The sequence below is a fragment of the Xiphophorus hellerii genome, chromosome 16 (assembly GCF_003331165.1).
Source record: "Xiphophorus hellerii strain 12219 chromosome 16, Xiphophorus_hellerii-4.1, whole genome shotgun sequence".
Lineage (NCBI taxonomy): Eukaryota > Metazoa > Chordata > Actinopteri > Cyprinodontiformes > Poeciliidae > Xiphophorus > Xiphophorus hellerii.
In genome coordinates this window covers 10,650,806-10,794,984 of record NC_045687.1, presented here as the reverse complement: position 1 = coordinate 10,794,984, position 144,179 = coordinate 10,650,806, and the positions used below count along the sequence as shown (strand labels likewise).

General features: G+C 38.7%; 8 protein-coding genes across 14 annotated transcripts in view; 4 read left to right on the top strand and 4 right to left on the bottom strand.

The window, feature by feature from the left end:
* cdc42ep4a (CDC42 effector protein (Rho GTPase binding) 4a) overlaps positions 1-16,874 on the top strand; it is an 18,908-nt gene extending 2,034 nt beyond the window's left edge. The window contains exon 2 of the mRNA XM_032588192.1: positions 12,647-16,874. Within this exon, the coding sequence (XP_032444083.1) occupies positions 12,738-13,778 (1,041 nt within the window). The 5' untranslated portion in view covers positions 12,647-12,737 and the 3' untranslated portion in view covers positions 13,779-16,874. The remainder of the gene's footprint in view (positions 1-12,646) is intronic.
* Positions 16,875-35,674: 18,800 nt separating this feature from the next.
* On the top strand, positions 35,675-38,165 carry LOC116735997 (peripheral myelin protein 22-like). Its single transcript, XM_032588205.1, has 5 exons — positions 35,675-35,807; positions 36,549-36,639; positions 36,786-36,879; positions 36,973-37,113; positions 37,247-38,165. The coding sequence occupies exons 2-5, from the start codon at positions 36,562-36,564 to the stop codon at positions 37,396-37,398; spliced, it is 465 nt and encodes a 154-aa protein (XP_032444096.1). The 5' UTR covers positions 35,675-35,807; positions 36,549-36,561; the 3' UTR covers positions 37,399-38,165.
* A 20,085-nt stretch (positions 38,166-58,250) lies between these two features.
* LOC116734825 (uncharacterized) lies at positions 58,251-61,319 on the bottom strand. 4 transcript variants are annotated; one of them, XM_032586339.1, is made up of 4 exons: positions 60,792-61,319; positions 59,974-60,243; positions 59,610-59,615; positions 58,251-59,298 (listed from the first exon to the last, which is right to left on the bottom strand). In XM_032586339.1, the coding sequence occupies exons 2-4, from the start codon at positions 60,235-60,237 to the stop codon at positions 58,606-58,608; spliced, it is 963 nt and encodes a 320-aa protein (XP_032442230.1). In that variant the 5' UTR covers positions 60,238-60,243; positions 60,792-61,319; the 3' UTR covers positions 58,251-58,605. The 4 variants fall into 4 exon arrangements, with proteins under 4 accessions (XP_032442230.1, XP_032442229.1, XP_032442228.1 ...); XM_032586338.1 differs by having other exon boundaries at positions 58,251-59,705; positions 59,996-60,243; XM_032586337.1 differs by having other exon boundaries at positions 58,251-59,700; positions 59,991-61,319.
* Positions 61,320-64,020: 2,701 nt separating this feature from the next.
* hs3st3b1a (heparan sulfate (glucosamine) 3-O-sulfotransferase 3B1a) lies at positions 64,021-75,541 on the bottom strand. The gene is made up of 2 exons (XM_032588577.1): positions 74,735-75,541; positions 64,021-65,773 (listed from the first exon to the last, which is right to left on the bottom strand). The coding sequence occupies exons 1-2, from the start codon at positions 75,226-75,228 to the stop codon at positions 65,155-65,157; spliced, it is 1,113 nt and encodes a 370-aa protein (XP_032444468.1). The 5' UTR covers positions 75,229-75,541; the 3' UTR covers positions 64,021-65,154.
* Positions 75,542-87,342: 11,801 nt separating this feature from the next.
* Positions 87,343-119,124, top strand: arhgap44a (Rho GTPase activating protein 44a). Of its 4 annotated transcripts, XM_032586997.1 has the most exons (23): positions 87,343-87,671; positions 99,186-99,225; positions 100,686-100,805; positions 100,895-100,971; positions 101,072-101,183; positions 101,265-101,341; positions 101,472-101,586; positions 101,725-101,793; positions 102,593-102,674; positions 102,981-103,108; positions 103,215-103,326; positions 104,242-104,323; positions 104,487-104,567; positions 104,948-105,061; positions 105,145-105,236; positions 106,423-106,609; positions 107,375-107,392; positions 107,499-107,687; positions 108,739-109,251; positions 111,911-112,056; positions 112,158-112,544; positions 113,185-113,236; positions 115,065-115,198. In XM_032586997.1, exons 1-22 carry the CDS (start codon positions 87,619-87,621, stop codon positions 113,190-113,192), a joined length of 2,802 nt encoding a protein of 933 aa, XP_032442888.1. In that variant the 5' UTR covers positions 87,343-87,618; the 3' UTR covers positions 113,193-113,236; positions 115,065-115,198. The 4 variants fall into 4 exon arrangements, with proteins under 4 accessions (XP_032442888.1, XP_032442885.1, XP_032442886.1 ...); XM_032586994.1 differs by lacking the exon at positions 113,185-113,236 and having other exon boundaries at positions 115,065-119,124; XM_032586995.1 differs by lacking the exons at positions 107,375-107,392; positions 113,185-113,236 and having other exon boundaries at positions 115,065-119,124.
* Positions 119,125-119,266: 142 nt separating this feature from the next.
* LOC116735246 (RING finger protein 222) lies at positions 119,267-121,532 on the bottom strand. The gene has a single exon (XM_032586999.1). It carries the CDS (start codon positions 121,353-121,355, stop codon positions 120,729-120,731), a length of 627 nt encoding a protein of 208 aa, XP_032442890.1. The 5' UTR covers positions 121,356-121,532; the 3' UTR covers positions 119,267-120,728.
* Positions 121,533-123,084: 1,552 nt separating this feature from the next.
* Positions 123,085-131,425, top strand: ndel1b (nudE neurodevelopment protein 1-like 1b). Its single transcript, XM_032588081.1, has 9 exons — positions 123,085-123,247; positions 125,280-125,376; positions 126,703-126,856; positions 128,169-128,317; positions 128,405-128,541; positions 128,633-128,800; positions 128,880-128,971; positions 129,808-129,953; positions 130,036-131,425. The coding sequence occupies exons 2-9, from the start codon at positions 125,291-125,293 to the stop codon at positions 130,115-130,117; spliced, it is 1,014 nt and encodes a 337-aa protein (XP_032443972.1). The 5' UTR covers positions 123,085-123,247; positions 125,280-125,290; the 3' UTR covers positions 130,118-131,425.
* On the bottom strand, positions 130,997-137,947 carry LOC116735914 (medium-chain acyl-CoA ligase ACSF2, mitochondrial-like). The gene is made up of 16 exons (XM_032588080.1): positions 136,728-137,947; positions 136,226-136,421; positions 136,012-136,140; positions 134,806-134,859; positions 134,598-134,716; positions 133,683-133,845; positions 133,490-133,585; positions 133,251-133,402; positions 133,084-133,172; positions 132,937-133,013; positions 132,758-132,865; positions 132,516-132,667; positions 132,293-132,434; positions 132,096-132,206; positions 131,926-131,994; positions 130,997-131,825 (listed from the first exon to the last, which is right to left on the bottom strand). The coding sequence occupies exons 1-16, from the start codon at positions 136,841-136,843 to the stop codon at positions 131,775-131,777; spliced, it is 1,824 nt and encodes a 607-aa protein (XP_032443971.1). The 5' UTR covers positions 136,844-137,947; the 3' UTR covers positions 130,997-131,774.
* Positions 137,948-144,179: the final 6,232 nt, after the last annotated feature.

The window sequence follows — 144,179 nt, the reverse complement described above, 5'->3', positions numbered from 1 at the left end:
TGGCCTATTTGCTCTTCTCAGAAGTTCCTTTAGAACTGGTTTTGGCCAGCTTACTCAGATTCTGCTCTCTATTACTCTGTTTTATAATTTAGAAAACCTTTGATTGCAAACAGGGTACATGATGGCAGAGAGTAAAGGTAGTTTGCTTCTTGTAATGTTGGTCACGGTGTTAATAACCACTCAGGATTTTTTGGCTGCAGCACAGCTCACACGATCTTCTGCTGTCTCATTTCTCAGGAAAAACAGCCCTACTGTAATTTACAAACATGAGCAAAGTTGTGCCATTTACTGGTTTAACCTGCACCTTGTCTGCATTACAAAAATGCTGCTGTGGTAGCAGTTGAGTTAACCTGAGTTACTTTGTGGTCACTTTCAGAATGGCACCAATGTTTGAACATGTTTGCAGTTTGTGTGCTCATTTTAGGCTGTGTGTCCTGTTTGGCCCTTTCACATTCCAGGAAATACCAATGTAAACTGTGTTTTTTTCCCTTTTTTTCAAATCTTGGACTGGTGGATGGGGGTTCAGATTTTGGGGGAATTATTATACAGACTAGCGTAGCTTTGTTTGTGGCAAATCTTGAAATACCTCACATGCTGTTTTTGTATTTAACAGTCCTCTTCAAATTATGCACAGAACATTAAAGCATTGTAGAAATACAATTTTAATTCTCTCAGCTAGATTGTTTTGTGATCTAAGACATCCTGTTCCTTTTCACAATAATGTCATCATCTAAACATTACGTTTGTTTTGAAGTACCCTATTTGTGCTCTGCCTGATATTTTTTTGTTTTGTTTTGTTCGTTCCTGTATCTTTTGTTTGGCTGCATTGTTTTTCTGGGCTGATCCAGCCTGACCCATTATGCTCAAGTTTGGTAGCTGCAGGAAATGTTTCTTCTCTGAAGAAGAAGCATTCATCATTGCCTTGTTACTTGATGTGACTTCGGCTTGGACTTCATGTTACTCAATGAATTAATTCCAAAAAAGTCTTGGTAGTGTGTAATATGCCAATTAAGATATAACACGCACAAGGTTTTCCCCCAGAAAACTTGCTAAGCCAGGTGGTTGTGGAGCACTGGCAGTCATTCATCAAATGGCTCGCCATGATTTTGAGTTAAAAAATGTTTAAAGTTGACAGAAAATTTTAAAATATCCCTTGATGATAATGTTTTATTGGAAGATTGGAAGTTTAATACCTGAACACCAACTAAAAAGACTTAAAAAATGCAACCATTTAAGAACAAATTAAATAAATAAGCAATACTTGGCCTGGAGGGGACACAAGTAAAACCTGGTGGCCTGCCATGTTTATAATAAACTGAAGGAAACCCTGCATGCAGCTCTTATATTATTTATTTATTTTATTTTAGTTTTTTAAGTTTTCTGGTTAATTTTACAGAGGACATATTTTAACTTGTGTTTAGTGGGCAACATGACAGATGGTGACTCTTCAAATTTCTTCAGTACTGAACACTTTTGTTTTTTGATGTGGTAACAAAAATTGTTGGTAGTAACCAGCTTCTTCACTTATCTTGGAGCCGATGCCCGAGGCAGGATCTGTAGAGCAAGCAGGAAGCTTTAAGGCCAGTTTTATATGAACGAACTATAAATGGAAGAATAAGAATGGCTTGAAACACTCCTGGGTGAGAATGGTAATTGTACTTTGAGTTATCGGTTTTAGTTATATTTTATTCAATAGAAATATTAGGGTTAGAGATTGGGTTCCAGTTTAGCTACTGGATGAACTTGTTAAAAAAGGGCAGGAGATTCGAAGTCTTTGTTTGGTGTTTATAAATCTTTTCAAAATTAGAGAATAAATTAAATAAGGTTGATTCTCACATTGGGTTAAAGGGGTTGATTAGTGTGTTTGAATCGGGGTTCCCTCTAACCAGAGATTTGTTTAATTGTCGGTTTGTTTCACGCAGGACAGATCATGGTGGCCGCCGCCTCCGACTACAATTTCATATGCAAATAATCTTTAGATTCTGTGTAAATAACTTCCCAATAGAAACAAATCAATGGTTTTCAAAGGTTTGTCAAATGTAATTCAGATTAATATACTCTTTGACTTTTTTGAAATTGGATAAACTCCTGCATGTGAGATTTTAAATGACTACATATATTAATTTTATTAAAACCTCACCTGAAAAAAGCATGTTATATTCAGTTATTACATTTAAAACAATTTCTCCCACAAAAGAAACTGGCAAATTCTTAACATGGGTTCACTCACTAATTAGTTATTTGAGGATCTAGACCAATTCAGTGTTCCGTACTGACTTTTTGTTTAAAAAAAAAAACAACAAAAAAACGCATTTTTCAGCCACTGGAAATGGCATAATACCAAAAAATACCGAGACACTAAATTGTACCTCAGCGTGGGGAAAACTAAAAGAGATTTTTCTGCTGTGAACACTAAATACAGCAGCTAGATGGAAGCGCATGGTGAAAGCAGGCAATTTGTTTCTTTCTAGCTGCAAAATGACTTCTATTTGAGCAGTCGTCAATGGATATGTGAAGCATTGGCGCTATGTTTTGGTAAAGTTAAGATCTGTCGGCATCATTTTGAAGAATGAGAATAATCTGTTCCAAAGTTCAAATAGAAAGTCACAAATATTTTGATTGCTGCTTTTTTTCCCCCCTTCAGTGCTACAAAAATGGGAGAAAAATGTCTGCTTGGGAATACGGTGCTTCACCGAGTCAGTTTTATCCACTCATTACCGGAACATTGAATAAAATGTTCTTTTTGATGAATAGATTTGGATTTGAACCAAACTGTGGTTGAAAAGGCATGATACTGTGACTGTTTATAAGTTTTTGTTTTTACTTTCATAATGATCATAAAATAAGTGCAGTCAAATTCAGTTGTGTTGGTCATTTGACCCTGTCTATGATTTATGTAAATGTCAGTGCAACTTGCTGTTTGGTCCCAAACATCCTTCCATGGGAGCAGATTTGTGCATAAATCATTGAGTGATCGTAATCTTACATATTTTAGTTTATATGTAACTGTTCTGTATGGCTAATCGTTTCACGACAGTTTGTGCGTTATCTATTATATAGCTTTCTTTTGTGTGTGTTTTTTTATTTGGAGCTGCTTTCTTGACTTCTATCAGTCTTTGCTTTTCTGACTTTTTAATAATGCAATTTATTCATGTTAAAATTTTCTGAGTCCCATGATTTATCTGCACATTTTTCACCAACAAGCTTAGCTTTCTTCCTGGGTATTGTAGAGCAGAACCTCATTTTTCTTCAGAAGCGCTTTACAAACGCCTAGAAGCCAAAACTGAAATCTGTCATCAGGTGGAGTGACGCAGCTTTCTGCGATAGAGAGAACCTGGCTGATGAAATCAAACCAAGGAGCTCCATTCATTGCATTGAGTGCTGTTTGAGGCACATTGTTTGAGCATCAGTCTCTCATCCTTGCAGCTTATTAAAATTGAGTGTTGATGGAGATATGGGCTGTGTTTGTTTGGTCAGTCCGTCTGTAATGCACAATAATGGAGCAAATCCTTGTTTACACTGGGAACGGTCAGGAAGGGCAGGCTGATTTCCGGAGAGACGGGAGGGTTTGCAGATTCATTTTCTCCCTGCCCTTCCTGTCGACATTACCCACCAACATTTTCTACGCATAAAATGTGGGCGTTTGTGTTTATGTAATTCTTACAGGAGGCTGACATCTGTGCCCCAGTGTTAATTGGTAATATTCTAATCATTCCCTGCACATTTTAGTCACCTGTTTGAGTACCTGAGTGTGTTTATGTATAAAAGTAGATAGATGACCTCATTGCGGTTCTTGACCTCACAGATCTTGGGAGGTTTATGATGTTTCCCAGTATTTAAAACGGTCTAAATAACTTTAATTTTTTGTCTAGTGTGCTTTTTTTTATTGATTCTTCCATTGTGAAGTGCTCAGTCCCTCTTATTACCGGTATATTGAGACACTAAATGCTACATAGTAGTGCCAATAATTTCCACTCTCAAAAACTGCTATTCATTTTCAGCCATGCCAATTTCACAGATGATCCAAAGGTTTAGCAATGATGGCTGTAATTTCAGTAACCCGGCCCTGACACTGAATACTGATCAGAGATAATGGCAGTGCTGGAATGTAAAGCATTGTTTGTGAGTACAAAGCCATTGTAAGGCCGTAAAGGTGATGCCCATCAGTCTGGTTTAACATGCAGAGTGCATTTCGTTTTTGAATGTGACAAACTGGAATACAGAATACTCTTCTGCTGTCAGATATTATCTGTAGTGGAGAACGTTGTCAGTTTCTTCACAGATGCGAGAGAGAAAGTAGGAGGCAGAGAGAGATTCTGAGTGTCATGTCTTGAGGCTTTGTTGGCTACAAATGGCACAGAGACAAGTCATCTCCTTTCGGGTCTTAGAGGTCAGTTGATACACATTTAACTGACTTACTTCAGGCCTGTTTGCTAGCAGAAAACAGTTTATTGACTGTTGGAGCCTTTTTGATAGAGTGCTGTTGCTGTCCATTTCTCTTCCTGTCTGAGCTGGTTGTGTGGTGCAACAATCAGCTGATGGGAACTATAAAACTTATATAAAAAAAAAATGTTTATTTGATGTAGTGAGTGTCCTGCACTGCTGACCATCAATGTAATGTTTAAATGTCTGAGTGGTAGTTGTTTTTGTCTAGTCAGAGCTGACTGCTAGGATTATAATGATATACTCAGGTTCCAGGACAAGTCTAGGCTACTGATGAAAATCAAATCACTAAAACATAATTCTTCTATTACCAAGTCTGACCATGGTGATATAAATTCTACATATGGATATTTACACTTTTGGTTGATAATTGAACAGTTTTGTTGTGACATGTTTACAGGTTGGACTATTGGAATCCCATATATCCTCTTCCAAGCCAAAGTATGTATGGGACAGAATGAAATTGTCACTATATGTAAATCTTGTTTACATTACTAACTGTTTCAAATAACCTATAATCAATACAGGATAATCCTTCCTAAGTTTGGCTAAAATGTCTATTATAATTTCATTATCACTCTCAAGTGTCAATAAAAGCACTGACAATTTTTTTTTCTTTTTTTTTCACAATTAAAAGAATCAATTCGTGAATCTCAAACTGTGTTTTGTGAATTCTGATCCTGTCCAGAACCTAGTAATACAGATGAGCAAATGCAGTCTAGACTTTAAAGGCTTGAATTAGATGCTCAGATGCAGATTCTAACTTTCGTGACTGGTTAGCCAATTGTATTCTCACAGTTCTTACAAATTGTCTTTTGTTCTCTGTCAAAGTACCTTTAAGGAGCCACACAAAGGATGAAAAAGTTAATGGATGTACATTCAGTGATTTCTTTTTTGTTTCTATCCCACAGTTGTTGGCAAGTCTTGGCTGCCAACAGGGCACTTCCTTTCTTACTTCAAAACAAGACTCAAACATGTACGGTAACTGCAGAACTAAAAGCCCTTGCTTTCATAGCAGTGGCTCATAATAGCTTAAACATGCTGACTGCATCTGAACAGTGCCCAGTGAGATGCTACTTTGAGAAATATTGTAAAATTCTAATATCACAAGATCTTCTTACCTACTGCTGACATCAAATATTCTATTCACTAACCTCAGGACAGACAGATTTGGAAATTCCAAACATGAATGTAAGTTCAATTACCCACAGGCACTTTAGGTAGCAGAAAGCTCTAAAACTCTTCTGTTCTTTCATCCTTACAGAGCAGAACGCACTGCTGAGTGTGGCACTACATTAGCATAAAACGCTGCCTCGCTTCAGCTTCCTAGGTGTGAGCAGAGAACGAAAATACACGTATTTGATTTCATAAGGTTTTATTTTTCCAAGAGGTAGAAAGTATTTCCTCCCATCACTGTAGGAGAATGTTTCTCGAGGAAGTGTGTTTGTAAAGTGCAGACATCTTCTGTGTGTGTGTGGCTTGCACGTTTTGCCCACGTTTGCTCTTGTGGGTTTTCTGTTTGTAGCTTGGTTTGTTCACAGTCTAGCGACCATCCTTGGTGTTGAGGTCTGAGATGGAAAGTCGACAAAAGAGGCGACTGTGAGTTTGCAGGTCTGTCTGATTCTCTGCAGTATTGATGAACTTGCAGTCTGCTTATGGTAGTCTGCCCTGGGCCAATGTCAGCCAGTGCAGGGCTGCAGATGGCTCGACGCTGTTGTTCTGCTTTTGTTTATTTATTCTGTCAGACAAGCTACCTGCAACTGCAGCATTTCCTGATTTCATCTTTCTGCTTGTCATTCATTTCATTATTGATTTAGTCGATGATGAAATTTTCTGAGTGATGTATTGTGTTCTTGTATCGAGAACCTTAAAATTTAAACAGAACTGGACTTCCAAGTACAAAACTAGTAACAGTTTTTACGTTCAGCATTCCTTGCTTACGGATTTGCCAGGGTATATCATGCCCTGAGACTACACGCTTTAACGGTCATAATGAACATTGTATAATTACAAAAACACTTGTGCCCATGTGTACCAGATTTTTAAGTTTATGAGCTAAAGGTTTTTTCTGTTAAATCAACTAAATATAAAATAAAAATAGCTCCTGAGGCAGGCATCTACTCATATAGAGACTTGTCTGGTCGTCTCCATGGGCAAACAATTTCAGAACTGACAGTAGAAAAAACTATTCAGAAAGAGGTGAGAGTTTTTGCCAATGCCATTCTTCTTTCAAATCCTCAAGTGGTCCATTTAGGTAATTCCTAAGTATTTGCCAGGCTTTCATGTAAAAATGAAGGCTTGATTTGTCAATTCTCAACAGTCCACCTTGTTTTGTGTTGGGTTTTTTATTTCTACGGGCATCTGCTTGATGTCTGTTGTTCCCATTTTGCGTGATTGAGAGATAATGTGATTTCCACTGTTTGCCCTGTGATTGCTCCCTCCTAAATGAGACAATCAGGTCTCCTAACTGAGTTGCAGGAAGATGGAATCTACCAGAAGCAATTTGTCTGCTTAATTACTGGTTCTTATCTTCTCTGGCCTTTCAGTTGCATCGGTGAAGCTCTTACAAGGATTACATTTTAGTGTTCACTGAAAAATAAGATGTATGCCAGTATGCAGCCTCAATGACAATCACCAGTCTTCACACAGGGCAACCCCCTCCCTCCATGTCTTTGAGCCTCAGGTTATGCTGTTCTATATTCAGGTCAGTGATTTTAAATGATGCATGAATGCAGCAGTCCTCTTCTCCCAAACAGGAATAAAAAATATGCACAGTATGAAAAAGAGTGGACAAAGAAGGCATCAATACCTCATTCTGGAAATAGACCATAAGTCACGTTAAAGTGTTCATCGAGGAGGGATCTCTTGTGCATCCGTATTGAACGGTATGGCTTAGAGTATTGACAAGAAGTGAAAAGTTGTGAACGTCTGAAACACAAATTATCCTGGCAGTCAATACTTTCCTGTTCTCTTGATCTGCAGTTTTCTTTTTACCATGCCTTTAAACTCCTGGTCTTTTGATGCACTTTTTTAATGCTATAAAAACATAATGGATGCATATTATTATTATTGGGGTAATTTTCGACTAATGGCTTACGTCACTGTTGACTTCATTTGATAAATAGACATTCTATAGTGTTTAATTGTCTCAGATTTATGCGGGTTTACATTTCAGGGTGAAGGTGCTAGTGAGGTCATTCATCTGAAGTAAAGGAATGCATATTAATTAACTCAATATTCACTTGCTTTGTAATTTCAATTTATATTGGGTCTGTATCAGAGTAAGCATGAGCTGGAAGGAGACTCGTATAATATAAACTCAACATTCCTATGCAGTTTTGAAGTATGGAATTTTGTTTTATCATTTCCAACGTGCCTAAAAACGATTACAAATGTCTTGAGGGACAGTCATTTTGTGATGATGTGGTGAAAATTGGAAAGAGTAGAAACTATTTAAAGAGGCAGAGGCCAAATTCAAGGCGTAGACCAAGAAATCAAATTTTTCTTAAGGTATTGATATATACAGCAAATTCATAACAACTGAATATAACAGTTACTTGATTGTGCTATAAAAAATCTCTATATGCATGAAAAATACACATTAACCCTTCCTTTAACAACAATCTGCAAGATAATGGAGGAATACCAGAGCTTTACTCTGTTCTCTCTGTATCTAAAGTTTCTCTAATTATTAGGATTTTTGTGTTTTTTAAAACTAACTTTTTTTTAAACCTTGGTTCGCCCAAAGTTTCCAAAACAACTGAAGGTAATTTAGATGCATGATGCATAACTAGAGCTAATGTTACATTCCAGTGGCATAGATACATCTTTGGGAAGCAGACTAAAAATATAGCATTTTTGCAAATAGATGTGAAAAGAGTGCTGGAGCGACACTGGCGGCACTTTTGGAGTCATTCCCAGTGCGCTCGTGTTTATCACGGTTTCCATGCATGCTTGCACTGCTGCCTTTTCACTCAGCAGCTGAAATACACCACATCCACATCAAGGCAGTTCAGTCAACCTCATAATCTGTACTTATCATTCAGAGAGACTCGAGATTCTGCTTTTTTGGGTAAGACCGTGTTTGTTTCTGAGAATCGTCACTGTCAAAAACGAAAAAATGCAGATGTGCCTCAGTCGGTCTTCCATTTGTTTTCCTATCCCCCCCCCCCTGCGTTCTGGGTCTCCAGTGGGTTATTCTGGAGTTGGACCATAAGTCTGTTTATAAAGTCAAACCCCCTCTTTAACTCCCAAGGCTATTACCCAGAGGTTCCCACGCTTATGGCTGCCTTCTCAGGCCTAAGTGGGTTTTTTTTGTTTTTTTAATTTTTTCCCTTTGCATTCACACACTTAGTTGTGGATGCCCATTCTTCTTCAAAACCAGCCAGTGCTGTCAAATTCATCTTATAGCTACAGGGAGCAGCTCTGACAGTGTGGGGCTGCAGAGCTTCTGGAAAGGGTTTAGAGTGAGCCGACGATAAACAGCCTGTGTGGTGGTATGTTACCCTTTTTTTTTTTTCACCAGGATGTTCCTGAAACAGGCTCCATTGAGCTTTTCAGCTTGATCTTGGCCTGCGGCTGAGATGGAAGAGTGGGAGGCAAGCTTTTCCCTTGTACCCGCTCATTTGATCAGCTTTTTGTTTTTCCCCTTTTATGCCACCCAAGAGAAACTCGCCCAAAAAGGAGCAGCTTTTGTTGCTGGGTGTGAAAAATATCCCTTTCATTATTTCCCCATAACAAGAGCAGGGCAGGCTGATTCAATAATAAACACATCTCTGGAAAATAAATGATTGTTTGTGTTTTGCTGGTGTTGCTTTTATGGTTTGGGGAAAAGTTTTTATATCATCATCCGAGTTCAGTCAAAAATCTTTGATTCTGTCATTTTAATTAATTCCACACGGGCCAAACAACAGCAACAACAACATGTATGCAGGGTAATGAATAATAACACAAAGACAAAGCATGTTCTGTGTGCTTTCTTGAGGATGAGGCCTGAAGCTGTCTGCAACCTCCGACAGGAAATGGTGCTGCTTGCTTACTTTCAGCAGATTGTTTCTATGGGAACCAAAGCAGGTGTCTGCCTTAACAGGAAGAGAAGAAGAGGCTCAGCTAGTAGCAACGAAGTGGGCGGGGGCAAAAGAAAGAGGTCATTGAACTAAAAAGCCTGCCACCACGTTACCGTTTTTTTTTTTTTTTTTTTGCACTAACAGAAGCTAAACTTGCCTTTGATCTTTTTTTGAAAGCTTATTAAAAACCAGAATCTATGCCGATGCCTTTTTTTTTGGTTTTAGTGTGACAACATAAAGACCAAAACAATGTGCTGTCAGTACAACAAGGTAAGCATTTCCTCTAGATTTCCCACCCAGATTATAGACATTCCTGTGTTATTTATAGGTGTCTACAAGATCAAACGCGAGTATTTTCCGTAGACCACCTTGACATTACGCTGTTTGTATTATTTTATATTGAGTTGGATAGTTAATGAAAAACCCTGCCTCTGTCCTCTGTTGCACCACCTGGAGAGGTGGAGAAGGAGGAGGAGGAAGTAAGCGTGTCTGGCTGGCTGCCTGTGGTGAGGTTTCCTCAGTCGGAGCTTTTAATAATGCAGAAACACTTTCCATAAGCTGGCACTCAAGCCTCCAAGGGTTTACACACGTTTGTTTAAGAAGAGGATCGGTATGAAATATTGTAGGTCATGTCTTTTGATCTTAAGTCACCATATTCCCCATAATAATAAAGTGCTGGAGAAAGTCAAATTTCTCCTATATACAAAGCCTTGCAAAAGTATTAATGTCCCTTGAACTCTTTCTACTTTGTTTTTCAGGCTGCAGTCACAAATGCCAGGGTATTTTATTGAGATTGTACGTGATTACCAATGCAAAGTAGTGCTTGTTTGTGAAGTTAAAGAAAAATATTGTTTTGTATCCACTGTGTGTTGGACCCTTATAAAGTACATTGATGTTTGCTGATGTAGTGGTACAGGCTGTATCAATACTTCTGCAAGGCATTCTAAAGTGAGCATTCATGTTGAATGTTTTGCTGAAATTCAAATTCATTATACTAACTATTTTGGTTGTATTTTTTTTTGTAAATGTTAATCATTAATGTAAACATCTGATACACAATTATGAAGAATATGTTTTGCACCTTTGCCATACACAGGGATTTGTAAATTTTAGTAATGTTTTGATGAAATGAGGCTGTAGTGAAAACTGATTTTTTTTTTAATTTTTTATTATAAAATCTACTTATTGGTGACTACGAATTTATTTTGTGGAAACAAATCCCAGACTGTGACGCAAACACAGTCTATTTTAATTTCTGTCGTGTTGCTCTGGTGAAATGTTGTCTTTTCTTTAACAGACATGCCTCTGTGAAACTACAACTTTACCTAATGATCAAAAACCATTGTCTCAGCTTGAGATCAGCACCTAATACGGCAGATCATATTCACCAATGATCAATTCTCCCCAACACAAAGCTGTACAATGCATATTAATTAACTTGTTTTTTTATTATTATTATTTAAGAAGATTGAAGGCTGAGATGCGACTTTCTGCACTTTATATGGTACATGACAGCTTTACTTTTATATTCTCTGTGATCTTATTTACCTTTTTTGGCCTATGTGTGTAATTCTTAGCATATTAATATTACTACAGCCATTATAAATAAGCGGTGACTTGTTCAGCTTGATGTTTAATTGCTGAGTTAGAGGAAGAAAGTCATACATTAAAGCTCAGTTTTACGATGACATTAATGACCACAATGAGTGAATGTCAACTTCAGGCCACAGCCGTAATTGGCTCTTATTTACTAATTATAAGGTTATTTAATGTGTGTGGGTGTGTGTGTGTGTGTTGGGGTGTGATTGTGTGTGTGAAGGCAGTCAAGGCTCAGCTTGCTAACGGGTTATTCCCAGCAGCCCTCAACTATCCTTTTCTAATTCCACAAGGTCTGTGGTTGGTGCTTTGCTCTCACTTGTAATACTGTTCTCACATAGAATCCTGTGGTGCTCTCACCATCTCTTTACTGCATTTTAGTAGCCATTTCTCAGGGATGAGCGGGAAGCCCTGCTTTTTATTACTGAGTTGTTTGTTAGCTCCAATTCTTGCAATTACTTGAGTCTTTTTTTGTCGGAGAAAATGGCTGAATCTGAACGTTTATTTCTCTGTAGTTCACAGACACAGATATTTGCTCATGACTTTAACTTCTAATCCAGAGAACTTTTATTTGAACACTTGGTGTTTTTTGTCCTTCTGTTGTAAGCAAATGAAGAAAAAAAAATCAGGCATCATCAGCATGTAATTCTAATGATTTCAGTTGTATAAATCTTTCAAAAATGTAAGATTATGGGACAAGTCCCATAACAAATTATCCTTTCATATCAACATGACATGGGGAGACTTATCTTTAGAAGATAAGTCAATAAAAAAAAATCTGCTATCATCAACACAACATTTTTTTAGCATATATTTGTTGGTGAAATTGTTTGAAAAGTCGGTATTTCCAGATAGAATATCCATCTGCTATCTTTCTGCTGTGAATGGTCACTAAGTTTGTGGTATTTGATATTCTGAAAGAAGGCCCACAAAAAGTATTAGCTTCTTATTGTAGACAAAACATCTGATGAATTTCAAAGCTGCTTTTAGGCATTTCCACATTGGGCATTATTAGCATTGATCAGCAGTCTCTCTAATTACTACCTTGTAAATATTCATACCTCATAGGCTCCTGAAATTTCCAAAGACTTTAAGATCTATGGCAGATAGCAGTTTGGATAAAGCAATTTTCTGTATTACATTTAGTTTTCGTATTCTTTCATAAACTTCTTGTGGCTTCCTTATGTCACACTGGAGTTACTATTATTGCTAGAGTTTTGAGATAACTTCCACAACCAATATTTACACAAAATGCATAATGAAAATCTCAGATAAAGGTTAAGCTGAGCAGCATAGAGCTCACCCTGCATTTGCAGACTCTGGTTATGGAGGACAAAACAGCTCTGCCTGTATATTTAAACTTGAAAAATCTGTGTATTTTTAGCAGTTGTTTGTATGCAGTATTTGAGATTACAATGAACCTTTAATTGAAGAGTTTTAGCTTATATTGGATTAGTCCCTTCTCTACTAGCTGTTCACCATCTTTTTGTTCCCTTCTTGTAATTTTTTTTTCTAATTTTTTTGTTTCTATTTATTTCTAGGTTTCCCAGCTGACTGGAGTTAAGAAGCACCATTACTCCTTCCCAGGCTAATAAAGATTGAAATCTTGACTACCTCTCACTACACACCACCATGCCGATCTTAAAGCAGCTAGTCGCCACGTCTTCCCAGACAAAGCGTCGCTCACGTATGGACTTGACCAGGGAGATGATAAGTGCTCCCCTTGGTGATTTCCGTCACACTATGCACGTAGGTCGCAGTGGTGATGCCTTTGGAGACACGTCCTTCCTAAGCTCACACTCCGGGGAACCCTCCCCAGAGACGGCATCCTTTCCCCGCTCTCCTAGACCCGGCCTTTTGGCACGCACCTTTAGGAGCAGCAAGCGCTCGCAGTCGGTGACGCGAGTGGACCAGAGGAACGATCACACCCTGATGGTTCCTGGAGGCTCACCAACCTTTGTTAAAAACGCCATGTCGCTGCCTTTTCTCAACGATGAGAACAGAGGGGACAACCTTGTATCTAAGAGCTTGTCTTCGAGTCCATTTAAGCAGCATGGGGAGCCCGACGGTGGAGTTGCAGCTGCAGCGGCGAACTTGCTCGAGCTGCAAGAAAGAAGCTTCGGTGAACTGACGGAGCTGCCAGAGAGTATCGTTCATTACGGCGGAGGTGGAATGAAGCACGCAGAGTCGGTCATGTCCTTCCATGTCGACTTGGGACCCTCCATGCTGAACGACATCTTGGATGTGATGCAAAAGGAGGAAGATGATCTTGGCTACGAGGAAGGCAAAAGCAGCGAGGGCCGTGCCTCGCCGGCACTGAGCAACCACTGTGAGGAAGAGGATGATGAGAAGAAGGATGTGGAGGATCAAGGCAGAGTCCAGCAGGTGGAGACAGAAAGAGATGCAGCAGAGCATCCAGCCCACTCTAATGATCTGAGGCAGGAAGACGAAGGTCCCTACACTCCGGAGTACACTCCTGAGATACGTCCCAAACACCTGCTGCACCTGGACAGCTGCTCCATGTCGAGCTCTGGCTCCGCTGCCTTGTATGAAAAGCCAAACTACCAGAATTACACAGGAGACACAGACAGCGCCACATTCAGTGCACCACCTGAGGAGGAGAGCAACTTCTCCTCTTTCTTGGAGGATGAAGATGATGAGATCCACGTATAAGAGTTCAGACTCAAAATGACCAAGCTCCGGAAGACCTTTGGCAGTGTGGGTTTTCACTCTGAGCAGCAAGACGACACTGTAGTCGGCTCCTGTGGGACCAGGAACTTTCAGCTTTTTATGGCTATAAAGAAAGTTTGATTACTCCTTTTGGATGTGTCCAACTCTACTCACCAGAGCGCCTTACCCTTTTGAACACTGACATGGATTGGGGAGTTCACTGTCCGAATACCATTCCAGAAATAAACAGGGAGTTCTGGCTGAAAAGAAACTAGTTGAGGAGAGTAAAGAAAATGAACTCAACTCAGCCTTTCAATTTCTTTTTGCTTCTGTTTGTCATTGTGCTTTTTCTCCCTGGCTGTTGGACACCATGCAGCCTAAGCCGAACAGAAGGCCTCTGTCACAAGCGGACCACTGGTGGGTGTCCTGTCCCAATAAAGAGAGCTGTGTTTGTGACTGGAGTGCGAGCCCCAGCGTCAAACCCCTTTCATCAGAAAATATTATGGCAGAGCTACATATCTTTCAGACTTTTTTGCCCTTATTCTCACTCATGTAACTCAGGGTCCCTGTGACGCTGCCCGAGGGCAACCATCTCCCACTTTATTGCAGAACCACAAAGCCTAAACCGAAATTCTGCTCTGTTAGTCTAGTGGATGCCACGCGGAGCAAAGCTCAGTCAGGGGGATGCTTTAAAGTGATGCATTGGGCTCACTACAAAGAAGCTTGTTATCACAGGAAGCCGGGGAGGTGAAGAGTAGCTCGTGCCACATTCTTGGTTGTCCTTTTCTCTCTCTTTCCATTGAACGCATTGTTTTCTTTTTAAACTGATTCCCATCAGCACAAACTAGCTGCATTCCTTCTACTTTTTTGGGGGCTTTTTGACTTGACTCAAGAGCGGTTGAAAACCACTTCCTTCCGGTTTGTCTCACTTTTACATCCGAGCATCTGCAGTGCTGCAACTGAGCAGTTAAAAACTGATCCTCATTACTCAACAGACCCCATCACTACACATGAGGAGAGCTTGATGGTTAAAACTCAAATCTGCTGGCATGTAAAAGTAAGAAGACGCTACTAGTATCTGTAGTTGTTTTAGTAGAAAAAAGCTCCCTCTCTTTTTCTGTGTTCGTTTGAAGGGCGGATGAAACAGAAGCCTCAGCCAGAGATAGATGCAAGAGCATTAAGGAGAAGATTGCTGGTTTTATGTAAGTTGCACAGTCATTGCAGCTCGTCTCTACCTCTTGCATCATCAGATCCATGAGACTTGAGCTGACTTGCGCAGATTGATTTCTGTGCCTTAACTGAAACTGACAGATGTGCCAAATTATAATATTTGAGGCCAAAAAAAAAATCATTTTGTGAAACTCAGTTTTGGGAGAGCCTGTTGAACATGTTAGTCCTTGTCTTTTCTGTATGATCTTAATTTAGACTTTCACAATGAAAAGATTTGAAAATGGATGGCCATTTAAGGGCAATAATTTTGCAGGACAAAGGAGGTACAGGATGAGTTTGCATAACTGGATATTTTTATCAGTTACACACTACACAATGTAATTATGCCTTTCTTGTTTTGTTTGAATGAGTCGCTATGTTTTCTTTATTCTTAATAAGCCTTACTGTTGTCTGTGCTTTGTATCTTTGATCTTTTTCCTATATTACCCAAATTAACCTATATTTTTCAATAAAAGAGAACCACACGCAACTTTGCTGTTGTATATTTTGTTATTGTTAGGGTAATATGCCTTGCTAATGTATTTGAACTCCTTGGACTTTTTCACATGGTGTCGACTTACAGCTTCAGTCTACAATGTATTTTGTGGAAATTTCATGTGAAAAAGTCCTATGTAATTGGGATGTGGATTAAAAATCTGAAAACTACGTTATGCTTGTCTCCTAGGCTCCTCAAAGTCTATACTTTCTTCAATCCCCTTTTGATGCAGTTACTACTCTGGGTTGTGTGGGGTATGTCTACACCACCTTTGCACTTTTGGGGACCTAAATTATTGGTCATTCCTTTTTTGCGTAATACCTAACGCTCAGTCAGATTGAAGGATGAGCTGTGAATATTTTTTGCTCAATTAGGTTTAGACTTTGATTAGGCCACTTCTGACCAGAGCTATGGTAATTTAGCCAAGTCTAATAAAAATGAGATGAATGGAAATTAGGGCACACCAATGTCATCCAGACCTCAACGATTCTTAAACTGAGGGGGGTGCTGCACAAAATCTGAGTAGAGGCCAGAAATGGCCCCTCAACCTGCACTTTGGACACCTCTGAAACTAGATAAAGCAGTTCAAGGGGAATAAATACTTTTCCAGGACACTGTAGGACATCATAAATGTGCTGTGCTACTAAGTTGGAGCTTAACACATAAATTCTTTGAGTGCCTCCTCCGTTTCCTGTCTCTATTCTTTGGCTCTCCCAGAAGAGGAAGGAAGGAAGCAATAGAGGCCTTAGTGGGCTATATTTTTTAAGTGTACAATCTTAAAATGATGTGATGATTCAAGATAAAGTGTGTGTGTGGAAAAATAGGTTGCGTTTAAAATGTGAGCAGGGTGAAAGATCAATTATTTACCGGCAAAAAAAAGCTTAATTGACGGACATGCATAACAGGATAATGCCTCTCACACAACTGATTGGAAGATGGATCACCATGACGTTCAGCTCTCGCCAGCATCCAGCTCATCATCATGGACTCCAAACAGTTTTGTCACTTTTGATTTTCTTGACCATCCTTCGCTTTTTTCACGGACAGGCGAGCCTCTGGCAGCTCGGCTGAAGTTCAGTGCCGTTCAGTTAACTGTTTTGTTAACAGCTCAAGTGCTGCTCCCTGAAACACTGCTTTATTATTTTGTGAATTGGTGATTCATTCTCTCATCCTCAACTGTGGTATTTTAGTCTCTTTTAACTCTGTTTGTCATAGTCCCAATATTTCACAGTCTAACCTGCCAGAGGGCTGGAAAAAAGTCATTATTCTTACACTTGTGGTGAAACAAGCAATTTAAATTGATTGGTTATGGTCAATACAAACCGGTGGAGGTATTGATCTGACTGTATGTGATTTTTCTATAGAAGACTGATTAAAGAAAAATTGTGATAAGACTAAATCTTAAAAAAGCTTTTTTTTTATTCGATATTGAAAATCTTATTTTTAATAATCCGTTTAACTGCTTTATATATTCTCCTTTGCTGCTGATCTAATTGAAGCTCAGTCATTTACTGCCATCTAGTGGTTATTAAAATTGTTCATTTGCTAATGGGCGTGTCCGTTTAACCCTGACTTGCATTTAGATGTCTAAATGAAACCATTTACAACTTCTTTGTTATCTTACTTCTTTGAAATACATTTTTGTTTTATTCTATCAAGTTTAGAACCATTATATTTTATTTATAATTGTGAGGCTTCATTCAGGGCTTCCAAATAGGTTTATTTACAGGATTAGAGAAGCTGTGAAAAACAACTACTCTAGTTGTCCCACACATTTTTACAAGACACCGGAGACGCCCGATTTGTTCAGGTGGCTCAACTCGTCTCCCTCCCCCATTCAGACCCCTATTGTAACTCGAGTCTTGCCTTGCAGCTGTTTTTCCCGCACAAATACAGTCTCGTCCTGTTTCTGAGGTTGTCAAATGTCATTTCCCCTTGGTTCTTAGCTTACCTAAGAAAAAAAAAAGTTTTCTTTTTGTTGTTTTTTTTTTTTTTTTTTCACCTAGGAGCCACCAACGGGAGGCGCTCGGCTTCTTTTGGTTTTACAGTGTCAGGAGCCCCAGTCTGGACCCGCAACCCTTTCTCTGCCAAATTCCATCAGCAGACTTGCAACTCTTCCAGGAGGCTGAAGGCATGCTGAAATCTGGAAAGTATTAAACAACCTGCTGGTGGAGGGGGGCTGAGGAAGAGAAGGTGGGGGACGGTTAAAACAGACTAGGGGAGAGGGGAAGTAAAAAAAAAAAGAAAAAAATGGGGGATGGGGAGGAAAGGAACGGAATACAAAATTGTTCATAAACCGCCCTTTGGCTTTGCTCCTTTTCTCCGGCCCACTCACCTCCTACTCTCCCACCCCCCACCCGCACATTAGCGCGAGAGTCCCTCAAAAAATATATACAGGCCCCTCCCCGAGCAGCTACAGTAATTTCTTTTATTTTTGCAGCCGCATTTCGCAACTGGGTTTTATGGGTCATGAACAAACAGCCATTTCTCTAATGCAGTTGTGCACAAGAGGGGAGTGGGGAGTGGGTGGGAGTGGGTGTGGCAAGTTCACAGTATGGGGAGCTGCTTGCTGCCATGCAACTGGAGGCTGAGTGCCATGGTCTGAAACTGCCAAGTGTGTAGTTGCGATGGTTGGTGGGAATGATAAAACTGGATCCTGTCCAGACATCCTTTCTCATAATCATTAAAACCGAGACCAGATATATGCTTACTAACCAACAGGGGATGCTGTGTTTATATGACGAGGCTCTCTTCTAAAGTATGTTTAGAATCTTAACCGCACCAAGATGAGGTGCATGACAGAACAGTATTTTTTAAGTGCTGAACACATTTCATTTTATAGTTTATAACAAGTACATTGATGTTTTACTAGTACAAAAATAAAGGCCTTTTACGATTGCATACCAGTATTGTCTAGGTCTTACTTGATCTTGGAGGAGAGAAAGACAGCACTATGGATACTGCTGTGAACAGGAGCAGCAAAAACATAAACATTCCAGTACCCAGGATTGACCTATTGACCCTTAAACCAGAAAATGCAGGACCGGCAGGAGGAGACCACACACACTCATTTGCAATGGGCGGGAGTAGGATCAGGGAGGACAGAAAACTTCTCTATCATCCTTGCCCTAAAGTGTTTTGGGTCCACACTGGTCTAATTTTGTTAAAATTGTTAAAAACTGGTCAAGTTTTGTTAAAAATTAGACCAGCCTGCATGCATCTGAGGGTCTTCCCACACAGAGACATTTTTTTTTCCTCACAGAAATGTCAGAATATGGGTTATGGCTTTGTCATATGGAAAAGTAATTCCAAAGGAAGCAGCTTGTGTCTCACTTCTTTTCCCTCTCAGTCACTGTGCAACCAAAAGTTTCCTTCATAAAAGTGGAGGCTGCATCATAACCTCCTTGGACTGGTCTCAGTTCTGCTGTATAAAATGTGCTTTTCCGTCTAATGCCGGAACATTGTCTAAAACTGCTTTAAACTCGCCCGAATGCAACTGGGCGTTCCGTGAATATCTATTTTCTTTCTTATGAATAAAAATTTGCTCTAGTAATACATAAAGCGTACACTCCATATAGACTGGCACCCCTCCTGAAGATGTGCTTTAGAATCTTTAAAAGAAATCCCAAAACATTAAATAAATTCACCAGTGTCTCATTTTTGCACAATTCCACTTCAATTTATAATCAATAGCTCCGTGTTTGACTGGGGGGTGGGTATGATGTGACACTGAAAACCATTTCTCTTAGCTCCTTTTCAAGATAGGACACAAGAAAACATTACTCACTTAGACCTGCCTGTATCAAGTTAGATCAACAGATTGTTTTTCTTAAAGCCAGCTGAAACTGACACACCAGGCTGGATGAGGAACCACATGGGATGACGAGTAGGGAGGTGAAAAAGAGCTAAACCCTTTTCACATATACAGCTGTCTAAATCCAGCTGGGACTTTACAACCAAGAATGTGAGTTTTTCTAGCAACAAATATAAATTTGTGGAAAGCACCTCAGGTCTGCTGCTGTAGAAGTTGAAGGATCTGTGATGCTGAGTCTGCTTCTCTTCTGAAAACCCAAATAATATTGTTAGACTGCACAGCATCTAAACCAGGAGACTTCACATCAAAATCTGCTGGCCTCTGCCAAACTGAAAATTGGTGATTAGTGAGCCTTGCAGTAGAATAATGATCCATAACATATGAGAAAATAAACTCAGAAATGGTTCATCAAATCCAAATTACCTGTCATCATCAGTACCCAGGCCTAAATCCTACAGAACACCTGAAGGGTGAACTGAAAAACATTGAACACAAGAGAAGAGCGAGGACTGGGCGGCCGTGTACAATAAGAAAAAAAATCCTTTTTCTTTATGCTGCAAGCACTTGAAAGGGTGAAGAAAAATGTTCTTATATTGGGAAAAGGGATGCCAAAAGCATTAACTTCCGGGCTGCCTGCTAGTTTAAGACTTATGTTTCTGTTAGAAATAACATTTGTTAGCATATTTTCCTCATTTCTAAATTCAGTTAGATTAGTAGCTACTGTAGATTTTACCAAAATATTTGGGGTAAGATTAAAATACAAACAAAAAAACTGAATTTACATTAAGACTCTTTACCAGATTTACCAATGTACATGAAGGACAAACTTTATGTGTTTCCTTTGTCCAGGTCAGCGGTTCTAGCAGTAGTGGTGTCATTTTCTACCTGTCAGAGAATCAAATGTGACCCTGTAAAGCCAACTTTACTCAGGCAAATTACAATTTGCTTGTTTTATATTCTGTTGTTCAGGCTGACGCTAACTAAGCCTCGCTCTGCTAACGACCCTGCAGCTGTTTGGGACACTAGGAGGTACAGCCTGGCCTGCACTCAGGCCTGACCACAGTGGTTGGGAAAGGGGTCTCTGTTGCTCTCATCCCACTTGTCTCCGCCAGATGCTGTTTCCTTTCCAAGGCTAGACCATGACTGCCTGACAAAAAGCAATCTTCATACTAACATTTTTAGAGTTTAGACCCGTGTTCATGAACTTGAGGAAAATGGTGACACGATGTCCATTTTCCAACACTGACTGCCTAACTTGTGAATTCCCTCACCTGTAAAAACATGTTAACCATTCAACTGTGAACATAGTTTACTGTTTTGAATGCTCCATTTATCAAGCCCTTGATTGATAAAATGGGCTTCAGATGTTGATCTCACGTGGACACGGAGCCATCAGCACAACGGCTGCACAGCCTTACAATGAAGACTTTGTTTGAGCAGACACTGCATGTCCACTGTGGGGCAAATATGGCAGTAAAAGATCAGAAGAGGTCACTTCCCAAAGGCCAGATTTGAACTTTGACCTTATAGTTCCCTCTTTAATTTTATCTTTCTTCACGTCTGGCTGACATAATGAGTAATACCAATGCAGCAAACTTAGGAAAGAGATGAGGGACAGACTTTGAGACTGATAATGTGGCTGCTTTTGTGCAGCACATTACAATTCTTCTCTTCTACGGTTGAAATAAGTGTCTCGCATACTTGCATGCTTTCAATACTTTCTGAATATCTTTGTCTCATCCAGCGAAATTCAGCTTTTACACCTTCTTTATGCTTAAAAATTAAAGTCCAGTGAACAGACTTTTAAACAGTTTCTTTTTTTATGCATGACAGCTTTGGAGTTTACCTCTATGTTTAAAGACATTTAAATTCCCAAATTCAAGTCATTTTTCAGGCCATAATGGCTTTCACATTTATGAAACACCCCACATCCCCCATTTGAATTCATTAAACCCTGTGATTTCATAGCTGCTAATATCAGCCCGGTCACAGCTGCTCAGACTGACTTTCCATTACAGACTGTCACCTTCCCGTTTTCATCGGAGCCGATGCACAAGCTCTGTCATCAGTGGAAAGAACTGCAACAGCTTGAAGGTTTATTTCACTCTCCCCCAAATCTCAAGTGTGCCATAAATCAGGGTGTGTACAGAGACAGAAAACAACACAACAGGGTGAAGAATCCCAGAGATCTGTGTGGAGAGATGACTTTAAAACATGGGTGTTGCTCCTCAATTAAACAACTCCGTCATCCAGTCTATGCTTTACTCCCTCTGGTCACTGTTCCCTCTGGGCTGAGCTGGAAAGAAAAGGGGGAAAAGTCCGTCCGGTGCTGGCTCTAATCGTTGTCCCGCTGCCCAGTCTTTGGCTCTCCTCCTTCGAGTCTACACAGCCAATCAGAATGAAACAGATGTGTTGCATATTTCATGTGTGTCTACTGGGCTGAGTTGACTTGTACTGTGTTTATTTAAATTTCTGTATTTATTTGATTGACTCAAACCAGATTTACGCATTTTTATATATGACTAATACATTATAGATTTATACATTTTGTTAAGAAGCACAACGTGTGAAGTGCTGGGTATTGTACTGCATGAACTTTCCGATGATTTTCTCTGACCCAATAAGCGTCAAAGTCAAGGTGGAGGCTTTCCAACTTTAGAGAAACACCATAACAACTATCAAGCGGATGGTTGGTTAAGTAATACGCTGATGTATTACAAAAATAAAATGAAGTAGTATATATAGAAATATGCTTCTAATTCAGTTTCAATTTAACGTCAAATCAGCTACATAGCAAGACAGTTGAAACATGAATATATAGACCCATTGAATAACTTAGAATATTACTGAGAATATCCCAATTTTCTCAGTAATATTGTTGAAAATATTACTGAGAAAATTAGCTTAAGTTCCTGAAGCTAATTTACTTCACAAACCTAATCACTAAGTGAAACAAATTATATAGATTAGTTACACAGAGATGGATGACTGAAAGCCTTTATTTCTGTTAGATATGGTAATTCCCACTTACAGGTAATGAAAACATAACATTCAAAATTAGAAAATTACATCCGATCTTTAAAAAAATGTATTCAATGGAGAAATGTGGACTTAATGAAAAGAATGTCTAATGCCCAGTCAAAGGTTCTTATTTTAAAAAGGTACTTTAAATATGACTAATGGGCCTCATTTGAACGTATGTTCTAATTTATTGGATATGAACATCTTTGGATGCTATGACTAAGAAATGATCCCACACACATCAAAACTGGTGTTGGACTATTAAAAGCAAGCAAACAAAATGTAAGATTTCAGAATACCCATTCCCAAGCCACTTACTAATCTCTATTGATGATGCATGGACTTTGGTTAAAAGTTGTGTCCATTCTAACGAACCAACTATTCAAAATAGCTTTACTTTCTGCCTAACCAACCAAATATTCGGCTAGAATTCAGGCTAAAGACAGATGATTTGCTCTTGCAACTTGCCAAGGGACATTAATGAATGTGTATATTTATATACTGTAATGCATTGTTTGGTGTTTAATCATTCCACTGAAAATAATTGTATAAAAACTGTTTTTTTTATAATTGGGGTATAAAAACTTAAAATACCCCAATTCATGTCTTTAATGAGTGCACTCAAATTTCTAACTGTATCTACTCACTAAAACATATTTTGCATTTAAAATCCCTGGCTCATGCCCCGTCTTATTCATGTAATCACATAAATGCAGTGGTAAATACAGTACAGACACCTTTTTGCAGGCACACATGCTAAGAATATAATTGTTTGCTCAAATTTTGGACTAAAACAAGCTTTTGATCTTGGAAGCAGTTTAGAGAAATACACATCTGCCAGCTGTTTTGTTTCTGGGTGGATTTCAGCATGAGAATTAAACCCACACTGTTTGAGAGGAGGGGGGGGGGGTTAAGTACACAAAATGCTTTGCATGTGATGTAAAGGCGTGTCGGCTCAAAAAATGCAGCTGAGCATGAGCACATCTCCTGGATCTCCTGTAGCACAGAACTCCCTTTCCCGTAGAATACCTCATGTAGAAAAGCCTTGCAAGCCTCCTCCCTCCCACCATCTCCACCCTCTCCATCTGTAGCTGTTTCCAGTGACTGACAGTCAGCTCTCTGAGATGTTCAAAGAGAGTTGTTTAAGCTGCTTCATTCATACTTTAAAAAGTCATGTTGACATAAAAAAAAAGAAACCTAAGACTTCATGGGAGTTGAACTCATGTTCTACTGTGGAATGTTTACATGGTGCTTGACTGACTTGCTGAGCAAAAGAGAAGTTGGACAACACATAAATCAGAGCGGAATGGAAAAAAATAGGGAGTGAATGGCTAAGTAATCATCCAAATGCCTCTTTTTACTGTTCTCCTGCTCCAGGCTCCAGCTGTTTTGGAGATTTTGGGGCCAGGAAGTGTTGGAGGAGGAGTATACGGGGTGGAAGCAGAAGGAGGTCACAGCGCTGCTGGCCCCTGGGTTTGGGAGGATATAGCTGTGGGGAGAGAGAAGACACTTGGCTCACTGTTATAGAGCTCCATCAGTCTGAGCGTTTACTGAGCCCGTCTTTAGCAACATGTGGCATATTCAAAGCGCTGGTTCTCACCACTCTATCAAACACCGGCCCTTTCTTATACACATGCACAGACATTAGTAGCGAGTCACCAACAGAGACTTGGTGATATTTGGAGACCACTGTGACTACTTGGCCTTGCATGCCTGGGATGCCTTGGGTGTGACCAGGGGCTGTGTGTGCTCCAGCTGCCTGCAGTCTGCAGCTTGCCCTATTTGTTCTTTATGAAGGAGAGGGAGGAAATAAACAGCAAGGTCTTCAAACATGAAAATATGGGCAAATTTTCCTGATCTTGACCTCCTTTATTTTTATTTATTTTTTGCTTTGTTAGTCATTGTTTCTTAGATAACAAAAGCTAAAGTCTCAACAATGAAACTGAAAGAGGGTTAATATTCACAGGAATAATTGGTCACAGCGGTGAGACAGCACTGCCGTCATCCCAGAGTTTCCATTCTTCCATGAACTTTCCAGTCATCCATTGTGCAACAACTCACCACAGTTTCTCGGGTAATTCTCAGTACTACACAAAAAAACACGGCCTCCGCCTCCCTTCTCGTTTCTCCTCCTTCCTTCTCCTTTCTCCTGCAAACCATGTGTGTCGTTTTCACTGCCTGGAGATCTACGAACCCACCCGTGACCTCGGAGAATTCAATATTCTCCTCTGAAAACCCCAACATCCCCAAAGTGGCATTTAGTCCCGTCAGATGCATTACAGTTTTGTCTGTGAGAAACTGAGAAAGCGAGGGAGACGGTGTTGTTTGTTTGCCACTTTTCCACAAATCTGCAGCTCTTAGCCGTTACATTTGAAGAGGGAAAGTGTGTTAGTACTACAGCTATTTACTAAATCCATTAGTTATCAAAAAGATGCACATGGTGCACATTTCAGCAGCTAAGCATTTACAAAGACTTTGAAGCTGAACTCAAAAGTCTCTGTATAATGAGAAAGCAGGTAATTGTTTTGAAGGGGTAACTTTATAATGGAAAAAAATATAAAAACAGCCCATGTTTTCAATTAAGTCTTTCCGTCCCATCCCCCCTAAAACTATGAAAAAGCGGCGAGTTCAGACCAAGCTGCTATGCTAGTCTGTTCCATATGGCCAAGTATGTGTTATAAAAAGTAAAACAATGACAAGGTCACAACAATTTCAGGTTATTTTTCAAATTTCAATTGAACTAATGGGAAAAAAATGACATACACAATAATCTTGCTTTTGCTTGGTGTTCCTGACAACGCCCTTCTTCTTTGGATCATGAAATAGTGAAATCCATCACATAAAGAGACTTAGCAGAACACATGTTTTGAAACTCTCATATGGGTGTGTGTGTGTGTGTGTGGGAGGGGGCAGGCTAATGTCTCATCTGGAATGTGTAAAGCATAACAATATATCCCTTCGACTCTCATCACTTTGGATCGAAAGCGATGTTGAGCTGGGAGGGGAGTGGGTGGGTTCCTGACAGAAGTGTAGAAGAAAAAGCTGGGGGCAATATACATCAAGCCGTTCTTGCCTTCCCATACGCAAAACTACGCAGCTACATGAGGGCATTTTTTTTAGTTTCCCTCTGGGAAGGTCAAAGTGTTAATCTGAGAGATCTGTGCTTCATGGAGCATTTGGACACATTTTATGATAAGCCGGGACTGCTGGGTTGTTTATGCTCTATATTTTACAGAGATTGCCCTACAATCAAATGACATGGACCGCGGTGTGATTCTTACCCCAGCTTACCCTTTGATGCAGTTTTAGCATTTGTGGGAAACTGTTTTTGTTGCTGGTGTTTTATGCACTGCTTGCACTGACAACACAGGGTACATTATTTCCAATCTAGCCAGGCTTTTTAATGTCTTTGCAGCCAAGATTTTGAACCTAGAAACATTCTCCTTACAGACTCAGCTATGTAAAACTGATTTACAGTTCTTTGCCTATAAAGAGAGGAACTTGAACTTTTTGAAAAAGGTATGCCTTGTCATATCTGATGTAAAACCAACCCAGCATTTCAGAAAGAGAACCTCACACCAACAGTGAGACACGGTGGTGGTAGGTTTTTTTGGTTTGGGGCTGCTTTGCTGCTTTGGGACCTTGAAGACTTGCTGCTGCCCATGGTCAAGTCAAGTTCTGGGTATACATTTGATTGAGATGGTGTAGCACAATCTAAAACTGTCCATTCATCCTCAAAAATTGTCCATTGCTGCTGAATTGTAGCAGTTACTCAAGGAAGAGAGGGGAAAATTTCCATCTACAGCCCCTTTTCCTCTGACAGCTTCTTCATCCACAAGGATGTGAAATACCAACTGCAGTTATCACAAATGTTTAAGGGCAATTGTTGCTGTCAGGTGTGGTAAATTATCTACTACATTTAGGTTGTTTTTTTTTTTTTCAATTAGGTTCAGGTTGTTTTTCATCGCGTTTGTCCTTTTATAAATGAAATCCTCATATCACATCAGCCTTTTTTGTTTATCCAGGTAATGACTATTTAAAATTTTAAAACTGTGTAATGACATTTTTTTAATTCAAGTAAAAATTTTTTTAAAAAGCAAGCAAAAAACTGTAGAAATCTGATTGCAAATACTTTTCATAGCCTTGCAGCCATCACAGTCAGATTGTAAAACCACTAAATGCAGAGCCACAAAAATAAACCATGTGACTATTTTTAGTGCTAGTGTTAGAAGCAGTAATTGCAGCTGCTCTCTTCGTAAGCAGGAGGCAAGTGTACTTGGTATGTACCAGTTGGTTTACATTTTATGTATTCCTGTGAGTGTAGATAGTCACAAGTTTAGGCCTGTAGCAACTTTCTTGTATTAAATTTCTCACTCACACATTTCCTTTAATGCCATGTTCTCTCGTATTTCTAAATTTAAAGCGGGATACAACAGATGGGTCTCTGTATTAGGTTGAATTTACAACACAAAGCAAGAAAAACATTACAGACTACAGCTAAGACATTTTTACACAGTGATAAATTTTAAAAAGATAAAGCTTAAATTGCAAAAATGCTTCAGGCTTATGTATTTCATAGGAATGTCGAAGGTTAGCACTGTTGGTGCTAAAAAAAATTCTTGGAACTTCTGTTTTTTGTTTTCTCTCACCAAAACATGCACTAAAATTGAAGACTGTGTTTCTGCAATCAATAATTACTTTATTTTAGTTTTATTGACATCTTTATCACGAGTGCCAGTTATTGTCCGGTGTGCTAAACTTGTAAGCCTTCTAGTAGTTCTCCTTAGAGATCTGTAAGGTTGAGTAATTTAATCAGTGTCTGGAACCTTATTTAACGAAGCTCTACAGAAAATTATAATTACCAGCAGCATTAAGAGCTGTTAACTGTTACATCTTGTGATTTTCAGTGAAAAATGACACCTATGTTGGGCCCTAAAATAAAAAATTATTGTAAAACAACAAGGATACATAAGTACTTGTAGCGTAGCTGTTAACGTGGCTAAAATTCTATATGAATCTGCTTCATGTAAAATAAAAATTCACAAATCATGAAAATAATTTAAAGAGGATTCAGAGATGAGATTCATAGTAATATGTAAAATATTTGCTGAGGTTATGTACTTTGAACTACTCATATGAACCACAGGATTGCAGAGATTGTCAGTTAAAGCAATACTCCTTTATGGATTTTTTGAATGTTTACGCACAGTTTCAGGTGATGTTTCAGTCTAATGAACACCAGGTCCTACATGTCCAACTTGTGATCCTCGTACACACTCAGCCTGCATGCCTAACAAAATGAATGCAAACATAATTAGTTCATCTTTCTTGATGAGTTCAAAGTTCAGCAACAGGGTTAAGGCTGTGGTGAGGGGAGGGAAGTCGGTGCAGTAACAGTATTATTTGGCTCAGAATCAGTCAGTGCTTTCAAGCCAAATTACTTCCAGAGCTTTTCTATGTCCATGTAAAGAGTTTATCGGTCCATCCTCAGTTCCTACTTCTCTCCAACACAGAGAGGAACTGTCAGTGGGTTTGGCACAGATTTGATGTTGCTGACTGCTCTCGGCTGAGGTCCAAACTGACGCCGACAGACGAAAACACACATCTCTGCGTCAGGCTGGACTTTGTAGAAGGCCACAGTTTCCTTTGGCCAGGCCGCTGTATACTCACCAGGCCAGTCATTACATGTGCATTTGTATCACCACATTTCCTAGCATGTGATCTGATATATTCTTCTTGAGGAAATTTGAAAAGCACCCAAAATCCTGGAGGCATTGTGGATTCCAGCGCACATCAAATCCCAGATGATTCATGACTTCAACATTGTCTGATCTCGGCAGTGACAAAAGTAAAAGTTTGCTTGGCAGCATACTGAGAGAAGATTGTACTCCTAACCCTTCGCTCTTAACCTGAATTTTTATTATCAGCTCAGCTTTACACGCGACTCAACTAAGTCGGCAAAGTGTAACCATCTGTGAAAATCTTCAGAATTGCTCTGGGTTATCAGTGATTTTCTTCAACACTAAAGCTTTTGAACACACCCTAAACCTGAAAGTGAATGAGCTCATGTGTTTATACTTCCTTATTGTGACATTTGAGCTGAGAAGCTTTCTAAAGAAAACAAAAGGTCACTAAGCTAGAGCACTAAATACTCGTTAAAATAACCTTGTTTTCTTCTTAAAGGTGTTGGAAAATGTAGGTAAGAAAGTATTTGCTGGCAGACACCATGCTGGCACTTAGAGAAGGGGAATGTCCCAAAAGTCTCTGCAAGCAGGAGCACAAATGCACTCCTTGGAAAAGTCTGATAAGATGCTTATAACAATATGTATGTTGTTTAGGAGCGGTAAGGAATTTTAGCTGCTGTTTTCCAAGTAACTTAATGACAAGTTGAACTAAAACATGTTATATTTTTGTTAAAAGCAGCTTGCCGGGAAGATGTCTGATACGGCTTGTTTTTTTGTTTTTTTTTGACAAAAGTGATTTTCATCTAATTCCTTTCATAAGTTATATATTTTTATTACAACCCCTTGAGAACAGTATCTCTCAGATTCTAAGCAACAGTTTGTATAATGATCCTGCCTGTTGGGATGTTTGTGCCAGTGACATCGATTTCAACAGGAAGCCAGAGACTAATGATTAGCACATGTTTGGGATCAGTGAAGTGCCACAATCTAGAGATTTTTTTTTTCACAACGTATGTCTCTGATTTATTTTCCTTTTTTTGTCATAGGGAGGGACAGGCACATTTCAGAAGGGAGACTGTCACAGTCTTAGCCTGCTTTATCTAATTATTTCATATCCAATAGAGCTCTTCTGTTTAGTCATGGTTCATTCTGGACTTTTAATGTTTTTAAATAAGAGAAGTGTGGGTGGCAAGATTGAGCTAATGTGATCCTGTCTTGTTCTGGTGAGCAGACCTACATCTTTTTTTGTAAAGTACAAGAAATGTATTTAAAATAAAAATAAAATAACATTCCTGCTGTGGGCTGTGTCCTTATGACTCCAGAAACATAATTTTCTTGTGAATGTTTATGCCTTGTGTCAGAATGTAATTCACTCCAACAGTCAATTGCAATGTTTGCAATCCGTCAGCATAGCTCCAGGTTTTAAGGGATTCCTCCTTAGCTCCTCCTATGTGATCTGTGCAGCATTATCTGATAGTCGCTAAGTGACGAAACACAAATACCAGCTCAGGCCCGAGAACAGGGCTTTGCAATGCTACCAACTCTTACGCCCAAGAAGGAAGAGTAAGTATCTGGCAGAAGAATTCTGTTTGAACTGTAAACCAACTGAGTCATGCATCTGACGCAGACCCAGCTGCAGCACACACAAGCAGGATTTTGACATTCCAGTTACGGGCAGATTTTCAATGAGTACTTTTCAACCTGCAACGAAATGAAGACGTAGAATGAGCTGACTGATGTCAAAATGCCACTGTTCTGGTTCTGACTCTTTAGTTTAAAGGGAATTTCTTCTCATTCACACACGTATATAAATCCAGATATTTACATACATTGAAAAAAAGGAGACATAACCTTTCATTGTCACTGTCCGACTTTAAATCAGACTAAATGTTTTAACAAGTTACCAAGGTTATTTTTATTTGTCAATGGCCAAAAGAAGAGCAGGTTATTTTGCCCAACATTTTCAGAAGTCAACATACACTCATATTGCTATGCCTTTAAACAGTTTGGGACAGTCAACGTCATGGAGTTGTAATTTTCTGATTAAATTCATTGTGAAGGTTTCAGCCAACTACAGACACACCTTTAAACACAATGCTCCTTTCAGTGACAACGTGGAAATATCAAAACAAATCAGTCAAGATACCAGGAAGAGATCTGTGCACTGACAAGCTTCGTTTAACCCAGGGAGCAATTTACAGATTTTGAAGTTGCAGTGTTCATCTGTTCAATTATATGAAAGTATAAACAGCATTGTGTTGTCCAGCCATAAAACTCTTCAGGAATGGGGATGAAAATGTTTTTTGTTATGCCTTCACAAAGGCCCACTTATAAGAAAGTCAGAGGAAAGGAGCAACTATTCCAAAAGCAATATAATGTAACCCCAAAAAATCCAAATTATAGTTAGCAAAAGCACTGTTGATGGTGTGATGTTGTCGGGGTGAAGAGAACATCATCTTTCTGTGAAAATCTTTACGCAGTATCTAAAGACATCAGAATTTAAACACAAATGACTTTAAACACAGTGCCAAATTAATTAAGAAGTAGACTCAAGATAACAGCTTTCATGTCTTAGATAGGCCATCACAAATCACTTTTCTAAATCCCTTAAAAATTGTGGGCAGAGCTGAAGAGTTACAATCCAGGAGGCCTACTAACCTGAGTCAACTATGTCAGAAGGATTTGAAAAAAGACCTTGAAAATTAACCAGTGGAAAGACACCCATAACATTTTGATCCAGGTCACATTTTAAAAGGCAACTCTACCAAATACTAATATAATCTATACTTCTGAATTGGAGGTGAATAAAAAAAGAAAAGATTTCTGTTGTTTTATGCTGGTATTTTGCAAATATATATAAAAAATTGGTTACAGACTTAAAGCGAGAGAAATATATTCTGATTCAATTTTGGACAGTAAAAAAGTCATAAATTACATTATACAGTGCATGTACAATTAAATATAAATATCTAATTTCAAACTTAAAATTGCCTGTCAGGCTGTCCTGCTAAATGCACTGCATACAGCCAAGTCCTGGCTGCATCCAAAACCTAGATTTTCTCACTCCGCTGTTCCTCCTACGTTTGGTGTGGCTGTAGATGAGCTCGTCCTAAAAGAGTAATCTGGCCACTCCTGTAGGCGGACCTAAAATAAGGCTGACTCATTCCATGGTAATTCACTTTAACACGACCTAACCTCAACTGTGCAGCACAAACATCACATAATTTGCATCAAAGCCGAAATAGATGCATGAACTTGATCAGAATCAGGTATGTAACATGATACAGTATAACTGAAAGCAGATTAGAAGAATCTCTTAAACTGCACGTATTGTTCAGCTGTAAAACATGTTTAAGCAGAGCCCTAGGAATTCTCATTCAATAACAGTAGAAACATTATCATGCCTCTATGTGCTTGGCTATTGGTCAGCTGTTTTGCTCAAAGTGATGCTTAAATAAGACTGTAGCTTCTTATGTTCTTAAATTAAAAAATTAAACAGACAAGCAATCAAGTTACAAAAGCGTATGTGTCCTAATTTGATCTCTTGCTGTTTTGGAGAACTAGATACAACCCTCCCCTCCCCCCGTTCAATCCTTTGGTAGAAGAGGAAGTCCAGGGTTAAATTACACCTGCAAAGCCAAGCTCCATTCACTTTGTTTATACCTTTTTGTTTTGTAACCACAGATTTGGAAAGAAGAGCTGTGTTTTTTTATTTAAAGTGGGAGGTTTGGGGGGTTTTTGTGCAACCGGCTACGTAACAAAGGACATGGCAAAGCCGAGGTCATGACTCATACCGTCTTTTTGAAGCAGGTGTTTCTGAAATATTCATAGGAAAATATCTGCTAGTTGTATAAAAACTTTGTTATAAGCTCCAAATTATTGCATTTTGATATGTTTATGAATAACTCTAACCCTAACCCTGAAATGAAGTTTCCATAATTAAGAGTGCAAAACTAATATTCCCTACAGATATTCTTTGATTATATGTGGAAACAAGGTTTATTTTTTGTCATTCTCCTTTATAGTTTTAAACTTTGTGAGCCGAAGTAAACGATTGTTTCATGTCTACAACTATGTTCAATTTAGTATTGGTCTTTCACCATAATGCTCAAGAAAATATTACAATGAAGGTTTATATTTTAAGGATCATGACAACCTTTTGAAGATTCTGTGTACAGTTTGTGCCCACCTGCTTCCACTAGATCAGACATATTCATCTTATCACCTTGCTGCTGTTGGCTCTGCCTCTCCAAAGCTCCCAAACCACTGCTTCAATTAGATCTTTACAAACAGCAGTAGTTACAGCTGAGTGCTCACGGTGTCAATGGACTCGGCTTTTTTGCCCAACTCCTTCTCTGCCAGGACACACAGAACTGCTTCACCTGGCAGCCCACGGCCCGGGCAGCAGCCAACACTCTCATTCCTTTCTGTGTTTACTAACAGACCACAGGAATCCACCTGACCGAGCCAAAAACTTCAAGGGCCGGTGGGTGAGAGGCTCGAGTTTGGTTCTCCGACTGCAGTTACGTTTAGACTGGGGTGGTTTCAAGAGCACCCCAGTCCAAACTGGGTGATTATTCTTTTTTCACTGGTGTCATTATGATCCTGCTTTGGTTTACTGCCTTGCCAGGCTGCTGAGATGAGGGATTCAGAGACCTGGCCTGCTGTGGCCTGCAGTGTCGGTCACTCATCCTTAAATCTTGTTTGTGTGGAGAGTTCCATCGATTTAGTGTGATCCAAACATTGCACTATGGTAACTCCCTTTGGCACTGGACAAGCTCTCCCGTCTCTGTACTCACACAGAAGTGAACAAGGGGCTTGCCTCACAGACACACACACGCTCGTGCACATGCCTTCTGTGCATACCATGAGTCCTCTAGAGGGCTCATTCACAGGCAACAACACTCAAACAAGCAATATCTGAGCAGAACAAGGAATGACATGTATCTCTGACCAGTCAGAATAGGGGCAGCTCAGCTTTTTAAAGTAAAATATGAAGGTCTTAAAGGGTAAATTACAGTTATGGCTGCACTATATAATTTTGCCTATCAGATGATAGGTCAAATGTACGTATCAAATGTATTTCAATTTGTAGTTTGCAAATCTAATGTTCAGTTCAGTTAAACTACATTTGCAACATTTTCTTTTTTTTTTGACAAATTCTGCTTACACAATTTGATTATAATTGAACTGACGACACTGGTTCAGTCAAATATTATACTCCAGCAAAGAATTCTTGGGGTTTGTTGTATGAGTAAATATCTGTGGTGAACAATCAGGGTGTTTAATATAGAGAAGGCCACAAACAGTGAATGCATTATCAAATGAATAAAAATGAACAAATATCAATTTAATCTTACTAATTGTCTAAGCTGAGACAAAAATGAACCAAAAGATGAAACAAGTCTGACAAGCAACTAAGAAAAATAAATAAATACACAAGAGACAGAGCATAGGAATAAAGCATGAAACTAAACATGAAAGAATGAACCAAGAGACAATAACAGTCAATACACAAAATCTGGACAGACTAATTATCACAAATAACCAACAAGAAAAATGAACATAGCAAACTCTATACCTATCCCCAGATACCCATGTCTGTCACAAGCTGAGCATCCAAAATGTTATTGTTGCTGTAAACATTTTGCTGAGACATGTAGTCTGTCTCTTTGAATGTTCCTTTTCCCAAGGCTTGTCCACAATTCATGGCTTCTGACTTGATAGTGAGTTTGTGTGATATTCGTCAAAATTAGACAAGCTCTAGGCTTTTGGTTTGATGCAACTTTGTTATGCTTATCAGTACAGAAACATCAGTGGACTGGCTGTGTGGTTGAGCTGTCAGTTTTCCTCAGTCTAACTGTTAAATAGGTGGTTTACTCAGGAAACCGCCCTCTTGTGTAGAGAAGGCCTAACTGGGCCAGGAACTGTTTGCCACTGATGAATACTACACTTTGGTAAAAGCTAAGAACTGCCAAAAGACTAAGAAACATTCTGTTCTGGACCACACATTTAAGTTTACATCAGACTTTAGTCTGTTTAGCTAAAGCTAAGCTAGCTAAAAAGTTTATGTTAAAAACATTCTCCATACCAAGCTAAGCTCATTGTCTGAGGTAGACAGCAAAAAGCAAATCTAAGCTGTGGTCATAAAGCAGTAGGTTTTCATGTCACCTTAGAATAGATTTATAAAATGTAAGATAATTCCCTAATGCCATAATCACAGATCAGTTCATTTTATGTGTTTGAATAATGTAAATAACTAGAGCTGCATTTTATTTCGAACAACTGTTCAAGTCTAATAAAGAAACATAAATGTAACAAGAGAACCCCCAATGCAGAATATAACAAAAAAATAAATTAATTAATTAAGTGAGCTTAAAAAACTCTTTTCTACATAAATGCAGGTCACCTGATTTCATGGGTTCTCTTAAGAACTGACTCTAGAGATGGCAATTATACAGTATGAAACTAGGATTGACAAAAATAAGTGAGTTTCAATATAATTTGTTTTGAATTTTTAAACATTTCCATTCTGTCTGAAGAAGTCTTCCCTCAAAGAAAGCTATGGAGATGAACACAGATAATATCAGACAGAGGGATATGTCCACCTAGAAGGAGTTCAACCTTACATAATTGGGGCAAAATACAGAGCTCCACAAGCTGATGGCTGCTAGAATATATAGTTAGTGCTTTACCGTCAAACCTGGCCATTTCAGACTGTGCTGGTCCTTTTCACTTGTTTGCTTTTTATGGTTGCTAAATTTTCTGGAAACAAATGCAAGTCACAGAATTCTTGTGAACTTTGCTGCATTTGGACAGACTACAAGTAAGTGCCACTGACAAAAAAATATTAGTGCAAAAGCTGTTCAAAACAGAAATAGTTGCTAAAGCACACAATCTAGTCTGAGCAACTCCCTGCTCTGTAACTGATGCTCTCTGTGAGGTTTCCAAACTTCAAGGAATTCAGAAGCTAGTTATTTCTGTGAGGCAAATTTCATCCAGTTAAATTATGATTTATCTGGATTGTAAAATAATCTGAAAAAGATTGTGACATTTTGTTTAATAAATGCCAAGCTATATTAAGCGTGACTATGACAGATTTTAAAGCTGTTGTGTTAGAATTTGGATGGGATTGTCCTATTTTTGGTTGTAGGCTACTGTAATGTTTTTTAGCTTTGAAACAAAAAGTTACCTTTCTGATGGGAAGACTGTAGATTTTTGAAAGCCATGTTTATTTATACAAACATAGTGCTATGCCAGTTTTATTGTTTCAAGTTAAACTGTTTTTATTAGTGCAATAAAAGGGAATGCACAATAAGACGCACAGTTTGTCAACAGCTAAAACAATGAGAGACAGGATTTGAGTTTTTCTAATGAGCTATAAAAGGATAAGAAAAACGAAGACTCAACATGCAACTTTATGAGGTGTGTCAGCCATGCAGAATGCAGAGTGCGCCTCTTTAAAATACTGAACCGACCAACGCCTCTTGCATTTCCAAGACTTTAGCAAGAAAACAAAATACTACAGGACACCCTGTACAGCCCTCCGAACTTCAGCTCAGCCCATATCATTCCGCGGGAATAAGAAAAAAAAAGGGGGTGTGGGGGTGTGGAGAGGAGCAGACCTCCGGTGACGTGCAGGGCCTGCAGGGCGGTGTTCTCAGACTGATTGGGCTGCATGAGACACATCTGGAATAGTAACTGCAGAGAGAGAGAGGCGAGAGGAGCAGACGCGCTGCGATTCTTTCCCAACTCTTCACTTCTCTTCTACACGCCCTTTTTCACTGAAAACGTCTGCTCTACCTTTTGTAAGTTGGATTTAAGTTTTGAAACTTTTTTTACAGTCACTAAATGTATGTTATGTTTTTTTTAATTTCTCTTTGGTGTATGTGTATGCGTATTTATATGTTCATAAAGAAACATTTATATCACTTCATCAGGCTCCCTTGGACTTCAAAACCGCTTTGGATTTACTGTAATGATACAGAAATGATGTCGTCTGCTCACATCTCCGTGGTTTACGTGTCTCGCCTGTCGCAGTTTTGACATTTCATTCTTGAGAAAACAAAACAGAGAGGAATGAAGTTTACACATGGCGGCGGCGCTTACTGGAATATTTTCCCTCGCATGTGGGCTGAGTTTGACTGCTCGTAAAACAGACTGTCGATAAAAACCTTTTAAGCAGAGCTTTCTCATAAAGTTATTTTTGCTAGAAGGAACTATGAAAACATTGTTTATAAGACTGAGTAATTAAGTAATTTTCACATTTAAATAATTATGTGACTCAGCGTCTTGAATTGGCATAAAGTGTTTTTAGATTCGTTTTATCTTGGTATACTTTATTCATTAAGGAAAAAAAAACTTTTAAAAAGTGTCTTTTTTCTCTTTTTCCTTTCAATGTAATGGGACACTTTCACATTGAGGTAAACATTGCGGTTGATCCAGAAGTGAGGAAATGCCTCCCCCTGGTGTAGAAATGAGTAAATCCTTGTGCTGAGCTGCTGAATGAATCGATGTTTATCTTACCTCTGTTTCTTATGCTTCTCCAGATCTGTATCCAATATGCTGTGCATTCTTTTGGGAGTGCTTGCTTTGCACCTCCTCGTTTTCATTCTCCTCATTGTGTCTACAGCATCCAGTGTAAGCAACATATTCTATTTAAGGCCGCAGCTTCTTTTATAGCCTGGCAATTTAGTGTTGTAGTTTTTGGAAACAAGAATGACACGTTTGTGCTTATGACTGCTCGTCTTTTTTTTTTTGTTTGTTTGTTTTTTGTTCTTTTATAGCAATGGACTGTAGAAGCACAAGGACACACCGATCTTTGGTATAACTGCCACTCAGATACTCAAGGCTACCACTGTTCACAGGCCAGCAATGAAGGTTTGTGCACATTCCAGAATAACAAACCTTTTTTGTTGTTGTTGTTGTTATAGATTATGAAGATTGAAAATTATTCTTGCTCCTTTTTCTTAGATTGGATCCAGGCTGTGCAAGCCCTCATGATCCTGGCTGTAGTCTTCTGCTTCGTCTCCCTGTTAGCTTTCGCTTATCAGCTGTTCAGACTGTTTAAGGGCGGACGCTTCTACTTCACCTCCATCTTCCAGATCTTGGCGAGTGAGTATGACTTTATTACTGAGAGGGGTTACACCCTGAAAGGAAGTAGTCTGAGCTATGACATCATCTGCAACCCTCCTGATCTTTCTCTCTCTTTCTCTCTCTCATTTTGAAAAAATAAAATCTTCCCCAGGTGTGTTTGTGATGTGCGCAGCGATTATCTACACCGTGATGAGACCGCATAGTGGCAAAGACTATGGCTACTCTTACGTGCTGGCCTGGGTGGCGTTCCCTCTGAGTCTCATCAGTGGCCTCATTTATCTCATACTGAGGAAGAAGGATTGAGAGCAGAGAAAGCTGGGGGAGAAAAAAAGAGTTTGGAAACTCATCATCACAACATCGCACTGTGCCTACTGCACTCACAGACAATGAACTGACATCCAAGCAATACAGTTTTCCTATCACATGTCGAAAGTATCACAGCAATCTGTTTTGTGGATTCCAACAACTGTTTTGGTGACAATCAATTTCCCAACATCCCAAAATAATCCACCGAGTGTGAAACGTTGAATAATCCTACCTTCCTTCAGTGTGAAGATGTAAATAATGTCTGTGGTTTTTAGACATATTTATAACATTTTTTACATATTTTTTGTACATAGTGTTGTCGAGTTAACATTGTCATTTTCATTGATAGTGTGTCTCTTCCAAATCATGCAGCTGTACCAAAGAGATGTCGCTTCAGCTTCCAGTGTATCAAGCTCTGTCTTTTTTATTGTCTTACCTCCACTTAATGCCAAATGCTTTTAACATTGTGCCTTACTACCCTACTACAATATGTGTGTATGTATGAAAGGGAAAAAAAAGGAAAAAAGTGTTAATAAAATCTTGAAGTTTTTTTTTTTTAATTTGACATTTTACTTGATATTCCAAATAAAATTTTTTTAAATTTTGTTACATTAAAAATGGTGCTTTCTTTACTTACTATTTTTGACCCATGTACTCTTATTTGTGCTGCACTGTGTTTTTGCTTGTAATTTCTTTTGCCTAGCTAAACTGTAATTTCTCATTTTTTTTGTATTTTTAATAACGTTTGAAATAAATGTCGCTCCACAGTAAAGACTTAAGTTATTTGTTCAGGTATGCTCAGAAGTTTACATCAATTCACTGTGGGCATGAATGTCATATGACAGGAAGTCGTCACCTGCATGTGTTCACTTGGCACCCCTGCTTCCTCCTGAGAACACTGAGCCCATTGAAGTGGGGTACAAATTACCCTCTAACATCTTCTTTTAGCTAAAGAGTCTGAGTCATACCATTAGTTATGCCAAACTCATCTGAGAAATTTGAACAAGTTTTTAGAAACTTTATTTAATGTAGTTTCTGTTCATTTCATTCACAGAGCAACTTATACATACTGTGCAAATAATAAATATCTCAAAAGGAAATGGACTACTTCTGCAGTGTCACCAGTTGTGCATCACTGTGATCTGTGAGAATTTTTTTTTTAAAGGAGTAAAGATAAGGCCTTTTAGGTTATATAACATGACAAGCATAGTGATTAGGTCATCATAATGTGGGACAGCATCGCTGTTAGAGATATTAGTGTGTTGCATAAAGGAAGCAAATCTGATGAAGGAGGACAATTAACAACGTTGGTTGACTTCACGTCAACTCTCTAACTAGATCTTTCAAATTTGAACATCAGTGTTTCTGCTGGTGAACCATAAAACAATTAGGAATGTCTGAAACAGATTGGCATCAAGTTGGATTAGTCTTTCCCAAGCTCTGTCTTTGAAATAATTTCAAATTTAATTACTTACTGTTAAAAACACATGGATAGAGAAAGGACAGTTGTAGATGTGATTATGTGTCCATATCTGAGCTGTTTTTTGAATCTGCTTAGCTGAGGGAAAATCCACAAAGACTTCAAATATTTGAACTAACTAAAGTTTTGTTGTTGTTGTTTTTTTATTGAAGTTATACAACTAATCAAATCTGGAAAAATAATGACATACATAATGCAATTTGACAATAACTTGTCAAATTATATCAATTTGTGGAGGTTTTGGATTAAAATGAATCAGTCACATGTGAAATTTATCAATGATTGGTATTTTGGTGATGACATAATGAAAAAATTGCCATGAAGCAGCACTTCAATTAAAAGCTACATTTTAACATGTGATGCACACTATGACATACAATAATTGCAGGCCAATATCTGTTAGCACAACTAGAACAGAAAACAACCTTACAATATTACTTTTTTTTCATTGTTCAAAAACTGTTTACATCCAAATGATGTAAACAATGATGTAACAGACATGACAAGATTCAAACTTTGAATTTGCTAACAGCGCCCCCTGGCGACAGACATACAGTCAACATGCTCATCAAATGCAGATCCAACTTGAAATTAAATGTGAAAACATCATTTCAGCAAAATAACATCAATCAATGAAGAAATATAAATATGATTCACATAACTGCAAACAAGGTATTTTGATGTATTTGGACCTCTGGCTGGTTCACAGATGTCCAAACCTTAACTTTAAAAGCTCAGATTTTTATGACATAGTTCTAAATTTACATATTCAACATTTGAAAACTTTTAATAGCATACCTTGTATTTATTGCGACCTGTCTGTACTGTTAGTGTAAAATCACTTAATGCTGCCTTTCCCCAAACCTCAGTGATGACTAGTAGATTCATTCACAAACAGAAGAATTTGCTGTATAATGCACACATGCACACATATAATGCACAATCTCCTATAAATCAAATTTGCCAATTTAAAAATACATAGTAAAGGAGCCATAAACCAGTTTATTAATGTGGACGTAACTCAGTTTTCTGAAGAAAGCCTGTATTTCCACTAGATGGTGCCTACAACACATATTTGCAGACATTACAGCTTCTTTAATTTAAAAAAAAAATTACAACCATTTGGTATAAGTATTTGACATGTTATACAACATGGAGCACAGGAACTAAACCAACAATTATGTAATGTGGTTGTTGCATCTGACCATACAATGAAAAAAAATGTTCAAAGTAAAAAAAAACCCACCTCAAATCTAAGAAAATCCTTAAAATCACCACAAAGAAAGTAAACAAAGTAAAGAAATCATTATGGACTTATAACTCGCAATTCTGGGTAGATTCAAAGCTGATCCTCTCATGCTAACAGAAGGTGGCGCCACAAAATGCTGAGATATTTGGTTTCTAAATAAGTCTATGGGAGGTTAATTACATATGATTAGAGTTTTATGGATGTCAGTTTTCAATGTTCAAATGTTCTACTGGCTAAAATGAGAATAAAATGACAACAAAAAAAATAATCTAAGAATAGTAAGAGTTTGTTTCTTTCTAATTAGCTACGATACGACGCTGGCTCCGCCCCCAGGCGGAAGTAGAGTAAACCTCCAACAGTGTTAGCGGCAAACAATGGCAAAATCAGCGTTAAAGGCCACGTCCGAGGAAGAATGAGGGGCACAAAGTCTGTTGGATGTGAGTGTGAACGCTGTGTTGGACGTATTTTGCACGTACGAAACGGGTGAGTAAAGACTTCAATAATATTGGCTTGTGAAAATCTGCCTTCTGGAAATGCTTAAAAATAAACAGTAGCATAAAAAGCTTAAATATAACTTCACTGCAGCACATGGTTTCATGCTACCGTAGAGCTACCATTGGAATTTACGCACAAATAAAGCAAAACTGTCTTCACTTATGGCTGTATAACAGGTGGCATCACAATTTGTCGACCTTCCTTATGGCCGAGCTTCCATAGAAGGGAAGCTAGCAGGTTTACAGCCAATTTCCTGTTTGGGTGACCAGGTGTGTGTTGGGCCCATGCTTTCCATTGTTTGGCAACCATGGTAGGTTTGGAGGAAAACTGTTTTAAATTCATTGTTTTTATAATTTAGCATGTGCTGATATTATTATTTTTTTAAATAAATATACAGAGCAACGCTATTAGTGATGTTCCGGATAGTAGTAGCATTGCCTGGCTGTGTGGCTGTTCGACGCTGCAGGTAGGCTTTATAGATTTGTGTTTTAATCGGATTGCATTGTATGTTTTTGTTTTTTTACTGCTTTTTTTCCCCTCCCCGTCAGGTAGGGCTACACCAGATCCTTTGGATTTGATTTTCAGTGTTGGCTTATGCGACCCAGGTATGCAGTGTTTTTCATAGATTGATTATATTAAAGTGTTTAATATAAGCATTTAGTAAGTTTTGCATTTTGTTTTTAGTTTTATTACTTCCTGCTGTCCTTCTAGAGTTTGCTTTTTATTTTTGTTACGCTGCCCAGCTTCTGGATTGTTTGTTTTCTCCTTGGTATATGTGAGGGTGGACTAAAAATTAATTTTTTGTATTTGTATATAGGCGTAACTTCCTGAAGGACTGGTGTGGACATGTCCCCACCAATATTTCCTGCACTTTTTTCTTTATATTTATAATATTTAATGGAAGAACAAAACAGGGAGAATGTGGCCCCTTATTAGATAATTTTGAATTACATGAGTTGCATCAAAGCGTTCAATGTATAGCCTATAATGTATAAATTTGAGAATCTTCGGCATGACTTGAAGTTCAGAGATGTTCATTTGGATGAGCTGAAGATATGTTACTTTTTGTAAAATTTTCACTGTTTAAATGTACAAACATATTCCAAATAATCAACATAGGTCTGCAAATTAAGTTCTCGAGTGCCGCCGTCCTGCAATTTTTGGTTGCATCCATGCTCCATCATATCTGAATTGAAAAATTGAATAGCCTCCATGGCATGTCATTAACTTTTTATTTGATTCAGGAGTATTGGAGCAGCATTCATCCAAAAGTTGCAGGACAATACAGGATCACATTTTTCAGATCATTAGTTGTAGAAAGTGTTACTATATGAATTCTCTGTGTTGAAATGTAGCATTAGCTATATATTTTCTGTATAGTATTGAGGTTAGGGGTTGAATGTGGAAAGTGGAGGGAGTGTGAATACTTTTTCAAGGCACTGAATGTTACATTGCACAGCTACAAGCTGAGGCAGCTGAACATGGACCACCAGATTAACATTGCTTCCACTGCTTGATGGTTAAAGAGGTTCTCTCTTGAATTTATCAGACCCGACAAAAAGAGCGAAGCCAGCTAATGTTGGTTTGGTAAAAGTCCCTGGGCTCACAGATAACATATTGAGGATGTCAAGAAAACTCTGGAGGCCGATAATGGCCTCCCTGCTCCATTTGAAATGTAGTTAACCTTAAGGGTTATTTATCACTGTGTGGGTCGCAGAGGGGCACTTAGTATTTACTGCAGGACATGGAGGATAGAGGAAAGGAAATTGGGTGAAAGACACCCTTATCACCATCCTCTGGGTGTTGTGATGGCTATATACACATACATCAGCGCTGTTTTACTACTTGATAAAGGCCAGCATTTTTCAGCCACATGGCTGACTCTCCTTAGAGTAAGATTGTTAAACAGCCGCTACTGACATTTATCTATTGGCTGCCAAGTGTTTTCTTGGTATCCCAGGAATCATTTGTGTCTACACATGGGAATTTTTTTTCAGGAAGGCAAGGATGGCTGAGAAGTAGGACTCACAATGAGGTGAGAGAGTAGATGAGTCTCTGAATGGGACATGAGGAACTTCAAAAGGAGCTCCAGCTCACCCTTTTCTTTTTTCTCTTTAGATTTGCTGTCTTTTTGGGGGGGGGGATGTTTGCCTCCTTGAACAAATCCAAGTGCCTTCAGATGTAGCTAAACGATTGAGCAAATGGGCAGGCCCAGCTTATTCAAAGCTGATTTCATCACGCCTATAAATCTCAGAGAAATCAAAGCCCATGTTATGCCCTCCTCTCTTCTCACCTTTTGTCTTGCTAATACACATTAGAGTGCGGCTGACTGCCCACTTTGACTGCAGTCGGCACAGTCTGGGTGAAGCTGCAGATGTGTACCTTTGACCTAAGAACCCTGCCATTACATCCTGTCACTGGACCCTCATCATTCACAGAAGGCTTTATTCAGAATTCACTGCCATATGGAGACATGAGCATATATAAAAGCTGACAATTACAGTTTTTTTTTTTTCTTTTTAAATTCTCAAACCTAAGCTGCCAAAACTAATTGCATTGACATACACTCAAATGTGCAGAGCTTACCTCATGTCACTTATCATTCATAATCAGATGTCAAATCAAACACACCCAAAGGAAATAAAGCTTGCTTTACATGGGCTGTGACATTTGAGAATAAAGGTAAAAAATCTGTGCTACATTGTGCAGTCAGTCATCTCAACTGGAGTAAAAGTTGATTCAATACATTGTTTCTGAACTTGATACTTAATTAAAATAGGATGATGTTAATTTAGCACCTGAGGCAACATCCCACCCATCATAATGACTGAGTGGAAAAATAGTAAATGGAAATCAATTGTGAAATTACATTCTCGCACAATAAAATGAAATATTATAAATTGTACTATTTCAAATAGGTCTGCCATGTTGATGGTTATTTGGACATATTGTATGAATGCTCTGTGTAGGACCGCCACTCAGAGGTAGATCATTGGGTCTTTTAAAAAATTTTTATTGGTATTTTCAACTTATATTTTTAGTTAGTAAATATTTGAATTTAAGAGAGTAATACTGACATTGTACTTTTCTATTGATTGATGCTTGACATTTGTAGCTTCCAATATGTAAATTGCAAAAGCATTCTTACATAGGTTTAGTCATTATGTTGTAATACTGTAGCAGCAAATTTAAAATACCTGGTTGTTATAAATCAGAACAATCACTTAAAAATTGGACAAGTACAAAAAAAGTCTTGCCAGCTATTAGCTCTGAATTAGAATAACCTTATGTATGTACTCATTTATTTATTTATTTCAGATTGGATATACAGCATAGAAAAATATTTATTTGTCATCTCCTGTCTGAAATAAATTAGTTTAAATATAAATAATTTCATCCTAATTCAGAGCTAGAACCTAGCAGCACTTTCCAAATTTCAGAAAACAAGTTAGAGACAAATGTTATTTGTGTAATTATAAACCCATAAGTCTGACATGTTGGTTTCAGATCAGAGTCGACCTCCTCTAAATTAAAGAGCAATGTGACAGTGAAAAGATGCTCCAATTTAGGAATACTGGAGCAGTGGTTGCACTGCTGCACATCCGTTTATGTGCTTCAGATGCTCTTCCCACACTCAAGTTGGAAATGAAAATATGGGGATAATTTAAGATGATCCTGTGAGTGTGCACATGTAAGGATAATTAGACACATAAAGTGGTAAGAAAATTATTTGAAACCATGGTTCAGCTGAGGACATGCATGTTCAGATGAGAATGAGGATCTCAAAGTAAAGATGTTGAGTGGATTTATTGGCTTTGTCCATTAAAATGTTTTTTTCTGTGACATAAATCCTTCAGTCAGTACCAAGCGACTGGATTGCAGATTCATAAGAAACAAAAGGAAGCAATTAAGCTTTACATGAAATTATCAATTCTTTAGATTTTATCCGTCAGTCACTGCAGTCAACCAAAGTAAACCATGTCACATTTAATTCTGGCTATGCTCTAAACCCGAAGTTTTTTTTGTTGTTTTTTTTGCAGCCTCTCTGTGTGGCTTCTTGGGGTGATTCCATGAGATGGGTTATAAGATAAACAATGAACACATTCTAAATCCATCTATCACTGAACGGACGTAGGCTTGTTATCTGGTGGGAGATCAAATGAGAAATGGCAGTCATGGTTTAATTGGGTGGGTCAAACTGAAGTAGCTGTGTTATTTCAACCTCAGTGACCCCAGCCGATGGCCCTGAACTTCCACAGTAGAGAGACTATGGGTAACCCATGCGAGCTGAGCTAAAGGTGTTTGGAGTGGGTGTCTTTGTTTGCGTTCACAAGACGAGCGCTCCTTTCTTGATGGTGACTGATGACCAGAGACCTGGTGGTTGTGAAGTATGGTGCAAGGAAAGCTAGAATTACACCTTTAGCAAACACTCCATAGCTCAAAGTTCACAAAAAAGGTGGATGGATCGAGGTCTACTTCAGCAACAAGCTTTTCAAACTGATGCTGACGCAGATAAAGTCTATGCTAGAGAGCATTTCTAATTTCCCCAAGCTTGTGACTGCATTTCCGGGTCTTGGTCTTGTGAGTAAAATCCTGCCTGTGACCCTTGTCTCAGCTTGGATGCAGCAATATTTTTCAAGGTATTCCTTATTGTCTCTATCAGCCTCAGTATGCATGTAAACTATTTTTTTGTCTTATTAAAAAATAAGCCTGCTGTTGATATGGCATAACTACTGTATATCAACAATGGACTTGTCCACTACTGTCAGGGAAGACTGTCTTTTGAACAAAAGCATTTATAGTGTACTTCAGTCAGCTTTGTTACATTTAGATTTTCGACAATGATGGTACAACTGGTTTCTATTTTCTAAAAGAGTGCTAAATAATTTTAAAAATCAAATATTCAAATATATATGAGGAAAAAAGTGCATTAAGAGTAGTAAAGAGTGTTGATGTTACAGAGAATGGACAATGTAAGCAGCATGAAATCCAGGAAATCCTTTTAAAACTGCTGGCAAACTTTGTAAACACTCAGCAGTCCTGGTCATAAGAAGTCAGTCTAAATATTGTTGTTCTGTAGTTAACCCTGTCAGCAAAGATGTTTAGGAACCAACACACAAAGACAGAAAGAAATGGCTCAACAAGTGTGGACACCCTCGGTTCACATTTAGTGGATTAATAGGGTCCCCTTCATGTCTGTGTAGTGCAAATGTTGACAGTGAACCGTCTAATGACCTGGTGCATGTCGTGTCTCTCCTCTGTCATTTTGCTTGCAGTCTAAAGAGTTCAAACAGCTGCTCCATGTTAGCTTAGTTGGAGAGTGAGGAAATTCAGACATGAATCTACGGAGACCATGTTGTAGGCAACGCTTTTGAAATTTGTTTTCCAGAATCCTATCTGCCTTAATGTGTATATGAACACTTCTCGGTGTTTTAGAATATCATTAAAAAGTTCATGGATTTCAGAAATTCAAAAAAGGAAACTCGTGTATTACATAAATTCATTACACACAGAATTATTACATATCTGCTGTATTTGCTGATTATAGCTTGAATTCGTAGTCATAACAATTCATCTGAAAATTAGATTTTTGCAGACTGCTTAAACATGAATGTGCAAATGCAAAATGTAATGGAAGACATTGTGGACCACTGGTCAACACTTCCGTATTTTTTCATTTTAGCTTTCAGAAGATGATTCTGACATTGTCCCTGAAATGGCCTAACACAAGCAATGTGAAAGTTGTAACCTATGTCCTAGATAACTTTGTCTGGGCCTCTTGAAGCACAGACCCTGTAGTCCAAAACTGCTTCTCTGTTAAATTAAGGGTGCAGTTCTCTTTTGCTTTTGAATCTTTTCTACAATAGCTTTTCCTTCCACTCAACTTTTTATTCATATTCTGCAAAAATCTAGCTTATTTAACAATGACCTTTTGTGGTTTACCCTATTCTCGGAGAGTGTCAGTGAATGCATATCTACTAGCACATTTTAATTTAATGTCAACACCTTATTTCTCCAACAGAACGCTATAATATTTTGAATAAAATTTGCAAACGTATCTTTAAAAAAAAAAAAAAATTCCATAGATGTGAAATTGTTACAAGTTTGTGCAAGCTGAAGCACATATTTCATATAGTCTATAAAAACTTCTCACTCTTTCTCTCAGAATGTTGATTGTAATCTGGCTGTTAAAGAAATGCAAATCCAAACGTCATGCTCTTTCAAATGTAATGTATTTTTTTTAATTGAACCCAAAATTGTTATTTCTTTGGTTGATCTGATTTCATAATTTGAAATATTATCTACCTAATTGACCTTTATTTACAAGGTAAACGTTAGACTTTCATTATTGTTAACTTGGCTGTGTCTGAGAGATTCAGTTTTCATTCACACCTTTCTCCCTTAATTTTAAGACTATATTTGGATTCAGATATATTTTTTTATTTTATAGATTTTGCTTATGGAAATTGAATATTTGTCATGTTGGACCCAACAAAGGCTAGGTAATCCTAGTATGCAGCTTTCACCTAAAGGAGGAAGACATGGAGAAACCATAAACTTCTTAAATGATTGACGGAGCCATCTGTTTTTCGACACACAACAGAATGGCGTTATAATGTGAATACAGCAATGTTTATAGAGTACAAGCTCCAAAACACCCCTGGCTATATAAAGCATAAGGAGTATAGACTATGTAAACATGAATAAGCCTTAATCTATTCCATTTTAGCTCAAGCCATATCTTAAAAGTTATTGTCCAACTGGACGGTGAACCTCAGCCCCACTCTCAGTCTTCCTCCCTGGGTCTTTCACTCTGCTGGTTTTCCTTTATTGTCCCTGATGAAACAAAATCCTCCTCACAGCTTGATCCTGCCAGCACTATGTTTCACTGAAGAGGTGCATTTATAAAGTTAAGCTTTCATCACACATGCCATTTTGATCTGTCGGTCTCGTCTGGCCAGGGCGTCTCCCTCCACATACTGCGGTGTCCCCAACATTACTTGTGGCAAACTGCAAATGGGATTTTTTATGGCTTTATTTCAAAGAAAGCTTTGTCCTTGGCCCTCTTCCATATAGATGTGATCAGCGAATGCCAGACTAATAGCAGTGTTGACAGATTCTCCCACCAGAGGAGTGGTAATGTTTGCCAATTAGATTACTAACCTAGATTTTATTTTGGAGCATCATAGTGAAGGGGGATGAATGCAAAGACAAATGCACTCCACACTTTTCCAATTTTCATTTTGTGAAATATTTTTGAAAACCTTGCTTTATTTTCTGTCCCCCTCAGAGTAATTTGGCACTTCGTGTCGATCTCTTTCTATCTTTCAAACTACAATTTAGGCTAATTTAATGTATACAGGAGCATTTGGATCACCCTTTTAAGTATATATTTCCATTTTGCAACAGCATTTAAACAAACCAGGCTTTTTAAATATCTATGTGCCTAAGTGCCTCCTGTTTAATTTCTCACTTATGGTGTCTGGCAGACAGAAGTGCCTCGGGCTCGCACAAGGCTGTGAACCCTTGAAATGTGTTTTGGAAAAAGTCTGAACTGGTGAATGCATTGTGGGCTGTGCCAGAAAAAACACTTAAAGATGCCTCTTACAATAAACAAGCACATGGTCTCTGCAGCTGGAATAAGCTTTAAAGCTGTCATATAAAACACTGACGACCAAAATGGAACCATTGACAACAACTACTTCTGAACATCTAACAATACTGTATTGCAGTAGACTCTTTATTTAAACACAGATATGGAAGTGGAGCATATAACAAAGATAACATGAACATAATAGCTATACTGATAAATGAACATTAATACCTCATAATATGATTTATCAGCTAATAATATAAATCAATATGTCTTTAGATATCTTACATAGCCTGAAGTGGTTAAACACAAACATTGGCAATCATTAGCTTAATCATAAAGACCTCTGACTAATGAGGGTGTTAACCTGTTAACCTCTCAACTTTTCAACCTGGACAGAGGAAGTTAAGCATGAAATTTAAAGGTCACTTCAACTCAGTAGATTTATGCGTCCTCCTTTCCCCCTTTTGGACTGCTTTTGTCTAAATTTGGAGAACGTGAAGTTCATTCACTCATTTCAACTTGCTTTTACCGAGCTTCATAATGCATATAGCAACTCATACAGTGCCCTCAAATGTATTGTAGTGCTTGTCATGTTGAAATGTTTCAATATCAAACACATTCCAAAATCAGACAAACTTATAAAAAAAAAAGGTTTTCAAATGATTATTTGATTTATGATGGGGAAATTGTTTTTTTTAGAGCGATGCAGTTGTTTCCCTCTTAGAGGGTCCTCAATATGATGACGTAATGAATTCATATTTTCAACATGTACTTTTCCTTTTCTTTTTTCCTCTTGGCACAAGTGTAATTGCAAAAAAAAAAAGCATCTTGTAGTTAAGCTCAAACATCAAGCTTTTGAAATCACTCTTGTCAATTATTACCAAGCTCATTTTGAACTTTTTCTACAAGCTTGTCTATTGAAAAAGGTTGCAATTGTGTTCTCTTCAGCTAGTTAAATAGACTAAAAGAAGTCAGAGCCTTGACCCCTTCATATTATCTGCACACATCCATAACTCATCCTACAGCAGCACTTTATGTCTATAACTAAAGACTCTTTGTGAAGTTCAGGTGCAGTATGTGACTCACGTTTTTCAGTATCTTCCATTGACAAACTAAAAACAGCCAGGACTTTTCTGCATTATAAAAAAATGTAAAACAAGTAAATATGTTTTAATGGCTTTCAGGAGTATCTTTAGTAAATGAGGCTGACAAAGTAACTGAAGCTTTAACAGCTTCATTGACACTCTTAGTGAGCGTAAGACCCCTGAGGTTACTTTTTCTTTTTTTTCCCTATCTGTGGCTGTCAAGGTGTTGAGAGGCCTGGCAGCTTCAAAGTTCGCATCAAACTCATTTTGTCAAGCACAATCACATCTCCACCAACCCTCCACCCTTATGTTGGCAGCGCAAATGTCAACACTGAAACCCACAACCAAAAAAAAAACCCAGAGAGAAGCTCAGTTTTTAGTCAGGAGAGAGTTTAAGATGTGGTCCAGTTCTGTTCAGATAGGTCCTTCAAATCCTATGTTTTAAGCAACAATAACTATTTATCATGACATTGCACTATGTTGAATATCGGTCACAAATATGTCAAAAATATGCATATAAAATACTCATTCTTTCATTTTTCATTCAGTTTATGCCACATGAGTAGAAAGTAGTGGTTCAGTTCACAAGTCTAACCACAACCGCAGATAACATCCCTCTGACGGCTGTTGCTCACAACACTCTGCTCAGTCTGATTTAAGCCTGCTTCAAACACTTAAAAGCATGTTGCAGGATAAAACAAAGTGGACTACATGATGATGCCAAATGACATGGTGACAGAGCAAATTAGAGCTTCTTGTAGCTTGGTAATTTCCTGAGAATTTTCATTGTTGTTAAAATCAAATGAGATTACGCTGGGGATTTTACAAGGGTTTATCTATAGATGTGATACTTACAGGGGCATGTGGAAGTTTTAGTTATACTACCTTAAGTGTTTAACATAGAAGAGTATAATTTGAACACATTAACTGGAGAAATTACATTTATTCGTCTTAATTTAAGACCTAAATTTATTAGTCATTTGCACCAACTTCATAAGAGTCACTGGTTTGAAATCGAATGCATGTCCACGTTGCGGCCTGTGTGATGTGAAAAGCAGAAACCTCTACTGTGCAGATGAATAACTCTGATTTATGATAACATTTATATTCACTCATGTTCATCCATTTCATACGGTGGATATTTTCAAACTTTTTCACCTCACTTTAAATGCCAGTTCCATAAATGTTATGCTCTTATTATTGCATTTGATACATTGATCCAAACCAGACAAACTAATAGAAAGATAGACTAGGTTTGAAGTTTCATGGAATAAATCATCTCTGATAGATACTTGTCTAAAATTAACAGTATGTGAAATGCTTCATAAAAAGGATAACAGGTAAAAGACACAATAATCCTGTTATTTTGTTCTACATTCACACAGAATCTGTGGTAGCCTTTTAATCACGCCTGGCTGATCCATTACTGTATTGTAATCACTGACTTACTGCAGTTAGTAATAAACAACCTTCCTAGTGTCTAAAGGGAGTTAAGCTCCTTTTTCCTGTAGATGGATTTGGCATGTTCAGTTTCTTAACACAAAATCTGTTTTAAATCTGTTTCTGTACTTGATTGTCCAGTCGAACTGCACGCATGGAGCCACTCAACCCCTCCTACGCATTGGCGTACCATTAAGAAATTGCTTTGCTGCATCCTCGATGGTTGTTCAAGAGGCTCCACTTCTTCTGCTTCTGGGTCTGGCTCAGAATCAGTGACTCGATTGTGCAATAGCACATGTGTTTGAAACCCATTTTCATGTGTATAAAGTGTAAACACTGAGTTGGAGGGTCACAGTTAGCAGCAGCTTATTTGCATTATAGTGAGGTGTTTTGACATCAGGATGAGATGTTGTCAAAACACCTCATTCTAGAGGCAGAACTGACCTGGTGAAATCTCACCTTACCACATGATTTTTTTCTTTTTCTTTTTTTGTTTGATTTTTTTGTTTTTTGCAAAAATTGTAATGAACATAATTATTTATGCGTAGCCCACAGCCCTATCCTAACTTGTTCAAAGAAGCATAGGTCTCCCTTAAGTACTAGTGCATACTAGCTTCCTGTTTTAAGAGGTTTCTTGAAAAATTAATTGGCTCCTACCACACTGATGTAATATGGAAAATATATAAGCTGATATTTTTATTCAAATTTTGCTAAAAGTAACATAGGAGGTAGGGGAGGAAGCTTCTTAAAGGGAAGAGTGCCTCTGAAACGTCAGAGCTGCAGTTATCTTCTGCATGGGTGGAAACTAGATTCCCTGTGGACAGAAAATGATTTTTCAAAGATTGCAGGGCACAGAGCCATTTTTAAAGCTGACAGTTCTTTGATCCAGTGGTTTGACTTGATTTGTCTATGATTAATGGGGATTTTGGTTCTTCATGCGGATACATCACACACACACACACCACACACACACAGCTCCGGTACTCATTTTGTACTCCAGCTCAGCTTCCACACTGGGGGACTAAATAAGAGAGAGACGCCCTCACAAATCTCCTGAAAGCAGCATCTCCTTGCTATAGGAAGCAAAGTTGTTTTTTCTTCAACTTTCCTGTAGATGACGGAAAGTGAATATCACCCTAAAGGCAAATGCAAGAAAGAAAAACTATTTTGGCGGTATTTTTTATATAGACATTCTCTTTTTATTTCAATTACCTTTCTCATCCAGACTTTTTTTTCATCAGCTGTATTTCTGTACAGAGTTACAGGCCCTTTATGATGCATTCAAGTGCAATGAATATATTTTTGGGTTTTTCTTATTATGAAAAGTCTCATCCAGCAATTGATAAATAGCGTCCCCAACTGTTTTAAATAACCTGACTGCTGTTCAGCAATTTTGTCAAAAGATAAAATCCAAACTAAACTCCATTCTCCTCTACAATGGGCACTTTTAAAATGATGTAATGCAGAAAATGTCCAGACAATCTCAATCTAAACCTCTGTGAAAGCAAAATACAAAATCAGGGAGGGGCTCTTTGCTTCATGGTTTCTTTTTATTATTCTGTGTTCCTCTGCAGGTAATCCTTCTGAAGGTTTTAGTGTCCTGCTCTTCTGGATTCTTACTGACAATAGGCCAAAAAAAATGTAAGAATAACTACACAAGACATTTATGGGATGTGCTGATTCCTTCACAGTAGGTTTCCTTAGTAAATGGGGCATCAGAGTTGAAATAGTCATAAAGACTACTTAGGTCTATGTCTAGAGACTTACTGCATATGGTAAACATCAGCAGTCTTTCATTTGAATTTTAACCTGCCCTTTGGGATGCTGCTATCTGAGTTACTGGAGTTTGACCTTGAGTAAAAAATTAAACGTTCAATGATGCTGCTAGAGAAAAAAAATCACAATAAAACCATGTGTGTTTTATTAATTATTGCTAAAGGCTGTTCTAATGTCTTATAACTTGGTTTTATATATTAGAGCATTTTAAAAAGTGAGATGTATTTGTACATCTGACTGCTGGAGTCAGAGCCTCACAAGACATGAATCTCACTTCACATCACTGATCACTCAACTGATCAAAGCTCCAAGGACTTCTAAGACTTTCCTGAAAGCTTTTATGGCAGTGATCTCCAAGGCCTCTTGAGGTAGGAAAATATTGGTATAAAGTCCTTTAAGTTGGCCTGTTGGGATCACATCAGAGGGCCGACCACAGTTTAACTCTGATGGGAGATGCTCATGTCTTCAAGGTGTCCCTTGCTTTTCAGCCACAATATTGTCGAACAAACTAGTGTTCAACTAATGCTGGATATGTGTCCTAGACATAGCTTAGAATTGTAAGTCCACCTCATCTAAACTCATCAAATAGGAGACATTGTTTTTCAAACAGAATCGCAGTGGGGAAAAAAATCACTGCAGTCTTTGACCAATCAAAATAAATGCTCTTTTAAACTTCGTCAAAGCAATACATTATTTCATTAGGATTTAAATAATTTAGGTCAAATCAAATCATTAAATAGGGCATGACAAGAATTTGACCGAGTAATTCAACCTTCAAATTCATAAAGGTAAGATTCCACTATTTTTTTCAACGAAGATGGGATATCCGCTTGGCCATCATTTTGCGTCTATTCTGAGTGATCGTTATTCTCCTGGTACTCCACTACACCGGAGGTGACATGGTGTCACATCCTGAAAATCTCTAATGCTATACCTCTATCTTCTTTTCACACTTCACTGTCAGTGCCATTGCCAGTGAAACATCAAATCTCCTAATGCATTAATTAGTTGAGGCTTTATTGATTTAATTGTCTCTGTTGCTGTTGTGGAAGTGTTGGACTAAAACACATTTTGATGGGTCCAAAGGTTCACTTTCTCAAGCTTGACCATCAAATGCAACACTCAGCAACTGAAAACATAAACAAAAGGAGACACTTGAGCAAAACAAGAAAACAAAGACTTTTTTTTCGCCTTATAGATGTGATGTGATGGGATGGATGGCCTAGATAAAGCTATCTCCTGTGGCAAATGCTGAAATTAATTCCATACCGCTTTGGCCTCTCTGTCCCAGTCGACAAGCTCGTACAAGAGAAGAAAGAATGGGGGCATCTTGACAGAGCTCCAAAGAGCCTTAAGCCAATTAACAGTAAACCAGCACTTTATTGATACTGGAAGGAATAGTTAGGGGTTGACAATTATGCAGAGTTTCTGAGTATTTATGTGTTGTGAGCAGTTCAAGAAAGCAAAGGGGATCACAAGAGGTTCTGTAACTCCAACCAGCTGCCGCACACTCACCAAACTTTACCCCAAAGCTTTGGGGTAAAGTTTGTTGTCTCACATTGTGACTTAATCAAATTCTTCAAAAGGGAAGCAAGTAGACAGTAAAGTATTGAATGAATTACAAGATAATTGCTGAGGCTTTTAGATGTGGTAAGGTGCAATGCACTGACTTGCATATGGAAAACAGGAAGACGAGTATCGGACTATAGCAATTTGTTGGTAATTTGGTGAAACTCCTAACAACAGCAGTCAAATTGCTTCTGGAAAAGACAAGTCGTGCTAGCTGCAATTCAGTTAACCATAAAATTGTGCAAATGGGAACTATAACAGTAAGTTGACTGGAAGCATGCCAGATCTCAAAAGAACTTTGCTAAAAGTTGATGCCCTATATGAGGTGGTTTTTCAGCCATATCAAAATTTGTGTTTTTATAAAACAGTCAATGGTGTCCTTGGACATTACACAGCTTGCTCCACCAGAGGTTTCACATCAAAGTCAAGTTTGTCATTTGAAAGTGTTGATTCCATAATAGCTCTTCTGTAAAATTGTTGTAGACAAATTCCCTAAAAGGCTTTATACATAACTGCTTCCACGTATAAAGGGCTTGTTTCCATAGTCATTCCAAACCTTGAGTTTATCTTCAGTATTACTGATTACTGCAGCAGGGTATTCGTGCGTCTGTCAATCAAAAAGCTGCAGCTAATCCAAATTGTAATTGCTTGCATTCTCATTAAAACTAGAAAATTTGAGCACATTCCCCTGGTTTAAAGTTCTTACACTGGCTCCCCATATTTCAGAGAATAGACTTTAAGATATGTTTTTCTTTTATAAATTACTCAATGGCTTAGCACCAAAATACATAAGATTAGTTGTTTTTGTATTATTCAGAACCCTCAGGCCTTTTGGTTCAAGTCTCTGCTGCATCTCCAGAGTCAGATCTAAAGATGGTAAAGTTTTTAAAGTCCAGTAATCTAGTACAAACTTTCAGAAAACTGAATGAATGATGAACCTCTGAGTTCTTTAAGTCAAGGCTAAAACCCCACATAGTTAGAATTTTCGGAAAATAACTGAAAGATTGGTTATGTGACTCTTTAAAATGACTCTTGACAATATGATAATGAGGAGGACGGCATTTGAGAAAATGTAACTTTTGTGCTTGGTTGCTGTTTTATGTCCTCAACATAATTGTTTATTGTGCTATGCTTTTTATAAAGTATTTCAAGGTGAAAAAGATGCTTCTGTCAGAATAATTTTTGTAACAATGAGTGACAGTACTGCCTTGACACCATGGCAACACAGAGTCAATGCTTCACAGAGTTAATGGTAAATCAGCATCTGGAAGTTCAAAACATAACACATTTTGGTCATTCAAGAACAGATAAGAAGCTAATTTATTGACATATATCAGTGTGGAAAGGGTTACAGAGTTCTTTCTATGACTTTGGGACTCCAGAAAACCACAAATGGAGAAAACATGAAACAGTGATAAACCTCCTCTAGAGTGGAGTATCAACCAAGATTACTTCAAAGGCCCATTAATGACTTAGACTGATGATTCAGGTGAACTGAAATGGAAAAAAAAGAAAAATTAACTAAATCAAGTAAAAAAAACAGAACACGACCTGAAGCAACACTGGCTCTAGTGAATCATTGTGGTAATTATTCAATAATACTAAAGAGACAGAGCAAGAGTGATCAGCAAAAATCCATGGGAGCCAAAAACAACTCGTAAGGATGAACTCAAATTTTCCAAAACATCTGGTGATCTTCCAGACTTTAGGAAATGTTTTATGTGGTTTGACGAGGCAAGCACCAACTACAGGTAGTGTCAAACAAACAAAGATTCTTGAATAAAACATCCTACTTACAGTCAAGCATGGCAGTGGTAGTATGATGGTACTTGTCTGTGCCATAGGTCTCTATTCTTGGTTTTCCTCTGTAGCATGGTATCCCATTTAATTTATAAGCAGATGACTGTCAAATCTACTTCCCTTTAAAACATAATGGCACCACTCAGCCGGTCCTGGACTTTCTTGATGACAACAGGAAATGGATGGCACTTAATTTCCTCTCATTTTATGAAAAAGACGAAAATGATGATCTTTAAATCTTGCACTCCTAGCAGTATGAAAAATCCTTAGGGAAAATCTGTCTTCTTGAATTTTGGGGGAAAAATGAACCCCAGCCTAAAATTTGACTGCCATGTCCACACTGTGGTTCAGTCCTCTTTCTTTCAGATGAGGTCCCCGACAAACATTTAGCCCCTACTTTCAGGGTGCTAAGTAAAAGTTCCTCACAGGGATGTACAAGACTTGTTTTATACCAACAGCAATTTTTCAACTGATTTTGATTTTATTTTCACACGTTGAACTTGTATTATGATCTAAAACGTTTATGTTCAACCAAAAAAAGCAAAAACATATAAATCAAAATTGATTTTAAAGAAAAATTTAAACCAATTTGTGAATTATTTGAAGTAAAGCATCAGCAGCACTAAATTCTATCAAAGTGATTGTATGAGCAGAAGATAAATTGACAACTGTGAAGGGACTGACTTGGGAATTACATGTCTGACTTTGCTTCAATTATTGCTTTAATACCAGGAGAAACTTCTTTAAAAATCCAGATAATTTCTTAAATCACTGAAATGATTTCTGTGTGAAACATTTTGTAATGCTCAAAGAACACTATTGTATTCCTGAATAATTTTTTCCCCTCTCTATTTAAAATCTATTCTTGAGGAAAAATTAACTTCTACTGCCTACCACTTTTCTTATTATGATGGTTCATAAACAATTCCTTGCTAAAATATTTTCACCCTTGCATTTTCTTTACAATTATTTGCAGCACCACCATGCAAAAGGTGCTGCGAGCAAAGTTTGTTTAAATAGTTTGTCAATCTATACACAGTAATGTTTTTGTTTCTTATCAACAGCTCAGGCTTTACAAATAGTTTTACACCATCAGCAGAAGGATTCCCCATATCATCAGCTGGTTTCAGACAGACAATAGGACATGCAACAGACAGTAAATCTGGAAATCCTGCTAAGGGTCCTGCATATCTGCCCCCTCCCAACCTGTCCTGGTCTGGATCTGGGATTATGGCTGTGACATTGGTGCAGAAAGGGTGAAGGGTTACACACACCTCATTACAGAGAAAGCAGGATAAGACAGGAAAATCACTGGCATGTCTGAGCTGGTTGAGGTCACATGTCGTAGTGTGTGAAACCCCAATGTTGATTTTTTTTCCATGTCTCAATCGATTGTTATTCAGGAGAAGGAAAGGGAATGTTTACAGTGGTTTGAAGCCATTAAAAGAGAAGTTGGAAACTCTGTTCATAAACACAGTCATGCCATTGGGATTTGAAGAGGTCTGGTCAAATGATGAGTCCAAAGTGGTACCAGGCAGGCTGGCGACAGCAATAAGTAGTACTGGGAGACCACAATAAGAGCATTAATGACAAAACTGCTCGTATTGGTTCAATGGCAATCCTTCTTTCACAGCTCTCCTCGAGGAATTCTCTGGTTACAACAAGCAGATTTCAATGGCAGTGATGCAATTTCCAGTCTCTGCCACATCAGTTTGTCCTCTCCAAAACATTGCTTCTTACATCACCATAGAAGCATGAAATCAAAGTTATCAGTGAGAACAATATATATATATATATATATATATATATATATATATATATACAGTATATACTGCATATACAGTGATTCTTGAGATAAGGGACAAAATGGTTTTAAAATTCTTCCACCAAAAATGTTATTTATTCCTGAAGTTATGTATTCATACATGACAAATAATGTTTTGGGAATGTAAATATGTTAAGGTGCAGGCTCCCAGCTGCAGCATTTTCTTTTAAATTACATTTTTACTGGATCTGACTGAGAAATTTGTCAACACCATCAGACAAAAATAAATTGGTATAAAATTATTTTTTAATGAACTTATGACTGATATTTTTACTCTCTGTGGTGTCTTAATTATTTTAATTATGTCCATGTTTTTTAAATTAATCATACCACAATTTAAACATTTATTTAGTCTGTATTTAATTACTCCAGTTCAATTGATACAAAAAACAATTTTGAAAGTAATCACCACAATGAACAGTGTCATTTATTAGTAAAAAACACATATGCACCAAATACATGAATTCAGACATTTCACAAACAAATGCCTATCAAGAAACAAAATAAATATTATTTTAAACAAAATGCAACATAAACTACATCTAACAGAGTTGACGGCACATGACGGTGTTGACACAAAACTGATGGTGGTGACAAACTAGTAAGTAAAAAGAAAACACTGAACTTGAAATGACATTTAAGAAGAATTAAATGCTGAAATGTTGTAGAATGTGAAGATATGAAGAAAAAATGTGAAATAACCATATTTAGATTTCAAGGAACATCTAAATTTTTGAGAATGTACCTTTGTCACTGAAGTCATCAACCAGGACGATTTTCAATCAAAATGTAAAAGATGAATACAAACAAAAATATACACGACAGAACTTTTTGAAATATATTGTGAACTAATTCATATCTTTCTAAATCGCTTAAAAGTCAGAATATTTAATCCCCAGGCAATAGACGTGTCACATATTCTCCTTCAATAAAATCCATAACAGCTGGTGAAATGCGGTATACACCCCTGGTGCTGCTTGTGCGGACTGGTGAGGATGGTTTTCTCAGCCTAACTAGGACATCCGAAAATGGCACAAAGCAGATATCCCGACGACCTTGTTTTTGCTTGAAGCTAAGAGTTGGTCCATGAGGATGAAAAAATTCCACTTGTACATCTTCGTGCTCTTTGTCAATTTGTAAGGCTTTAGCCAGCCACCATTTTCCATCATACATCACAACAAGCCAGTCTTCACTTTGGACATCACAAGGATCTATCAGGGTTGTTGTTCCTTTAGGTGTCTTGCTCGGCTCCTTCTCCATTTCCTCCATCAGCATTTCCAGAGGATTTTGAACTTTAGCAGTGGTTGAACTTTCATGGACATCTGGGTCCTGTGTTGTGTTGCCAAAAGAGTGAATGGTGGGACTGAAGCACTTGCAAATCTGTGGCTCTCCGCAAAAACATGAAAGGAACCTACAATGGATGACATTCCCCTGAGCTAGCACTTGGTGAATGTTTCTTGTTCCTGGAATTGATTTCAGGGTTTGCAGGAGGAGAGAGTCATAAGACTGAAAATCTTCATTTGTCACAAATTGCAGCTTGACACCACTTAAGCTGTTGGACACCTTGTCAAAGAATAATTTGCCATCTATGATATCCTGACCTCTCAGCACAATACTGTCAGCACATCTCTTCACCGTCGCCCCAATGCCATCTGGAGCGCCTTTGCCATGTGATGTTGGGAAGAAATTCCATGTAGCTTTCTCAAATCCCAGACGTTGCGGGACAACACAGAGGAGAAAGAAGTTCTTCTTATTTTTATATTGTTTGCTTGGACCATCAGACCAAAAGTGGATAGTGTTTATAGCCGGATATCTGATGTGAATATCTGTGAGGATTTGATCCATATAGGTCCATATGGCTGCAGCATCCTGACGCTTTGACTCCGAGATTGTGCAGAATCCTGCTTTTTGTTGCCCAGTGTAGAACATGCCTGTGTGAAGTGTGATCTGCGGGAGATTTTGTCCATAGTGACAGGATTGTACTTCTGAGCTGAATTTACATTTCCAGGCCTCAGAAAAGTCAACATGAACAATGGCTGTATTTTCATCACAATTTGCTATCATATTCCGATACTCCTTGGTTTGATTTCGAACCAAGTGGACATGAGTGGTTGTCTCATTTTTTAATTTGTCTTGGTAGAGACACATAAGCTCTGACAAGGTGCCAGTGTATTCCTGCAGTTTGGTGTGAAAGTGAGTTCCAACTTCTGTTTGCTCCTCTACGCGTTTCCACTGTGACCATTTTACACTTTTCTGGCCTTCCTTTGCTCTGTTTCTGCGTTCTCTTGCCTCCTTTTGTTTTTGCTTCCAAAGTCTTCTCTTACGTCTCTTATCTCTTTCACCCAGATTATTGATATGTTTTATTTTTCCCTCTTCCACTCTCTGTCTCCATCTTTTCCTTTCCTTTCTTAAAAACTCTTCCTTCAGCTCAGGCTGGCTATTTATTTTTTCTCTCCTTCTTTTCTGATACTCCCTGTTCCTTCTCTTGCGCTCCTCCACTGACAGCTTTTCTCTGGCCATTGTAGCCTGAAATATAGGCAATTATCATCAGTACACTGCTTGTCATGGGATAAACATACCCTTCCCTTACAAAATAAACTACATCTTATTAATTTTAAAGGACTAATAAAATTGTATTAAATTTAAACCATTAAACTTTACAAGTTGCTGAAAATAATCAGAAACATTTTTAAAAAGAAATACATGATGAATGTGAAGTGCTGTCAATTATGTAAAATACAGTAAAATGAATTAACTGCACACTTAAGTGACATTTGTCAACACCATCACTAAGAGAGTCAACACCGTCAGTTAAAAAATCTGATGGAGTTGACATCTGACGGAGTTGACAAAACGCCATGCTAACTTCATTTATATGATGATATTCTGAAGGAGGCCATATTGTAGCTCATCAGTTCTTTTAAATCCTTAAAATATACTAAAATTAAGCATTTATTTAACAAAATTTCATCAAAATTTTGAAAAATGTTACTTATGGTGTTGACACTTTATGGTTGTGACAAACAACTTAGGAATAAAAAAGAAGAAAAAACAAAAGAATAATATAAGCTTACCAGAGCTGCTTATCCCCCCAAGCACAGGAAGAGAAAGGAAGTGGTCATGGGGTCCTCAGAATTTCTGGTGCCTTTCAATAATGCCTGATTTTTTTCACATTCTTTCTATGTCTGACGGTGTTGACAAAAACTGAGGACACAATTTCAATTGAATTTGAAAATACATTAAATGACTTTTAATTGCATTCATTGATAGTTATGAAGTTAGTTGTTTGAATACTTATAAAATAATATATTATGACAACTAAATATAATTATTTTAGTTCTTTTAAACTATGATAATGTATTGAGTTCTACACCAGGACAAGGGCTTTTACAGACACCATTCACCTACTACAATGTTTAAAATAAAAAAATATTCAGCAAACACCAGGAAAACATACATTGTTGTGCTCAGATGACCCAGGTTAGTTTAGTCAGATATTTAAAAAATATATATTTGGTGTATATTTTATTCAAATTTTGTACTTTATCCATGGGACCTGTTTTGTCCCTATTCTCAAGAATCACTGATATATACAGTATATATATATTGGTCCCATCTGTTTGAAGTAATGTATAAAAATGTAAAAAGATTAAAAACCAAACGTTTTAAGAGTACATGCAATATAATTAGCATAAGGGTCAAATGAAAGAACAAAAGATTTTACTCCTTGCACCAGAACAACCAAATATTCCTCCAGAGACCACAAAAGAACATCGTTAGCTGAATTTAAAACCAACATATGGACACTTTGACAAACAAAACAGGAAAATATGCCTGTATTTAAAGAGCTTATTAGAATCAAAGCAGTTAGAAAGTGAAACATGACTACAGAAATCTGAAGAGCTTTTCGAGAATGTGTGTTTCATCGTAGTTTAAACAATTGCTCAATTTCAAGTTTTGTATGATGTTAGCTGCATGCTAAAATGTTTAGCCCTCCTTGTATTCCAGCAAAGTAAAATGAAAAATATGCCGTGTTATTTTAAGGTGATTGTGCTCACAAACATTTAGTCACGCAATGTGTTTTGAAAAAGTGTATTCAGATTCAGCAGAGCATCCACAAGGTAGATCCTGCCCTACCCTAGCCAAGGTACAATAACAACATATCAGAATCTGACAGCAGTTAATACGGTAATTAGATTTGACCTTGCTAGCCTTGGGCGTCCAGAGCTTGTGTGCTTTGAACGAATCTGCGTTTAGAGAAACATCTGTCTTGACAGTAGGTATTTGATCTCTTTTGTATTTGAAGTTACATAAGTTGATCCCACACAAAACCACAGGTTCTTTCAGAAGAAGGATTAGATTTGAAAGCTATGTCAGCACAAACTGTCAACTCCACGTCTGCTGTCTCGGATTAATGCTTGTCCTTCTCACTGGATTAGGATTAAGGTTTTCACAATGGTTAATAAAAGATTAATGGACAGGGTAGGAGGCAAATGAATTTAACACATCTGAAACAAACCAAAGTGACAAACAGATTGTTTTTGTCTTTTTGATTAGATTAGTCCAATGATTTAAGATTTTAGAGTAATGGCTGTGTGTTGTTCTTGCACTTTGTGAAATTGTACAGTATTAAACTTTTAGAGCTGAATTAAACTTTGACCATTGAATTTTAACTCGACAAAGAAAACGACATTTAGAAAACAGTGTTGTACCTTCTGCAACACTAACTTTAATTTTAACCAGAAAAAAATTATTCTAGGTAGTGAGAGTTTTTTGCTAATTGTAGTGGAGTTAACTGTTCAATTGAATAAACAGAACTATAAATGGATGGCTGACTGGCCAACACCATGAAGTCCTAGAAACAGGACAGACACATTAGGGATAAAGCTTTGGAAAAGTTATAGGCTAAGATATAAACAATATTCCAAACTTTGAATATCTCAACTACGCATTGGTCCACCATCAACCAATGATTGATCAGTTACAAGCCTGCAAAGACATAAAGCCTCACCTAAGCTGACAGTAATCAGACTGAGGAAGCTTGTGAGATTCAGTTGGGACGACTTGTTAACATCTGTGCACACTCCAAAAAGAACTATCAGAAGTCCTCAGTTTGCAGTGACCTATTTAGAGTACATAACAAACATGTACAAGATGCTCTGGTCAGAAGGGACCAAATGTTTTGGAGCAGCTGGATACATATGCCACCCTTCATTTGCACAAAATGTTGAAAACCACTTCGCTTCCACGCCATAATTATATAATTATATATAAGGCACTGCACATAATAACACAAAAAGAAAAATTCTACTAAAATCCTAAAGAAAATAGTTTATTCTGTTGCCCCAAAATTCTGCACCGCTGTTCTTTGAACCAAGCACTCTGTTGAGTGCGAGACATTTTATATCCCTTCACTTTTATTCAGAACCTCAGATTTCATCTCCGACCGTATAGATGTTTAAAGGGACTTAACTCTCCAGGCTGCGAGATGTGTATTTTTCTTGTCTTCCCAGCCTTCAAACATAAGGAACCTCCCTTACAACAGCCTGAAGGGATGTATGCTAACATTGATTTCCCAAATGGGAGCCTAGCAATTACAGCACACCTCCTCCATCCATTTAATTGCAAAGGGAGATGCTTCCTGGGTGATCAGACAGCCTGCCTGACACCAGGGAGACTGGTTTCATCACCTTTGGAAATCTCAGGTAAATGAAGGTGTTTTGAATGGGAGTTAAATAAAGATTAACAGAGAAAGCTGATTCATATCTTCTTATAGCATCAGCTCTTCACGATGGAAAGCACTTGCTCAAAGCAAGCCTCAGAAAACGCAAGACTCCTAAAAATAAAAAATGTCGGAGTGTATTACAAGACAAAATAGTTGTGAGATCAAAGCAAATACTATGCTTGTCAGCATCTCCTTAGAGGTTATTAGTGTTAAAGGACATGGCTGACTGACACAATATTATTGTGCAAAGTTAAGTGTCACCAAGAGGCATAAAGTGTTTTGTAATATCTCCTTGCTCTCCAGAAGGGAAACCTGACACTTTTATTATTTGTTGGGGTCATGGCAACAACATCCTTCCAGTGGCAGCAGTGGGAGGCTGAAACAGCTAAAAAGTAGTTAAAAGCACTCTCCTAATTAGCAAAATAATGTGCAAGATGGTAAATTAGACACAGCAGTCTGCTTTTCCCTGCAGGGATCCAGCAATGTAAACAGGTATTAAGAGGATAGCCCATTAGCAACACACCAAATTTAACAAAGGCCCCATTTTGAAACATCACACATAAAAACATGACAAAGTATACTGGCAAAAAAGATTTATTTTCTACTTCATAAAACCCACATGACTGCAGATTTGCATCAAGATCTCATTTGAAACTGTTTGATTTCAGTGTTTGTGTTGTAAATCAGTCCATACAGCATAGTGCCTTTCCCACATGGCTGCAGATTGTGAATAGTGAATACTGGCTGATGCCAAAAAAAGCTCACAAAGGCATGTCAATTGAGGCTGAATAAAACTCAGCCATAAAACCAAAGTTAACAGAGAAACCTCAGAAGTAGCAGGGTATATATTAAATCCTGTCAGGTGTCACTGAAGGTTGAGAAAGAGATGCTCGTTTTTTTTTTTATGGGAACAGTGCATAATTAACACACTGCAGTAAAAAAAGCTGCGCAGAGCAATAAATCCCAGCAGTTTCAATACGGATCAATACATGTAACTGAGCTGTATGGCTTTTCTCATAAAATAATCTTGTGTTTAGGCATTATAAAAACTGAGGAGCAATTTCATGAAAAACTGATAATAATATCCCCCATGGTGTTGTGCCTGGACTCCCTTTTGGATAAATATAATAAGATAATAAAGTAAAAAAAAACGATCATATATAATTTTATATCAACTTGACTTTGGCTTACGGCTCAACCAAAAGCATTGTGCTACTGATAGACAGATGTTATAATGAGACACACAAGATCAAGGAGATGCCATCACTCAGGCCTAATTGACATGATGAGGACCTATTACTGTATTGATCCACCTGGCAAGTTGCACAGGATCAGCTGAGGTCTATATCGACCCACCTAAGTGGGTGCACAGTCCTCTGAGGGTCAGGCTAATGTTAAGGGGATATTACCAGTTTGTTGGGGAGCTGAATCCTAATCTGATTAGGGTGAAACAAAAGGCAAAAAACGTTTAGGTTGAAAATACCTTAAAATACCTGTGCTTCTGGAAAAAAACACCTCATGGGACTTGAAAACACGAATAAACTGATCAGGCAGCTTTGTGACTTAATATCTTAACAATAAATTATTATAAAATAGACTTCTGAACTTTTTACACACAGCTAAATATTGTACATACACTGTATCACAATATGTCCTGAATGATTATTAAAAAAACACAGACAAAGAACCAGCATTAGTCTGTCATATCTTGCTTAATCCCAGCCAAAGTTGTGACCAGTCATCTTGTAAAACTTCCTATTGAAGGGTTTATAGAAATCCCTTAAAGTCCTCACAACCTGCGGGTCAATATTCGGATGGGTCCTGCCTTTGGTTTTTCCCAGGCAGTGTGGCTTGGTGTTCAACTCTGGTCTTTTAAGGCAAGGGAATCCTTTTGTTGGGTTAAAGTGGAAATACTTCTCCGTGACCACCCTCCGAAGTCTAAGGAAGTCCTGAACACGAGCCATCTCACCCGCAGGGTCGGTAATGAGACGCTCTCCACTAACAAACAGCAACTGCTCCATGGGGAAGAATTGGAGCCACTGTTCAAGGTGTCTGGCGTACATGCCGATCTGAACAGCGCTCCATGTGGTGTCAATCAGACCTGCTGATATGTTCTTAAAAGTGAGGCTCTCAAAGGAGGGGATGTCCGGCTTTTTGGAGCGGGTTTGGGTATAGTCCGAGATGGCTCGGGTGACAGGATTTCGTACAACAACGATCAGTTTGGTGTCTTTAGACATGGAGTAGATCCGAGATGGGACTTCTCTTGTGACAAAGTAGCTGGGGGTCTTCTCCATGGTCAACTGGTCCTCTGACGACTTGGGCATCAGTTCCCTGAAAAACGAAACAAAGAATGTCAAAGACCTACTCTTTTCAACAAAACTCTACGTGGGTTTTGTTCAACACCATCAACTAATTCAAACAAAGTGCAAAACCAGACGAAGACAAGATTAGCGTTGACACAGTCGCTTTGTGTCAAGCTTTAAAAGTGCTGCCTCACCAGAGCTATCATCATCAAGATGACAATTGCTGACGTCATTAGTAGCATTAACCGAGTCTTTGAATGTACATAAAGAGACAGAAAGTGCCAAGAAGAGAAGCAGTCTTGTCAGTCATAAGTGATTCCCTACAAACACAATTTGAAGTTGAAGATGTGTTCGACCTCCACTTATCTCTTTTTATTTTTTCTATTTTAAGAGCTAAATTCTGTCTTAAAAGTTGATTATGAAAGACTCCCTACATTTATTAAAACTGACATTAGCCCAACTAAGAAAAGGCAGCATGCTTTGTACATCTTTTATGACAAACTTTTGCATTCCTTTGAAGAGAATGCAGAAAATAATTAAGTCTATACTTAAAATTGCTAATCTTTGGTCAAAGACAGCTCATGTTAGTCATAGCTAAAGCCTGTTAACTGCAGCCCTGACAGGATAATGGCTAAAGTGACCCAAAGGGGATTAGGACTAAATCTCACAAGCAAGAGTAAGACTATTGGAGCGCCTTCCTGGCAAACTGGGTGGCTGGTTGGTCTCTAGAGAGAAGGAGAGAAGGATGGGTGGCCACTGTGATGAGAGTCAATGGTTTGTGAGTAATTCACAAGGGCAAGCAGAAAGAAATTAGCTGCACAGGTTGTACAAAGAATAAAACATGCTAGGTACAGGTGCATTGTGCTGGAACGATAAGAGATGATCATTTAGCTTCTTCATTCCCCCAACCACAAACCTTACTTCCCGCAGGCCTTCATTACAGAATGGTGGCTCACGCTGATTCGACGGATGTCTTATGCTAAGTGGTGTGTGCAGAATATTTAATGGAAAGTTTTGACTTCACCAGTATTGGCTCCCAACATACCTCATAGGCTTCACAGCAGGCAAAAATATAAATTCTCATATATACAGTATTCCAAGATTGTGATTGTTAGTGCTTGATTTAAATGAAGCAACAGGAAAACGGAGGAGCCATGTCATTAACTTGATTACCATAATTTCCAAACATCTGTTGGTATGCACGCCCTGAGTTTCAATACTCCTCTCCAAACCCAGTAGCTTTTATCTAAAAAATGTATGAGTATGTGGTGGAAAAACACAAAAAATTGTCTATGTGATTTTGTGGGTAAGAGAGAAAAACTGATTGCTTATCTTGGTATTGCATTTTTTATTATTTCCCCCTAAACTCAAAGGGATGATGACATGAAATCCACCTATTGCTTCATATGCACACGGTAAGCTTGAGAGAATATAAAATTCCATTATAAGTTGAATGCAAATATTAAAATTGATAAATAATGGTGTGAAGGGATTTTGTGATGATGTGGACATGCAGTCATGAATGTCATATCAACCTAAAGGTTTTAAAGATGCATTAAAATTGTCTTATTTTGAGAGTTTGTTTAGAAAACAATTAATCAACTTCAAATATTTTAACACAAATTTTGAGTGTGCAATTTTATATTCATTGTGAATTGTCTCATTTATGCACAAAGTCAAAGTTACATAATACAGGCGGTGGCTCAAATATATACATGCACCTTCTACATGTCCATTAGTAGGTTGAGAAGAAACAATATGCTTTTTGTCATGGTCAGGTCTATGTTAGTCCACTTTAAGCTGTTACAAAACTGTTTTCATGTGTGATTTGGGTCAATATCTTGTCGTAACATTTAACAAAAGTTTCACTACTGGGAGCATGAGACTACCACCACAATGCTGAACAGTTGGTACAGTGTCCCTTAGATTCCTTAGCTTCACCAATTACTTTATAAATATGGTCAGGCATTTTATTCTGATGATGTACATAAGACTGAAATTGTGTGTGGACAGATTACCATTATATGTAGACAATAGCTATGTTCCCTTCTCCACAGAGCCTTGGTAACCACTGTTTGTGTTGAAAACCCCACAAGCCTAATCAAGGTAACAGGTACAAGTGACACACACAACTCTATCAGAACCATCTGCAATTATCTTCTGCCTCTCTTGGAAACACATGTCGCTACAGGCCTTTTCTGAAGCCAAAGGGACACTAAAACCTTATAGTCAATGGCACGAACAAAGAATGTGAAAAGTACAACGAGTACTAATTTTGCTGCAAAACACGACAACATCTCTGACTGGGCAAGCTGGGATAACGATGTTTTGAGATCGGCAATGAGGAAATCGGACAAAAGTTGATCATTATTGTTATATATGAAAAGAGATCAGTTTTCCCAAATAAATTCACAATTTTTGAACTTTCAAAACAGGGGAAGAGGAATTACTGTAAGCGTTGAATGTTTTTTTACCAATGAAAAATCTTCTAGACTTGTCACAAATTAAGATGAAGGCAACAAGAGGGTAGTGAGGGCTCTTGAAAAAGGTAGACAAAAGGACTGACAAAAACAGGAGAGAAATGAGAAACAGCATAAGTAAAGAAAAGATGTTTAGAAACAGGTTTCCCACTAACACTGAAGCTAAGCTGTCATTCCGGACAATGCCTTTACTTTTTCCTTCCTTCCTTTAGACATAACCTTCAAGTGTAGTGCACTGTTGTCTTTATTTTGGCTCCCAGACATTCAGGTGTGTCCATTTATAAAAAGCTGCTGGAGAGATAAAATGAGTGTTGTTTACATTCCTGTTTATCAGGAAGCAGGTTCAAAGGTAGGAATTTACGACGTCAGTGCATGCAGCTTTATGCTTTTGTCAGCTCGATGAAGCACTAATTACCTGAATAAGACCAAAACTGAAATAAGATCAAAACTAGCAGCGTTCTCCTTTTTGTGCTGGATTCATCTAAACTTACTCTAAGTGACATCTGTGTTCCATCTTTTTAGAGACAAAGGGCAACACCATAAAACGCTCCCCTATCATCTCCTGCTTTTGCACATTCTTATCCTACACTGCTGCTCTGTGAAGGATCAGGCTACTGTTGGAATCGTCTCTCTTCTCAAACGCAAGGCAAGAAGTGGTGGTATGCAGCCACTTGGAATAATCATACTATTTTACTGTGAGAAAATGCCCAGACAGAAAGAGATTACGTCTTGAGGAGTACCATCCTCTGGACACTGCAGCTAGTCTTATCAGGTACTGAAAGGCATCTTCATCACACCTTACTGAAATGGCCTTCTTACTGGCATTGAAGTGTTCCAGAACAGCAAAGATAGAGAAGTGTATTTTTTTTTTTCCAGCCTCTGCTATTACTGTCAGTAGCTAAAGGCCACATGGAAACAAAGACATAAAAAGCGGAAGAAGGAGAACAATGAGTACATAGGTCATCCTGGAAAAACAAATTAGAATCCTGGAATTTATTTACTTTTAAATGTTGTTGTTGTTGTTCTAGAAGAAAATTTAGATCATTACATGTTAAGTCATCATAAAGCTTAAAGCTTCAAATGTGCGCAAAACTATTGCAAGTTTTGTAATGTAAACCAACACCTCCACCTCTGCTACTTTGGTACTAAGGTAGAGTATAAAGAGAAACATGGAAAATGTTCCCATCCTGCTTTTACTTTATTTCTGCCTTTTGATTAATTGTGCAGCATTCAGACTGAGGAAGAACAGGCATGTTAATGCACTACTTTTGAAGTCGAATATATGAAGTCACATTCTCACTGAAAAGCAATGTGCTGAGTTTAGTGGCTTAAATTCAAAGTGCCACATCGCTAAATTAGCTTTTTGTATTCTTTCATTCCAATGAAGAATGTGTTTAATTTCTAGATAAAAAGTTATCTAATTTCTGAGATAACTGTTTATTGTTATCTCAGAAGAGATAACAATAAACACACAAATCTTGAAATATGAAGCATTTATTGCTTGATATGAACATTAATATTGAGATCCACGATAATAAAGAAATTGCTGTATTGCAATACATATCATATATGTCTATTTATTGATTCCATCATCACCAATTATCTATTTGAATAAAAAAAACCACTTTGATCTTTTATCAAATATTGCTGTTTGATAAAGAATATGATTTATCACAAATGATTTATTATAAAGCCTCTATTTTCTAAAGCCTATAATTAATTAAATAAATTTAAAGTAAATGTAGCAATAATTAGGAGTAATGAATCCAGCTATAAAAATCATTGTGAAATAATTACCATTTATACATCAAGATTTGGCTCCCACATCTCAAGAAGAAAAATGTGTCAAAGTACATGCTCTTAATGTGTTTACAGAAAAAGGGAGGCAGGTGAAGGGTGTCATTTTGACTCTTTAAATGATTCCTCTTCACCATTTTACCAGCCAATCACTGGTCATCCCTGACTGATTGATTGTTGCATGACTATCAGTGAGTAAACTATTTTATGCACACGGACTTTCAGAAAACATTTCTATCATATATCCACAAAAATGTATACTACATGTAGATTTTTTGGTCTAGTGCTTGTATGGCCTTTTTTCTGATGCAGTAGGCAACTGTCCTAAATCCGTATCAAAAACCACCACTGGACAACACATTTCCTATGGTCTGGCAAAAATGTCAAGCTGATGTATTAAGAAAAACAACAGTCTGCAAGTCTTTGTTACTGAGCTTGGGATGACTCAAAAGACGAAAACACTAAAATGCTGCTTGAAGTATCACATTGAATCATTTCAGATAACATTGCTTGGTTCTGTAAATGCATTACGATTGACTGAAAGACTAGAACAAAAAACCTTTAGCTAAAATTGCAAAGATCTGTATTGTACGTCATAGTTTTTTTCCAAAATGCCTCTTGTTGGAACTGTTACAGAGATGAATTGCAGTTTTTGCATGTGCATTTTCGACTTACGGAGTGGTTTGGAACCATTAAGTAATTCCCCGAGGATACATACAGGTCTGTGAAAGGATCAGCTCAGGGCAAAGCAAGGCTTCAAACAAGCACAACAGGGATGGCTTAAGCGAGCTGCCGCTTTCTCAAGATGCTCTGACGTTCTGTGCAGCGAGGGAGACAGACAGAAACTAGAGGCCCATTTTCTCTGAAGACTCCACAAAGGCCTGACATGGAGAAGTGAAGAACTCAAGGGGACATAATGGAGAAAGCTTGCTTTGTTTCAGTTTTTTTTCCAGAGTGCAGCAATAAGTGCAGCAGTTTGACAAATTGCTTCAAGACAGAGCCCAGAGGGGTTGAAGCCACAAATTTCCAGTGTAGTCTTTGAAATCAGAGGGAGAAGTGTTACTTTACCAGAAATAACAATTGAAGATGCACCAATAAGGCTCTTACAGATTTCCTGTTTTCTTAAAGGTCCAATTTTGACCTATTTTCATTCTTATTATCAGACGAAAAAGAGAAATTATTCTGAATGATTTTGTTTTTAGTTGCTATGCATTTCGTGGATTGGGGAAAAATATTTTTTTAGTCAATCAAGGGAAAACCTGACAGTTTCAATGAGTAACATCTAACTGGTGCATCTCTACTGATGACGTAGATCACGTATTTTAAGAATGCTCCTAAAATATATCTAAATTTTGTTTGAACAGTAAAAACTAGTGGATCTGAAACCTGATTGTGTGACTTGCTACTTTAAAGCATCTCATTATAATGCTGTTCCCATTATTTTCATGTCAGTGTGATGCTGATGCATTACTTTGAATCAGTTCATCTTAATCTTTTCAGCTAAAATAGTCAAGTAAGCAAAAAAAAACAAAAACCTCCTGGACTACAACTAACCTGCTTTTGGGAAGTCCAGCTCTTCAAACACTGTTTTCTGAAAGTCAACTTTGAGACTAAAAAGCTTTTGAGAATTTTTTTTTTGGAGGGGCAGGTTCCAGTGACTGCTTCTTTCTGATGAACTCCTACCGGGCTTCGTCAAAGGACACTTTCACCCTTCTGAGCACATTTGCATACAAAGTGAAGGCAGAGAAAACATGTTTCACACTAATTGTCTGCTCCTTTATTGTCAGGGTTAATGCAGTCCTCAGGGGTCCTCCAGCATCCCCTTTTCCTTGAGCACCATAGCGCAGCAGTAAGAAAAGGCTCTGTTTAAATTTACTGCCCTCTATCTGCCACTGGCCTGCACTAAGCTCCCCTGGGGCTCAGAGGAGGATTAGGCCATCTTCTTTTGACACCCTTAGTGAATTTGCAAGAAAGCTTCTCTTTGTTCTTTTTTTGGAGTCTCAAGAGGAAAAACATGATTACAGCAATTAAGTCACATCTACTGTATAAAGCCCAGAGGAGCCTGATCTAAGACTTGGTTCACTAAATGAGTAGTTAATCTGTCCAAAAAAAGATACATAGGAGGAAGTTATCCCATTGATGAGAAAAGGAGGGGGCGCCAGAGGGAGCCGTTCCCACGGCTTTTGGGAATTGAGTCCTCCGCTCCTGTGTTAGTAAGCGTGCACAATCGCCTATCTGCTTCTGTTTTTCTTCCAAAGGGTGAAAACATTTTAGTGTGCATGGCGTCCTGCTGTGTGAGGGCCCATCCTCTGTGTGGGGCTCCAAGGAGGATGGACATAGAGGGCTGCCAACAGCAGACACAACTCAATCCCACCGTCGGAGCCGACAAGCCCACCCAACAGACAGCTCCTCTCCCCAAGAGATTCCTTATCAATAGTCTGGGGGGCAACAAAGTGAAACATGTCGGGGCACAAATCACTAGACATCGTTGTGGGGTTTCCATATTACTGACCAAAGGGGACATAGAACTTCAAGATGAGGGACTCAACCTTAAAGACAGCAGTGAGTCTTTTCTATATAGTTCTTATAAGATGGTTAATTTGTGAGAAAAAGGAGACTTCATTTAGAATGAGTTGGTATGATTTTAGTGATTTCATAACCTTAGGTAAAAATACCACAACTTTTTAATGTGTCATTGTTAGTCAGTACAGCATGATTTTATTAAATGTTGTTTTAGATTAATAATATATTCTACAGTATACAAAATAAAGTTATTTTGATTATGAAATTAATGAACTCTACACAATAAGATAGAGCAAAGTCCCAAATTTGTTTTTCTATTAAGCCAGCCTCCTGGCGATAAGAACTACAACAGATGAGGCAGAGGATCGGCTGCAGCATAGACAAAACTATAAAATCGCTTGTCCTATTTGGCATCTACAAGTAACTCATACTGTTTGACTGGCGGACAACAATAGTGTAGCTATTGTTATTATTTGCAGATAAAAAGCAGATGCTAAAAGTGATTGATTCCAAGAAGGTGACAAATGTTTGAATTTTACACATGGCATCTACAAATGCCATGAATATGAAAACAACTGTTAGAAGATAGGTGTTTATACAACGGATGTTTCCAATCTATTCTGGATGCCCAGCCAGCAGCATAGGTGAAGAAAAGGAGTCACTTTTCACACGCTGCAAATGTCCAAAACCGGAAATTCTTAAAGGAGCTTAAGCGCGAAGTTCCTTGAACAATGCTTCACTTCCCCCATTGTAGCTGTATGGAGCCAGCTTTGAAACAGTGTCTAGATCCTTTGACACTGCCTTTTGATCCCTCAGCTCAATCACCTGAGACAACTGCGTCTTTGATTATTTCTTAATAACAATGTGGCTGGTCTGGTGTAAGGCCAGACCATTTCTGGGAACATTTTGTATACATGTTTTATCAACAATTTTCAGAAATATAATTATTTTTACTGAGCTTTTTGCAGTTAGCCAAGAGTCTGCACACTGAAATGAAGCACAAGGACACCCGTTGCCATGACAGGGAATAAATATGTTGCATTACACAGTGCGGAACATGCAAGCAACTGCAGATTCCAGAAAAATGTTCCTTGGATTAGAGATCTAGAGAAATTACTGAAGCTTCATTAATACACTTTGACTTCTTGAATTAGATACACTCAAGAATGATATTGTACAACTTCTCTGATTCTCTGATTCGTCTCTCAGTTAGAGTTACAGGCTAAAATTTAAGATGGATGGTAAGAAAAAAGGAAAAAAATAGAAACCTACTATTGTATCATTTGGTAATTACAAATCTGACTGAACAAATACCACATGTGTGGTTCCTCAAGACTCCATTGGTCAACTTTAATTCACTATCTAAAACTAAGGTTACTAAAATTTTGTACTGCATCTTTTTTTTTTTTTTTTACCATTTTATGCGTTTTCATGCATTTTATGACTCAGCTTTATACTTCTATGTCATCACATGATCACAGACCATTACAGTCACTATAAGTCAATTTCTCTTTGCTTTTAATGAGTTCCTTCCTGAATGCAGAAAAACAGAAGCTATTCTTTTTTTTTTTCTTTTTTTTATGCTTGCATAACTGGGTGGGTTATTAGTCAGTGCTAAATTAGACTCAAAGAGGCTAAAGATTTGAGAAAATGCAAATACCTTGGTAATCAAACAAGCAGCTGCAGGACATCCAAAATGCAGCTGTCAGGTTCCTGACCAACACAAGGTAGCATTTCACACTAGTCCTTAAATCACCGCACTGACTCCCTGTTTGTCTCAGGATAACGGAGAACTAGAAGCAAGGAGAGATAGACTTTAATTTCTATGTTCCTCACCACTTTAATCAACTGTCTCCAACATGGAAGTCCAAAAAACATAATCGTTTTCTAGAGCTTATTCATCAAATTCCAAGATTGTCTTTTCAGTTTATTTCACGTCTTGGTTTAATTAACCTATCTTTCTGATCACGTGATGGTTGGATTTTGCTTTCTTTTTGTGGCCTATTTATTTTAATTTTCTTTACTTCTGCTTCTGTCTTCTTGTAAAACGCTATACAAACATCTCTTTCCCTTAAAAGGTGTTCGAATATACCCGTCCAGTCACTGAAAACTTGTGTCTGGACTTTATTTAAATCTTGTGGCATAATAAGTCTAATGCTAATAATAATAATATTACTACTAATATGTACCTGTACCACTCTAGTCCCTTGTCGTAGTTGCGGTCGAAGAAGTGCGGCTCTGCTCCCACCGCCCTGATGTCTGGATGCAGCCGCAGAAACTCCAGCAGCGCCCGGGTCCCTCCTTTCTTCACCCCGATGATAATAGCTTGGGGCAACTTTTTGCTCTCCGTCTCATTAAGAAAACCTGACATGGCGTTATCATCCACCGCCTTAGCCTCGCTTCTCACTTCGTTCCACTCGTCTCCCCTGCTGTCCAACTCATTCTCGTTATTCAGTAGGTCCCTGGACGCTCCCAGAGATGAGTCTCGATTGTCAGCCGCAGCGTCATTCTCGTGTCTCCTCACCGGGCTGTACGTCAGGTTTGGGACTGTAGAGCAGTAGCCAACGCAGCAATATATCATGTAGACCCAGAGGGACAACATGATGCAGAAAACAAATAGTTTATTCCTCACGTGGGATGATGGCACAACATGTAAGATGTGTAAAAATGGACTATATTCCATAGGAACTCCGTGGAAAAGTTAAACTCCAGCTTTAAGGCATCTTGGTGTCGCAGCCCCACTCCTTTGACGCGGTTGAAATCCTGCACGATATTTTGTCCAATCACAATTTATGCTCAAAATGGAAAGAAAAATGGGGAAAACGTGTGGTAGATGCGCCTTTTTCTTTAAATATGCCCCGAGAAGATGCACGTTGGTTCTTTTTTTCTTTACTTTTTTCCCTTCTAAATATGCGAAAACAAACATTCAGGATATCACCAGTTGAGCGGCTCCCTGAGCGCAAAGTAGTTTATCTCTCATCACTTGTTCTCAATGTATGAGCGCTCAACCGGAGAGGCACTAATTATCAGCTGCAACAAATGCAAGAGAATGAGACGTAAAATCGTTTCCTGTGCGACCTATCAAAGTAAAAGCACCCCAACATGAGATTTAACAATTAATTAAAAATCATTCTTAGAAAAACATTGCCTTCCAACAGTTATCTGTTTCAGGGACTCGTTCAACTGTGACTTTAATGTTATAATTAAAGTAATTAATTAAATAATAATACAAAAAAACTCTAATACAAATATTTAAAAGAAATTGACACCTTAATAATACTATAATAATAATGCTAGCACCTTATGCTAAATAAATTTACTCAGCTTTTAGAGTTAGAATTTATGTGCAATAGGTTCAATGATTAGACTTATTTTATTTTGAAAGATGAATGTTAATTTTTTACTTCTGCCTTACTGTCTTTGCCTGACTATATCTGCTTGATGCAAAGACAAATAGCAGCAGATGAATAGTGAGTACTGGGTTTTTACATATAATGTCACGATGTATACAGGATTACAAAGTTAATCTAAGTAAAGTACTTGGATTTCCATTTATTGTTTTTATCTTAAACAGGACAGACTGTTGCTTCTGCTAAATCCTCTTCAACTTTTTAATGTTTGATGGGGTATACAAAGTACAGCTGAAAATATTGCTTATAGCGCGATATTGATTATATAGTATTCTTTAAAGCTAATTATAAAAATTCTTTTAAACTATTATAAAATGTCACGATTTCTCTGCCTTCATGGAGAGAGTTAAGGTTCATTTTCACCTTGTAGTTGCTACTTATAGGAAATCATACTATTTGTCTTATTTCATTTTTTAAATTTGTGTTTAATATTAAATTACCAATATTTTGTTTCACTTCACCTTTATGATGCATTTGAAAACCATTACCACTGGCTGCTTATGAAAAATATGTAGTAAACAAGTAAATTATAAGCTATTTAAAACACTTCCAACAATGAGCATTATCTCAGTGCCTATCACTGGTTATTGCTATTTAGATTATGTTTCTACAATGACCTGAGGTTAATTGGAATTTAATGATCTGATATCTGCTGAGAGCAACGTGACACAGTAAAAAGGTGCCATGCATCAGCTGTTTGGTAACGTCACGCAGCAGAGTACGATGGCTGTTTGACTGGGTCAGAGGGAGCTGGGCGCGACATTATCGGAGATTGCTCTAGTAATTTTCCCAAATGTGGACACGCAGTTCAACAAAAACAAACGTTATCAGCTGATTACCAGGTATCTACAAAGGTTCATCATTTACCCATAGAGGCTGTGGACATGCAATTTACAGCAAAGTTGAGGATGTTCGCTTTGAATTTTCTTCAGATGACACCAGAAATGTTTGGTGGGTGCATCTATGTTAACACCTCCTTTTGGAGCAGGGTCAAAGGCCTCCGGTCCCTCTGCACCCCTGAGCTGGCAGAGGATTAGCAGGATTACCCCAGAGCTGCCATGTCACTCACAGTTCCACCAGAAACCTCCCTGCCCCCTCCTTCTAAGTCTCTTATCACATCTATGTCAGACGTTACTATATATGACATACTACTGTGTGTGGGCGTGTGTGAGTGTGTGTGTCTTTTGTAAGCCTAATAGTTGCTTTTAGGCAGTGCATGAACACAGATAACCTGCAAAGAGAGAAGCCTGCATCTACGGATTTGTAAGACCCAGAGAACTTTTTAAAGGAACCTTTCTACCCTGCACACAAGTTGTATTATATGATCAAGTCCAAAGAATTGCTTTACCCACTGAGATTTTTTCAGTCAGCACAATCTTGGTTCTTAACTCTTTATTTCAAATTAACCTCAAAATAAAAGAAAACGACTAGAAAACGCAGCAAAAAGACTCTAATTTAAATTTGTTTTAGTGAATGGAGATGTAATTTTGTCACAATATACAAAACAGTTAGTGTTTAATGCAAACGCAGACTAAAACACTTAGCCCAGAGAGCTGAGAAGATTTGCCACAATCTACTGTGTTTAATAGTTCTAATAGCGACGTCATTAACAGATAATGAAAAATATTTTATTGAAATGTGACTAAAACACACTGGTTCAAAAAATAATTATTTTGAACCAATAATTATTTTCCCATTTTGTTAATACTGCTTTATACACAAGAAAAGTATTTTGCAATTTAATTGAATAAATACAGTATACATATTTTTTATTTATTATTTGATTTATTTATTTTAGTTCTCCTGTACATAAAAATGAGCCACCGAGTTGTTTTCAAAATCTGCATAGGATATGGACTCATCTTTCTGAAGGTTTCTTTCTTATTAAGATGAGACCCATTGAGCAATTTTGCAAAGATATGTGATTAAAAAGAAAGCAATTTTTAAATGTTGTTATACACACAACCCAAAAATGGTAATGTCATGACACTTACCAGAATTTTATTTGTAAAAAACGATTGAAAATTATTGTGTATAGCACATTTCTTCTTTTTTTGACCCATCACAGAAATTTCTCTGCATCATCACACAAGGGCTGAGGAGAAGCCAACACTAGAGGAAGTGCTTGACTTTGACTGAGATTACACACACACTAAAATTACACACACTGAACCCTTTCAACATGCAGCACCTGAGGAGCATAAACAGATGACATAAACAGCACTTAGCTCATACATAAAAGCCAGACAGTCAAATAAAGGCCCTGGAGCTGGACACACTGATCCTGTCGTCGTAGACGCTAGTGTGTGTTGTCTGCTGCACTATGTAACATAAACAAATAACCTCACCCTTTTGTGTTAGCAATGCACAACTTGAATATCTTGATGCATGTTGCATCAAAATATTCAGGAATGTTGGTGTGAACTACTTGCACAAGGATGTTTGCTCATACATGATCTTTCTTCTCATCTTTTCTCGTCATTATGCATTCCACATTAAATTCTCAGCACTCCAGCAGTTGTGTGACTAAAAAGGAAGGCAGGTGGAAATGAAAGCCATCTGTGTTCCTGTGAGCTGCTGCGTGAGCAGTTAAGATATGCTGTAACTTCTGACTAGAACATATAGTCAAATATGCAAACAAGCATAAACAGTCCTCACGCTGCACTGCAGCAGAGGCCTCCAGATGTAGGAGATCAGAACCAGTTAAAGGGGTAAAGAGGATGGATGATCTCATCCTGTGCTCTGTCACAGAAAGACTAAACAAATGCAAACAACAGCAGGGACTGAGCCTTACACACGCAAAGCCTTGAAACTAATGACAGGGTTATTAGGTGAGCTGAGAGACAGATCAACGCTGTTCTGTCTACATTAGCCCTCCATCAAGGTCTTGAGCTCCAGCTAAAGCCATTTAAGATGCCTATAAATGCTCCAGAGTCCTGCTGCAGACCATCTTATCTTCTCTCAAGGAATGAATGCAGCCTGAGCGGATTTCCTTTCTTGATCCTTTGGAAAAAGTCTTATCCCTCTGGATATCAACAAAGCCATTTGGCAGGTTAGAAAGCTCAAAGTGGCTTATTTTCTGGCTTTGCTAAGTCTTACACAATGTTTATGCTCTCAACTCTTCTACAGGTTACTGGAAGAAGCATCCATTTGGGAATGATGATTTACATCCTGATCTGGCACAGTGTTGTTTGGCTTTAATGTACTCGTCTATCCAAATGAAAACATGTGTTGCATAAAACTCAGATTTTGCTTGCTGGCAAACATTTACTAAACGACATATTTTTCTGGGGGTTTTTTCCCCCTGGTTTCTCACCAAAGTAGCTTCATGAGTAGCTTGTGGACTCTTGATGTGTTTGCTTGAATCTTATTTTTGCAGCATCCAGATGGTTCACAGGTTCACTCTCAAGGTTGGAGTGTCTGTTATGGCGCAACTTTATCACCCCATTTTCATGTCTATTTTAGGTTAAATTGGACGCTTCTGCCTATAAAAAGTGAAAAAAACAACAATGGCCTCTCTCAATGTTTTTATGAGTCTTACTGAAATGCTTTGAAGGGAGTTATTTACTCGCTGTCTATATATTTTTTTCTGTTCTGTCTCAACAGTGCCTTGCAAAAGTATTCATAACTCAGAAAATTTTCCATTTTTTTCTGATGTCGCCCATGAGAGTTTTATTGCTTTGCAGTAGAACCAACAAAATTAGTGAGTAATGGTGAAGTTGAAAGACGAGGATATATGGCTTTAACACATAATTGTTCTACACATAAAATGTGGTGTAAATTCTTGTTGGATCACCTTTTACTCTGACTACAGTAACAAGTCTTAATATTATGTCTGTAGAACATTTGTGAATTTTGGAACAGCATCATGACAGCATGATGTCAAGACTGTGTTTAATATAAAGGATGTGTTCAAGCTGCAGCAGGTAACTTTTATAAAGAAAAAAAAAGAATATGTCTTTTACATATTTGCTGAAACTGTCACTATGTCTTGAGCAGATCGAGCTCCTCTGTCATCTCCCTGTGGTCCTACTATCGTCTACAGAAATAAACCACTTAGAAACAACCAATCAGAGCCAGGAAGAGGGTTTAACCTGCTGACAGCCACAAAAAAAAAAACATGCAATAATTTTATTGTTATCTTTCATTACTGGGTTGCAAAAATACAACAAAGATTAATATGCGGTAGTGTGATTCAGAAATAATCATTTGATCTTTATCCTAAGCCGGTATTTATTTCACAGCAGAAAAACGCAGCAGATCAGCTGTATTCTGAGCTCAGGACTGAAAACAGGACTGTGGCCAAGAAAAATTTCCCACTGCAGCATGTCTGTGTGGAGGACCTTAAAAAGATGCATCTTTCAGCACATTCCCACCGTTTCTCCTTCCTGGTGCTTTTGTTTCAACATTCTTCTCGTGCTTCATCCCTCATTCCTCTTTTCCCATCTGTCCAGATTAGAAGACCTTGAGAAAACTTGGTAAAATGCCGCTGTATCTAAAGTTTCTTCATGTGTAGCACCCAGTTCAAAATCTCAAGGTGCTGAGCAGCAGCCACTGTCCAACTCCATGCTGCTGATAGCCGTTAATGGGAGCCTTGGCAGCTGTCAGACTGGAACAGGGTCCCTCTCATCTGGGCTACAGTGAGGAGACTGCGTGTTCCCAGAGCCTCAGGGGTTCTGAGTCACCAAAGGAAGATTCTGACAAGGTCAATCAGGGGAAGCCCGAGGGAATGTGATCATTATATCCAGTTGTGACTTTATAACTGGGATGTGTCAAAAAAAAAAGGCATGAAGCCAAAAATACGAAATATGCACAACTACAGGAGAATACAGTTAAAAGTCCATATTTACACACACTCTATAAAAAGACATATTTTTCACTGTCTGACATTGAATCAGATTAAATATTTCCAATTTTAGGTGAGTAAGCTGAAGCCAGAATATTAATAAAAGTCAGAAACATGAAACGTTCAATTTGATTTAATTTCCAAAAGTTAGAGAAAAACATGTTGTGTTTTTTACACACAATCTGTAAATATCTAGTTAACTGTTCAATATGTCAGATTGAATATAATTGTCATGGATCGGTGCGGTGAGGCAGACGCAGCGGACCCAGGTAAAATGAATAATGAAATTTAATGAAGAAAATCACAGTCCAAACAACTGGCAGCACGCACATGGACACATTGACAACGAAGTGACAATAGCAAGACATTGACAAGGACCCGACGAGGAACAAGGAACACAGGTGGAGTTAAATACACGGGAGGGTAATCACAGAAACGAGACACACCTGGGAACAATCAAGGGGAGGACAGGACAACGAAGAGACTCAAGGACACAGAAAACTCTAAATAAACACAGAAAAACACAGATCCTGACAATAATGCTGTAGTTAGGCATATAAGTGTCAAATGTATCTGAATAACTGCACCAGCGTAGCCTTAGTCAACAGTCTTTGCAATCTCAGAGTTGCAAAAGCAATTATCTCAAAACTCAGTATGCATGCAATCACAGACTTCAAGACATTTCTAAGTTGTCCACTTAAATAAATCAGAAATTACTCCCGGAACATGAAACAGATCCTTGAATAGCACTGATAACAAAAATACAAAGAAGAATCTACATTTAATTCAGTTTCAGTCACACAGTTGTCCTATCTGTTGATTGTGCTTTCTGCAGAGGGCCCGCGCAGTTGGAATGAAGCAAAGCTGGTTTGTGGGCAAGTCGTCAACCCCCTGAGGAGGAAACAAGACAAACACGATAAGAGGCTGTCTGTAAAATTACAGACTTCAGGCAGCTCTTAATGGAGTTCAGCTCAGGGTTGAGAAAAATAAGGTCAGTCCATCACTTAAGCTCTTCCACAGAGGGTGATGCCTCCCGCATTCCTGCACAGGAAAAGAGGCTGATTATTGGGCTCAGTGTTTGCAAAAACAAATCCATGAAAGACCAGTTTATCTTTGCTGGAATTTATGTCCAGAAAAACATTAGTTTTCATAGTGATCCTCTGCGGCAGACTCAGCAAAGCATAAGGGAAACTCTTTGACGCCAATGGAAACAACAATGGATTCACTGGATTTTTGAATAAATCACTACTTTATGAATTTTACATCAAGTTTTATCATTTAAAGTGAGCATCTAAGCTGTATAACACAACCATTACTGGTATATGGCAAAAAAAAAAAAAGGAATTGCCCCAAAGATGTCAATAGTTAAGTTCTGAAAATAATCAGTTTGTGGACTTTTTAACTGTTCTTTTGGCAGAACCGTCTCTTGTTGCTCAAGGATCAGACTGTAACAAATGAAACAAGATACAGCCTTAAAGGTCTGTGCAAGAAAACACTATCTTTCCTTTTTCCTTTTCTTGATAGTTTACGAGCTATCAAAAGCATGCAGGCAACATCTTGAGTGTAAATCTTTCCATTGCAAGTGGCTGCCACCGCATCACGGAGCTGGCTGGTCCCTCAGGTTGCTCAGCTTGCATCATAAATCCTTGAGCATCTGAGGTCAATCTGCCTTTCACATCAATGAAATGCCAAAGCTGCCTCAAGGCCGTAGTTTCCAAATGTTGGTCTCATATCAAATGTCCGGTGTGCGTGTGTGTGCATGGGTGAACAATCTGCAGGAAGACATTTTGGTACAAGGCTATTTTTTTTTGGACTTACACCTGCAACAATATAAGAATGTAGAGCTAATGGATTCCGTCTTTCTTAAAGTAATGTTTATAGATCTCTAAAAAGCTACAAAACAGAAGCGTGTGTTTGTGTGTGTGTGTGTGTACCTCCAATTAGCTCAAAGAGGTCCATTTGACGTATCAAAAGTTTCTAAAGTCATTAAATTAATGAAGCAGTTTGTGTATGTTGGCAGAGATTTACTGCTGACAGAGGAAGCACAAAGACTAAAACATCAAAAGAAATGCATGTCCTTACCTGAAACCACTGATAGTCCGACTGCTGACTTTACTAGAGCTATTTGTCATCACTGTGGTATGAACTGAGTGGTAAATTATTTTTTTTAAGTCCTCGGTTTGTTAAAGCCAAGATTTGTTGTTTTTTTACTTTTATGCAGAAATAACCGTTTCATAATAATGGTTCAAACAGAAACTGCTTTTGGTGCAATGATGAGAAATCCAAACCTCTTCACTTATTTACTGTCAAAAAGCCCATCTGCTTCTCCTGTTCAACATAAAACAGTAAAACAAATACTAAATCAATCAATGCCCTGAATCTCAGTCTAAATTGCAAAAATATTGTTTATCGAACTGTGCGTCTCAAGGTTTTAAATCAGCACAAATAAAGGAAACATCCTGGAAATGTTTGAGGGAACTCAACATCAAAGATGACAGATTTGGGTAAGAGAGACATCAGACAAAGTTATAAATATAAAAGTTCAAAACTTCTACAAATCTCCATGCATGGATACTCAGACATAGATGGCATTTGCTCTGAATTCAGTCTTCTCCAAGCCGAACCCTGCATTTATTCAATGTGCATGCAAGTTTATACATGCATCAACTTCCATCTTAACAGATTCAGCCTGCCACACCCCAACAAACAGTCTCCAAATTGTCTTTCAAAAGAGGGAGCAGTAGCATGCCAGAAACTTTGTATTATAATAAGTCTTGTGGCATCAAAGAGACAGCCAGAGGCAAAAACATGTCACTGCAGTGAAATATGAGGCATTTTAATGACAGTAAGATGGTAAAACATAATCAAGTTTCTTTGCATGATATTGAAAAGTTATAACTGTCACTTCAGTCATCAGAATGAGAGGTTTAGTTGTCAGTTTGAGCATACAACAAAACCAAATCATTACAGTGTTTTCAATTTGTAATCATGCATACACTCCAGTAATCTTTACAGTTTTAACACTTTTAGTTGCTATTGGTTTGTGGGGTACAGTACAGACCAAAAGTTTGGACACAACTGTGTGTCCAAACTTTTGGTCTGTACTGTATATGTTTGTAGTCTGAGTTCTCATACATTATCATAAATGCCCTGCAGCCTGATTTAATTGGAAAACACTGATAAGAAACTTTGTGAAAGATTTGGGAACATTGTTGACAATCTTTGTGGTTTTTTCCTCATATGGGTTTAAAGGTAACTCCTGCCTAGACACAGTCATTATCTATCACAGCATAGTTATATCTTGGAACATCTGAGTTCTGTCCTGTGAAAGATAACACCTCAATAGCTGATGTCAGCACCATTCTGTCAAATCGCATCATCACTTTACTGTAAAAATAGAATCCATGAATCTTAACACGAAAACCAACAAAGTCTCCTCCTTGGTCTAAAGCAGGGCTTTTCTCTGTCCTTTGGTCAATTGTCTTGTTTGTTTACTTCTACACCATCCCAGTGTTTAATACCCAGTTTCAGCCTTTAAATTTGAGCTCCGTTTGCAAGCAGACATGCATTTAGTGTGTCTGAAAGGTGTTTGTGATAACCATCATTTTGTGCCACTTGATGCACGTTAAAACAGTCCCTAGTTTAGACGTGTAATACCTCTGTCCCTCAGATGTCACAATTGTTTAAATTAGGACTGAAGTTGGGCTTGCTGGGACGTATGTTGGCTCCAGATAACTCTTTAAAAAGACTCAGACTCTGCATGTCTGGTTTCAGCTCTCAGACACAACTGAAAGGTTCTTGTTGTTAATGCCTCTGGTGAACTTTGTTTTACAAAGTGAGTCTGTGAGAAACAAGAATATTTTAAGAAATTACTTAAAATGTGCATAGTATCCATACCTCTTGAACTTTTGCACATTTTGTCACATTACAACATCAAACTTCAGTGTATTTTACTGGGTGGTTTTACATCTTGAGGGAGAATAGCTATTTGGATGAATATAGACATGTGTCATACTTATTTTTACATAGCCAAACATGTATTATTTTTCTTCCACTTCATGGTTGTGCACAACTTCATGTCTGAAGTGTGTGCTGGTTTCATAACAAAATGTAAAAAGGTTGCATTAATGATTTATTGAATGAAGGGTTTTCAAGTTCTCCAGCTCAGGCCTCCTTGATTAATATGTCACACTTCTCTTAGATGACAGACCAAAGGCTTGTCTTAACTCCCACCTTGCCCTTAAAACTGATTGATCAGGGTAATATGATGCTATGTGTTTGAAGATAAAACACAAGCATGAGGTGACCACCCCACCAATCTTCCTTTTGTTGGAATTTGCAACTTTTAACCTGAGCTCACAATGTCCCATTAGGTCTTTCCCAGCTCTGCACCTTTGTTTGTTTTGAGCAGGACTATCGTGCACCATCATGACGAAACAAACTACAGAGCTACATGTTGTTGTAAAGAAAAGCCAAGAAAAACATACGGGTTACGGGCTGAGGACAGTGACTGACAGCCGTATCCCATATGTCATATCAGTAGTAGCCAAGGGTCACTGGAAGAGGCTATGACCTGGGCTTCATTAGGCAAATTGGAATCCAATTAGCCCCCAGCTCCCCAGTGAAGAAACATTAGAGAACAAGGAACACAGTCATTCAAGCTAGTGTCAAAAGCAAACAGATAAAGACCGTGATGCAATATTTTCTAGTAGTGTGGAGCAAACAGCTCATGAACATCAGAGCTTTGCTCCAAATGCTGTGTTAAAATGTAAATCAACATTGTCTTTTACCATAACTTAAGGTTAGTGTTTGCTGTCTTCGTACCAAAAGGCAAACAATTGATGCTGCAGAGCATGGACAAGGATCACCCCTTTAATGATTTAGAAGTGTCCATTGCGACAGTCTGGACTGGAGCTTTAAGTTTCAGAAGTTGGGATTGGTTGAATAAGAGATATTTGCAGAAATCCTCCCTACTTAAGGGGGCAGGGTGGGTATCTTGACTGGGACTGACCAGTTCATCTGAGTGGGGACTAATGAAAACAAATGATCTGACAGGGTCCAGAGGTTGAGATCAAGGCTGAAGGTTTCCCCTGCTCCTCTCAATTTCCAGCTTTAGGAGATTAATGAGGGCAGAAACAGTCATTGCTCTGTATCATTTACCCCCCGGAGGCCCCCGAAACCTTATGGCTTCAGTGTGCAGCCCACCTGTTGGTCCATGATGACCTCATGACACTGACCTAGAGGGTATTGCCTCTGAATTGGGTTTGTAAGCCCTCTGTCCTGATCACAGTTCAGACAGCAGCACATTGTGTTAAATAGGCATGACCAAAACATTTCTTGTTTCATCCTGATTCCAGCTCTTCTAATAATACAGATAGGGCAATAGTCATTAGTGTTCACTTTGAAAAGGGTATATAAATAACTTGAAATGGTGATTAACATTATAGAAAGAAGCATTTTATGGCAATGTAAGTAAATTATATACACAAACTGATACGTGATGAAATCAGCTGCAGTTTTGTTATGACATTTTGAAGTGATTGATTTTTTGATCGACATTTTCATAGATAGATGTTTGCATTAATAACACAGACACAGACATACAGATCTGTTTTTCCTTGCTTGCCTTTCTAGTTGTAAGGTAAGATTATCCCAGAAGGTCAGTGTGACTTGTTATATGAATAAAATTATAGATATTAAAGATGTATTAAATAGTCAGAAAGTTCCCACCTAAAAAACTATTCTTTGTCACTGACGTTGAAGATTTTCATTGTGGTGCTGAGTTTTGTGGTTTAAAAAAAAAAGACGACTGCCCTCTTCTGGACAGTTTGCAGAAAAGCAGCGCACAAAAAATGCTATTAAAATAAAATAAAATAAAATAAAATAAAATAAAATAAAATAAAATAAAAGAAAAGAAAAGAAAAGAAAATAAAAGAAAAGAAAATAAAGAAAATAATTTTTAAAAGCTGTAAAATTAACATTGAGTCAACATTTTTTTTTCCTTAACATTTATTTTTCTTAATAAATTTCGTTGACATACAACGTCTCATTGTTAGAACGACATATCAGTCGCTCTAAAAATATTTTAAAACATACTATCTTCAGTACAATTCACCACCGATGAGCTGAAAAGAGTTTTATTCTGAGCATCTGCATTAGCAAGTAAATGCCTCTAGATGGAGCTGCTATCCAGGTTCGGTCAAAATAAAAAAGAGGTTTTTGTTTTGTTTTGCTTTTTGGTAATACAACCCTGATTTTATAAAGATGTGAGATAATAAAACTACTTCCCACATTGGTTGAAATGGTAAAACCACAACAAATCTATCAAACTCATTATATGTCTATGCGGTGGTTTAGCATTTGTGAACTTGTATAGATTTCAAAGGTACCTAATATAATCATGCAAATGTTTTAAAAACTGGACTTTTCTATAAACCGAGCGATTAGTAGAGCAGCTCATTTGGAGGGACTTTCTACTACATTTCCCATAAGGCATTGCTGCGCAGCCGCTTCTTGTCACTGCTGTCGCCCTCAGCCTATGTGTGTGTGGGTGTGTGTGTGTGTGCCCACCGTGAATTGCTCCAGCATCCCTGCGCAGGCAGCAGGGCAAATATTGATGTGGGGGGGGAATATATAAATATATCATCAAAAAAGATGTAACTGTGGCGTCCGATTTCGCGCTCGGCTGTTTGCAATGACGGACGGGAGATATGGAAGAGAGGATTTTGTACTGCGCCTCTTTGGAGGACGGACCGACGCGCTGAGAGAAATAATGCGGAATATTTCCTCACATAGGTGTTAACGCAGAAAATACAAGATGAAGAAGCAGTTCAATCGAATGCGACAGCTCGCCAACCAAACGGTGGGAAGGTAAGCAAAGCCTCTCAGTGCGCTTTTGTCGCCGGGCCAAGTGAAATTGAAAAGAGACCCTCCTCTTTATGGCCCCGTTAGGATTTTAATCAAATCCAGGCAAATGGGATGTAATTATTTTATGCGTGCACTTATGCAGCCTGCTTGTGGATAATTGATAACTAATTGTGAAGTGCAAAAGTAAACCCCGTGTTCAAAACAACACCAGTGTTGCTATGCGTAATGTCCAATGGTATATGCTACTGCATAGGCAGCGTGTAGGCGCATTGCCCCAGTAGCTCCAACCTGCCCACTGAAAGACATTAAAAATAGACAGTCGCAGGAGCGCAGTCAGCCTCACCGATACATCCCCGTTCTTAAAGCAAGGTATCAACTCTGAATCGTTGCGAAAATCATATTGAGAGGATTATGCTGTGCTTAAAGATTCTGCCTGTCACCGAACCTGTCAATAGGTGAACGTGATTCCGATGGATGGGATGAGGGCTGCGACGTGAAGGAAGGGGGCGGGGGGGGCGAGGCGAATGGAGAAAAGGCGCAATGTTGTCTTTACGCAGCAAAATCAGCTGTGAGGAGGGAAACACCTAAGCGTGGATCATCTGCTCTGGTAGACGCGGGCAACACCTTTTCTAATGCTCCTTTAGAATATCCATGTTCCATTCTATTAATTTAGCACATTAAGATCTAAAGACTGTCCATGAAAACATGTAGGTGTCTCTGAAACTCCCCCCTGTCTTCAGGAATGGATGTGTTGTGACCTTTTGCACAGGTCCACTGAGCTTATCGCCTCCCTCCCCTTTCCCCTGTGCGCAGGGAGAGCAGCTTGTCAAGCAACACTAGGCCAGAAGGTGTTTTCTGCTCAGCACAAGGGGATTAGGACCAGAAGGTTGGGTCATTATTACTACAAGGTTGTTTTAGTGAAAGGTTCTCAGAGGGGCACACCTTGCAAGGCTGTTTGTGCTATCTTTATTAATCAGCCTTTGGTTTGATATTGCTTGCTGCAGTTTAATGGTTTATGCACCACTCAGTGTGGGTTTGGTCCTAGATATAGGTGGGCTGGCTGGTTTTAGGATCTTCACATAACCAAAAAGGATATTTTTCTTAAAGAAAAACACAAATTCATTCTCTATATTTGTTTGAAAATAGCAAAGTTATATTCAACTCAAAAGTATTAACACTCCTTCAACATGTTTTTGCATTTTGCCATGTTACATTTTATCGGGACTTTTTAATTTATTTTTATGCCAGTTTGTGGAATGCAATATTGATATTTGTCCTTTGAAAAGATTCTCACACTTCAACTTTGGATCACTGCAGTTCCTCCAGAGCTACTATCAGCCTGTTGGCTGCTTCTCTGATTGATTCCCCTCACCCAGCCTGTCACGTTAGGTACACAACCTTGTCCTGGCAGGTCTGTAGCTGTTTCAAAGGCTCAAATGTTCAAACCTTCAGATATTGTCTTCCCATCTAGCCCTGTTTAAAACTTCTCCACAACTTTACACCTACACTGTCCAGTGTGTTTCTTAGTTTCTAGGAGACTATTTTCTCTCTAATGTTCTTTGTAAAGTTTTGGGGCCTTGAAATAGCAGCTGTATTTGTACCAAGATGAAAATAAATTAATTATCCTATTTACATAAAATATGGAGGCAATGGATATGTATTTATTTGCATTGGATATTGTTCATATTTTAATATGTCAAATGAAATCTAGAAAATATGTATCCTTTTTCTCCCACTTCACATTTGTTTACCTTAACTTTGGTCTAAACCCACAAAAACTATATTTTGTCATGCTGGGTTTAACGTTCTTTGCCCACATGCAGAAACACTCACAGAGAGACTGGTGTAAAAGTTCAAAAGGATTTATTTTCCTTATTCACAAAAAACTCAGAACGGGTAGTTGGGCTTGGCATCAATAAGGGTTCCGGGTTCAGCCGCTCACTGAGGGAGAGAGATATGGTGAGTACGGGATCAGCGAATCAACTTTGTTGAACTGGTTATGAAGCTCTTACTTGTGGGAGTCGGGGTCCGAACAGAGGAGGAGGAAGGCCAGGCACCAGGAGGTGGGTAGGTCCAAAGGCGACAGCTGGGCAGAGAGTCGGAGGGTGGACAGGCTGTGCTAGACCGCACGGAGAAGTAATGGAGCTGACTGCCAACTGAGAACTGCACCGGTAAGTAACTGGGAAGGTGAAGGTGAGGCTCGGGCTCTCAGTTAGAACTTTCACAGTGCCTCTGGAGGTTTTCTTCCAAAAGGGATGACTCGAGTTCTCCTGAAGGCTTCCTGAAAAAAGGGATCACAAAGGGAGTATTAGATCTCCAAACAACTCGAATATCAACAAGTGTGCTCAGCGAACCAATTCTTGAGGGGCTCAGTGTACCAGTTCAGGCAAACACTCTGGCGAAGATGTGCTGGCAGTCAGCTCCTCATATACTCCACCAGGAGATGGCAATTCCCCACAGGTGCGTCTGGTTAGGACCTGCCGGCACGCCCTCCAAGAACCAGCTGTCATCAGGCGCCCTCTGGTGGATGATCTGAAAAGAACCCACCAGCCTGGTACCTAACATATTTGTGACAGAACGGGGAAAAGTTCAGGGGTATAAAAGCTTTTACAAGGCACCATTTACTGACCAGTGGTATTGCGTTACTTTCTCCATTGTTGCAAGGCAATTTAAACCAGCAAAGTGTGATGTATCAATTTTCCCCGAATGTTAACATGTCGGCGTGAAGTAAGCATTTGATATAATTTTTTTTTTTTTCTTTTGGCTCTAAGATAAAAGTATCAAGGTTAATCCAAGATTTGACATGAAACACTACAGCAATTTAAAGTCTGAGACATGTCTATTTGAATCATGAGTGTACTTGAGAAAGCCCCCCAGGATGTAATAATAAATCTGTAAATGAACATGAAATTGACATTTTAATGTGACAGTAAAGCACAAGAACCTACTGTTCTCTTTAACATTGACGAGAACAATAATTTATGATGAAAGCTTTGACATCTAATGCATTGAAAATTAAGTGCATCTAGAGGATAGTGTATTGAAGTCAATTTATTATTTCTGTGTATGTTTGCAGTATGTAAGTTTAACCATTATGTGTATTTATTTTTTTTTTACCATTAAGGCTAAAAGGCCAACAGTATGTTATCCAAAAAGTTTGTGTGCATGGATGGAGTTTCCTGTTGAAGAAGCTTTAATGTTGCATATGCATGCACGGGTAGTGTGCCTCTGCACCCACGTGTGGCAGGCTGTAAGTGTGGATTCAGTGGGTGGGCAAAAAGGAGCATTTGCAGATTAATCAGGCATTTTAATGTAAGCTTTCACACCTCAAACAGCCACATGATGCTAGAGCTCTGCTGTCCTTCTGCTTATTTTCTAGAATTTTTCTTTTTTTTTTCTTTTTGCTCTCCAGAAATGACTGGATGCTTTATATTTTAGCTTTTCCGTCATGATTCGAAGTCCAAGAGCAAAACACGATGAACATGAATTAGCAAATCATAAGAGCAATTTAATGATTTTTATCTTCCCCTCCTCTGCTGACTCAGACTTCAGCCTTTTCCAAACTGTGTCACGATTGCTCTGCTGGTTTGAGCTTCTGACCCTCCTGAACTCCAGCAGTCTCTGTGGAGCTGCTAGCATTGATGCACAGTTCTCACTGTCTTTTCATCCAACTCAGGGGGCAATTATATGCTTTCTAGACAAGAATATTAATCTCAAAATAGCTTTCAAACATTAATATTCATGGATTTGTTAAGTATGTGTCTATATCGACTATTTGCTTCTACCTATTAGATCATAGCATGAACAGTCACCCCTGTCGCGGCACGTCTTTCTGCCTTTACTGTCTTCTATCTCAGATATCGCAGACAGAAAAGGTCTCCATCTAGTGGAGTGGGTTGGTGTTCAGGTGTGCTGTATCAGCAGCACTCTGACTCTAAACCTGCTGCTGCTGCTTCTGCTGCAGTGGGTAAGATCCATGTTATCATCAGTTGGACCAATTACCCCTGCAAAACACAACTTTACAGTGAAGAATGATCTGTTAGGCACACCACACAATTTAAATGAATATTATATTGTACTGTAAAAGAGACCAGACAGGACCAGATAGTGTCAAAGTGAAAGGAAATAACTGTTTTCATTTTTTTTTTTTTTGCAGTTGCTTATAAAACTGTCTATGGAAGACATTGAATTTATTATGTCCTCATGCATACCGTCTGAACAAGCATTGTATTACACTGGTTCAGGCAGCTCTTACCCTCCATTTGTCTTGACCTATTTTGCTGCTCCCCTCTCACAGTCCTATTTAGGTCCACAACAGCATGATATGTTTCAACTTAGTCGAAACTAAATATTGACACAAAATATATAAAGAGACAGCTTTTTTCTGGCATTAAAATAGACTTACATTTTCATGTTTTCAGTCAAGTGGGAATGTACTGAGAAGAAGTATATTTTTCTGTAAAATTCCCACCGACTGTTCTTTCCAATTCTCAATTTTAAACATTTGAAGGAAGATAGTTATTGGATTGTGCCCCTGTGTTCATGGAAACAATAAAGATATACTGTATGTCTGCTCTATTTAAAAATACATGGATTATGACAAGCTATTGGAAAATGTGGTTGTTACTTAAGGTCAGACGCCTCATCAGGCAGCAAACAGGCAGTTTTTGGTAACTTTGTCGACTTTGTAGTCCGCCTAAGACTCTGTGGTTTAGACAAGTGTAGCAACACCTTTCTTTATTGGAGTATTGCTCACTAATAATGACATCTAGGCAACAAATCTGCTTTTTAGATTTAGATTGATATCGGTATTGGTCCCATGGACAAAGTTAACAACCAATATTTCTATCTGGTTGCTGTTTGTATACGTGTTTCGGGAGAGAGAGTGGAGGGGGTTGGCCATTTGGTGTTATGTTTGGGAATGTGGTAGTGATAGTGAAGCAGCACAGGATTGTGGGATGTTTAAGTGAAGCAGAGAAGCAATGTCAGCTGTGTGGTCAAGTGGTACAAATGTGTGGTTCATATGGTGTCTGAGAGCTGGGGATCATATTACATGTGCTACAGTATCAGGCAGGTTGAAAAGCCTTAAAAGTTACATATGATGTAGGAGAAGTATTCACATATTTACAACATTAAATGTTTTTTTTTGTTAACACAATTTTTCTGGTTTAGATCTAATATAAGACAGATTTAAGTATGAATCAAAAACACTCCAGCATTCTCACCCTGCTTATCTTTACCCTGCACCTGTATGACATTCACCATAACACTGTGGTAATGCATTCTTTCTACTTGTGCCTTTAGGGGTAGGTCTGAATAGCTCAGCACTCCACAATCCAATTATCAGAAAATGGCAGCTCTTTGTGGGCTGTAGATGTTCTTTCTCTGCTGCGTTGTCTCGCTCTAGGTTTCCTTTTCTGGTCTGACACTTTATGGGAATGCATTACAGAACAGCTTGTACGCTGGCTCTGAAAGATGGAAGAGTGGCATGCAGAAAATCCGAAATAGAGGGTCACAGGAAGAGAAAGAATAGCTTGAACAAATGTTACCTAAAATATGTCTCAGATTTTTTTTTTCATCTGTAAACAACAGCTTGTTGGCATCTTTCTCTCCAAATTGAAATAGATTCATACTGGATACCAAAACAAATATGTTAATTTACAGGTGAGATGCAGAAGGTTTCTTGTTGAGTTCCCATGGAGCAATTGTTTTTACTTTGTGTCCAGAGTTGACTTCTCTGAATTTTCCAGCTGAAACCATGACTAAATGTTGGGCGTCTTGTTGTTTTATAAGCCTGCAACATTAACAAAAAATAATTACATAATATTCTGTCTTACTGGCAAAGTTGTTGCTGCTAATGCATTGAGTAATTAGGTGAGAACATATACAGTAAGATCCATGTTGCTAACTCTCTGTGCCTTTCAGGGACAGCATAATGGTGATGATAAAGAGCCTTTGTGAAGGGGCCAGGCATTTTGGCCAACAAAAGCAAGATGATGTAATATCAGACAGAAGCCCGGTTTCTCCATTTGAATGCTGCTATTTCTCTCTCAAAAAAAAAATCTGGTCTCTGAAGCAACTCCTGTAACAGTGGTCAATCTCTATCCTTTTTGGTGGGTTTTAAAAACCAATGGAAGCAAAACAGCATAACATTAAAAGAATGTCCGTGTACCGTGAAGAATATGCACTAAATACTTGACCAGGTCTCTTTTTGCAGAAATTACTGTGTCAAGAAGGCATGGTGTGATCTGCCACTGAAAATGTATTAAGAAAATCCAGGTTGTTTAATTGCAGCCTTGAGTCTGTCTGCATTGTTAATACAAGTAATGCTCATTTTCCACTTAAAAGTACTCCACAGATTCTTTATGGTGGGGTTTATTTGGCAAGAGCAGCTGAAAGTTACCATGGTCATTAAGATGTTGGTACCACACTTTTTCCTTCCACTCAATTTTGTATTTATTATAGCTGAATACAAGAGTCTGTGAACAGCCAGCTCTTTAGCAATGACCTTTTTTGACTCATTGTCCTTGCTGAAGTTGTCAACGACTATAAAGACTACAGTATTCCCAATGGCTGCATGGGTCATAACATACCATTTCAGTCTTAAAAGTCTTTTTAAAATGGTCTTATGTAATGTTTAACTTTTCTGTAAGCTATGTTTATCAAAATTAAGAGATATAAACAACTGAAATACATCACTTTGTGTATTTAAGTTGTATGATACTGAAGTTTCAGGGTTGGTACAGTTCAAAAACTGTCTTACAACGTTCAATAAAGAAAGAAAGAAACTAAAAATAATATATGTGGACTAAAGCGACATTCTCGTTAGAAAGAAACTCCTAACCAGACGAGTGACTCCCTGTCAAGCATGCCCACTTCCTTCCATTCAGCATTGCCAGTCTCCTGAAAACAGGAAGCATTAATCCACCAATAAAGTTCCTGTTTTGTTTACCTTTTTACTTCCATGCCGGGTGTTATTGTTTGTCATTTTTTATTTTATTTATTATAAGAAAAAAATTGGATCTAAAAGATTCCCTCTCCTTTGTCAATACAGTGATTGCAACTTTTTTTTGGTCCGGTTGCCTAGAAACACTCATTTGGAGTTATGTGTTTCATCACATTTGCCTGCCAGCTCACATGTTTAAATTTCAAAGCTGTGAAGAGATTTGCAGAAATGCAACAAGAAAATCAACAGCAACTTTTCTTTATGGTGTGTATTTTGATTTTATTCACATTTTTGCTTTGCTCTGCTCGTTTCCTTCAGCCTCTCTAATGAATATTTGACATCATTTGCATGGGAGGTGTGTGATTTTGGAAGACACATAAATACAATGAGGTCTCAGTACAGAGAACATTTTGAAATTATTTACCATGAGTAAAGATATTAGGGATAAGTCACTGATTGTGTTTCCAGTGAAACGTGACAAAAGGCTGCAGGCTCTCTTGCTCTTTCACTTTCTCTCCGGACATATGTGCATTTGCTGTATGCACTGCTTTCCTATATGTGGGGGCGTGTGTGTGTGTGTTGCCTTCTCCCACATTTATTCTTGCATACTTGACAGAACTGTGACCTAGTTTGCTGGACAACTACAGTAAGTGGGTTTCTCTGTTTTAGTAACCTCATATCACATTGGGCCCCCCTCTGTTTTCTTCATATGGGAGAAACCCAGGCGAGCCTCTAGATGCACGACAGTGCACTGCTGAAAACAAATAGCATTGAATGGAGAAATATTTCGAGAGCATTTCGAAGCACAGAACATGCTGTGAGTTTGCCTGTGTGAGTGCACGACTGCATGTGGATCTCATGCCAGCGCTCCAGGCTGTGTGGTGCCCTGCTGAGGCCCAGGGCCACCATTCTGCCGCTCTACCCTCCCCAAGCAGCACGAGGCCGCGCATCTATAGCTCCCCCATCACACTGAGCGGTTTTTTAGCTGTAGTAGCAAGCTAATGCACACCCGCTTCGCTTTTTGTTCAGAGGACACTCGGATCTCCAACAGCAGACAGTTGGCTTTCTTTTGATGCAATATGTTTGTTAGCACAGAAGTTATTTTGTTCACATTTTGTCCATGTTCCACATGGATTATGCAGACTTCCGTAACCGTGGACTGTGCTGAGGGGCAGCTGATGCAGCTGTCCAACATTAACATGTCTCAAGATAGAAATATTTATTATATAAGTTATGTTTTAGGGGGATTTGTACAACTGAAATGGTCAGCTGTGTACTTGACGGACTCTTTGGCTTCAACTTACTGGAATGTCCCAGATGCAGAGTGAACTGCATTTCTCCCCAAACAACACTACTTTAGCCCAAATTTCCTTAAACCATAAAAATATTTCTTCTTAGTAACTTTATTAATTTTGTGACCCAAGATGCCATCTGTGATATTCAAAGTGATGCAGCTAGTTATTTTTGATGCCCATTTAATGATTCTTACTTTAATTGTAACGCAAGAAGTATATGGAAGTAAGTTAGAGCTTAGGAGAATGGCTTAAGTCTGTGAACTGAATGTGAATTTCTTTCCTCTAAAGTGCATGTCTTTATATTCAAAGTTGTCCGTGCACATCTTTGTGTTCCTGCTCGTTCTGAATCATCAGAAGCTTTAGGTAAAGGAATGCCTGCGCTGTGGCAGATGGTTGGCATAAACCTGGCAGTGTCTTCCTCTCTCTCCATGAGTACACCACCCACATGGCTGCCAACTCTCCCACGTGTTTACTTTTCCTCCCAGGGCTCAATCTGCACACTGTTTGCTGAGAGGAAAATCAGTCCTCACCTCAGCCTTCTCCCCCAGGCTTTAGCTTGATATCAGGATCTTTAGTACCAAGCAGGCATGTCCAGTTGTCCAGTGAGGGCTGGTCCTGCTTTTTATCTGTGTCTTCAAGGGCCGATAAAAAAAAAACGGTTTTGTCTTCTGAAGAGGAAATGCCATTGCATGAAACAAACACGAAATGAGACAATTTTCTCTTTGAAGATAGGCTCCTATCTTTTTTATTTCCACCTTGATGTCAGAGATATTTACTTTTTAAATGTCACTTACTTGGTTTTCAGTGTAAAATCTTCCTGACAGTTTCCTTACTCCTTCAATTTGCACAGTATTTGTGTTTTCCAAGAAAAGATTTTCGCAGACCTTAACAAATTAAGCCCCATTTACACCAGATAAAACATGGATTCTAAGACTGAACATGATTTGGTCACAACAAAAAAGACTTGTCAGTTGTAGGCAAGCAGTTCCCTACCAACCACCAAACTTTTTCCCTTTTTGGCAATTGTATGAGGATAATACTTAAGTGGGGATTACATCTGAACCTTTATGTTCTTCACAGTCATAATAATTTAGCTATAAATAATGATACGTTTCTTTGACTTCTTCATTATCAGTGTCAGTCTTATGGTGGAGGGGGGAATATTGTGAGAACTGTATTTATTTCATCTTATTAGCAGCCCAAGAGGATGCAGGTGAGGGGTTTCTATACAGACGCAAAATGCTGTTGTGTGCTTTTATCTTGGCAAATGGAGTTTGAAGGATTGATTTTGAAGAAAATACAAAATGCTTCTTTACCTCTGAGATGATCTCACTGAGCCTCTGTTTCCCACACTCATTTTGGTTATTATTATTCTTTTTGGTAATGAATAGCTTTTCTATTATATCTATCATAAACCACATGAATCACTGCTGATTCATGTGCACTGTACAGTATTTCCTCCTTTCTTACCTCTTTGCTAAATGGGATACCATTACTTCTCTTTGACAGCATGACAAACACAATTTGTATTTCTACTAGCGACTTCTCTTAGTGTCTATAAAATTCAAATAACTTCTCTCAACATTCCAACATCCAGTCTCTATGCAATTAGGAGGCGTGTGTGCTTCAACTCAGCTAAAAACGTTACTTGATATATAGCACAGCATACTGATTGATATAAACAAGGGGTCTATGTATTTGAAGACTGGGTTTTTAATTTTGGTTTCTTGGTGAGACTTATTCTGTTGCAGTCAGAGGAGTGGTAGAAGAGCCAAATGCACATAGTGGTGCTAAAAGTTGCACAGAAAATAAGCAGCATAGAATCCCCAGTGTGGGCATGATGATACATCACGATGTGTCTGATGCAACCATTAGAGGATAGCGCCAAAACTGCTTAGTCCTCCAATTTTCTAACTGATCTTTAACATCATGTTGCTGTCTTAGTCCATGTGAAAGGTGCCTAAGCAGTTCCTAGTAACTTTCACAGGTTGTCTTAGTCTAACAATGTGACATGGAAGCAGAACTGTCTTCTTTTGTCATGACTGCAGTGATATCCAATCAATCTACATATTTCCTAGGCATTCATGAAAGCATTTCCTGTATTTTTTACTTGTAGTTCAGAGAGTAGAGTAGTCAGCTGAGAGAAGAAGGACTGGCACTTAGTGTGACCCAGTTCTCATGGCTCCATGTTCACATCTTGGTCCAGAGAGTATATTAATAACTGTCATCACTGAGGCACAGTTCTGACTTGTCAGCAAGATTGTTTAAATATACTAGAATAAAAATATAAGTCAACAATAAACAGTAGCTTCTTGAGTGCCATGGTGTGCATTTAGCAAACTTAGATTGAACATGAAAAGAGTATTTCAGCTCCAAGTTGCTGATTTTATGTTGATGAATATTAGACGAACAAACTAAGGTCTTGACCATTCTTTTGCTAAAGATAAATTCTCATTCATTATTTGCTGCTGAGATTTGCATGGTTTAGGCACAATTGCAGGAAGGGGCTTTGCAGACAGGAAGTTGAAGGCCAGAAAGAGTATTCCTACTGTATTCTGGGGGTACACAGGTGTGGTTCATTCAGACGTTCTGCAAGCTATAAAAATGTATTCTGGAACAGATTTCAACTTATTTTCCTCATTTCTCTAAATTAAATAAAAGGTTTTGATTGAAAACGCCTTAGCTGCTGAATACTTAACAAAGGGCTGAAGTCATCAAACACAAGCTGCCTGAACAGAGCTGAGAGCATTTATTTCTGACTTCCACTGGTTTGCTTATTATTAAGCTAATGACCTCGCTCACTTCTCTGACTGAGTGGCTTTATCAGCCTCATCAACATTGCAGCTCTGCCCTCATTTACAGGCTTGAGTCGAGCCCCCGCCTGCTGGAGTCACAGTGGGACGCAATACACCTCAGTAGGAAGTGGCATATTGAATCAGTGGCTTTAATAAGCTGTTGTTAAGCGGTGTTTGAGACCATGAGTCGGAGAGGCAGCCACATAAACACACGCTTTCGTACAGGTGTGGGAAAGTGAGTGACCCATTTTGCAGCACTCCCACATGGATGATGTTCAGAAGGTTAATGAGTTGATCCATGGTGGGACATGTGAAGTCATAATAACAAAATAGAGCCAAAAGTGCTGCTCTAAAAATAAATATAATGGAATGTTAAAGTCTTCGTCATGTCTGTATACATGTAACAGTTAAGCTCAAATGTGCTAAAATTAGCCTGAATCAACTAATATTCAAACTTTGTTTCAAACTTTTATCCATGCAGGGCAGAAAAAACAGAGGTGCTGAGTGAAGATCTTCTACAGGTGAGCTGCAGTAAAGATGTGTTTGTGTTAGAAAAGCGTGGCTAAAAGCATGAACTGGACAGAAATCAGAAACCTCATATTAAGGACTCACTGTTCAAGCTGTTTTCATTTAATGTGTATGAGGCATAGAACAGATGCCAGTATCAAGATGGAACAAGCCTGTAAAAAATATGGTTTCCTAATTGGTCAAATATTCCCTCATACATTTTGAATGTTTTAATGCCTTTTTAAGAAACTGCAGGGAAAGTGTGGATTAACTGGAGTTTGTGATATTTTCACAGAGCACCAGATAATACAGCACTTTCCCACATTTTGTGCACTGCCAGATAGCTGGCTGACAAAAGGGAGGCACTACACTTTAACCTTAATAACATGAAAGGTTACTGCAGCTGTAAGGAAATATATGTTAAAAATAAAGGAGCCCCACCCTTAGCACTGTTTTAGTTGAAAAGTTATGAACAGCAAGTCTGCAAAAGCCTCTGACTGCAGCTCCTATATTCAAGCAGATAAATTGACTGAATATCAAAGTAAAATCATCTAGTTATGTAATAATCATTTGAAAACTACTAACTTTATTTTATTCTATATTTTTGCTTGTGGTGGGGAGAAGAGTGGTTTGCTTTTAAGTGTTTGCACCTTTCTTATTTGTTGTGAGATTTATCTCAACAGAGTGAGGAAGTGAGAAATATAAGAAAAGCTCCACTCTCACTCCAGTAGAGTGAGAGTTGACAACTCCACAGTTTTGTTCTTTATAAAGCAACAGTGGGAGTAAAGCAAACCAATGTTAGCTAGTTTATTAGTCTACCTGCTGAGAGTGGAGACAGTTTTCCACTGCCGCTTAAGCCTGTCATAATAAGCAATTAATCAATTAATTGCACAATCATTTCAAATGATTTACATTGTGGTGATTTCTATTTTTTGAAGGGTAATTTTGTTTACAGATACTTCATAATTAGTTTTATTAATGGGTGTGTGTGTGTTTTTTATTTCAGTTTTATTCTTTGTGTGATGTCTTGTTTAATTCTGGATAATTTAAATATCTCCCAGGACTTTGTCAATAATTCTCCCTTGCTGCCCTCTAGAGTCAATGATTTTTGGAATTAGAAATATTCCTAATTACTTGTTACTAAGTAAAAAAAATAAGATTTATTTTTCAGTTAGACGTACAGCATTATTTATAATGAAAGAACTGCACTACTACATGTAGCAAGTGAAATTTCTGGCACACCTCATTTAAATTTTAAACTGTAGAAGTGCCATGACATAAAATATTAGTGATTACATCTTAGAAAGTTTTAATACCCTGAGGCAGTTATCATGATGCTGATCTGAAATGTAAACTCATGATGAATTGTTAAGCTTGCAGAGAGGTGACAGATGTGTAGCTGTGAGAACAACGTTGCGTCTTCGTGCAGACATTAGCACTCAGCTGCTTCCTGCGTGTGGCCGCCTGTGTGCAGGTGGAGAAGCGTCTGGATCTGGTCAAGCAGGTGACACATGGCACTCACAAGAAACTGACCGCCTGCCTGCAGGGTCAACAGGGCACTGACACCGAGAAGAGATCTGTCAAGTCACCTTCTGTGAGTGCCCGCTTCTGTGACTGTGATGGAAAGCTGCACGGCGACTGACGATGATGTCTTCGTAATGTTATCTCTCTCTTTACTGTCAGAAAAAGCTTCCGCTCACAATCTTGGCACAGTGCATGGAGGAGGGATCAGCGGTGTTGGGGGATGACTCTCTCCTGGGGTAATGCACACAGTCATCTACCAATTAAATTTTTTTCCTTTCTTTCTTGATGAACATTTTCTATGTTATTGATCGTATTCTCTTGGTTGCCATGTAACAGAAAGATGCTGAAGTTGTGTGGGGACACAGAAGACAAGCTGGCCCAGGAGCTGCTGCAGTTTGAGCTCCAAATAGAAAGAGATGTGGTGGAGCCTCTTTATGTGCTCGCAGAGGTGAAAGTAATACAAATGTTCAGCCTTATGCACTTTATTTCTCATCCCTTACCTCACAACTACTGATATTTTCATCTGTAGGTGGATATTCCCAACATCCAGAAACAGAGAAAGCACTTAGCTAAACTTGTTTTGGACATGGATTCAGCACGAACAAGGTGAAAGAAATTTATGTTTAAATCCCAGGCTGCAATCCGCTCCTATTAATTTAACACTCACGGTAAAAAATGTGCCGGAGACACGACATATCCAGAGCAGCAGTTTTTTTTTTTTTTTCCCCCGCCGCAGATATCAGCAGTCATCTAAGTCATCCAGCCATCCAAGCACAATGCAGCCCGGCGCCAAGTCCGAGTCCCTCAGAGAGGAGATGGAGGAAACAGCCAATAGGATGGAGATTTGTAGAGTGAGTCACCAGACAGAGCAAATCGTTAATCATGTCCTCCTTGGTGTCTTTCCCTCTCTGATTTATAAATGTTGTGAACGCATTAGACATAAATGGACCACGCTGCCGGGATCTTTAATTCTCTACTTTAATTTTTAGGATCAGCTGTCGGCAGATATGTACAATTTTGTGGCCAAAGAAATAGACTATGCAAACTACTTCCAGACAGTAAGTAAATCACATTTTTAAGCTCCTGATTTTTGTTTTCCTTTTACTCAAAATCACACACAGAAGCAAGTATGTCTTTTAATGAAATTATTACAGAATATTTATCCACCATGATCTATTACACAATTTATCTCACTATAGCCATAATGTAGTCTCCTGGGATTTCAGAGGGACTAAAACAAAATAGTGCATAATTATGAAGAAAAAATAAGTTACTCATTAATATGTATTAACCCCGGCAAGCTAATAATATATGTTTTTGCTGCAATTACAGCAGCAGGTCTTGTGAAATAGATCTCTATTATCTTCACACATCTATATAGACAGACATGTTTGCCCGTTCTTTTTTTGCAAAATAGCTCAAGCGGATTGGATGGAGATCATCTCAGAATAAAAAATATTCAAGTCTTGGTATAGAGTCACGCAAAATCAGCATGCATTTAGCTTCATCCATCTCAAATTAATTCTGATCAGATTAAGAAAAGTTTTCCCACAGCAAGATGCTGCCACCACCCTGTCATTATAGGGATGTCCACTGTGTTCAGTGTGTTGTGAGGTGTTAGCTTCTAGATACACAAGGTGTTTTGCATGCAGAACAAAAAAGTTTAATTTAAATCTGATCTACTTTCTTTTGGTATATCACATAAAATCCCAGAAAAATATATAAAAAGTTGTTTTACATGAGAAAATGTAAAAAAAAAAAAAATTTAAAAAAAGTTCAAGCGTAAGAATACCTTTTCGGCATTGTATATGCATTTCTGCGTGTTGTGATTGCCTTTTCTCTTTCACCCCTCTCTAGCTCATAGAAACACAGGCAGAGTATCACAGGAAGTCATTAGAAATTCTTCACAGTGTCCTGCCCCAGATTAAAGCTCAACAAGGTGAGTCATCCACAGAGTGTGGAGGTGTCTGAGTAAAGCTCCGTTCTGTTTCTGCACCTAAAGCTACCTAACGGCAGCATATAAAAGAGAGCTTAATTTCTCCGAGATGTCAAATGACTCCATAATTTAGCAATAATTATATACTGTAGTAATTAAAGCATACTGGCTTAAACACAACGCAAGAATGAATTAATTTGCATACATTGTTCACATTTTTAGAGTTTATCTTCTCGAAATTTTTCTTTGTGAACATGGGATATTTGCAACTTGCGTTGTCTCACATCTGTGTTTTGCTTTGTGCTGCAGAAGCGTGGGTGGAGAAGCCATCATTTGGCAAGTCTCTGGAGGAGCACCTGAATATTAGTGGGAGAGAGATTGCATTTCCCATTGAGGCCTGTGTCACCATGCTGTTAGAATGTGGCATGCAAGAGGAGGTACAGCACAAACACACCCACACTCTCATACAAAACTTACACCTTGTGGGTGTGAATTTAGTTGTCCATGTTATGTTAATGTAATTTCCCGGTGCGTCGTCTGCAGGGCCTCTTCAGAGTGGCTCCATCTGCCTCCAAGCTGAAGAAGCTGAAAGCTTCGCTGGACTGTGGAGTTCTTGACGTCCAGGAGTATTCCTCTGACCCTCACGCCATCGCAGGTGAACATCACTCACACACATATTCAAAGTCCTTCGGAAATTTGTTGTGGATGGTTAGGAGTAAAATACACATGAAAATAAGATCTTCATGTGGAAAAGATTTGTTCTTCAGTTTATTTCCTCGTGGATTTTGGACATAAGAAGCTGAGAAAGGTAATTGTTTGTAGCCAAATTTTGTTACATAACAACCACAAATCTAAAGGTACTTTTTTGAAGCTTCCTAAATTTGACAAAAAAGTGCATGTTCAACCCCATTTACTCTGATTCTCGCTAAATAAATAAAGTCAATTGCCTTTAGGAATCTTTCCATGTTCTGTGAAGGCCTCAGAAATTTATTTGGGGAACATTAGCAAGCACACCACAGTAAATACCAACAAACGCACAAGGCAGATCAGGGAAGAGTTGTAGAGAACTTAAACACATCAGCCAGAACTTTGACCATCTTATAGAGCACTACTAAACATAACAACAGCATGACGCAACTGCAGACCTACCTACTCATGGTCATTCACAGAGTTCAGTCACTTCTTCACTGCTATGCACTACTCTGTGCTGAAATAATCATTAAACCTCAATAAAATATACTGAAATGGTTGTGAAGTGAGAAAAAAGGAAATATAAAAGCAGTGTTAGAACTTTTTAATAGCACTATAACAGGGTTGAAAGAAGCTGTTTAAAGACTCGCCATAATCCTGACCAGATAACGTTGTCTTTTAAACATATGAACATGAAAGCTGTGTTGAAAGAGCTGCATCTGGCAGCTGTACTAACTACAAGGGCCCGCTGGAGGAGAGGGAATATGGAGCATGGCCTCACAAGCTCTTGAAAGAAAGAAAAAAGAAAGAAAACATCCCTCCACCCTCTGAGAGAGCTGACCAATTTTTTCCCTCCTTTTTCCATTTTTTACGTCCGCAGGGGCCCTGAAATCATACCTCCGTGAACTCCCTGAGCCACTAATGACCACTGAACTTTATGATGAATGGATTCAGGCCTCCAAGTGAGTTGATTTTCTCTCGTTAAAAAACATTTCTTGGATTACGCCATTGGCTATGATGACTAGAAAGTAGTCCAAAGTCTTCATAAAGAGTGATGACATTTAATAAAACGTGGAACAAAAAAAAAATGTTAGAATTAAATTTTTGTCATTAATATTTCCACAGCATTCAAGATATGGACAAGAGACTGCAAGCCTTAATGGCAGTATGTGAAAAACTCCCCACAGACAACCTAAACAATTTCAGGTGAACTGTTTGTCTTTTTTTTAGCATATTGAATGGTTTTGTAAGCCAATCACAATGTCACACATAGATTATCCTGTTCATAATACGATTATGTATAAATCTTCCCTAAAATTCTTTCTGACTTTCTAAATTTATTCCCTCCTTAAAAGTTAAAGCAGGTTTAAAAGCAGGCAGTATAATCAGTCTGTTTCAGTATTGACCACCTGAAGGCAAGGACTGTTGTATTTTTTCCTGTGTGTAATAATAAAGATGGTAATTTATCTTATCAATAACATGATTGCAAACTGCTATGACTTTTCTTACAAATGAGAAAAAAAAATCCTTAAGAATTGGAAAGAATATGTCACTTTGACTTTGGACTTTTTTGTCCAATCTTGTAGATATCTTATAAAATTTTTAGCCAAACTGAGTGAATACCAGGACTCGAACAAAATGACCCCTGGTAACATGGCCATTGTCCTCGGACCTAACTTGCTGTGGACTCAAACAGAACCGTATGTATTCCTGCTGCATTATTGATTTACCAAATGCTGGGCCTGATTTGCACGTAAACAAGACGCTATCTTTCTCTTTCTAGGAACATGACGGAGATGATGACCACTGTTTCTCTGCAGATTGTTGGCATCATTGAGCCGATTATTCAGCATGCTGATTGGTTCTTCCCTGGAGGTCAGAATTACATTAATACGTACAGGAGGCACCATTATAATGAGTCTAGGAAACATAGTTTGTAGCTATGCAACTATACTGGGTTATCAAATCACCTTGGTGAAGATTCTTCCTTATTTTATTGCTCTCTTTGCTTCTGTGTATTAGATGAGAAAACTATCAGTATTTCTAGATCAGAAACAACACATCTGAAGAAACTCTTATTTAGACAATTAACAGTGCAAACCCAGTTTTTCTTTATGCTTGCAACATATTAAATTAATGTCAATACTGTATTTATAATACAAAAAGTCATCTATATCTTCTGCAGCTTGGATAAATAAAAGTCTATGTATGGGTGTACTGGACTCATCTAGCACATAGATATGAAAGAGAAATGATACATGACATGAATCAAAAAGTTGTGTAAATGTATTCTACCTTTACTGATAGCTCCAAGTACAATCAGGTACAGCCAATTGCTTTCAGAAATCAACAAATTAGTAAATAGCGCCTCCTTGCAATTTAATCTGAGTATAAATACATCTGTTATGTAAAACGTTTCTTGCAGAACACTGCTGACCAATGTTGAACATCTTGAAGACCAAGGAATAAATGGTCTTAACATGGGTACTTACCTAAACTAACAAGCCTGGTGAGGAGAAAATGATTGAGAAACAGCCAAGAGACTGATGTGGCAGAATGTGTTATCTATTAGGACATCTATTAGTCACACAGTCTATAAATGAGGCCTATTTGGAAGAGTGGCTTGAAGAAAATCCATTGTTGACTGAAATACTGACTGAAACAACCTCCAAAAGAACAACACGCCTAAACATACTGGTACAGATTTGTTATAGTGGCCCAGTCAAAGGCCACATCAAAATCCAAAATCATGTTTTGCAGGAATAAGGTGTGTTCACATGTACAAACCTGATAGAGACATAACTCAAAAGACTTGCAGCTGTAACTGCAAAAAGTGGATTTTGAGTATCAACTCAGTTGCGCCTGAATACATCTAGCTTTTTAGATCTCTTTTGGTTAAAACAATTTGAAGATCACAGATTCCTTTTCCTTCTGTTTTACAATCACCTACTAATTAGTGTTAGCCAAAACGTAAAATCTCAAGAAAATGTGTTTGGATTGATATCTTTTTAGATGGCCCTGTGTTACAGTTTGCTGATGTGTGTGCCTGCGTGTGCTGCAGAGATCGAGTTCAATCTGACAGGCTGCTATGGGAGCCCGATTCACACCAACCACAACTCCAACTACAGCTCCATGCCCTCACCAGACATGGACCAGTCGGAACGCAAGCAGCAGCAGCACGACCAGAGCCGACGCCCACTGAGTGTCGCCACTGACAACATGATGCTGGAGTTTTACAAGAAAGACGGGTATGACGGCAAGTGCTGCTTTTCTCCTGCCCACCTTGCTCGCTCGCTCTCTCTCTTTCTCCCTTTCTTCTTATCCTCGTCTCATGCATCTGAGATTGAATAGATGTGCTTAAGTGGAGAAACATTCAGAAAACATTAAGAAAATCTACATTTTGTGCCTCATGTGTCTGAAACCTTCACATGTGACAGAGAGATGAGCATCCTAGTATCTGCCCACTTATCATTCTCCTACATAGAAATACACCTCCATGTTCTCAGGATTCATCAACAACGGGGGTCTGAATTGCTTTAGTATCATTGTCTCTATAGCAACAAGCTGCTGATGGAGGGCTGCTAGTTCTTTTTTTTTTTTTTTTCAGGGAAATATTTTTCTTGACTTATCTTCATGTCCTCCCACACCAAGCTCCTCCCTCACAGTCTGGCTAGTGCGTCACCTGGCCTGACTCATTCACTCCGCCAGTGCAAAGACAAAAATGATGAGAAATAAGAAACCAAGTTAGTAAAGCAGTAATAAATACAGAATACTGAAAGACAGCTAGGATGAGTTTTAGCTCATTTCAAGTCATGAATATGTATGAAAATGAACTGGATTCTCCATAGTAGTCAGTTGTTGTCGTAAACCTCCTCTCACCTCCCGAACATCCCTTCTCCCTGACCACCGCCGGAGTGTCTCATCTTCTGTCTTCTACTCTTGTGTTGTGAACCATATCTGCATCACTTATGACCTCATATCCCTTTTGCCTCTTATCTCCCCTGCTAACGCAGCATTAGGAAGATACAAAGGTACTGTATCATTCCGTTGTTCCTACTTCTTTCCCTCCCTCCCTGTCCCAGCTAAATTCATTTTAATGTTGCCACCGACGTATGTGACTCTCGTGTTTCTCACCAGTATGGGCGTCAGAGTGATGGATACCTCCTGGGTGTCTCGCAAGGGTTCTTCCACGCTGACGCGCAAGACTTCTTCCACCCCTCCTGGCATGCAAGGACCCGGCTCCCCCGCTGACACGCTCATCCCCGAGCAACCCGGCGAGCTCGCCACCTCACCCGCCGCCACGCCGCCGCTTGGAGAAAGGGTTTGGTAAGTTGCCATAGGGAGGCTGCCCCCTTGTTGCTCACGTATTCACAGCAGGTCATTCTTACTTTCACCACCATCATCACCACCATAAGCATTCTCAGATAAGAGGATGTGTCACCCATTTTTTCATTGATTTGCAACGTCTCCACGATGTTTCAGTCTAATTCTGTTCTGTTTCTCTCTCTGCATTAAGTGCTCTCTTCACTTCTTTGTCATGTATTCGTGACTGTGTAACTTTTTTTTGTCCAAATTCTGTGGTGAATTTGGATCTCTGTAAATGGCGCTACGCTTACATTTTTTTGGTCCTTGCAAGCATGCTAAAATATCCTGTCTGTCAGTAATGCTTTGGCTTTTTAGCTTGCAGTTCCTTTATTTTTTTTCTGTTTTGACACACTGATTTCTACATTTCTGGGCTTTCATTATCACCTTCAAGCACATGAATAATCAACCCTCAGTCTTTTTTTTTTCGGCCCATGTGGCAGACGAGATAATTTGGCTTCTGGTTTGGCTTGCTTTATCCTCATTTCCCGCGGCTCTTTCAGCCATTGAAAGGGTTTTGTGTCTGTTTCACACTGCCCTGGGCTGACTGCAGGACCTGGGATGCAAACAAGTCATATATTGCGAATTCCGGTTTCCATTTCCAGCAGTGAGGAGATCCGCTTGATAATATTGTGAGATGCGGATGAACACTTTGGCTCACAGAGAAAGATCCTCAGAGCTCTCTGCAGTGTTCAGACACAAGATGATCACAGAGGAAGTGTTACACGCTGTATTCTTTTCCTTTGCCAATAAAACATTCTTTTTTCTGCTTTTTCTTTGTGCTTGTCTTTGTATTTGCACTTTGAACTGGGCTGGCTGTGTCCGAAGGCTGGTGCCATAACCTTTGCCTAAAATGCTTTTTTATTTTTATTTTTTTTACACCGTGTTTGAGCAACAGACCAACTAACACCGAATCATGGCAGCAGCTTTATTATTCTTTATTTCTCCACTGCGATTCCCTGTTCAACCACTAGAGCTGTTTTATTTGTGCTGTCTATTCTCTTAATGTCTACAGCTCAGAGAACGTGTCGCTCAATCGGCCAGACACCTCTTTTGCCCACCCAACCCCTGGGGAGGACCGGCCACCCCCTCCTTACCCTTCCTCCTCGTGCCACTCCATCCCCCACCACTTTTATCCCAAACCCCCACCTTGCGCTCGTCCTGTGGCACCAGGTCCCGAGTCCCAGCCCCCTGGCTCGCCACCACCCCCAGTGCGCTGGTCTGGCTTCACTCCTCCCGCCCCGCCCCCTTCTTCCTCCTCTTCTTCCTCCTCCTCGTCACTCGACATCAATTCAAACCCCAAACCTAGCTGTCTGCACTTCCCCAAGCACAGCCCGCCAGGTGACTTGTCACAAGCCCCTCCGCTCGACACTAACTCTTCTCCACTCTATGTCAAAACCCCCTTGCTACTAACCCGCCATGACCAGAGTTACAGCAACCCCCCTAGCCTCCCTTCGTCCGCTCCCCCACCCCCGCCGTGGGCTGCCTGTCCATGTGCCCGAGAGAGAGGACCCCCCAGGCTGACTAGGTAAATACAACACTCCTGTGGCCACTGTGGGTGCATCACAGAGCTCCAGCTGTTTTTCTCTTCTAGCTCGCCGGCTCAGATTTTGCTTTTTGCTTTTTCACCCCTCCCCTTTCAGTTGACTTCTGGTTCTTTGACGCTCAGTTTGTCTGGAAAAGTGTTTGAAGTGGGGTTTCTCTCCAACCAGAACAGTTCAAATGATATTTGATTGTTTCAATTTTGAAGTCTACAGTGTTTTTTAACCACCTCATTCAAAGCATTTTTAAGTATTTAGATGCCTGAGCAAAAGCATATTTCCGCAAAGCTCATAATTTGAAGCTTAATGTTGACTTTGGCCCTTTTTCTAACTTGTTTTGTTGGTTTTACTTGCACAAAGAAAAGAGAATATGAATCAACCTGACACAACTCTGTCATCCCAATCACACCCCTGGTTGTGACACACAACGTCTCGGTAAAATTCGAATAACAAAAATCTCACCAATGTCCGAGCTCGGTGGAGATTTGCTGTGGTTAGAAATTTAGCTGAAACACAAACTGAACACACAGAAAAAAGCCAAATTTAATTTATATCGGGGGGGTTTGTGTTTTAGTTCTCTCACTTGAATCAAATGCTGGCTCGTTATCAGGGTTCTGCTGAACAATGACAACATGCTGAGTAAGTAGCAACTACCACCAGGGAGAGAACTGAAACATAAAGGATGCCACCCCTTGCGGTCTGACCTTGGACAACCTTGATTTATGACATACAAAAATATAAAAGCATAAAATGGAATTTCTTCATTGTTCTAGCATAATTTTTCCTGGGAAATTGAAAATGTCAATAATTTTTTATTTATTTATTAGTTTATTTTTACCGGTGACACTGACCTAATTTGTTTAAGAACTGCAGTTTGCCTCTACAGAGGCGACATTAAAATCAATGCTTTGCAGGCCAACTACCTAAAAACTGAAGCTTTAAAGTTATTTGAAATACATTTTTAAAGTCATTTTTTAAGCATTAAATTACTTAAACTATTTTTGTTATTTATTCTAATATGCCAATCTGAAAACTGATGTTTTAAATGCTACAATACTTCTCGAGAGCAACTCATATTTCAATGGTTTTACTAGGACTTTTTCATGAATATGTGACTCCACATATTTTCATCTTCTGTAAGAGCATGTCTTGTTCCTCCTAAAATTATTCACGCTGAAGTTTGCCATAGTGATAACATAACATATTTATTCTTTATGTTGATATGACTTGTTGATATTTTTTGCCTCATAACATAATGTTCTTCAAGTTAATTGTCTGCTTAAAAAACATTGAGAAACATCATTTTTCAGCTTTGTAAATGTAGTGGTTTGCTTTAAACATAAAATTTGATGACTATCATTTTAGCTTTTCTCTGCACAGCTCATTGTTTTTGTTTGGACATCTGTCTGAAGAGTACAGCACACAGAACAGGTGAAATCATGAGGGTGGCATAAAATAAACCTACTACAGGTATAGACTGGACCATTCTTTCATTTGTTTTGACACTAGATGCAGATGTTACGGACTTAAAATATTTCACAACTTCCCTGGTCAACTTTATTCCGTTTGGTAGTATGTATCCTAATCTGTGTGTTAAATCTGCAACACACTGCAGAAAAAACTGAAACATTAATGAGACAAAACATTGAGATGTCATTTATTTCTAGCTTGAAATAAAACTACAATCAAGCCAAATGTAAATAAAGAAATTATTTGAATTTGATGCCGTATTGACCCTTCTGACTGCAATTTTAACAATCTCGAATGGAGGCTGCAAATCTGTATTTAACCTCACTGAGGGAGTTAACAATGAGACATTTTGTCTAACCACTAATTTTTCTCATAATTTGTGCTTTATGTAGGCCATTCTTGGCCCTCTGAATGTCTCTGTGTTGTAGGTTCAACACAAAAGTATATGTCTCCTATTGTCCGCTTTTGTTTTTTGCTTTTATTTATAAGTTCTTAGTCAATAGGACCGCAAATTTCCACTTAATTACAATTAGCACACTTTTGAAAAAAAAAGGAATCTAAATGTAACAATTTTTTAAGAAAGAGTAATAACAATACATCTAACCAAGAAAATAAATAAAATCATTCAATCTTAAAAAGTCAAGAAAATTGTATTTATGTCATTTTTAATAAGTCACATATCAACCTGTTTGGATCTACAATGATTTTACAGGGCTACACAAATTTGACTACTCTGTTTATTTCAATAAAGTATTGCATGCCAATGTATTTAGTAGGTAAAAATGAAAAGAAAAATCAGTTTCCCCTGCTTTTCCATGTCATACATAGTGTAAATATTTGGAAAATGTTGCAGCTTTGCATGATTATAACAACTATTTTTGAGGCTTTTTTGAACTTATTTACTATTGAAATTATTTACTTTAAACATCTCCGTAGTCTTATGACTGTCAAATTTTAACTGTTAGTTGTGTTTTTGTTCTTCATATATTGTGATTTTCAGAACCCATTTTTAATTCTGGTATGAGTCTAATTTATCTGTTCCAAGTGATGGTGATGATGGTGGTTATGGGTGTTTTGGTGTTGACATAAAGCAGACAGTCCAGTTTCTTTCTATTCTTTTTTACTGATTTGCTGTTTTCATTCTGGTTCAGATAATAATATCTGCCTACTTTTCAGTTCGCTAAAGAGTAAAGAGCTTTCCCCTGTGATTGGGCACAAAGGCATCCAGGTGGCAAGTCCAACAGTGCCCCCCAGCTGCAGCCCTCAGAGCAGCAGCCATTCCCCCCTCTCAACTGAGCACAGCCCTCACGCCCTGCGCAAAGGTTGGTACTTCTCTTGCTGTGAGCTCTCACTGGCTCTCAATACCTAAAAATGTTTTGTATTGATATATTCAAAGTAATGAAAATGCTCTCTGTGATTTTAGGTTCCAAGAAGTTGGCTCCTGTGCCTCCAAAGGTCCCTTACGCCCAGTCTGGAGGGATGTCTGACCAGTCCACAGGTCAGCCATCACCTGTAAGCCTGTCCCCTACACCTCCCAGCACCCCTTCCCCGTACGGACTGACCTGTCCTCCAGGGCAAGTACCGCCGTCCTCCCCTGGACAGACTCCACTCGGGCCAACCCACTCACTATCATCTCCGCCCTCCCTCTCTGGGACACTCACCAAGTCCCGGCCTGCCCCTAAACCTAGGCAGAGACCGAGCCTGCCCCCTCCTCAGCCACCCCCAGGACCCCCACCCCTGGCTCCAGTCCCTCAGCCTCTGGAGCAGGACCTCCTGGATGGACTGTCTCCTGGAGAGAGCATGTCTACAGGTAAATACCAGCCTCTGGAAACAACCTCCCCACCGCCACCACAGGTGGGGCTGCAGCGGCCCGCTCTCAGACTCGCTGTGGCTCTGTCCAATGGAGATGGTGGACGAGTGTAGGACCCTTTAGGACTGTAGACACAGAAGATCCCTTGTCCCTTTAAATGACTCCTCCCAAACAAAAATCGGAATGAAATAACAAAGTGGCCTCTTAAACGCAGACACCTGAGAATTATGCAATGTGAATATTAGTATTTTTGCGCTGTAGTGAGCAGATCTCCTAACCTATGTATTCATTGCTTGTGTTATGTGATGATGTTTCTGGGTAACCAGTGGAAACATCAAAACAGCATAGCTCGTCCTGCTTGTATGGAAGTTTGCCATTAGATTCATCATGTGCTCTCTGTTTATCTGTGTTGCCCAGACCCCCCCCCATGCGGCAGAGGTAGGTCAGAGGCTTACACAGTTCGCTCAAGACAAGTGTCTCTCCCTGTGAGCAGACATGGAAACATAGCCAGAGTATCCCACATTATATTTACAGTATTATGTTCTGATTATGAGGTGCTTTGTTAATATATACCAATCTTTTTTTTTGTTATATTTATCATTCTCTTGTCCCCCCCTTGCTACTACTGTGTACTTTGCAGCTGTGTGAGGCCAGGGATTCAGTGTGGGCTAAGTGTGAGGGGGACTTTTAGGGTAAGCCAGACCGCCCCTCGCCCCATGCACTCCATCTCACTGCCTGGCCTCGTAGTGTGGATGCCTCTGGGGTTTCCTGCAGCCTGCCTCAAACACTTACCCTCAGCTCTAAATCAGATTTTCTATTACCCTCTTAACAGCAATATTGTATCTTTGCACTTTGTTGGTCAACCAGTGGTGCATGGCTCAAGGATTTCCCAGAGTGCACCACACTGAGCTCACATTGCAGTAACCATTGCTTACAAAGGTCCATCCTAAAGCAGCCCCCTGCTCCCTTCTTGTGCCTTTTTATTTCCAAGTACCATGGCGGCAGGCATCCCCCTGCCACTTTTTTCGGGGGTCTTCAGGTAACCCCCCACCCCCTCCTGCTCTTCTACTCGGCAGGTTCATTGCTTTTTATAACCTCTGCTTCCTCTTACCACGCTCCACCTCATTCCTACACAGGAATAGTCATCAGTCTGTTTGGACGTGTGGCTTCCAGTAAACGGTGCAATACACTAGATTAGCGACAGTTTCTGCAAATACTATGAGCAGAATTAATGAGATTTCCATTGTTACTTTAAGCCACTTGGTGTCTCGGTGCCATCTTTCTCCACAGAGTTCCACACACACATCTTGTTGCCTCTGTGTTTTGGCTGTTGTTGTAGACGTGTGGTGTGTCACTGTGTTGTTGGATTTTTCTTTGCTGACAAAAAATGTGTTGCTGTTCTTTGAAGTTTCAAAAAGCTGTGACATACTTTACCTTACAATATTATCATCCCATGAACCTTTGTCACATTTTGTCATTTTCTAGCCAAAAGCCTCTCAGATTTATTTTATTGAGATTATGTGATTGAAATTACACAAAGCAGTACATCGGGCTTGTTTAATAATTCTTTTGCAAATAAAATTCCAAAAAGTTAGAAAATAACTCAGTCTCAATCTTAGACAACAGTAGTTTTTCAACAGATTCTCAATTGAAAAGGCTATTTTTAAATAACTACATCATACCATTGTTCTTATGTTGTAAATTTGTGCATACTGCACAGTATGTTATTCTTATTTCAATTTTTTTTAACTTTTGTGTGAACATGGTGGTCCCACCTTAATTAGCTGATGTGATAACTGAATTTTCCCACTGTGGGACGATATAGGATATTTCTATTCTACTGTCATTTAGGTCTGGGCTTAGACTGACTAAAACGTCTCCCCGCTTTAAACTAATTGAAAACCATGCCTTACCTGTTGAATGTATTCCTATGTCTTTATGATAGAATTTGCTTATTAATATTCCCTTAAAAAGCTCTGAGGCCTTGATGGAACAATTGGGTTTATACTGAGTTACATACAATTTATTAATTAGATGTCCTCTTAAGACAGTTTTATTAATGGTTTTCAGATAAAGGTGGCAGAATATACACATATGCCACACTTTTCAGATTTTATGCCTTTGGTAGACATGTATCCTTTCCACTTCAAAATGATGTGCTACTTTGTGGACGTTGCAATACAATAAAGTTTGTGGTTACAATGTGACAAAATGTGAGAAAGTTTGTGGAGTGTGAATACTTTTGGCACTTTTCCTACACTAACTGTTTGCTACAGTTAACATCAAACTGGAAACATCCCTGTGTAGAATGTGAAGCACATATAATCTACTGAGTTCTTTAAACCACTCACTATGAGTTCAGATAAGAAGCATTAATATTACTTCTGCTTTCTTCCATTTTTTTTACTTCATTATCATCATCATATGCCTTCCCCTTTCCTCTTTTTGTCACTCACGATTACCATTTTCACTATTTCACTCTTCACACTTACCTTTCCCCCCCATCATGCTCACCATTAGATATCTTCAATTATGAAATCCCCTCCATCAATGTCAATCTGGACAGCCTCATCGATGAGTTCAGCGGTGCCCCCTGCAGGAGGTCCCTGGCAGTGACAGACTCTCCAGAGGGGGACGCTGTGCCTGAGGAGGAGCCCCAGAGCACCATTCTATGACCTATAACCCTGACGCATCATTTACCAGCGTCCCAGTGGCTGTATATGCTTTGAACTGTCAACACCAAGGCCTGGTGGAAACACTGACTGGCCTCACCAAATGCCCACCTGAAACCAGAACATGAACCTTTCCTCACATCTGCTACAGGCTGCAACGAAACTCATCTTTCCCAGCTGCTTATTTTACGTTTATGTGACTACAAACAAAACAAACAAAAAAAAAAACACCAAAATGCCATAGTGGATGAACTGTTGCCTTTAAAGAGAAAAGACTGGGAAATACCGTAGATAAGTATTACATCAAAAAATATTTTTATCACTGATTTATTTTTTGCTTATTTGCTTTACTTTGTAATTTTGTTTCGCGGTGCAATGCTCTACGTTTCTCGATCTTTTTGTAGTTATTTTGTTTTGCCTTATAAGAACATGCAATCAAATTGCAATATGACGTTCACAGGTTGTGCAAATAAGTTGCTTTTGGGAGACTGGCATGGTTTGGAGCAAATCCTCAGGTTGAAACACAGAGTGGGAGCAGGGCTCACAGGGTATTCAACTTTGCACACATCAGAAACACAATGGGCCCTTTAAGGCAGGCTTTGCATGCAGGATGGAACATTTAAGTCAGTTTTAATAAAGTCCCTTCATTTTTACTCCACCTGAAAAAATAGGTGTTTACACATGAACAGGTAAAACTCACCTAAACTCACTCTACATTGTACCAGCACATAATCAGAAGAATGTTATTGTAATTTAAGCTTTTTCTACTTGCACCCGTTGTTCCGTTTGGAAGAAGCAAGATGTTGTTTTTGCATGACGAACCGATGTGATTGATCTGCTTCAGATTCAGGGCCTCTGAGTGATTTAGTTTTACTTCCTAAGTGTTAATCTTAAAATTTTGTTTCCCTCTGAGAGTAAATCCTGACCCTCACGCCTGTTAGGATGCTGCAGCTTGATGTTGACGGATGAAGGACTACACTGCCTTTATGTTTGTGTGATTTTCTCTCTTAATTTTGTTTCAAGTGCTTCAGGTTCAGTGACCTTTGACCCCTGAGTGTAAATACAAAGACTGTACATAGGTTTATGTATATAAAATTGAGAGGAAGATTATATGTAAAATGCATATCTGGAACATATAATGATATTAATATATGTGCTGATATTTATCGTGTAGAAAATGACATGATTAAAATTTTGATGTTATATTTTGTTCCTGCACACAATGAACAGGTGTACTGTAGATTCATGTTTTTTTTTTTCTTTTTCACTTTTACACCGTTTTACTATGGTGCTGCAGCAGACATGCAGAATGTTCACTTTGCAGCAACTCATCTGAGATCTTCCGTCCTGTTATAGCTCTTAACGATCGACTTATGATTCCTCCATCTAAAAAAAATCTATCTGCATTGAAAGACATTACTCTTGAAATACCCAAATTATTTTTTAATTTTAACCCAAGACAATTATAAAGTGCCTTCCAGAAGTATTACTACATCTTGAACTTTTTCACTGCAGCAAACTTCACTATGTTCTATTGACCAAAACATAGCAATGCATAATAATGAAGGGAAAGATGCAGAGACATAATTTTGGGGGTTTATATGCCTCTGTTTTTTTTGTGTGTTTTTTTGTTTTTAGAATAGCTCAATCTTAGGCAGATTGGATAGAGTCTGTTAACCTCAGTTTCCAAGTCTTACCAGTATTTCTTCAGTCTAGATCTTACTAATACATGAATATGTTTTTATGTAAGCCATTCCGCTCTTTGTTTAGGGTTGGTATACCACTGAAAGGGGAGCGTTCACTCCAGTCATCAATCTTTTGTAGCCTCTCACAGGTTTTCTCAGTTTTTAGCACCATCCTTGTGCTCATCAACTCTGACCAGATTCTCTGCCCTGTTGATAGAAAAGCAACCCCCACAGCATGATGCTGTTTAAACCATATTTTCTAGTTGGGTCTTAATTTTCTGTCAGACATAGCATTTTACATGGGGGGATTTAATGAACTCTGACCTGAGATTCTTCTTTCATATACCCTGTGTTTCCTCGTGTCTTGTGGCACACTTCAGAAAAGAACAGTTTGACAATCGTGCCACTCTCCTATGCCAGATGTGAGGAATGCATCATTAAAAGGCTGTCCTGTGAATAAATACTTCCACTTGAGCTGTGGCTCTCTGTTGCTCCTCCAGAGCTCCCCTGGGCCTCTAACCTGCTTCTCAATGCTCTCCTTGCCTGCCTTGTCATTTTTAGCGGAGGGCTATATATTGGTAGATTTGCATTTGTTCCATGTTATATTCTAATGTCGTTCATTTAGAATAGCTGAACAATTTTATCCCTGGCATTTCTTTCTGTTCCTTGATCTTCAGGCTGCTGTTTTGTCATTAATATTCTATAACAAACCTTTGAGGCCTTCACAGAACAGATAGATTTATACTGAGATTACATCACTCACAGAAGGACTCTGTTTTTGCTAATAAAGTGACTTTGGAAGGCTGTTTGGTGCACTGGCTTTCACTGAGGTTAGAACTAGAGAAATATGAAAAAGGTTCCAAGGGTATTAATGCTACTGCAAGGCACTGGAGAATTTTGAAATTTAGCAGATGGGAGATGCAGCAGAATCACTTTTCTATGTAATACTAATCATCATAGAGCAGTGATGGTGTTAATTGAAGCACATTTACAGAGTTTACTGGTCCACCTTAGTCCAAAATATTTGCTCAAAATTGCCTTTTTCCAAATCTACTTTAAAGAAGCCATTGCATTCATAGTAAAGCATTTTTAAGTTGAATCCAAAAACTAGGTTTAGTTCACTTACTCCCAATATGGGATCTATGGTATGCCTCAGTGTGTGTGTTCTCAATGGACTGACTATCTCTATGAAGACTTTGGTGATGTTGATTATCTTGATAGTTGTGGTAACTTTATGACAATAATTGCAAGTGCCCTCACTCTTTGTTACTTTTGAACAACAGGAATAATCAATGTGTGTTAGAAGTTTTTATTTTGTGTGCTGGATCCATATGTTCATACACAGAGGCAAAACTATCTCTGAATGTGACTGGTGCAGGTGTTTTAGTAGTAGACTGCTCTACAGGTTAAGTGAGTGTTAGGATGGGATAAAGTTAGTTCAGGACTGTTGGCATGTGTTGTTAACAGAACATGGCAGTATTTCTCTAATGCTTTTAGGCATCATAACTGGAACTCACAGCCAAGCTGGAAGCATGCACTCAATTCATTATAGGTGTGATAATTAAGCTACAAACAAAACAACAACAACAAAAAAAACTTCTGTACCCCAAAAAATGTGAGTCTTTATTTTTGGTTGCTGCTGTAAATTAACTACAGCTACGTTTTTAAGTGCATATTAGTTAGAGCAACTTTTTCCACGTAATGATATACAGTTCTATTGTTTTATTGAGCTTTTAATGGCTGTAGGTCTATTTCCACTTTATCAAGGTGTCGCAGGTATGTTGACATACCTGCAACACCTTCTGCAGGTATGTCGCGCCAAATCAAAGCCAAGTTTATTTGCATATTGTGTGGATTTAAATCAGGAAGGGACAAAAAGAGTCATGCATGCACTTGGAAAATATTTTTAACAGACCACGTCCTTTTGTTAATCACTGTCGTGTCAAGGGATTGTGAGAGAATGTGAAATGCAATGGGCGCTCTTTTGTGGGATTTTGAGCAATACAGAGGAGGAGTGTAGGTTGCCTGTGGATGTACAGCCTCCTTCTGCTTTCACAACTAATGTATAAACTAAATCTGCCGCTTGTCGAGCCCACCATGCCCAACCCTTCATTCTCTGCTTAGCATAATGAGTGGAACACAGTGTGTACTGTGAAGCCTACCTGCAATCCTTATCAGAATGTCAGAAATAAATATATATTAAACTCTACATTTTTAATAACCCCACTTGGTCATTGCTGCTTTATTTCCTTCCATCAACAAACATCACCCACTGCAGTTTGTAGGTTTGTTGTGAAGGCATGTCTTTTATATCCTGCTACTAACTTAGGAGCTAGAACATTTTGTTCACTGAGCCTTCTCATTCTGTCTTTGACCTTATTTTGATACCATCTTTACACTCTCTCTCTCTCTTTCTTCTCTCATGTAGCATGTGATGCATTTTTTTGGGTCAGTGTGGAAAGGAAAGCCAAATAGGAAAAAATCTTAAACGGCAGATTATTACTAACATTACTAACATGTGAGGAACAAATCCGTGATTACGTAGCAGAAGTCTGTTGAGGTGTGTAACTAGCGGAACTGGCCAAGCAGGGTGGGTGAAGAATTGCAACAAGAAGATAATGGGAGTGTACACTGTTTTGAAAATAATGGTGATTCATACAGAGGAAGAGTCTAACCTCTCCTAAATCTCAACCACAAAATGCACAATGAATTGCCAATGTTTGAATTGCAAGTTTGTTGAAAATGATCTTTTTAACAAATGGTTGCAATAGTGACTGATTGTAATCTAACTTTCAATATTTTGGTCTTGATCTGATGCAGTTTATCCTGAAGGGCTCTGGTAATCTAATCAGTCAAGCAGTGTCTCTCCTTACAGTAGACAGGTACAGCTCATCTCCTTCAGGCTACCATGGGTGCATGAATTATTTCTAACAGATCCTTCAAAGATGTCTCTCTTTACACTGTCTTTATGAGTAACTGGTTAAAGGATTCTTACCAGTTCTCATTTATATAAATCATAAAGATAAAAACTTGAGTAACACTCAAAGGTTATTGTTGGATTCATCATTCCCTGCTTCATGATCATAGTTTGCTACAACAACAAGCTCCAGTTGATATTATTGTGACTAATCCACAGGTCAACATAAACTAGTGCCTAATTTTATGTTTTTTTAAATGATCACATGTGAACTTAATGTTCCTTTGAGTTCCCAAGAATCAGCTGCTTTGTGCCTGTCACGTGATGTCCCAGGAAAACACTCTGAAATCTGTGTTTGTAAAGTGACATAATGTGAAAGAGTGCTAGGTGTGTGAAGGCGTGAGCAATGCAATGTTTCTACCTGGAAAAGTGGGAGGCTGTGGCTTTACATGTTCGGCCACAAACACGTGTACTGCTGTTTGGAAACACAGCAGTACCCGGGCCTCTTTAACAACATCTTGGATGTCTAAGGATTGTTTGTTGACTTGGGGTTAAAAGGCTGCAAAACGGAGACTGTTATTCATGATGAGCAACAATTTAATGACTAATTCATCTTGTTGTTAAGGCAAAATTTTAATTTAGACTGTTGCTTAGCAATATACATTATGTGCCAATGAAAGTCTTTGTTTTAGTTATCATTTTAATCGAGATAAATTAATTAATTTGTCAATACAGAGCTACAGTCCAATATGACTACAACTGAATACTTGAACACACAGTTCATATCGTGATACATTGCTGATTAGTGAAACTCACATGCACAACAACGTTGATTTCCAAGGAAACATTGTCCCTAAAGGTTCTTGAATCGTTTCCACTTGGATCTGTATGCTGTGCATCTTCAGCAGCACTATGCCAATAAAATCCAAGGTAAAGTCGCGGCCACCAGTGCCAGAAGAGTAAAGGCTGACAGCAAACAGAGCAAGCATCGCGCCGTGGTGCAAACCCTGCGTCTCTCCCTGCGCTGAGGGTGAACCACTGTCATCACAACGTCGAGCGCATCCTCCTCTGCCATCGGTCGCCCCTGGGCACTTATGATGAAGATCTGACACGCATTGTGGTTGTGTCCGATTAACCTCTCCTGACGGACTCGTCGAAAGATACTCCCGCAGCAGTGGGCTATCCGGTTAACTCCGCTCAGTAAGCTGCCCCCGGAGGCGCGCCGTGCGCTCCGGAGCTGCGACGCCGTTGTCGGAAGAGGCACCTCCAGGGTCTGTTCTTCATCTGGATACTTGGTCGCTGAGAGTGCCACCAGCGATTCTTTTTGCCTCTTGATGAACGTCAGATGTCGGCAGATGGGGCAGACAATTGTGTCCCTGATGGCTCCATCGCTGTTAATGCTGACCAGAGTTTTGACCAAGCAGTCGTGACAGAATACATGTCCGCAGCTTAAAGTCCGCACACTGCCCGACAGGATCTCATAGCATACTGGACACTCCGGTGTGTCGTCTTGGCTGTCCTCTTTGTAAAGTGCCATGTAGAGGTAGTAAATACTGAAAACGGGTTGTCTAACAATAAGAACCCTTAGTGAAGGAACACTGAGGTGCTCCTAGTTCATTGTTCCTCATTGACTGCGCTGTGGCTTTGGGTGGAGGCCAGTGAGTCTTGTAAAACAGGGTCTGTCACCTGTGACAGCAGAAACCCATCTAATTGGATCCAGTTCAAGTTCTTAAATGGTACATATTTTATGATCCTCAACGCACGCCTCTCACTGTCAGTGGTGCTTGTTTGGCTATGTGAACCATGTTTGTCCAATAATTTGATTCATTAGATTTTTCAAGTGTGTAACAAAAACACTGAAACTTTCAGAAGTCAGTGTATCCTACTTCTGACAGGTGAGACACAGATCATTCGTTTTATTCATTTTCGTATGGAGCATTTTGTTTTCTGGCTGTTATGCACCACCTTGTGGTCACTAAAAATAACTACACCTAACTATGTTCAAGAAAAAAAAAGTACTTTACATAACTGTATACAGTACCTGCAAAATAAAATGGTCTCCATAATGACCAGATCTCACTCCAGCAGAGAAGCTTTGGGATGTGATTGGAGATTCGAATCATGGATTTGCAGTTCAGACAAATGTGCAGACAACATTTTCCATGAACAATATGGATCTTTTAAAATCTCTGAGGGATGTTCAGACACCTTGTCTGATCTATTCCATTAAGAATTGAGTCAAGAGAAAAATGGGTGTTATTAGAGTCTTAATTCTATTCAATTCAATAAAAAATGCTTTATTTATCTCCGGGGGGCAATTACAGGAGGCACATGGATCATACATAACAATACAAGATAAAATACAAGATAAAATAAGTAAATAGAAGGAAAGAGCAATAAGCAATGAGAAATGAGAGCAATAAGTCTTACGTAATGAAATAAATGGTGAGTATATTGTGACCAGAAGATTACATACACTGCATAAAAATACCTATTAATTTCACCTATTAATAAGCTTTTTGTGATTCAGGTCAGTCTGCATTACCAGTTTCTTTTCTGTGAATATGACCAGATGGCTAAAGAATGAGAAAACACCTTTTATGAGTGGAAAACAATTATGCTAACTTCAACTGATTCAAGAAATCAGTCGAAACTTTGGAGCATACAGTGTGGAACTTTGAATACAAATTTGCTTCATTTAACACACAATCTGCATCTTGAAAGTTCTCATCTGCACACATTTTTTTTACTCTTACAAAAATAGGAAAAATTCCCCAAATTTGTCCACACCTCTGCCTGTTGATGTCCCAGCTGTCTTCCACAGTACATAAAGCATGCATGTTAGGGTTAGTCCCTCAGGATAGGAATGTAACATGTAAACTACACTAAACTGGTTTAAATGTGAATGCACTGTTGTTCAGTGCAGTTTCCTGGCCATGTTTTTGTTTGGTGACCTAGTGACTCCGATGGATGGATGGATGGATGGATGGATGGATGGATGGATGGATGGATGGATGGATGGATGGATGGATGGATGGATGACTATGATTGAGACGTATATCAAAAACATGTATTTTGTTTTCCATCTGTCACTAGGGTCAGGTTAGTCCTCTTGTGGACGCCACCTTGTGGTTATTGACATAACTCCAACACTCCGATGGAAAAGGGAAAAAAAAGAAAAAAAGAAAAAGGAGTGCCTTTTTTAGTTTCAGACGTTACGTAACGTGAAACTACGTCACGGCGTACGTCTTGCATGAGGATTTACGTTAGTTCCGGGAGACGCGTTGGCAATTTCCTAAACACATTCCAGTTCCCTCAGTCAGTGTCAGAGGCCCATACCGGGAGAAGGAGTGCGTCTCGTTGTGTGTTTTACCGGCTGAACGGAGTATTGTTGAAACAGAGGACCAGACAACCGGTTGATATGAGCAGGTAAGGATTTAAGTATGATTTATTATTGTCAATTATTGGCCTGTTCGCTCAATGTTCTCCGGTGCTGTTCTTTTGTGAACGTTACGAAGATAAAAGCTCACATTTCGACTGTACTACTTAGCTTTTACATTTAATTTCATTTAATTTAATTTCAGTCCGCTGTTTGTGGAACCTTCTGGCGTCTTCAAACACAGGACTGCTTCAGTCTAAATGTAGGGTGTCAGATAGCGACATGTTTAAATTAGCGACCTCTTCTCTGCTTGACTAAATAACTGAGATAAATAATATCCAGTCTGTAAGATTTGTTTTAGATGAATACTAGTCGTTGGTTTTACGTTTCAGAAACTGTTAATGTCTGGAGTTGTTTTTTTCTCTCCTTTCTAATGCTCAGTTCACAAAAGATGCTAATTTAAGGTAGCAATCTAGCAGAAGATATTAAGCCTTAACATAAGGTTTGGTGTGTAATTTCACCACCACACCCTTTAAACCTTCAAGGAGTGATGCTATCCGTGCAAATTGAGCCAATAAGACTGAATAAACATTAATGAAAAAGAGTTGATGTAATACTGATCTCATCAGCTTCCGAAGTTCTGTTAAATATAGAGTCATCATTCTTAAAGCATAAGCACACAGTATGGTAGGTGGAGGACTTTCTCCCCACTTCCCTTTTAGTGTTTGTTTTGTCATGGCAAAAAAGGACGGTGAAATTATCATCCCTCCTAATGCAGGTTCCCTCCTGTCCTTATTCTTAACCTGTTACATGATCGGGCTTGACCTCTTCTGCTGGTGTGTTATGTTACCTGTACACTCTGTGTTGACAACAAGACATTGCAGATCTGGAAAGGCTGCATCTATAGTTCTGAATGTGCCATTGAATATCCAGTTTTCTACAAGGCTTTGGCCTGTTACCATGGCAGCTCTTGATTATCACATGTATTTGGGAGACACAGAATCCCCTAGACATTGTTGGTACTTTCCTGGACAGCCGATAAGTCTCCCCCTATCACATGATGCACCCAACCTGGACAGCCAATAAGTCTCCCCCTATCACATGATGCACCCAACCTGGACAGCCAATAAGTCTCCCCCTATCACATGATGCACCCAACCTGGACAGCCAATAAGTCTCCCCCTATCACATGATGCACCCAACTTGTTTTGTCAGTGGTATTTTGGGGAAACCATCCAGCTTTCCACTGTTTTGATTTGTGAAGCTGCATACTAACACATGTTGTCAGTCAGTCAGTTGCTGATGAGGCCACCTCACAGGAATGTTTCAACGGAAGAGCAGTCGCCCACCCGAATGAGTGGAGAAAATCACACATCCTTTTTAGTCTAATCTAAGCCAGAGACTAAATCTATAGTCCCACAAACCCAACAGCAGTTGAAAATATTCTTACATTTTTCTGAAAACAATCTATTATTTTTTTTAAATCTGCATGGACTAAGGTAGCTGTGTGTTATAGTGCTGCTCTTGCAAACACAACAGTGGATTAAACGCATAAAACATCTGTTTAACATTAACTACCCTTTATTTGGATATTTTCTGGAAACTGGTCGTTTAAAGTTGAAGAGCAAACTTTATAGAGGTGTAAATACAAAGTCCTCTCTAATTTAGCAAATGGCACATTATTTAGCACATTTATACACCTAACCACGCATTTTTTTAAAACAATGAAGCATTCCTCCATGAAGAACTAGCTGGCCTACTGCAAATTCAAATAAAAAAATACTGAACATACTGGTCATATTGTGACATGATCAAACTTACCTGGAATTATTTCTCATTGTAGACCTCAAAAATGTGTTGTTTCCATTCGGGTGGCAAATTTAAAAACTGGATTTCATTGGTTGCTCTGATTTGAGATAAGAAGGGAATGCATCCTACTTGTTTCGACATGCCAAAGAACACAAAAGATTAAATATTTAGTGCCAGACGAGGGTAACCTGCTTGTGTAAAAGTGGGTTTTTTTGTTTTGTTTTTTTCTTATTTCACCAGTCAGTATTAAGAATATGTCTCTGTTCTTCTTAGGTTGCCCTGACATGGACACAGAGATGATTCCTAAATTTTCATCAAAGGATGAGGAGGTTGACTATTGGAAAACTCAAGCCCTGAAATATAAAAAAAGGTAGGTTGTGCCCCTGTGACTTCATACTTTGTGTCATATACTTTATATGTGTCGGTTGTAAACTGTAAGTTGATATTTTTAGCGTTCTGTTTTTATGTGTGACCTTGAGCTGCATGTTTTGTTTTGTTCTCAACGTTTTGTGTGTGTAATTATAGAATAATGTTTTTGCTCAATAAGCTCATCTTGCAGCAACATAACTGAGCTTATTTTGTAGCTGGCAGCAGTTCCCCTGTATTAGCACAAAAATAAAAGCCAACCTCAGTTGAGAAATGTTTGTGGTTTTCAGCGCAGGGCTACCGGGTTGAGCCTTATGACATAACAAACCGCAAACCTGCTGACCAATTCAAGAGGAAATGACAAAAGCTTTAGCAAAAGCCACAGGCCTTTCTGGGGTCTGCAGCTGTGCTGCGTAAATCTTTTTAAACCCTGCTTGGTCCTTATGTGAAACTGAGAGCCACTCAGGCAAAGTGAAGGGTTGCATATAAAGGGTTAAAGACATGGTGATTTTCCGAGAAATTCCTGCAGTGGGTATATGCGGGAAAAACATCAAGCCACGGAAAAACTAACTTCAAGTAGGTGGCTTGTTGCACGTGTTTCAAGCATGTGTTTTCTCAGGCGGACTTTAACACAAACCTGTCAACAACTGCAGCTTGCATTGTTAATGAATTACCTTTTTGAAATGTTTAACTTGCCATATTTTGCTTTGCTACATTTGACGTTTGTATGAAATGGTAACTTCTTGTAGATTTAGACATTGAGAGTGTAGTTTTAAATTGACTGCCTGGCGCTGGGACGTTGGAGAACTCATCTTCTGATGTCACAAGGCTTTCTGACATTGGCATGCGTGGAATGACCACGCACAGAAACTGATTCATGGATTCCAGCTCTCTCTGAGAGTATTATCTCAGTGCAAGGCAGCTGAACTCAGAGTGGCGTTGGGTACAGTGTCATCTGATCAGGGAAAAGGTTATGTAAGAATGAGATTTTCCATTCCAGCTTTGGTTGTTAATACAAATGCACCTTTTTTTATATTATACAAGTAGCACGCTTATGTTAATTCAGCAATGCTGAGATGGGATTGGTGTTGTATAGTTAAATCACGAGTGAAAGTTAAGCCTTTTCCAGGTCTATTTCTGTCAAAGCTCCAGGAACATGCCTGAGCTAAACTCTTCCTGCAGAACAATAGCCTGGCCGTTTTCTAGAACTAATGCTGCTGAGCTGCTCTGCAAAGCTGAATGGTCCCAGTGTTGATCTGTGATGCAGATGTGAAACAATGACAGTTGTTTTTTTTTTTTTCTCCCTCTTCTCTGTGTTTGTATCATTCAGTTGCCAAGATGCTCAAGAGGAGCTGCAGGAGTTCCAGGAGGGGAGCCGGGAACTGGAGGCCGAACTGGAGGCTCAGCTCAGTCAGGCTGAACACCGCCTTCGAGATCTACAAGCTGAAAACGAGAGACTGAAGAACGAGGCGTCCAACCTGAAGGTAAACCGCTAGAATAGAAAATGATGAAATTATTTTAGAAATCTCACAGCTGAAGTAAAAATCTGACCATTTCTACAGGAAAAACACAAAGAAACCCCCTTTCAAATCAAAGTTCTGTAACACAGACAACCACAAGTTCTTCATTATGGAAAAATTTGTCCTTTCACATCATACAAGTTGCTGTGTTTGCTTAAAATATTTATCTGGTCAGCTGGACACAGAAGATCATCTGACGCCTCTGACCCTACAAAATAAAGATTGTTTGTTCACACTAATGTCTACATAATGGTTATGCGTTGTTACAATAAATTAATGAATGACTTGGCAGTCAAACAATCCGACACTGGAATGCAAATCAGGGTTTTTCACCCTCAATAAACCAAGTTGAAAACAGTTGTTATTCATTTTAAATGGATCTTATGGAAAAAAATGGCAAACATTTGCTACACACTGTCTTATAATTTAGTTAAATACATATACAGGATCCAGAGAGAAACATCATTCTGCTTTTGAGAAACTCTTGTATTTTAAAACAAACATTTTATAGTCAGGACAAGATTTTTAAAGATTTATCCAGAAAAAAATAATAAATTCCATAAAAGTTTAAAGAAAAACAATCTGAATTTGCCAAAATATTACTTGGCAGGTCAGGCCTTCACAAAATCTGTCACAGGCGCATCTCCAGTTGGGACACCAAGCAGAGTTACTTGAGTCATCTGATCTGCTTCCTAGGACAGAGTTTACAAAGCATGTTAAGTAATCCTGTGGCAACGCTTAATTGGATGTCGGGATAAAGTAGAAGGAAATAGGAAGGACGAGTCTCGTTCTAAATCAGAGCGGGCCTGAGCGCTGAGTTCTGATTGTTGCCGGCTGTATTTATGTACACACAATAAGAAGTTCACCATCAGCACATTGTGGTTAAACATGTGAGCCCATGTGCCACACCTAACTCTAAAAAGGAACACTGCAAATGAACCGGAGAAGGTATGAATGATGCCTTCCTGTCTTTGTGTGTCAGGGGCCACAGTAAAGGCACACAGCAATGCCTCTAATTACACGTAACCTAGCGCAGGAAGCGGGGCCAGGAGCCTCCCCTGGGAACAAAAGGGCCTTTTGACAGTGAAATAACACCAAAGAACATCTCGACTGTCTTGTGACTCTCCTCATTTCCTCTGCTGTTGTTTGCGACCATCAAGCAAATGCATAAAATAATATTTTCAAACGTCATGCTACAGTGCGCTTTTGTGCTCCTGGTTCTCTATATCGGCTCACTCCCGGGGCGTTTTCTTCTCTTTATTCTATCTGTTATCAGGAAAAGCTAGAGCAGCAGTATGCTCAGAGTTACAAACAGACTTCCATGCTGGAGGACGACCTGAGCCAGACCCGCAGCATCAAGGAGCAGCTACACAAATACGTACGAGAACTGGAACAAGCCAATGACGACTTGGAGAGAGCCAAAAGGTCAGAATCAGAATAATGCATTAAGATGCATTTAGACTGTTAGAATTTCTGCGATGTTCACGAAACAAGCCGTGTTTCTGATTTTAGGGCAACAATAGTGTCTCTGGAGGACTTTGAGAGCCGTTTGAACCAGGCCATCGAGAGAAATGCTTTCCTTGAGAGTGAGCTGGACGAGAAGGAGTCGCTCCTCGTGTCAGTGCAGCGGCTGAAAGACGAAGCCAGAGGTAAGGAAGAAACCTTTTTTTAAGATTGGGTTTGTACTATTTGTGGCATTTTGGATGAGAATTTGATTAGTCACACTTCAATCTCCTGCAGATCTGCGACAGGAGCTGGCAGTACGAGAGCGGAGTACTGACAGGATGTCGGCACCGAGCTCGCCTACATCAGATATAGACAAGACTGATTCTGCAGTCCAGGCCTCTTTATCACTCCCTGCAACACCTGTAGGGAAGAGTATAGAGCATGCGTTCATCAGCCAAAAGGGTAAGGGTTGTTCCCACTCTTATTTCTGCATATATTTAAAAATATATATATTTTAATTAATTTAATCTTTTTACTGTAGGACTGACCAATGGCTGCAGCGGCTCGGCCCTCACACCTTCTGCCAGGATCTCAGCTCTTAATATAGTTGGAGACCTTCTGAGAAAAGTTGGGGTAGGTTTTATTTATTTACATTATCAATTTATAGCCGATTTATTCTTTTGCATCTCTCTGCGAGAGTTTAGAGACAGATTCAAAAGTGCAAACTTGAAATTGCTTGGCTTTCTAATTTTGAAAGAAGCCAAAAATAGTAGGATTAACACATCTCTGTCTGGCCACAGAGCAATGACGCATTATGCACGCACTTAGAAGAAAGTGAGGACAAATAAATTAACATTTTAAAAAACTTGAGCTTTATGCGAGCACAACTTTCATTCTTCCAGTGAGATGTTGGATATTTTTACAGATGATTTATCTGTTCAAAATAGTCATATAAATTGAGTTCAATAAACGTAACTCTGATAAATTTACTCTGCAACAAAGATTTGCTTGTATTATGCAACATGGGTGATGTTAGAAGTTTCATCTTAAACCAGTGGATTTTATCTCCAAATGAATAATTCTCCTTTCTTTCCCAACCTGCAGCATCACTTATTGATTTAGAAACATTTCGATGAAATTTGTCTTGCCGGATGAACTGGAGTTCTGCTATTTAAAATAGTAATAAATTAAAACATCTTACTGTATTTCTTTGATTATTTCTGCAACTGTACCGATGCAAAAATAGATGCAATAGGGGCTCCAGAATGCTGGACAGGGTGGCTGTGTTGCTGTCACAATATTTCTGCACCAAATATTTCCGTATTTGGTGCAGAAATAATGTGGGAAAGGAGGAGCTGCAACAAAATCAAGACATAAAATTCCACGTCTCATTGTTTTAATTTGTGGTTAAGTCACAAGCTTTACCTGTAAGGTTAAATTCCCGTTTTTTTTCCCTGTTTTGTCATTAGGCTTTGGAGACCAAACTTGCAGCTTGTAGGAACATTGCCAAAGATCAGGCAGCGCGAAAAAAATACTCCACAGACGTTGGCACAATCCTCAACAGCAACCCTACAAAGTTCCCACACCCTCTGCACACGTCCTACTTTGAAACAAGGTAAACCTCTCTTGTAGTTTTGGTTCTGCTATGTCTTAATTCTACCTGCTAACAAAAATTCATGTCCTGTTTTCATCTGCAGCACTGTTAATGGACTGGACCCGAGCTCCATGGCAACCAACAGAGCCATCCCTCCTCCAGGCATGCTGCCTTTAAGTGTGTGAGGACCCAACATGCCATTCAAACCTCTGCTCAAAGCCCATCCAACACAACATGGCTACAAATAGAACTCATGAGCTGCTGTGTGTGTGTGTGTGCGTGTGGGGGTGTATGTGTGTGACTGACTGAAAGAGCGTTGACTGGGTGAGGATATGCATGACTGAATTTGACAGATGCATGACAGAAGTTAAATAAACTTGCCTCCAGGTTGCAGCTCGGAGTGCAGCTGGGTAGGTGCATAGCCATGTTCCTACCTGATCCCTGCATGTGCCTAAAGCAGATCTCTTCAGTGCTTGTTTGCTGCCTTGATGTCACCGTTTACGCTGCAGCACTAACTCAACGGCTCTAATGAACTTCTTCTTGACAAAAAGGCCCTCAACTGACCACAGCTTTTTTTGATTATTTTTTTTCATGTATTTTCTTCTGAATTGCACAGTTGAACTTATTTATATTTTGAATGTTTAATATTTAAAAAAAAGGGAAATGCTTATTCCAGCTGGTTTATCTTGTATGCTTTGAAATGCATATTTCTTGTTTGCTGCTTTTTTTTTTTTGCATGTCTATTTATGGTTGCAGAAGTGTGGGTCGGCCCCGCGCTGAAAAGACAGACCGAAGTGAATGTTGATTGTCCAAAGCCATGTAGCACAGTCGTTGCCATGTCTTCTGTTGGGTGAAGCATTCTTCTGCCCCCCTGAATTGTTTTCTTTCTTCTACTTATAATTTTAAGAAAACAGTTTTGTCTTTATTATGTTATGACATGAATTTGGCCCCAAAATTCTCCCTACCTGTAAAGGATTCTCAAAGCCAAACAAAATATTGAAAAATCTTTCTGACAGTTTTCAGTTTTACTGAAGCGTATCTAAACTCAATGGATCTTTTCAGGGTTTTGTGCAGTGCAGCACAGATTTTCACTAATATTAATTTGGTATTAACTTTTTTTTTTTTTTGGTCTTGGCAGCTTTGTTATTGACTTTGTATCTATTTTTCTTCTTGCAGCTCACATTTTTAAACCCGTTATAGCCTGAAGTATAATTTAAAGGTTAGTTGTTTGTATTTATGAGATCTCAGTTTACAGTAGAGCCTGTTACTGAAGAGACTTTAGCGAGTTTGTACAGTAGTGTATATAGAAGGGGAAAATTTGCTTACATGTACATAGAGACATTTGGCATTAAAGTCCTATTTATTTCAGATTATTGCCACTGTATGGCATGTGTTGAGATAACGAGTTTTACTTTTGTACAGTGGTTACAGCCATTGTAATATGCTATTAAATTGTCAATTGTTAAAGTAAATAAAGATTGAGATAATAAATATGCCTATGGTTTTGGTGAAATGAAAACATGTTGGGGTTTTTTGTTTTGATACTTAAACGAAACCTATTATGGTCTAAAACTTATTACACCTTTTGATTATCTAAAAACATGTCTAAAAAGTTGCTTGTTTAAAATAATTTATTGAAAGTTATACAGTTGATGCTCATTTTAAGATGTATGGTGGGACAATTAAAAACTGGATCATTCATTTGCTATGTTGTAAAGCTTTAATATTGAATAAATCAACAGGCTGCTTTAATATTCCAGCACAATTTAAAACAAGGCATAAATTATTCAGATACATAAATTAGTTTTAATCTTTACTCATTTTAAAAGCTAAAAAACAAAATCATAGACCTAATTTCTTCTCCACTTCCTTCTTTAATATGTTCTTCTTGATCTAGAGAAACAAAAAAAAAGTTTAGCTTTACAACTCAAGCATCAATTATGTATTATATTACTTAAATTTGTAAATGCTGGCATTAAAACAGCTCTCCCACCTTTCCAGAGACAGTTAGTGGGTAACTGTCTACAAACACCACATAGTATGGAATCTTAAAGTGAGAAATCTAAAAGGAAAAAAATAACATACATGACTGTGTGCTACTTTTTGAATAATTAAAAATCATTTTAGTCTGTGTGCATGTACAGTATATCCATCTTTTCCTACCTTTCCTGTGCAGAAGTCTCTTATCTCCTCTACAGTGGAGGTCTGGCCCTCCCTCAGCCTGACGCAAGCACACACCTGCTCACCCAGCCTCTCATCTTTCACTCCAACCACCTGGGAAGCCGAGCAGCACTGTAGCTGTCTTGTAAAAATAAAATATTTAGTGCAAACCGCTCACCCTCAGGGTTTTTAAATCTCACCTGCACCTCCAGAACTTTTGGATGCTTGTGGAGAAATTGTTCCACCTCAGCGGGGTAAATGTTCTCCCCTCCGCGAATGATCATGTCCTTCATACGTCCCTCGATGCAGCAGTACCCCAGACTGTTCAGGCTGGCTGTGTCACTGGATGGGAGAAGTACTGTAACTCACTCATAACTTTAAAATTATTACAAAAAATTCTCTGATTTCAAAAACTCATCTTACCCAGTCCTATACCAGCGATCCTCAGAGATGACCTCTCTGGTTTTCTGAGGATCATCCCAGTACCCGAGCATCACACAGTAACCTCTGGTCATCAGCTCCCCCGACGCCCCCAAAGGGACAATCTGGCCCGAGTTGGGGTCCACTATCTTGGCCTGGAAATACACATTTTGGCACCATGTTAGAGTGTGAAAAAGCTCAAGGTTTGAGCTGCTGCACTGTTTTTTTGCACCAAAAAAGCATACCTCAGTGTGAGGCATGATACACCCGACAGTGTTGATCTTCAGATCATCGTTGTCTTGTGGGAACCCCAAGAACGTAAGAGGGCTGTTTTCAGTAGTTCCATATATAATCTGTAAAAAGATTAACCTAATTTACTGTCAGGAGCTCTTTGACTGTCACGCATTAAAAATTAAATGCTCACCGTTATTTCTTTCATGTTCATGTTTGATATGAGTCGCCTCAGGATCTCGGGGGGGCATGGAGAGCCTCCCATGAGCCCTAAAGCAAAGACAATACTTCACTCCAAATTGAATAAAACCAACTAATCTTGACTTTTTAAGTCTCTTACCAGCTTCAACTGATGACAGGTCATACTTGTGTAAATCCCGACTCAGCAAGTCAGTGTACATTGTGGGAGTGCCGTAGACAAAATTGCACCTAAAGAGGAGGAACGTATGATCAGCAATCATTGAGAGTTCTTGTTACTGGACGCACTATGGACTCTGAGGATCCTACTTTTCATTCTGGATGGCCTCTAAATTGGCAGAGCTGTTGTAAGCAGAAGAAGGGAACACGAGAGTGATGCCGTGAACTGCCATGCTCATCCCTCCGATCACAGAGCCGAAGCAGTGATACAGAGGCACAGGCACACACACTCGCACCTGAGGCTGATTGTGAATAATAAATACATTGATTATTCAAATCAAAATGTGTGTTTTGATATATATATATATACCAGACAAGTGTGGACTCACTCTGTGATTGTAGCCCATACGGAGGCCCACATAATATGCATTATTTACAATATTGTTGTGGGAAAGAGTGGCTCCCTTTGGTTTTCCAGTGGTACCCTAGTGCCAGTGAAGCAAGAGAAACATGCATCTAGGTCAATATGTCTCGATATGATATCACTACGCTGCATGTGAAAGGTCTCGTAATGAAGGTTACTGAAGTGAACTGGATGTTGATGGCATCATCAAAGGACAGCTGGCTCTGCAGGTCCAACAGCTGCTTGTAGTGCTGACTCTCCGCTGCCTGCATCACATCGTCCACATGGAGCATCCCTGGCTGCCTGTTGTCGGTCGCAATGATCATACGCAGCTCTGGCACCCTGGAAGATCCCGAAACAGATTCTCTGAGCTGCTGACAGAACTAACATGATTATACATTTTAAATAACTAGGGCAAGATGTCCAACATGCGACTCTGGGGCCGTTTAAATAATTTAGTGTGGCCTACAACAGCAATTCAGAAATGATAAGAATTTGGCTCACTAGCAAAGTGAATCGGACTCGATGCAATATGCTGGGTTTTCTTTCAGTAACTAATTGAACATACTGTTATGCTTCACACCTAGAATCAGTTGGAATGCATATATGATTGAACTGAAATTATTCTTTTTGTATTGTGCCTTAAGACAACTTTTGTTGTGAATTAGCGCTATATAAATAAACTGAATTGATTTGAATTTAATTAAAATGAATTGATGAATTACCCATATCTTTATGTTGCTGCTAGAAATAGTTGAAAACAACCAGAAAAAAAAAGATAAATGCCTTTTTAATATTAAGGCAACTTTGCAAGACTCTTTTGTTTATGTTTCAAATCAATAAGAATTTTCCAAGTTCTATTCAAACATTTTGCTGCTTAATTTAATTAAAATATTGCTCCTTAAGCTAGCTGTTAGGCTAAAAAAAAAAGCATCATTTTTAATTTGGGGAAAAAAAATGCAAACCAATTTGTGACCCAAAATACTTTCAACTTCACAAGTTTGTAAAATGTTTGGACATTGCAGATCCTGTTCATCCCTAAATATTAACAGTGGAAGGACCATAACGTAAGATAACATTTGATTGTGTCAAACCTGGAGCTTTTGATCATATTCGGGGGCATTGACTCGATTCCTGGACAAATCTCCCGCAGCATCTCGCAAAAGTTCTGGCTTTTAAAGCTGGTTGGACACAATACTGCTTTACACTGGACCTACATAGAAGCAAATCTAGGTTGTAATATTATTTAGAAATGATTTGTTTAAAAAAAAATTTCACTCTGCATGTCTATCTTTTCTTTACCTTTTGCAGTGTAAACGCCAGTTCGTCTACTTGATAGGCTGGGTTCAGTGACACCTGTAGGCACAGCAACAAGGTTTGTCCGGGTGGAAAACTTATACAGCAAACAACTTCAATACATTAGAAACGAAGAATGAGGGCACAAGTATGAATCTGTTGTGTTTTCCTTTTTATTCTGCATGGTCTGAATTATACAATCCAGTAATGCCTTTTGTAGATATCAGACAGCTTCTGGCATATTTTGGGCTGGATATTTAACCACGTAGAGTTCATTTAGGTTTTATTCCACTCTGTCTTTATCCTGCAAATATCACTTTAGTCAAAGATCAAAGTCATTTGACTGAGTATTTTAAAAATGGTTGACTTAGGTGATCAATTCTTGTTCTGTGAGTGTTTATCGTCCACTCATCATCTTCCTCTCTCTCATACACAGACAGCACTCAAAAGATTGCTACAACTACATTAGATACCCTGCAGTAAAAACAGAATCTGCTGGTTTTTATAAAACCCTGTGTTTACTTTTTCAGTGAGAGGTTGTGCTATAGATAGATGATAAGAACTGGCTGGGAGCAGATATCAAGGACGTTTTTTAAACCAGGGGAAAAGTACAAGATAACATTCTGTTCCGAACGTTTGCAGAAGGAAACATTACCTATTGTGAAATGTTTGTAAGAAAAAGTTTTATAGCTTCTTTATAGACATCACTTTTGGTATGCGTTAAATAGAATTATTCAATATTAATGCAACTTGGTCCAAATAATTAAAAACAAATAAAAAAAATAAATAAACAATGCAACTAGAATTATGTTTATGGTTACCAGACCTTGTGGTTAGGTACAGATTGCTATGTGAGTTTTATTTAGTTTTTAATTTGACCAAATGTCAGTGTAGATGTACGTCCATGTTTGAGTTTTCATGTAGAATTTTGATCCTTCTTTGTTTGGAGAAAATCCACAATAAATTCAAAGTTGTGCGTAACATTTTTTAAATTAATTGAATGTGTTCAGAGTTGTCACTTCATCCAGATGAACTAAGACTCTCAATCAAATTAATTAACCACTGTCAGGACTTCTAAATATCTGAATAAAATTGCATTTGATGGGAAAATGATAACCTGGTAAACTTCCAGCAGCACAACTCTCCCCCCTAAGTCACTGAAAGGTTCAAACATCCATCCGACTTGTAAATACAGACAGGTTCTACACTGACCAGGATAATTCCGGCCTTAGCTGAGGCAAACTGGAAAAGGATCCATTCGTATATGTTGGGAGCCCAAATCCCCAGTCGATCACCTTTCTTCAAGCCCAGAGCAAGCAAGCCAGCTGCAGCCGTGTCCACCTTGTCAGGAAGAAATGGCAGAACGTGGGTTGATGCATGCAAGATTCTGAAAACCTAATCAAAATGGATTAAATCTGAAACCCACATCTGTCTGAAACTCAGCAAAGGTTTTTCTGATGCCGTCCTGTAGAAACACCACGGCTTCGCGGTCAGGATAGCGTCGGACGGTAGCTTCCAGGCTCTGACTTACAGTCAGGGGAAGAAAGGAATAGGAAGAGGTGCCGTGAACGTAGCTGGTGGTCAGGGATGATTTATGAGGTGGACTGTCTACATGGAGAGACCTGGCAAAGATCAAATTCACAAATGTGTGCCTTGTCATTTCAGGGTTTTGACTTAATGCAGCTTTAAAGATTTTTAAGCAAATGAAACCTGGGGAAATTAGCAGGAAACTGATTTCTTAATTTGCATGACAACAAAAATGTGCTTTTAATTATCTAAGCTGAAGGGCATAAATCATAAGTCTTCTGTTTGGAAATGCAGCATTTCTGACACATTCTGGCATGACAGAACTTAAACACCAGTCAATGATCTGAAATGCTGTCAAACCCAAAACACTATTTACTTTTTTTTCTTTAAGAGTAAATTACCGAAGCAAAACTGCCCCTCCTGGTTTCCACGTCCTGCAGTCTTTGAGTCCATTCAAACATCGGAAACTGTAGCAGACCCTGAGCAGCGGGGCAGACATGGCAGACATGGCAGACATGGCGCTCAAGCACCGCAGCCAGCTGGATGTGAATCCAGGGTCCAGGGTCCGTCTGAGCAGCAGAGTGTTCTCTGCAACGCCGCTGGTTCATTCTGGTTTGATTTAATTACAGCATGTGTAATAATTAACTTATATTCACAGTCGCTAGTTCAGTACACACATGAAAAGATAACAAACTCCTTTTTTAAAAAAAACAACATTGATTTCACATGCCGGCATTTTTCAACCACATATTCGTTCATCAAAATCATTTTCCAACAACAAATATAGTAAATAATATTGTATGCAGTGCTATCAGTTTAACCCGTTTGGAGAAAATTAAAAAGTTACCAAACGCTGAAAGAAAATAGTCCCGTTTGTAAAGAAAATATTGAAATATCCACATCATTTTTGAAATATGATGGTTCTTAGACCCTTTGGAGTTTGAGAAAAGAATCGGCCTAAAAAATGTGGCGAACTGATATGTTGGTCCGAACATTTTCTTTTAATAAACAGCAAATATTTACTATGAGCTAATAAGGAGCTAATACAACAGGAGTAACAATCTCTAGAGTCTTTCTAATTTTGTCTGGTTTAGGAATGTGTTTATGTTTGTTTGTAAGTTGGTGCCTAGACCTCGACCAGCAGACGGCGACTTTTCAAACACAGGGTGTTCAGTTTACAATACATTTCTTGTTGGCTGTTTGTTAGAAAAACTGTGTAATTTGTTTAATTAGGTTCTGAAACATGAATCTGAAACAAGCCATGTTTCACAGCGAGCTGTCAACTCGCTGGCCTTTGCTCAGAGGATCATGTTTAACAACTTCGAGATAAGAAGTGACCGTTTTTCTGCAATGTTTATTCCTAGAAATTAACAAGTCGACATTTTAAGTGCATGCTCCTACTACAATGTGCATCTATCTGCTGGACCAACTATGTCCATCACATGACCAATGAGTCCAACATGCAAGTTATTCTACTGAGGGAGGAAGCCACACGTACGTGGGGGAGATCATACAAATTGTGCACACGTGGCCCCCCGCTGGAATTTGAACCAGAGACTTTGTTGTTGCAAAACAATAGTGCTGAAAGCTGCTATATCATGCAGCACATGAAGGGCCAAACTGTTAATGTTCTACTGTATATTAAAAAAAAAAGATCAATGTAATAATGTAACAATAGACATTAAAAAAACAGTTACGTTTTTGAAAGAACAAAAATGGATTACCTTTAAACAGGTAAAACATTTTTGCATTACCTGTATTTGTATTACCTGCTTTAAGGTAAGCAGGTACCTTAAAGCATTTCTAATGGTCAAGCCTGATAAAACTACACTGAAGTGATGTTACCTTGTAATCTTTTGGTTTAGCGTTAACTTTCAGAGGCAGCAGGCAGAGCTCACCCATTAATGCAAAAATCTCCACCGACTGGAGCTTTTCTGAAAGATCTGATGTGAAATTTACAGCCAATGAATTTGACAACTTTTATTTTTGCAGCACTTTATGTGGCACTGAAAATTTCAAAAACTGTTTCAATAATTCTTTTTAGTGGCATAGTGCTGGTTCTGAAATAAAGTACGTGCTATACATCACTTAATGTTTCTTTTTATTTTAGTGCAGCCCCTTAAAGACTCGGCCTACATGCATGAGCATGATATTTGTGATAGAATGTTAAACAATAACTGAATTGATTTAGCAAGTGTAGCAACAAAGACTTGGAATGTGAAACTGGTTTACATTTACAGCTGTAAATGTAAACCAGTTTACATTTACAGCTGTAAATGTAAACTGGTAGCAGTTTAGTAGCAGCAGGGGAAAAAACCTGCTGCTATTGTATAGCAGCAGGTTGAGCTCAATGTTCTCCCTCCATGAGAACTATAGAGACAAAAAAAAAATAAGAAAAAAAAAATTCCCTGCAATCGACATGAAAAGCAAGCTATGGAGAGTTGTGAGTTCTGGTTTACATTTACAGCTGTAAATGTAAACCAGTCAGTACTTTGATAGTTGGCACACATTTCTAGTCAGCAAACCCTCTTTGCACGCTTTCTTTTAATCCTTCAAATCAAACCCTTCCTGAATCTGACATGTGCTGAAATATAATGAGGCACTTTGGAGGAGACTTTCAGTTTTCTGTACCAGGAGCACAGATGCAAACTTCTCCTCTTTATTTAGTTTCCTGTGTAACTATGGTTACCCTCCCTCGTACTTAAATTAATGTTTTACTCTAACACAAAGTTTACACAGAAACATTAGACAACACCAAGTCATTCATCAGTCGTTGGGCCGCTTGTCTGCAGAACAAATTATCTACTAACCCGTCATTATGCTGTGTCAGTCTTATTCAGACTTTGTTATGACTACAGCATAAATCTACATTTCACCACGAATGGAAATGTGAGCAGTCTCTCTGGGACTGGTGCAAAGGCTTTATATATAACGGCCGTTTCCTGCACACGCTCTGCACTGTCATTATGGCTTAGGCTGTGGGTTAATACTGTACATAACTCCATTCATCAGTGGAGAGTTGACCTCAAGCTGTAAGGAAACGTATCTGGAACTCACTCAGCATTGTTATTCATTCTCTGTAAGGTCACGGCAGAACTCAGTAAAAACCTGAGCTGGTGCTTAATGCATCCTGCAGAGGGCGGCAGAGCAACGGGAAAGAGACAAGCTCATTGCGGTTTAGCTGCTCTTGTTTTTATCTTGCTCTGGTCGATTTAAATGGGGAAAAAAAATGTTTTGCAAACCTTTGCAAAACAGTAAACTGCTGTAATCTCTCTCAGATTTCACACATTTTTTCCGCGAATTTAACACTAATAAATTAGGTACACAACTTACAAAACTGTCATCATAAAAAGAACTTTGGCATGCACTTAATAAATTAAATGTGTTCACGGATCTGCAGCTATAGCCCAAACTCCTGCATGCCTCATGTGTTATTTATTTGTAGGATGAAGTAAGTAGAACATTATTTACTTAAAAATGAGGACATACAAAGTTTTACTACATAAAGGATTTATGTCTCAACAAAAAGCAGTTCCTCTGAGTTTCCTCAGATTTTTATGTTCCAATAAAATTGGAAAATGCTTCAACAGGCTTTTAGTTACATTTGGATATAAACCAAATAAATGCCCATCTGTTTGTTTGGAAATACAAAGGCTTATGTCACTGATTTGTATTTACCCTACAGACTGAATCTTTTTTCTGCCATTAAAAATCTGTAATCTATGTCATCTTTTGTGTTTTGGTTACTCATTTAGATGGCTGCTCTTTCTCTCTGCTGTCACCACATGCTTACTGAGGTAATGCTGCAGTCAGTAAACTGATGCATTTCTCTTGGCTTCTTTAGACAGATGTTTTAGCAGATGGCATTGACTGATCAACTTCATTTGATTGCAGGTACTCTTCTTTTTCTTGAACTGAATATAATTTGATTTGAATCTGTGACTAAAAGGAATTGGAGTGGGTTTGAATTTAATTTGACCCAATGGGATTCTCAATAGTTATACATGAATAAAGAAAAATTGTCTTCTAACAGGCACAAAAGCCTGTAGAGACGCTGAGCTGGACTATTTCTCACACCAGTAAACCAATCCTCCTAGTAGTTTGCTTAATGCTAACACAAAGGAGAAACTGTTGCAACAAGTTTTTGAAAACCATATAATATTATTTTATTCATAAAATGTTTTAAAAATAAATGACTAATTTTAAGTTGTGCATGTAACTCCATGAAGATTTTTTGAGTTCAGAAGACAACGCCAGGTAAAAATGATCAGAGTTATCCCTGATAACTACAACAGTTTTTATAAATGGGAGAAATACAAGGGTAGAAATTGTCAACAGGTTGCAAAAGTAGCTTCTAACTCCTTAGAATTTATTTTCATTCCAATTAAACTGCAGTCTCAGCAGGACCTTTAATGGTCTAAATATGAATAAAGGATCTATTAAAAGGTTGCTTTTAGCAGGTTTTCTATTTATTCCCATGCAATATCTAAGTACAAATTCCACAACAGAATGAGCACAAAGAATTTAAACACATCCAGACATAATAATGAGAAAAAATATGCATAATCTCATTAGCCACACCTCTGAAGCATTTAGTTAAAGGAATACAACTACTTTGGTACGATTGCACAGAAATATGAAATATATTATGGATATATTTCCATACACACTCAGCTAACAAACACATAAACCATAAGCCATAAGTGAAACAAATCCCCCTCTTATAATTTCATGAAAACAATTCACATTTTAATCAGGGCTTCTCTATTGGTGCCAGACACAATGTTAATGGCTCAGTCTCCGTGATGAACACAAACATTTTCGTCCTATAAAGAGACGGTGTTGAAGTTTGAGAAGAACCCCTTCCTTTCAAATGACCTCACGTTCTGATGTCGTTAAATTTTTACTGTCGTCACACTTTGGGTGGCATCTGTATGCCTTTCATGCCCTTCCCTCACTGATTCCCTATTTCAGGCAAGTTAAGCATTCCACAGCAGAGCAGTGATAATCCACCTAAAGCTTCACAATATGTCACCAGGGAACACTTGTCTCTCTTCAGTCTGTAACGGAGTAAACTTCCATGACTGTAGTTCAGCCTGTGGATACCATTCCGATGAGATCTCTGGAAGAACTATTTTTCATTAAGTTTTGTCTTCCGGCTTATTAGGATCAAAACAAAAGTCACTCGAGGTTTTAGTCGTTCACTGTTCTCAGTAATCAGGTCAACCTTTGACCCTCTGCTACACGAGTGGCTCGCGAGCAACCCGACAGGTTCCTCACCCCCTAATCGAGGGTCACTTGCTGTCACCTGTGCTTTTTAAGCTGCTATGCATGCATGCATGTGCACATGCAAGCGTGTGACCCCCTGCAACTCTACTTTCCCCTGCCTCAGCCATTCTTTCCCCCGATGAGCATTCAGCTGTTGCCAACACTTGTCCACTTGATAACTGTTGCCATAGCTCAGGAACTCGGCACACTGTTTAACAAGCAGTAATGGTTTTAATGAAAACCTCATGTGCCTGAAAGTTCTGAGTGATAGATAATGCGGAGTTCTGAATTTGGTTTTGAGCTAAAATTGCACAATTGCACTACAAAAAAGTATTCCTACTCCTTAAACTTTCTGTTACATCCTAAGTTACAGCCATAAATGTCGTATCTTATTTGGACTTTAGGCGATGAGCTATCACAAAATAAAGCAGTGCATAATTGTGGCTTGCAGAAAAAAAACAACATCATCCATGGTCTTTAGAAATTGTTTTTTTTTTTCAAAATGACTCAGTTTGACCGTTGTCTCGTAGTTAGACGGTGAATTGGTGTCATTCATTGTCCTGGCTGAAAGTGTGCCTCCAAGTCTGAAGAGTGCTGTACATTTGTTCACAAATTGATACCCTTTACTCTGATAGCCCTAAATAAATTGTATTGTTACTAATTCTCATCACAGGTCACTCAGTTCGAAAAAGACATTTGTGTGTAATTTCGTCTCCGTATAATTACAACTGTTCTTTGAACGCTTTTTACGACGTAAACAAAAACCATCGAAAGAGCTAGGTAAATATACCAGACAGTTCAGGGTGAAGACATTTTAAGCAAGGTTTCATTATAAAATGTGCAAAGATCTGAAAAGGTCAAAGTAGAAAATAGAAAACTAGATGTACCCTTGGTTGCCCTTTAGAAGTTATGCAGAGGATGCAGCAAACATAGAAGATGAAACCATAACTGAGCTTGCAAAGTTTTATGTCTCGCAGAAAATTAACCCCAGAATACACTGTGAAACATGGCAGTGGGACCATCATGCTCTTGGGGATTCCTTTTTTTTTTTTTTTTGCAAGCAAAGGGAAGCTGGCAAGACAGAACAGATGGCACTAATACAGGGCCAGTCCTGGCAGAAAACACAAAAAAGGAGGATAACTACATTAATATTAAATAAAGCATGTTTATGTGTTAGAATGGGCCAGTTAAAGTCCAAATCTATTTTGCTAGAAAATACAATACTTCCCAAATGTTATTAATCGATTCTCTAACTGATCCTGTGCAATTTCATTGTGATAATTAGGGCAGAAATTCCACTGTCTAGATGTGCAAAGATGGTGGAGACACACCCTGCACTTGCTGCTGTAATTCCAGTGAAAGGTGGTTTTATAAAGTATCAAATAACAAAATTCTTATGTAATACATCAGAGATTGCTGTTGTAACATGGCCATTGTGTCAAAATGATTGTGAAACAATTTAAGGGTTAGAAATACTTATGCAACTCACTCTATTAGGACATTTTCTTAACTGACAAATGATCTTATGTTTCATCCAGAAATCCAGATAGTTTACAAGTGTACTTATTTTAATGCAATGAAAACAGAATCCATGGTTTTTGTTCTTTTGCATCGCACTCCTTTCTCTACAAGTCCATCCATCATTCTCTGCTTAAATGCAAACAGCTCACATCCGCTTCTGCATTGAAATCTAAGGATTCACTTCCTATCTGTTAAAAAACCTATTATTCCCCTCATCTGGACAACCATCAAACATCACACGTCCAATAATACGATCTATCACGCTCCGTGCTCGCCCTTGCCATTGGCTGATGGTCTGCCTCAGCTCACATTGCCCAAAGATGCGTGTTTCCTTTAGGGGCCTGAGGGCATGGCCCTGTCTATTCCAACTTCTAAGGGCTAAATTTAGACAGGAACCATTTTTTTCTCCTCTCATCCAAAGGCTGTAACCCAGTTCAGAGGTCAGAGAGGGTTGGCCCAGTTGCCAAGGAAGAGTCAAGCAGCAAGGCAAAGCCACTGGTGCTCATTGGACTGTGCAAACAGCAGATTTGCCTTTCTGAACCGTGCAACTGACAGGCCTGAGAGCAATGGGGCCTGTGCAGATTGCATTGTCTCAATGAGACAAGCAGCAAAGTGTTGATAAATGACAGATTGTATGGAGCACAAAACAACACGCTCATTCAGTGCCAAGATTATGTCTAGATAAGGCTGAGGTTCGGGTGGTATGTTCTTCGCTAAGGCTTCGGAACATGTATGTAGTCTAGTCCTAGTCCATGCTCTTTATGAAATAAAAACTTCAAATCAGATCCCTTCAACCAATTAACATAGTGCTGTTTTGTGTTGTTTTAACACTATAACAGTTAGCAGAGCTTCGTAGTTCTGGTGACATCATGAGAAAGTTTTACGTCTGTTGACAGGACTCGCTGTTGCCATGGGGCTGCTGAAAAAAAGCTCCCAGTAAATGAAGGCTGTTGGGGGGGGCAAGAGGGGTGTGCAGGCAAGTAAATAAAAGTGCCATTTGCTACATATTTGCTGGGCGTCCTCTGAGCCAAAGTCTCTCTCTGTTATTGGGATGCTGAATATGA

Bases quoted from the DNA above. Each gene is read 5' to 3' on its own strand.
- arhgap44a (XM_032586994.1), top strand. From the start codon at position 87,619: ATGAAGAAGCAGTTCAATCGAATGCGACAGCTCGCCAACCAAACGGTG. The intron at 99,226-100,685 runs GTGAGCTGCAGT...GCCTGTGTGCAG, and splicing joins TGAGTGAAGATCTTCTACAG to GTGGAGAAGCGTCTGGATCT. The intron at 105,237-106,422 runs GTCAGAATTACA...CGTGTGCTGCAG, and splicing joins TGATTGGTTCTTCCCTGGAG to AGATCGAGTTCAATCTGACA.
- LOC116735914 (XM_032588080.1), bottom strand. From the start codon at position 136,843: ATGTCTGCCATGTCTGCCATGTCTGCCCCGCTGCTCAGGGTCTGCTAC. The intron at 133,014-133,083 runs GTAAGAGACTTA...TCTTTGCTTTAG, and splicing joins CCTGTCATCAGTTGAAGCTG to GGCTCATGGGAGGCTCTCCA. The intron at 131,995-132,095 runs GTAGGAAAAGAT...TTTTCCTTTTAG, and splicing joins GAGACTTCTGCACAGGAAAG to ATTTCTCACTTTAAGATTCC.
- ndel1b (XM_032588081.1), top strand. From the start codon at position 125,291: ATGGACACAGAGATGATTCCTAAATTTTCATCAAAGGATGAGGAGGTT. The intron at 125,377-126,702 runs GTAGGTTGTGCC...TGTATCATTCAG, and splicing joins GCCCTGAAATATAAAAAAAG to TTGCCAAGATGCTCAAGAGG. The intron at 128,318-128,404 runs GTCAGAATCAGA...TTCTGATTTTAG, and splicing joins GACTTGGAGAGAGCCAAAAG to GGCAACAATAGTGTCTCTGG.
- LOC116734825 (XM_032586337.1), bottom strand. From the start codon at position 59,646: ATGTTCTACACTGGGCAACAAAAAGCAGGATTCTGCACAATCTCGGAG.
- hs3st3b1a (XM_032588577.1), bottom strand. From the start codon at position 75,228: ATGGAATATAGTCCATTTTTACACATCTTACATGTTGTGCCATCATCC. The intron at 65,774-74,734 runs GTACATATTAGT...TTCGTTTTTCAG, and splicing joins AAGGGACTAGAGTGGTACAG to GGAACTGATGCCCAAGTCGT.
- LOC116735246 (XM_032586999.1), bottom strand. From the start codon at position 121,355: ATGGCACTTTACAAAGAGGACAGCCAAGACGACACACCGGAGTGTCCA.
- LOC116735997 (XM_032588205.1), top strand. From the start codon at position 36,562: ATGCTGTGCATTCTTTTGGGAGTGCTTGCTTTGCACCTCCTCGTTTTC. The intron at 36,640-36,785 runs GTAAGCAACATA...GTTCTTTTATAG, and splicing joins TTGTGTCTACAGCATCCAGT to CAATGGACTGTAGAAGCACA. The intron at 37,114-37,246 runs GTGAGTATGACT...AATCTTCCCCAG, and splicing joins CATCTTCCAGATCTTGGCGA to GTGTGTTTGTGATGTGCGCA.